This window comes from Apteryx mantelli, chromosome 2, assembly GCF_036417845.1.
Source record: "Apteryx mantelli isolate bAptMan1 chromosome 2, bAptMan1.hap1, whole genome shotgun sequence".
Lineage (NCBI taxonomy): Eukaryota > Metazoa > Chordata > Aves > Apterygiformes > Apterygidae > Apteryx > Apteryx mantelli.
In genome coordinates this window covers 147,319,910-147,464,088 of record NC_089979.1, presented here as the reverse complement: position 1 = coordinate 147,464,088, position 144,179 = coordinate 147,319,910, and the positions used below count along the sequence as shown (strand labels likewise).

The 144,179-nt window shown below is 38.3% G+C and overlaps 1 long non-coding RNA gene and 3 pseudogenes across 1 annotated transcript in view; all 4 read right to left on the bottom strand.

Annotated features, from left to right (window-relative positions):
- The window catches only part of LOC106489963 (uncharacterized), an 8,417-nt gene extending 756 nt beyond the window's left edge, over positions 1-7,661 (bottom strand). Inside the window, exons 1-2 of the long non-coding RNA XR_001293501.1 lie at positions 7,598-7,661; positions 349-528 (exon numbers count right to left, since the gene is read on the bottom strand). This is a non-coding gene — a long non-coding RNA (uncharacterized lncRNA). The remainder of the gene's footprint in view (positions 1-348; positions 529-7,597) is intronic.
- A 19,926-nt stretch (positions 7,662-27,587) lies between these two features.
- Positions 27,588-59,433, bottom strand: LOC106489926 (macrophage mannose receptor 1-like; annotated as a pseudogene).
- Positions 59,434-62,196: 2,763 nt separating this feature from the next.
- LOC106489954 (macrophage mannose receptor 1-like) lies at positions 62,197-101,278 on the bottom strand (annotated as a pseudogene).
- Positions 101,279-104,937: 3,659 nt separating this feature from the next.
- On the bottom strand, positions 104,938-140,607 carry LOC106489925 (macrophage mannose receptor 1-like; annotated as a pseudogene).
- Between the last annotated feature and the right edge of the window lie 3,572 nt (positions 140,608-144,179).

Sequence of the window (144,179 nt, the reverse complement as noted above, 5' to 3'; positions counted from 1 at the left end):
CCTGCGGGTGAGTGGTGCATCCAGGTCTTAATTTCCCTCCACTATTCCCCATCTTAAGGAGAAATTCTTATTACCACCCTTAAATATGCACCCGTTCATTATGTGCTATTTATGTTTCATCCCATGTCTACAATTCCAGGCCTCTAATTGTTTCGCATGAAATCCTAATTATCATCTGTAGCCTCCTGACCCAATGCCATCAGCAAACTATATGCCAAAGACATTTAAGAAAGTATTAGATAAGAGTGGTCCCAAGACTCAAATCTTGGAAGATCCCCCTCGTAATTTTCCTCTAGATCAGTAAATCCCTTTGCAAAACAACTCAAAATCCTCTAGATTTTTACTCACCTTCAATTTTTCCATCTTTTTCAGTTCAAAAAGTAATTTCCAACTTGGTACAACACGAACGTTATAACGAAGTCCTGAGAGATCCAATCTACTGTGTCTCCTTTATCCAGAATATCAATCATTAAAAAATGTCCAATCTTTCCTTCCCAGTAGTTTCTTAATTAGTTCCTCTTCAGTAACCTTCAAAAGGAAAACGATGAGAGACTTATTTTCAGTTATAAACATTTATTTTACATAAATTTAGAAATTAACAAAAATACAGAATAAATCCTTTCTAGTAGTGAAGGTGTATTGAAAAAACAAAACTAATGGAGATGTAAATTATAAGAAAGCCTTTAACTTAATATGCAATGACACTGGATCAAAACACTTGGGAGAAGAAAAACTTTCTCACTTTTTTCAACTTCTTTTATTGTATTCAGACAGTGTCCAGGTACATATTTTTACTTGTTCTGGCAAATTTAGATGGAAGTTACTAAAAATATATACATAATCAGCCAAGTCTGAAGAAGTTAACTCCAATCCAAAACAAAGGCACAGGTTAGATACATTACTTATTTGGAAAGCTTTAATTCTCTTTAGACTGCTCTTTCTTTAAGAAATACAAATTTGTTAATTTCATGTCCTTGAAGTTTAGAAGTTAACAACACTGGCATAACCAGGGCTCCATTCTCAAATGCTTTTTCCAGTTTCTACTTGTTTTATCTAACTTATTTACAATGGTCATTGACCATACTTATGAACTAAACAGATGGTATCAGTTAATGCAGATACTAGCTGGACTTGGAATGCAAACTTCAAGCATGGACCTTCGATTCCTCCTTTGTTGTTCACCTTAAAAAAACTCAGCTCATTGCCTGAACACTCTCTGCCAAACCCAGAAAATGAACCAAGGTATGGTATACATTTTTTTGCAACTGATGCCATTCTTGTATCATGAAGAATAATGGGGAGCTCACTTGAAGGATCCTGATGCTTCTGACGCCAAAACAGCAGACCCTTTGCACTGTTTCTGGTGACATTTTATGTCATGAGGATGTTCAGTGAAATCTTTTGAATTCTAATTCTCTAGAATCTGATTCAACAATATCTGGTCCTGTCTAACTGGGATATTGGCTATCAGGTCTTAGAGGATTTCCAGAACTCTTCCTGTACTTATTGAATTAGAAGTATCAAAACTGCTCGCAATATTATGATATTTCTGTTTTCTTCAAGCATCAGAGTGTGCTAAGATACACAGAAATATAAAATAAAGCATGTTAGACAACTATTTTCAATTCCCAACACTCTCTTTCCCCTCCCATGCTTGTCTCTCCCACACATTCTGAAATGGTTCATCATTCTCTGAAAGATAGACATCCATCAGGTTTTTCATGGAAGACAAAAACCACACAAATAAAAATGTGTAGCTCATCCCACTATTTCAGTAATCAAGAGTCAGCACAATTACACAATACCCCTCCTCCTCGTCGGTGATGTCAAATGGCAGGGATGCAAATTTCAATCTGAACAGAACTCCATTTCTATCACAAAGAGAAGGTCATATTTTCTTTCCATCAGCCACAGAACAATTTACGAAACACCCATATTTCTCATTTGGTGAACTGAAACTGTGTCACGAGGAAGCTAGCTTTATACATAAAACCATATGTCATTATTACAACCATAATGTTGGCATTTTTATGATATCAGAATGCTGTTTTATGAAACTGTTCACTACTACTGTCATCTTGGTGTTACTGATGTGCATGTGAAGATATCCTTGCTAAATTTACTAGGTAAGATGTATCTAGGAATCTTAGCCAGAACATAATGGTAATGAGTAGGAATAAATGAATAAACAATAGCGAGGCAGATACATTTTGCAACTAATATAGAATGTTGGGTTTCAAGATTGAAGCCAGGTACATTGTCAGGTACCAGAGGAGAACTTTCTCTACATCACCTGGTAGTGGGACAGGTATCACACTGGTGGGCCATGAATTTTATTAAGCATGGAAAGCCTTATAATCCTTAGCTGTAAGTGATGAAGTAAAAGTATTTGTAACAACATCCCTCACTGGAGTTTGGTTGATATTTTAAGCTTTAATTACTGACTTAGAACTTTTACCATCCAGACAATCTAGTACTAATCAGTAGTACCTGTAATTTCTCCCACATACTGTTCTAAGAACTGCTTGCCTGAATTTTTCAGTTAGTTCTAATTATAACCTCTTATGTAGGAAACTGCAACATGTCTATATCAAACTTGTATTTTCATCAAGACAGCAATTGAAGATTGAAAGTAAATGGGACCTTTCCAATTTTTGAACATTAATGCCCAAAAGCCACTTGTTTATCTTGAAGATACTCCATACTGTAAGGCTTCCACTCTTATTGAAGCCTAAGTCATACCTGAAAAACATTCAATCTGAAAACATTCATCACTGAAAACAACATGCCTTTCAGAAAACTCAAAAGCTAGAAGCTTCCCTTATACAGTTGCAATAAGAAATTTCTCAGTGTTGCACATATAACTTTTATTCAGTTATGAGGAAAGATTTCAGCCTATGTCTTCCAGTTCACAGCTTTTAAGGGCAGAAGGGATCATTTACAATCATACAATCATTGTGTTAAAGCATGACAAAAAACTGTACCCAGGAATTTCAGAAATTAGCTCATAGCTTGTTTATATACTAAAATAACTTTAAATATGAAATTCAGTCCTCATCAAAAACTTAATTTGAGGATATACCTTATCACTAGGTAAGCTGTTTCAGAGCTTTGTTATCCTCACCTTTAGTAAGTATATGTCTTATTCCCAGTGTCAATTTGTTTAGCTTTAGGTACTATGTTTTTTACTTTATCTTCAGCATGACTAAGCATCCAATACAGTAAAAAAATCTCTTACAAACATAAACACATATTATCATTATATGTTAACCCTTTCTTGGATGAAGTAAGAAGATTAATTTTTAATATCATAATGAGACATGTTTCCAAGATGCTAAATGACTATTATAGCTCTTTCTGAATATACTCCACACATCTTATTGGATCTTAGAATTTTTACACATTATTTCACTGATAGTCTTCACTAAGATCACACATAAAGAAAACACCATTTCCTACTTACTGCTCTTCTGTCTTTGTATCAAAAACTCTGTTCAACATCTCAAATACAGCACTATACTGAGAACTCATTTTCAGCCAGTTATCTATTATGTCAGCAGGAGAGCATTCCAGGATACTGTTCTTCATCTTGTCAGTGTGATCCTTACTTTTTTTTGTTGAATTTGAGTGCCTTCCTTTGATTGCTAAAATTCTGACTGCTCAATGAATGCCTTATACAGAGTACAATGTTTCCACCATTGTTTCCAGCCCTATCAATTTCTGCCTTATCTACAGATTTTGTTACTGATTTTACATATACTTTTTAGTGCTGAGAAAAATACTGAATGGCATTGCGTCAAAAACACCTTCCTGAAAGCCTGTTCTCTTCATTTTACTCCTTGCAAGCACTACAGGTTTAATTCAGTCAATGTTGTTTTATGGAATCCCATAAAGTGATTTTTGCTTAACCACAGTGTTATTCAGGAGTCAGGTGAAAGACTCACAGAAGCCTAAGCTTCTGCATTGTTACCTTTATCAGCCAAATTTATAGTCTTACTAAGAAATGATTAAAGTTTGTTTGTCCAGATCTATTTTCCATAAAATCATCTTGATTAGTATTAATTACACTACCTCCTTTAATCTCTTTACTGACAACATTCTATAGTGGCCTTTCCCTGCTCTTGGCTAGGATTAATGTCTAATGAAATGGCCTATGATTACCCAGTCATCCTGTTTAGCTTATCTTCCATTCCATGGAATTTCCCAGTGTTCCAAGCTGTGTTTTTAAAAAATCAAAATTAATGGTTCATGGTGCTCTGTAGCCAATTCTTCTAGTATTCTTAAGTATAAGCTACCCTGTCTGGCAGATGTAAAAACCTTTAACTTAAATAATTGCTTAGTTTTGACAAAGTAGAGGGTATATCAAGATACCTTAGTATTACACACACTACTTACACTAGGGCTAGAATTTACTTTGGTTTTGATACACTTAAGTAATTATCTGGGTTAGTCACCCTTAGACTCCCTATATAGTCAATGGGGAAGTCAAACAGGCATATAGTCAATGCCAAGTCAAAAAGGCATTTTAAGAGGTGATTTATCTGTCCTGTTCTAGAAGACTACTTTTGGATGAGAGGAACTGCACTCTAGTCTCTCTGATTATATTTATGCTAACTCCTTTGACTGTTAAGAGAGCCTGGAGAGACTGTCTCTGTTGCAGACATCTATAACATGGATTACATTTTGTCAGCTGAGTCCCTCCCTGTCTCTGTACACATAACCCCACCCATTCTGCTCCAGTAAGACTTGAACAATTTTGCCAGTTTCGAATATATTTGACAGAGGAGCACAAATCTCAAAGATATTTAATGCCTACAAGTTTTGGGCTAGAGGGGACACTCTACTAGTATCCACTTGCAGGAAAGCAGCAGACCTAAGATTTAGCTATAGACATGAAAGAAACCTTAACAGAAATGTTATGAATGCCACAACCATCTTATTCAAAACAAAGCATACAAAGAAAAGGTGCAAAGCCATTGGACACAACCAGTCTTCATTAGATCTGCTACTTGTTCAATTTATAATGACTTTCCAAACTTTTTTTAGACTTATGAAAAAGAATTCACTAACTGAGAGGCAATATAATACAATATTGCCCACTAGAATGTAATGAAGCAATCCATAATAAAATGCATCTCTGGAACAAGCAATTTACAATCTCAGGAAAAAATTCCTTATTCGGTCATTCAGAACCAGGTTTTATTTCATTTGTTCAAAGAAAGAACAAAGTTAATAGGGTAGAAGATTCAGTGACCTTTCTATAAAGTTGAAATACCAGTACTTCTGGCCCTGAATTTGGAAACCAGGTATGAGAATTTCTCTTATTAATGAAAATAAATGCTGACATGAATATCAGCATGAAAACTGAGATAAAAGATTTCAACCTGGGTTTATTTAACAGTTTTTATTTTTACCATTTTAAAACTATATTATATTAAAGATGATAAAAGCAGACATACAGTAATCATCTACTTAATATGCCATTTTTACCACTGCTGCCCCCTGCTGGATAGAACAATTTCCAAGTGTATGTATTTTTTCATACTTAGCTAGTGAACAATTAGTTTTAGGGACATATTTAGAGACATTTCAGTACATATGACAAGATTGATTTTGCTTATTCAAATAATTTCCCTTTAACTTGAAATGATGTTTATCTAACAATAAAGAGCTATGTGTATATTTTAACGAGTTAAAACTATTACCAAAGTATCAGTTCTGATATAGAGGAGAAATGTATTCTCAAATTTCTTTTGTAAAGTAGAATGACTTACTTCAAGAGATATTTTGACTCAGTTAAACATGCTGCAATACCCATGACATTAATGCTAATGTCTTGTTAAATGTCATCTTTCAGTGAACATTATAAATGAGGAGGCATAAAAACAGAATAAAATCTAACAAAACTTCTTGGTAGAGCTTGTCTCCAATATTTCTCTTTCTCTCTTTTTTTTTTTCCATTCATCCATCCATTTGTCCATCTATCCATCTCAGGAGAAAGTGCTTTCATTATATGCCATACTCCCAACAATAATAAAAATATTTTCTGGGAAGATTTAACTCTTACTGCAGGGTAAGCCCAATTATATTGTCATGAATAAGTCATTCCTTTGCAAGTATATCTTCAGATGCATATAAATCAAAACATCCTTGCATTTAGCTAATGACAAGCTTAACAACCATGCAATGCTTGTTACAGAATCTTACATTCCCCCAAAACTTTTATCTTTTTTGATTTTCCAGCACAAAGCCTGGCTTAGGCTGATCAGTAATTTAGTCATAACTGACTCTAATTCTCTCATAATTCTCTCTCTTTCCAAGTATTTTGTTTGAAACCCTGAAAAGTTCTATGGCTTACTTTTTGGCTGGATTGAGTATCAAACTGCATGGTGAATCTTGTGAAGAGAAGGATGGGAAGTAAAATCAAAGGAATACTCAAAAAGACATCCAGAGCAGAAGACCATAAGGACTAAGAAATGCCCTACTCACTCTGAGCAATGCTTTATCTAGCTCAGCATTTTGTCACAACAACAGGAGAGGCTATTTCAAGTCTGGCGCTATCTGTGGTCTGTTCCCCTCACTTCCCCAGAATACACCATCATTAGAATTAACAATGTTAGAGGGTACAACCGTAACTGTTCCTTTTAGTATATACTTATAAACCTGTTTTCCACAAATTTACATAACCCCTTTTTGAATCTACTGACACTGTCTGTCTCCACAAGATCCTGAGGTAAAAAAAAATCCAGAAATTCATTATCCACTGTGTAAAAGAGTACTCTTTTTCATCTGTTTTAAACCAATCTCCTGCAGTTTCAATAAGTGTACTGTAGGATTTGATCAATAACAGTTGTGTACTTTTTAGTATCTCTCCCATAAAGCAGATTCTCTCTCTCTTAACCATTTTACTTGTTTTTATACTTTTTCTAACTACATGTCCTTTTTAAGACGCGGAGACCACAACTGCACACAATACTCAAGATGTGGGTAGTACACTACAGTCTTATATAACTGAAACTGAATGCACTTGCATATTTTTTAGCAGAACTAGCAGAATCCTTTCACCTCCTCATGTATGTCTTAGAGAATACTGGTAGCAGGCATTTGATTTAGTTAGCTACATTAACATAACATAGCTCCTGGGATCACTATACTGTTCTGTAGATCATCTTAACATTGGTACTGATGAGTGAAGACAATAATCTGTAAGAGTGTTTTCTCCCTTCTCCCACATGTTGTGTAAGTTGCTTTTTCCATAAATCAACACAAGGAAAATGTGTGTTGAGGTGGTGGTGGTGGTAGATAAGTATCTTATTACATTCAGTAAAGCTGATGACTAGTGAAGCTGAGGGCTGAGAAAACCATATCCCTTGGCAAGTTCATTCCAATGGAAAGCTAAAAGGAGTTGCCTCTTATTGCTAACATGAGAATATGCTCTAAATATGGTTTCATCAGCTGACTATTTAAGCTTTTTAAAGTAATTTACTCAAATGACAAATTCCATCCCAGATCTCAATTACAAATACGTGTTGGTTGGATTCACCGCAGTTGCAGATGAGCAGTCTCCTGCTTTCATGCAGAAAATCTTGCTTCTTACCTTTTCTTGTGTCTCAGGGAACACTATTAATTCCCAGTGATCATGACCACATGCAGCATCCGTTTAGCTCAGAAAAGTCAGAGTTGGTATCGCTTTGCATTGAGTAGACCTTAGGAAAATTAGCAGAATGCTTTGTAAAAATAACGATTTATAGTCCAGAAGTTCTCTACAGAACTTCATGGTTTTTAAAAAGGAAATGAAATGTGATCTTAGACTGAGTGCAAACTGATTTGATTCTACAGGATAAAGTTTAGAGTTGAAAACTGACACATTGAACTTGACAGTATTCTCTCCAGTTTTCCTAAGGAACTGATGCTTGCTCTCCAAAGAGCTAAATCACTTAATTCTCCCCCTCTCTTGAAGTTTGTATTTTTCCAAAGGTTCCTTGTTAATATGTATCTAACCTGCTATATGCATTCTTTGGTGTGCTTAAGAAAATGTCGTGTCCCCAAGCTGGAACTGTTAAATTCAATTGCTTACTTTCAAGCTGTTTATAAAGAAGTAATTTTCACTGTAAGTTGCTGTCTTCCAGGTTACAGCAAGCTCCACACAAGCTACTATCTGCTTTTGTTTCCTTCTGGCTCTTTTAGCAATATAGCTCATTTTTTACATACAAGTCACTTGGGAACACCATTAGCCTAAAAGCAAAAGATATTAAAGCAGTATATGTGGTGACTCATGGGAAACACGAGTGTATTGCTTTTAGACTGCAGCCACCACTTCCAGGTTGTTGTTAACACACCAGTAATAACACAGGAATAATGTACTGAGGGTTTTTTTACATCTAGAACAGTGATACAGTGCTGACAAAGGGTTGAGAAATGCTCCACAAATAAAGGAGTCACTGTCCAATAGAGTTTACAGCTGTTACTCATTGCTTCAAGAACACATTAAAGCTGATTTAGATATGGCAGGTCTTACACTCTTCATGATCTTTGTGTTTGTACCTAAATAGGAACTACCTAAACTAGGAAATACTGAACATATGTATAGGCACATCCTATCTTAGCAGGGTAGCAGGGTAATGCATACAATACCTTACTTATACTATTAGTACAGTTCAGGAACAGCTGCTTTAGTGAGTCAAGACGAGTGGAGACTAAATAAATACATTAACTTCCTTGGTAGACTTGAGTTATATTTTCTCACTTGTCAACATGAATTCCAGCTTTTGTTTACCAGGTATGGGATAGCTAAACTGACAGGCACCAAGACATTCACAATTCATGGACACAATGAGTGCTGTAAGCCTTTGAAGCACTGCCGTGCAGTTATGGGCACATGCCTTGTCATGGGGATTTGCAGAAGTGTAAAAGTAAACATAACACTACATGCCACAATAGGAGGAAATGATAGCAAAATTAGTTAACATCTACCTGCTTGAGGGTGGTAAATTTGAATGTATAGCCCACATAGCCAACCTTTTTTCTGTCAGCCAGCCTTAAATGTAATCTCTACCTGTATGAAGACATGGGCTGATGGTTTCCCTTGCAGTACTCATGATCCTCATCATCTGGAAGATAAAATACTCTGTTGTTTGACAGGGACGGACTGCAGTCATCACTGATGATTTTTAAGGTTCCTTTCTTCAAAAAAGGGCCATTCACGCTTTTAATTCTGATGGATCTGTTCTGGTGGCTATTACCTAGACAGATGTTTAATAGCACATCATCCTAGCAGCTCAAAGAGGAATCCTGACCTCATCTCTAGTCAGGAACCTGGAGGGAAGAGTGGCACACCTGGACAATTCTCCCATGACATTTTTTCACATGTTCACATTAAGTAAGTATCTTTGAAATTCCAATTCTAGCCTTGGTTATAACACAAATGGTAACTGATCCAGGATAATATTACCCCAGGGTAAGAATCTTAAACTGAAACTTAAAACATTTTCACAAGTAGTCAGTTTAATAAAGAATGAGTTTAATTTTATAAGAATGAAGCTTTTTCATGAAGTTCCACAGAGGACCATACATGAAAAATTAAGGATGACAACAGCATAACGAAATTTTATCATCAAGAATTCATTTAGAGTTTGATTACATACTGTTGTACAAAAAAGGAAGACAGCTGCAACACCATCACTAAAACCTACTAAGCTTCCATTTTTAATTTGCTAATTGAGCCAATGAATATTCATGATCTTAAACCTGCAGCCATTCTTCAGTTCATTTCTCTGCTCTGTGCTTTCCAACACTGCCATAAAAATCCAGACTAGTAGAAAATGTCAAAAAAAAAACATAATAGAGTGTGTAAATCTCCCTTCTTTGCATACTGCCTTATAACCCCCATGCAAAAATATAACACTATGCTGAAGACACCACTCAGACTTAAATTGATGTCTTTTTGAACAGGGAAAGCAAGTGACCACAAAAGAGATTTATCATTTAGAGGGCTATATTAATTAAATCTCTCTCTGGTGTATCACAGTTGAGAGAACTAGCTTTGTATTTTCTGCTTAAATAAATGGCACTTGTAGTTGCTCACTATTTTTCTACTGCAAGCATAAAACAAAGATAAAATAGAAAAATTACTGAACATATCAAATACTGCAATGACTACTTCTGTGTAATGATTGCTTCTGGCTGGCAATAATTCTAGATTAGTTTCTTAATGGATTTAGCATAAAGCAGTGGATTAATGCTTATTATCAAAACAACTCATAATAAAAATGCACAACTAAATAATGAGTGCTTTAAATTATGTAATTTGAAAAGATTTCCTTGTCCGTAAGTTACTCATCTGTCAAACATAACATTATAGATATTTGTTACCATAGCTTTGTAACCACAAGTTGGTTTTGTTTAATCATACATTGTGGGACACGTCCAAAAGATAGAATAACTGAAACCTCTACTGAATTTATAAAACTGTGGCAAATTTCACCGATAAAAGCACTGGTATAACTGCAATGTATGTCATTCCAAAACCTGAGAGCAATTTAAATATCAAGAATCACTGGCTGGGGCTGACATTTGACATGCAAAATCCATCACAACAGATGTCTCAATTCCTGAGACATTTTCTCAGGGAAAAATAGCTAGAGTATATCAACCTGATAGTCACAAATTATTGTACTTGAATTCATTCAATACACCTCATCTATCAGATTTATGTAAAGCTCTAATCCTGCCAGTCATTGCATGATGTGCAGCACAGAGCACTTGACTAGAGTGAGCAGAACCTAATAGGAGCACAAATAAACCTATAAACCTCCATTTCTGCAGTAGTGAATTTCAAATAAACTTCTTAGGGAACAGCTGTACACAGTTACAGACTTGTTTACATTTAGGTTTCTGATTTCAGTTTTGAATGGGACTTTTAAACTGTTTTTGCTAAACTGGAGAAAAAGAGGTTGGAATATTATTTATTGTGATGTAAAGAAACCTTGTATTATTCATTTTAAACTGACTGAAAGTCAAGCTACATTTCAATGAATATGAGGGTGTCTATGCAGCAGACTGAACCAATGTAATAATTGATTCAACTGAGCAGACAAGGATAAAATCTGAAATTAATTATGATGGGCTACAGTCAGCATTCTTGGACTTTTTCGGTTCCCAGGCAGGAAAAATATAGCAGGTGAGAGCAAGGGAGGATACCATTAGAGGAGTTTTTGTTTGTTTCAAAGACACCCTTTCTTTGACATTTACAGACACAATAGAAATGTTGACAGCTACAAAACACTTATCAATATAAGAAAATATAAACCCACAAAAATATATTTATGCTGAATAGAATCTTAAAATCTTGCTCTGTGGGTTACTAGTATACTCGTACAAGCATCATTTTCTTCAGCAATTTAAAAACTGGACTCAGCTGCCTTTTAAATTGCATCATGACTTGTGTTTCATAGCCATGCAGTTAAAAGCACATCAGGAAAACGGCAGTCATGGAGGGGGGAGGCTATGAAGTAAGTGGCGACTGAGGGTCCAGTATTGTTCCCATAATCAGCACCCCTCTCCTCCAACCTTCCAGTTTATGCTTCTTTACAGAGAGATTTCAGCTGCCCTACAGTTTTCTCCAACACTCCTCTTACTCCAAACCTTCTTTCCCTTCCTGCAAAAGCCTTTCTCTATTAATTTTCTCCACAAGTCCAACTGCAAATTCCTTCTCCTTCAATTTATCTAGTTATTGCCTATCTAAACACCTTCACAAATAAACATATCAAACAGATCAAGCTATAACTTTAGTTTTAAGTTCTGCCTACCTTAAACACCTACAAACTTTGGGATAATGCCTAGATGACAATTTTAGGCCCTGATCATGTCAGCAAAAAGACGCTCAATCTTAGACGTGATTCAACATGAGATGAGTTTTATAACTGAGTTCCTGTTTTCCTGAAATAGAAGGATTAGAAGACCTGTAAAAAGGAAATAAAATTACCTTTTGAAATCTGGTTCTTCCTTCTGAAGATTTTTACCTGTTACTGTTAGAATGGAGGGGATTGTCTACTGAAGATCTGTTGCAGTGATACTGGGAGACGACTCAAACCAGGACATTCTACATTCTTAGGATACAAGCAAAATTTGAAATCATTATTCTCTCCTTTTGTGAATTTGAAGCAACTTTAAGTGTTGTAAACTTCCTATTTGTACCTCATATTTTTCTTTTATAACAAAATTTTCAATTTATAAGCATTGAATACAAAAGGGAAGAGATATTCTTTAGAAAATGCAAAATATCATGTAATATTGCAAAAATTGCCACAGGTATGTAGGAAAGCTTGATTCTGATTCTAAACATATCATTTAGCTATAGCATAAGATAGCAAATTCTCCCTGAAAGCAAATGCTAGAGCTTCTATTAAACAATTAAAAACATGCAGGTTGTTTCTTTACATAAACTTTTGTTTACTCAAAATGAAACCAATGTGATATGATACTTTTTTGCAATTTGGAAGAAATAACATGAAACTAAGAGTGTAAGTTAGCAGACTCACTAAAAAAGTTCCTATTATTCTAATAAAATTGTCCTCGATTCAATAAGAATATATTATTTTCAAATTACTTGAATTGAATAACAGATATCTGGTATCTAAAGTGAAAAATAACTTGCAAAGTACTAGTGAAACAAAGGAGAGGAAAATGTCCTTTACATCTAAAGGAATACAACTGATTTGCTTCAAAATGTCTATTTTTGTCTTGGCTGTTTTGGCTGTGACAAAATCAGTTATGTTAATATTTATTCAAACCTGTTCAATAAACACGATCCAGCCAAATGAAAGGATATCACCTTAAGCAGAATTCGTTTAAATATCCTTTCTTAGTTTTTCAGGGAAAACAATCATTTCAATAAGACTCAGGAATACCCAGTAATTGAACAACTTCAGTTTAAGGGAATAAGTGAAGATTCTCTAAGAGATTCTACCTATGTTAGTCACAATGCCGTTTCACATGTTAGGAAGGGAATAGACACACTAGCATTTCTGAGCCTGAGTTTGCTTAGAATAGTTAAAATTCTGGATGACTGATTATACTGAACTCCAGGAACCTTTTTTAAATGGTGATCACTGGCAAGGTAGAACCAGACTCTTTGGAAAGCCTTCTTGATAGTCCACTATGCTCCCAGTGAAATAAGCTTATAGTTCTGTAAGTAACTATTAAATGTGCTTCCCAATATATGTTTTAGAGGCTAAAGCCCACAAATATTTTTGGGAGGAATGCGAGGGAAAATATTGTGAACTGGTTTGTTCCAATTCCACTAGCAGCTTTAGATGAAATATTATACTTTCCGCTTTATATTGTTCTGTAAGAGCAGGAAACTTTCTTCAGCTGCTCTCTGCCCTGTAACTACAGTTGTGGGGAAAGAAAAACAGAAGTGCTGAGCTAACAGTCAATCTTTCTGATGACACAGCCATCATTTAGATATCTCTCATTTCTACAATAAATGACAATAATAGAAGGAGAGCATTTGTAGTCACGTAGCTAGATACAGAGTACATTGTTTATTTCAGGAAGTTGTAGGTTTATCTGTTAAAAGAAAGCTGAGGTTGATTTCCTTTTGAAAGGACTGTTGATTTAACAAGACAGCTGGCTTCCTCCTGCAAACACTGAGAAATGACAGAGATGACAGAACAGCAGAAAACTGTAAAGAAAAAAAAATCAGCAGATAACTAACCAGAAGACGCATGTCTCTGAATAAGTGATAAGATGGTTGAATGTACAGTGATTAGAAGGCTGCGATGCTGAAAAGCATTACTGGTTGCCCTGTGATAGGTCTTCATAGGTGAAGCAATGGGTATTCTAAGTCTCCTTCTCAATAAATTTAAAGGAGAAATTAAGCTGCTCTGTATTGCCAGCATGGTTCAGAGATTAAGATGGTGCTGGAGGTTCACTTCTTAGTTGCAAGAGCAAAGATTAAAGGATGTTTTTTAAGTGAGAAGCAATAAAAGCACCAGAAAAAAAATCCTGCAGGATATAAGAAAGCATATTTCTGAAACAAAGCCAAAGCTACAAAAATAAGATAGGAAGCTGTTTGATGTTTCTTTCTACTGTTGATGGTGGTTGGAATGTAAGTACACTCTTTTATAAAATAATCAGAAGATATGATAAAGGAACAGCTTAACAAGAATTGATTCAGAAAAGTCTTACAGTCTCTGGTGTCTGATTAAAGTAGGTAATCAGAATGTTTTTTTCTGGTCTTCTAATCTATGAATCACCTGTGCTATATAAATAATTCCTTTTAATGCAATTAATTTGTCATAGCCCTAGATACTTGCCAATCACCTGAATCAATGGAAAATCAGTATCTTAAAGTATGAGAAAGACAGACATCCAACATTTTTCAGAACACCCATCTGTATGGATTCCTCATGTTCTGAGCTCCTATTAGAGCACTGGTACAGAATTCCTCAAGATCAGCTCTTAGTAAATGAAGATAGATTTAAGTGCTGATAAAGTATATTGTTGGCTCTTAGTGTTACTTAAAGTGTTTTCTGGTTAGTTAGTGAGGTCTGTCTCCAAGAACCATTCCATACAAATAATATTGTATGGAACTATTCCATGCAAATCATAATTCAGGTTTGTCCCTGAAATATTGGAAAAACACTGAGTAAGCAAGCATTGAATTTTGAGGGCATATTTTCTTCAGTAGAATCCACATGGCAACGTCTTATGAAAAGTTACATTTTCTTTTCCAGGACAGAATTAAACACTCGCATCAACTGTCAGAATTCCTCAATGGCTGACAAAGAAAAGTTAGCTGACTATTTTAGGAGAGTAGAGGAAAAGCTTTGGAGGAATTGTATCTGTGGACACATGCAAAAGAGGGAAGCAAATTTTATAGCCCTCTAAGATACTCAGTGTTAGGCATTTAGTTTCTTTGTGTATCTCAAAAGCTGGTGACACTACACCCGCTTTTTTGAAAACACTGATGCAGAAAACAGTCTGTTGCTCAAACACTACAGTTTCCAAAAATAGGGCACAAAAGCAATAGCTGAGAGAGTCATGAACCTTTTAGAAATATTTCACACATCCAACATTTATTTAAAAGGTATGTCACAGAGCCATGCTCAAGATAATGTTTTAGAAATCACAAGCTCAGTTCTCTTCAACTTTATGTCACAAGTAACAACGGAAGTAGAAGAACATAATTACTACAGTGGCTCAGACCAAAAGTCCATCTAATAAATTGTCTTATCGCTTACAGAGGCTAATAATGGATGCTTAGGAGAGAAGTATACAACCACGCATATCCTGAATAATCCTTCGATTATACAACCAATGTTGTATTTATCACCTTCTACTCCTTCGGCATTGAAGTGTTTTTGAACAACAGGTTATGCATAACAGCAAACAGCAATTTCAAATTCTTTTAGAACCATTGGTTGAACAACATCTAGTACGCGTATTGTACTGCTATCAGGGTATCAATCTGTTATAAACACTGACTGTGTCCTCATCTATTTTGTACCGGCACTTCATTTTAAGGCAGTTCCCCAGATTTATTCTGTAGAGAGAGAGTCTCCAAGGTACAAGTCTCCTTCACTTTAAATAAATTGAACACCATGGAAATAATTCATTTAGGCTTCTTTTTTTTTGCTGAGATTTCTTGAGTGACATTCTCTTCTTAACTCCTTGATAATTTGCTAGTCCAATGACTTGTTTTTAAGCTTCTACTGTTGTTCCTCCTTTTCTTGATCTGCCTTCTTATGGATTTACATTCAATCACCAGGCTACTGCTATTCTCAATTTTCCTCATTTGAACATAGCTTCCAATTTTGGAAGGGTATTTTTTTAACATCTAAAAGTCTCCTCCACTCTGATCTTTAACTTTCCTGGGTATCTTTCCCTGTCTTGCCCTCCTTCCTGTGTTATTCTCAGAGGATTGCTTCTTAATTCAGTGTACGTAACTTTTTGATTGTGTTTCTAAATGAGCTCCTTGTTACCTATAAGCATGTTACCATTTTAGCTGATCTTTCTGATTTAATTTTAACTAATTTCCTCTTCATGTTGCTCCTTTTTTTCTAGGAGATTTTTTTCCTTTATTTTTCTCTTCAGGGATGTCAAATTTGAGGAGAATATGGTCAGTATTACAGTGACTGTCATCCTGAATATACTGAAAAAAGTCTTATGATTTTGAGATTAACCTTTTGTTGTGGGTTTTCTTAAAAAGTGCTCCAAAACATAGTTAGGTATGAAATATGTAAGTGTGCAGTCTGCATGATACCCCATATGATAAGTACAAGTCAATTTGCAGGTAACTGAAATCTTCCATTGCTATTTTGTTTTCTCTGTTTGAACGCTTTCAATCTGTTGTGGTCACTACCATCTTAGTGAACAGTGGAAAAGACAACAAAAAACAGCAAAAAAGGAGAGATGAAGCACTGATAGCTATTACACTGATGCTGTCTGATGTGTCAATGACATTGCTTCTAAGTGCAATTTCATTTCACCTTTTTGAAAGATCTGCAAAGAAAAAAATGAACCCAATGAAAGTGTGGAAAAATGTGAAAACAACAGAATAGTCATTTACTGAAAGCCAGTAAATGGACATTTACTGAAAGACTTGTGATGCAATGAAATATCTTCATCCTGACAGTATGAAAAAAATGTTGGAAATGAAAGTGGCCATTAAATAACCCCAACAGGGACAAGTCTGGTGTGTAAACAGGTTTCTGAAATCGAGCCAGGAGAATTCCTGTCAGTTCTGTGCCATTAATGATAATAAGCTAATGGTAATACTTGACATTTTTGTAGACTTTTCAATTTTAAGATATAAAAGTAATTAACAGATCCCCAGAATGCTTCTGTGAGATAAACACACATTATTATCTCTTTATTGGCGAGGGAGAAGCTGAGGCACAGTTTTTGATTTGTCACGTAATGAACTGATTGAATGTTCCAGAATGAACAGAATGAACCAGTGAATCACACACACTTCTTCTGTTGCTAATATTTTGCATACTAATCCTAATAGCATTTATGATGGACAAATGTCTATCTGCAACATTGAAGTGATGGCTCCACATGGCTTGAGAGACCAATAATGAAACGAAAGAGAAACAGAAGACAATGATTTGCATCTTACTACATTTGGTTCATTTCTAAGTCAAGCATATGAGCTATGAGAAAAAAATCCTACACTTGACTATAAAAAGAGACTATTCTAACTGGAAACAGAAGACTAGGACATTATCTCATTCATCATCTAAAAAATTAATTATGAAATCTGAATCATTTCCCTCTTATCTCCACTGTAATTCACTTATTTGCCTTAAGGTTCTGCCTCTGAGTGATGTGCAGGGTCTGACCTATTTTGTTTTGAGTAAGTCCAGCTGGACTGGACAGATTTTTTTGCCTGGTTACCATTCCCCCATACCAAAGAAAGCAGCCTACCTTTCTTTGGAGCGAAATCCTTGACAGCTCCAGCTGAGGTAATTCACATGTCGCCTCATCGCACTGCAGAGAATAAATTCTTCGGCCATGCCACAAATTCGTCTTTGGCTCCAGAGCTTCTGCCAGTGTTTACTATATCTAAAATAAACAAAACAACAACAAAACAAAAACAAAGACCCAACTTGGAGCTCGCTCTGCGGCCGCAGTCTGCTCCTCGCTCGCTAGGTGTCACTGCCGCCCTCCGCGCCACATTGGGCTCCGCGCCCCGGCCGCCATCTCGCGGGGGAAGCGGCCGCCGGCGGTTCTGCGCCGAGAGCCGTGCAGGAGCTCGGCAGCTCCGTGGTAAACCGCGTATTTCTGCCTACAGTTGTACTGTTCTCATCGCTGTGATCTGTCCCCCTCTGATCTGCGCGGCAAGAAAAAATCCCCCCAGCCCAGTGAGTCTGACTTGCTCCACAGAGGCCAGGCGCCCTGGAGGGCGCCCGCGGAGGCAGCGGAGGAGGCTTCCCCTCCTGTGGCGGGAGCCGCAGGCCAAGTGGCTGGCGGGGCTGCGCCTGCCCTGCGAGTGTGGGGGCAAACTGTGCGAGGGGAGTTTGCGTCATGTAATCCCCCAGAACGGGGCTGCCAGGCGGTGCTCCTCCCGAGAGCGTGGCAGTGGAAGAATGGATGGGGTGGGAAGGGCGGCTTGCCTCCCCCCGCACTCGACGCCATTCCGGGAGCGGTCGCGTGGCCGCTGGCCGGTGTGCGGGAGGGAAGGCAGGGCCCGGCGGGCACCCAGTGAGGGCCGCCCCGGCGCCCAGGCCCCCAGCGCGCGCTCCAGCCCCTGCCGCATTGCGCGCACCTGGCCTGGCCAGCGGCCCCTCAGACTGGGCAGCAGCTCCTCGCAGCGTTGCTGCTCTGCGAAATAGCAAGGCGGAGGGCAACAGGCTGCTGTCCCTTATGTGTATGGGTTGTGCCTGCCAGGGAGGAGTGGAGAGCAGGAAAGGGATTTTTGGAAGCTGCCCTTCACTTTTGAGCACTGCTGTCTTTGCGAGGCTTGACCTACCTTGTCAAGCATGCCTGTGTGCCCTTCCTCCCCCTCGCAGTAAAGGGGGTGGCCAAATCGCAGAATCACAGACTGGCTGAGGTTGGATGGGACTGTCCAGTCTGACCCCCTGCTCAGGCAGGGTCAGCCACAGGAGCTTGCCCACAACCGTGTCCCCTTGGGTGTCCCCAAGGATGGAGACTCCACAACTTGCCTGGGCAACCTCTTCCAGGGTTGAAGGCACTCGCCAAGTCTGAGCTTTTTCACCGTGCTGAAGGTACACTCTCTGATGGATGGCACTTGTAAAGCCACAGGCAAGAGAGATGGGGACATGTAGCAAATGGGCTGGGTGGGAGAGAGTCCCTTCCCCCAGGCCTTTGGTGGTTCTGGTGTTCCCTGGGGCAGAAATAATAACTTTTCAGCCGTGGCTGGTCTGCAGGGAACCGCTGTCTTCAGTCCCCGACTCATGGAGTACTGGGATGCCAGCACAGACTTGTCATCTCAAAGTCTTCATGATCTCATAGGAAAAATGTTTCTCCATTTTGTAGTTTCTGGAGAAAAAAAAAAAACAACAGAACTCGACTCAGCCAAAATTCAGAATAACTGAAAGCATGCAAGTTCTGTTTCTGTTAAAGAGGGGGTCAAATTAGGAAGTTGAACAATTAGCAAGCTTATAAAAAAAGAATTATGAAGTTAGGAGCAGCTGGGAACTGTTGAAACCCTCTAGAGAAATCTGATGCTCAGTTAGGAAAAAATCTTGTTTGCTTGTATTTGTACACTAACAAACATAAAACTGTAATGTTTGTTTTCAGTTCAAATAATCTTTCTCAACTATAAAACTTTGCAAAAGTTTAAATATTTTAGAAAAGTGATTTGTACATCAGGATCTTAAATTTAAATGACTTTTTCATATGTCTTTTTCAAACTTGTATATAGTAATAAGGTAATCTTGGGAAATAAACTGAGTTTCCTCTAGAGAATATTACAAATATATGACCAGTTAGGTAACTGTAATAACCAGTCCATTCCCTTTAACATAAACTCTTGATATGGTATTCATTGATAAATTGTGATTTAATACATTGATCTCATTCTAAGGTTTGAATTTGGAACTTAATATTAAGCTCACAGAGACAGAAAACGAGGGGATGAAGAGAGAGTGCTTCTTAAAGAGACAGCAAATAACCGACACATTAGTGGTTCTCACTAGTGACCAGTAAATGGAAGTAGTTATCTGCTAAAAGCTAAATTGGACAGTTTTTGGAAGCTGAGAAACAAACAGGCAGTGTTGCTCTGAAAGTCTTTGAGAAAATAATTGTTGAGGCAAAGTTTATAAAAATGGCACTGGCTTTCCTTAAGTTGGGAAAATAAATGGATTCTCCGGTTTACTTGATTCTGCTGAAGATTTGGTCTTTTGTCTCACTCTCCTTATTCAGCTGGATTGATGTGGATAGTGTCTCCCTGGACTACAACTGAGTGGCTTCCACGAGAGACTTTTTATGAGTATCTAGAAGAGGAGAGAGAGAAGACAATTTCCGCGTTGGGAAGACTGCCACTGCACTGTGCAAGCGTCCGTGAGCCGAGTTATTAGAGTTTCTGGAATCTCTGAATAGCCAGTGCCCATTGCACAGCAAGAAGCGAGCTTGCTCAGGGAGTAGTCTGTAGAGACCTTGTGGTGCTCGAGACACATTCATGAGGCAACAAGATGCAAAATAAGTTCTTTTGAAAGTGGTTTATTAATCCAGTTCAAGTAATTAGTAATTTCTGATCACTTTTTACCAGTGGAATATGGCATTGTTTGAAACCTCTAGGAAAATAATACCACACAATTCAGGAATATTTCATAAGGTATATCAGGACAGTGTTGGGTGAAATGGCTAAAAGATATAAGATCTTCATTTGTAGTGATGACTAAGTGATATTCATGCTTTATTTGTGGCTAAAGCTCTGATACTGAAAACAGAAGAAGGGGTTATGTAAATTAAAGTCAGTCCAGACTTAGCTGAACTAAAATTTGAAAAATCTGTAGTAAATATGGATTATCAGCTTGATAATCAAAAATATCAGGTTCCTATTGTAGCCAAGCATTAAGTCCATGAAGATGGAAATGAATAGGATAAATATTAGCAGTGTGTTCCCAGAGTGGCTGCAGTTGTTTAATGGCATAAACCTTACCTGGTTCTTCTATGTTGTCAGTCTGCACAAAAGAGAAGAGGGAACTTTTAGCATGCAGTGCTTGATTATTAGACTGGACTTTGTATTATATGTGGGTTGTTGTCCTCAGCTGTATGCATCAGTGATGGAGATAGAAGCAGCAGAGCCCTCATTTATGATGCCAGGCAAAACTTTATCAAGGTTTCACTGGTATGCTTTACACATCAGCTACTGCTTAGGGAAACACAGTCGTGCAAATCTTAAATACAGAGATTGTATCAGCAGTGTAACCCAACGCACCTAACTGATTTCTCACTCATGAAGGCCCTGGGCTGGGAAGTGCTAATGAGAGTACACAGGCAGATGGTTCCTTGAAAATTTATTTTAGATGCAGTTTCTTGGCGGTTAGGGCCAAGGAGCTCCTGGCAATGCTAATATTCTGTTAATAAACACTACTTGCTCAGTTTCCATTCTGTATTAGTATGGAAAATCAAGCCAAAAGAAATTTTTGAATTTAGAATTAGAAGTTCTGTTTCCAAAAGTAATGCTTTTCAAGGAAAAACAAGATCTTTTAGAACTGCTTTTGGTGGTTGTTTTATGAAATAGCCTGCAGCTATTTCATGAATTGGCATTAAATGTAATCAACAAAAAACTGTTCAGGTGTGCTGTGTCAGATTGCAAAATATATCAATTAAGAATTGGATTCTGAGGGACTCAGAGTTTATCTCATGTCATGTCTAGATGTGCAGATTCTCCATCTCATTCCTGCAATCATTTTCAAAGCAGCCACAGTCTTTTAAAAAATGCTTCCTTAAAACTCTAACAGAACAACTAGTCACTGTATTTGGCACTACTCACTCAATTTTCATTTATTTATTTTTTCCTCTGAAGTCCTAAGCTGTTACTGAGCTTCAGGAGAGTAATAAATAATAAAACAAAAAATAACAATAATAAAAATAGTTCTTCATTCACACCCTTTTAATCACAGTCTCCTTGGATATTGTTTGTCCAGATCTATTCTTCACATAGTCATTTGATATGTCATAGGGCTCAGATCTGATTGTCCAGATCTGATCCAGGCTGTTACATACAGCAGTATATTAAGGTCAGCAAAGGTAAAAGTAGGTCTTCTGATACCATCTAAAGGCTATTATGAAGCACAGGTAGCAAAATGGAGATTTCTTAATCAAAGTTAGTTGCATATGTAATGGACAAAATAACAAGAAAATGAATTGTTTCATCACTCCTTTTAGGATCTGTTGTTTTTATAGATACCAGAAGGGTGGAGAGAGAGAGAGAAATAAGCTTTACCATCCTGGGTATTGTATTTACCATCTCCAAAGTCTATTGATTCACTGTAACACTGCTGTGTCTCTTTCTCTTGTGAGGTGTCCTGACCTGAACGTGATTGAGAGAGAGCCTGAAATGATATCAGCCTCCATTGGCCTCAGTTAAGTGCAGTCCAGAAAGTGAAATTATTGCCCTTAAGGTCATCTCCTTACTTATGTTTGTTTTTTTCTTCTCCATTATATTTCTTCCCTTTCCTAGCTTTGAAACGAGGCATTTTTTAGAAAGAATCCACTTCAGTAAATGAAGACAGCATCTCTTTGCGATATTGTTGTTAGGTAAGTAAAAGCAATGGTTTAAACTGGTAGGACAGATTTGTCAGCTCCTGAAGTATCTATTACAGATTATATGCAGTACCTCTTTCTGTATCTGGTCTTCTTTGCTTTTACTTTGTGGGCATGTTTATGTCTTGTCTTAAAGCAATCAGGAATGTAGTTGAATAGCAGCAGCTGCAGCCCATGTAGGATAACTTCCCTTTTTCCCCAGAAAGGACACCTATGATCATCTTTAATACAATATAAAAAGTCTGACAAGCTAAGTTTTTTCTTCCCTATAAAGATTTGTTTTAAGCAGAGGAGTAGAGAACAAGGGGGGCTTTATTTAAAATATGTAATAATGATTGTTTGTCAAGGCATACCAGTCCTCAAAAACTCTAAACACTTTGACTGTTGTACAGTGACAAAACTATGTGTAATTTCTTGAACTCTTATTTATTCCACAAGCATTAACGCATTGAGTGAGATTATTTCTGTCAGCTGTGACTAGTTTTACTGGTGACACTATGACAGTTGTATGATCTTTCATTTGATCACAACTTCGAAACTTAAAAGCAATGTAATGCCCTAATGCTCTAAAAGGCACAGACATACTGAGTCTTCATGTTGCTGTTGCAGAGTACATCCATTCCTTCTTGTGTATTTATAGTAGCATAGCATGCCTTTCATCATCAGTGTTCACTATTTGACTGCACTATTTCCTGTGTGTTGTTTCACAGATAACCAGTGCCAGCAGGGCCAGTCCTAATGTCTGTGCTAAAATCTTTCATTCTGTCAGCAGTTTAGTAACAGTAGTATCAGATAGAAGAAGAAGAAGTTGTAACAAATGCAAAAAGAAATGAGCACAGAAAACTGAAAAGATTAATTCTCAGAATGCTACCTTTGTAATACTGAGGCACCAAATTAGTTGTAATACCATGCATCCTTCTTTTTTACTCTGGCATTTCAGACACCGTAACATTTCAACTCCTCTGCTGCCACAGTTAAAAAGTAAAATTTCTCCTTTGGCTGCAAGAAAACTAAGGATTCTGTATTCCCACTGGTGAATTACATTTTCCTGTCACAAAATGATCACAACCTAGTTACATAGGAGGTGCTGTATCCTTCAGAAACTGGTGAGGTAAATCGGGTGTGATTTCTTTATGAAAATGAGTAATAATACACAAACACACACACAGGTGTAAACACTTATATTTAACAATAGTGCTAGGAAATTTCCAAGAAAAATTAAACGACTGTGTCTTCTGTTCTCCACTCTGAAACTAATTTAAAGTGATTAAAGTTCATTCATGATGAGCAGTATTTTTCTTATCCCAAGCATTGAACTGACAGTGGTTTTAAGTAGATAGGACTTTTTGAAAATAAAAGGGAAATGCCAAAAACTAACTTGGACAGTGTGGGAACAAGAGAGAATTCAGGGAGAAAGATAAGGGGGCACACGGGAAAAACAGTACGTGGCAGCCAAAGCACACCACCCTTTTGCAACATGAGTAACGAACTAGCTGGTGAAGGCCAGACAGTTTGTTCCAGCTGCACAGCGGAGGAGGGAGCGATACGGAGGTATCACGGTCCTCCCCTGACCACAAAGGGTTGCATCCCAAAAAATAATTGCTGCTCACAGACTAACTGTTGACCTATAGTACCCCCAGCCTCATTATCCCTGCTTACCATATTAAAAATCACGCCCTTTGCTGCATAACGATATGTAAATAAGGGGGGCATACCCCCAACAACCGCGCAAATGGCAATCTAGCCAATGAAGTATGTCTGCCGCACTTCCACATCCCACCTTCAGCAGCTATAAAAGAGAGGACAGCTCACTAAAGTTTTTGGAAGGGAAGAAAATTGAACCGCTGACCTGTTCACCGGAGATTGCTGACGAGCGAGCCTCCTTCTCCCTCCCCCAAACAGGGACGCCTCTTTGGTAAGACTTGCGCCTCCAACAAACGTTGGACGTTACCCGGGAAAATATATTATTATTGAAAGCGCTTAATTGTTAGTTTGAGCTCATGGAAAGAAAATTTGTAGCAGCAAGTGCATTTATCAACGGCAATTCCGAACCTGTTGTATCTGTCGCTTTAATAAAATCTTATTCTTTTTTACTTTGCGAAACTGTCTCAGGGAAAGTCCTCAAACAGGGGGGCTCTGGCAGGCAAATGTAAATTACACAGATTCTTTTTACTTTGCGAAACTGTCTCAGGGAAAGTCCTCAAACAGGGGGGTTCTGGCAGGCAAACGTAAATTATAAAGATAAGGAAGGGCCTTCCGTCCCTCCCTTTCACGCGACAGACAGAAACACTGGGATAAAGCATTGAAAGTGGTACAGTTCTCTGCTGCCCTGTGCACTCAAACTGAATGCAACCCAGTCCTCTTCTGCGTCTGAGTGATTAACAAGGTGAGTGGCCAAAATCTTTCCTTAGTCGTATCCAATATCCACTTCACAGGACAAATACAGAGGAGTCAGACTGTTCGGACACTTTAGTCTCTTTTCTCCCGGTGGATGTTGAGCTGGTTGAGACTCACTAGGCCGCATCCCCTGTCCTTGCTGTGGCAGTGCTGTCCCTCACCACAGGTAGGTAACTGTGACGGTGCCCTCCTAACACAGGCATGTATGGTCCAGGCTAGGCCTTCCTTTCGGTCTTGTACACAGGTGTTGGTTCCACTACATTTACTGCACACCTGCTCTGCCCTCACCTGTTACCACTACTGTTCTTACCACCACGCTCTTTGTCTTTGCTATTTCCATAACAATCAAGGCCTTTGGATCAACCTTGCCAGTGTTTCAGACTCTTACAGGGGGATAGCAACAAACCTTATGCCTAGCCTATGATTCTGTCCATTTCTTTTTCAGACATTATGTTGAATTGACTCTGACTACAAAATATCTGTACATACAAATGCATCTACATCAAAAGATTTCCATATAATAACACAGATCCTATGGCCTATTGTATAAATGGCATGCGAAGAAGCCTGACTGTTCAGCTAACCTTGCTAACTGCATGGTGGTAATATGGGGCTCCTCCTCTGGGCTTCTTAGGCTGTGCTGGATTTGGTCACCAGAGCACCTCTGTTATAAGCTTCCCATTTTTACAGTTGCAGGCCATGACACTTATAAATAACTTAAAAAAAATTATTAAGTCTTTACTGAAAACACGTTTTTTTCTTTTGGGAAAAGGTTATTTTATCAGGTTCACTGAGATGGGTATATATACTGAAAGATCCAGTATCCTGTATTGTTTGGGAAGTACAGAACAGGAAAAACACCTCCACTATTTACTCATCCAAAGAGCAAGCATAACTATGTATTCCCAGATTTCTGTTGCACATAGCAGGAAACAGTTATATCTGTATTCATCTCCATGGGAAGCAGGTGGTGTTTTTCTCATTCCAGTTTTGTCCGAAGTTCTCTGAGCCATTTCCTATTTCCTCCTGAAAATAGCAGTGACTGTTTTTTTATCACAGGAGTTGGGATTATGGATTTATGAGAGTAATATAAGAAATTTCTTTTTATCTGAGGGTTTTGCCTCTGGGTTTTACAAAGTGTTCAAAGGACATGCTGTAAAACTGATTTTGTTTTACTTCAGTTCTCTCTCTATTTTAATTAAACCTGTTTTGTTTGTTTTTTTAAACAGGTCTCGTGGTTAAGTAATGTCATACACGCTTACCAGAAAGCAGAAAGCTGTACAATCTGCAGTGCCTTTAGAAGTCCTGCAATCTATGGTTGGAGCCTGACTTCCTTACAAACTCAGCCAGAAGTGTATAAAGTGTCCATCAAGCAAAGGAGTGCAAGGAAAAAAATGACAGCTCAACTGGAAAGGTATGTTAGCATTAGTGCACCATGTTTTAAGGCAACCCCTGATAAAACTATTGAAGCACTCCTAAAGGAAAGAGTTACTTCTGTTCTAAGCTACCATCATTAACATTTTTACTTAGGGGCCTTTATTGTTTACTGGGTATCTAGACAAAGGCAAATACTAGAGGTAAGATAAGTGTATTGTATGGGTGTCTCAAACTGATCAGACGTAGGCATGGAAAATCTATTCCAGACATAGAACCTATCCCAGATATTCTCTTCTCTTTAGAAGAGAGCTTTAGTATTCTGTCATCTTTTTTTCATTCAGAGACCTTAAGCATTGGGACAGCGTAAGAAGTTCTGACTGCAATTCTACAAAATGGCCTATGAAAGAATCTATTTCCCATTGCAGATATTTTGTAGAAGCTTCTGTTCTCCAGCCCTACTCCTCTGCATGCTTCTGTGTTGGGGCCAGTTAGTACCAGGCGTCCTCCTATAGCTTAGAGAAAGGTTTGCATATCTCAACAGAGATGGTACATTTCTTAAAATAGACAGAATGATAAACTGTCCTTTAAGGCAAACACTGCTATTGTGTACACTTGAAGAAAATCTGAAATTCTAAAATCTGAAAGGAATCTAATGAAGTACATTGTCAAATGAAATTAAAACAAAAATGGAAAAACTTAATTTAAAAAAATGAGTTAGTGATTACATTTCTCTAAACTGGAGAGTTATATAATGCAGTGTGTAGATAGTCATTGTTATACATGCTGATATCTAAAAAATATCATCTCTGCATACTGAAAGCATCATTATTGAAGTAATACCCAATGCTCATTTACTGTCATATTTTTCTTACTAATTTGAACCTGGTAGAAAAATGTTAATATTTACAGAACAACACAATAGTACAAGGCTGTAGAAAATGGCATAATTATTCCCAAAATTCAGACTAGAAGTAGGAATAAAGAAAAGTCTTTTCAATTATTTTTTCATCTATCCATCTATATCTTAGTAAGGAAAATATATTTAATTCACAGATCTGGGTATTATAGTAGGTTTTACATGAATGAAAAGATTATATCATAAACTGAATCTGAAAATCTGAAATCATCAGTGTTTCCCATCATAGTCTAGATAACACTGAAGCAATACGGTAGGAAAAATTAATGTAAAGGTGTAGCTAATTATTTCCTCTCCATGTAAATGGAAGAATCCCTACATTAAATTAAATAAAACAATTGCACATAGTAAAAAACTCTAAGAGTTTTGCTCTGATACCTCTGGAGCCAGCATTTCAGTCATGCTCATTTATGTGAAACATGTATATGTAGTTCCCAAATAAACAAACAACAGAAAGTCTGTAGCTCTTTGGGAGGGAATTTTTGAAGGGAATATGTACTTGTGTGTGTTTATATAAATCTATGAACTTTATATCTGTGCATGGAGAAGACTATTATTTGCATAGAAAAAAGCAAAGCTGGCCTAAGATTTCACTGATTCTAGTTGCATAGATTGATTTCTGTTATCTAGAACATACAGGTATTTTGTCAAATTACATGCCAGTATGTGCATCTTGTTCTTGGCTATCCACAGATGCTTCTGGTCCTCTCATTCTGGTTGAAATATCTAGTTGGTTTTGTTTTTTCTTGAACTTCAGGTAGAAATAAACTGTACTTCCAGCTCCAACAATAGAAAGAACTAGAACAACAAACAGCCAAATGATGCTGGTGGAAAATACTTTCTCCTTTTTCTCTCCTGTAAGTGGTTAAAATAGAATCAACACCTTTGATTTTAAGAGATTTCGAAATCCACTAATAAGTGAGGTTACTTGACTAGAATTCAGACAAATGTGATATTCACATGGATTTTCAGTTCAACCAGTTATTTTACTAACAAAAAATACATAAAATAAAACTAATTAAGAAAAAATACAAAGTTACATCTATTTACTGTATCTAGATACAAATGAAGTTTATGGACTTTTTATTTTGAAATGCTTTTAGAATTAATATTTAGAAACTACTTAATTATGTGCTTGTTATATTCGAGCACCTCCTTAATTCTACTTAAAGGAAGTATGCTTACCTTTATTTTCTGGTGATATCTCTGTGTTTTCAGTAGCTTTCAGAAAGAAAAGAAAGTGTTTATTTTGAAGGCACTTAAAAAAAGAAAAATTTCAAAGTTCCTAAGTCTGCATGCTCACCTGTTGATGATAATTGCAGTCCCCTGAGAGATGGAGCTAAGAATGTGTAAGCTTCTAACTTGACCTCCTCAGTCAAGTTACCCAACAAGAAATGAGAATATAGTAAGATTTCTGTATCTTCTAAAAGTGTTTACAAATGTGTTTATTTTGAGAAACTGCCTGTTGGACCTAAATTCATTTTTAGGTGTTTCCTGAAATGGGGAACTTTTCCTGAATGGAGGTCTCATGCATATTGGAAATATCTCATGAGCATCTTTATTCACAGGAATACTGAGCTGAAAAGAATCTTCTGTGAGTTTAGCCTTCTGTTGAAGGCAGCCCTTCCTTGTGATTGCGTTTGTGGAATGAACAGAATACTTTAGTAACTGGGCTTCCTAAACTTACTAGGTAAGAGAAAGATTAACAGAAATGCAGAGTTAAGGAAACAAAATGTTCAATTCAAGTTCTCGACTGCTTTAGTTTAATCTCATTTGGTAATTCAACCCTTGAATCTTCTTTCAGATGATCATTTTGCTATCAAAAAAATTCTAGCATTCCGTTAAACCTGATTCTATCACACTGTAGGTAAAGAGTGCCACAAAAATGTATGCAATCATATTCCTCTAGTCCATCAGTACAGAAGACAGTAATGAATCACCAATTCCTGCATTTATACAAGACAGAGTTTTCATTGCACTCATCAGAACAAGATTTCTTGGGGGTAATATATTCAACTGACATGAAACGACACTTGTTGCTTCCAAACTTAGGTTTGTGATTTTGGGGGAAAATTCTGGCTTTACTGAAAACCCACTTTTTATGAAAAATGAGTGGTCTCTAGCTATTCAGTTTCCTACACATAGGTGACTGAAGTATCCAAGACAGCTGCATGGGACTGATGGTATTATACAGGACTTATGGGGCGTGCAGGCTTCTGAGGAAGCACCTGGAAGCCATGTGGGATACCCAACTGTACCTGAAGCCTTAGTATTTAGGCAGCTGAATCCTGCTATTGGTTTTGCACATATAGCTGTAATCATTCTTTTCAGTATGCACACATATGCTTTACAATATATAATTTAGATACATTATGAGGCATTATTAGCCGTAGCTAATATAAATATTACTTACTTTTTGTTTTTTTGCAGATATATCCTTTTTTGAAAGAACAGACATTGCTGTTCCAGTACCCAGTGGATGCACATACTTCTCCACACTGCTTATGCCTGTTGTTTGAGGGCTCTGCCATATTCCAGTTGACAAAATCCACTGCAGTTTTGTCTGTCCACACCCACTCTTCTGATGTTTAAAATGAGCATGTATGGATAAAATACAATGTTTTAGGCTGATAGAAGATGTGCTAGGGAAAACAAAAAAGTTATAGCGTGAATAGATAATTAAATATTTCAGTTACAATTGCATATGTAAACATGCCTTGAAATATACTTTGTGTATTTGATAGATACATATACTTTCAAGTATAAAAAGTTGTTTTCTTTTTAATATAACTTATATCATCATTTTGTATTGTCTGATAATATGTGATTAAATATTTAAGATATTACCTATATCATTTTTCTTCAGTCCTATCCAAAAGTTCAGTGATTTTCCATGAAGTACCTTAATGCTGTCTGACAGAAAGTTTGCTTCATTGTAGTCTCTTATTGATACCAAGTTAGCAGCTGAAAAGTATTAATGAACACATTGCAATGTCTCATTTTCTTAAGCTTAATAGCCAGTCAATAAACATAGAAATTACATATTCTTGCACAGAATATTCACTAGTCTCATTATGTTTATTGTATCCTGTCCAGCCATTTTGAGCATGGCTGTGACCTGTGTGGATGCAAGTTAGCACTAAGACATGGATTTCAGGTTAGCCTTTAGTATTTTGGAGAAAAAGAAATGGTCTCCTGCAATTCTTTTGGATAGGTCCAACCACACCCCCAAATGTGATGCTGATATGCAGAAAGTAATACATGTGATGTAGTCAGCACCATGTATCCTGCCATTACAGCTCTGCCATACACCAGACATGGGGTGCTATTAGAATCATGAATACGTCCAGAAGCTGCGTTGGGGTCATCAAGAAATAACCACCTTCCTGACCTGGTCTAGCTAGAGTGTAGGCAAAAGCTTAGGAATTTAGTATATGGACCAATGTCAAGATACGATCTTTCATTCTGCTTTTTAGTGTAATGCTTTTTCTAGTAATTATGTGATCTATCTTTTTATAGAACTATTTTGTGAATTTTATTGTCACTCAATTGTAAAGTAAAATGCCTTTGCAAAGCTACTTTTTTTGTTTACTCAACCGTAGGCCAGTGTCTTAATACATAAGAGGAAGTGTTACTAGAAATCGCTGTATTACTTCTTCATCTTAAGAGAATAATTAGTCAGAAATATAGTGTTGAGGTATAATATGTTGCTTATTCTTCCTCATAAAAAAGCTGTTAGAAGACATTGAAATTATGTTCTATCTCAGGAATTCTTGGCTGACACTCAACAGAAATCAGAGATGTGAAGTAGAGCGTCTTTTCCTCTCCTCTAATCCACATACAGCTCTTCTCCTCAAACAGTAGACAACACAGTGGAGTGTTCCAGAGGAGGGACTGGATGACTGGATGTGTTCTGGCAGTTCAGGAAAGCTAAATAATGGAGCTCATTCATTCTCATTTGCTGTCCAGCCAGTGAAATCCAATTATTAAACAGAGCCCTGGAACTAACAAAGACGGCTTTCCCAGGGAATTGTGTCTTGTAGCTTACATTTTGTGTGGATTCCCTCTTATTTAAGAAAGGAAAAGATAACACTGCAGTCTTCACCTCAGCGGGACACTAATAGATTTTTTCCGCTCTACGCAATTATTGCTTTTCATAAAACTAGGAGGAACTTAATATTTTTGAGATACTAATAGCTCAGCTGGTAATTGAGATATCAACAATACCTCTATCTCCAAAAATATTTAGTTTTATAGTGAAACAACATAAATAGAGTTTTCTCAGAAAAACAGGCTAAAAAGCATTGAGTTTGAAGTTTTTAAGTAAGATTTTCTTAGCAATATCACACACTATTTTATGACTTTAATTACATCTTCAGTCTTTCTAAAACACGACACTCACCTAGTCAGGTACATTCCTGATAAGCTTGAGACCAGCTTCTTTTCCTAGAGGCCTCAAAGTAATAGCAGTGACCATGGAAAGGTATCCAAGATTTGTGTCCTTTTGATTCAGGGCATTTTCCAGGGAGTTCTGGGGGCTCAGTAGGTGCTATTACTGATAAGAGATCAGGTAGTTGTGTCCAATTACTTTATAAAACTCATTTTTACCATTATACTAGTAAGACAAAACTAAACAATTGTATTAGGCTTGTAATCATAAAAGAAATGAAACATTCTAAAAAGAGCTTGGATATTGTTTTGATTTTGTGTTTGAGAGCATAATTTATTTCACATTTAGCAATCAAGGTGATTAAAAAGATACATTAATTTTTAAGAAGTATAGATTCTGTCCAATGATGATTTTTTAATGACTCTAGTCAATAAAATATCCAGCTAGATTTTTGGCATAAATATCTGCCTAATTAGTTAAAACTGCTATTTTTAAAATGGCTTCTGACACTGATTTTTTTGATGATCAAAACCTTATACTAGAAATTGTGAATATGAATGAAAGTGTTGGCATTATTCAGCATGGCTTGCAGGTGTTTTTATTAAACTGCATCCTGAATAGATTCCATAGTGATTGATATAATAGGAAAATTACAAATGTGAAGATAAATGCAGATGGAATTAAAATTAAATGTTCTGCCAAATTACATTTTCTTCTTATGAGTCTTCCAGTCAATTTCTTTCCCTGTTGAGGAACATTCAGCTCTCAAATTAGATTTCCAGAATATTAAAGTGGAAAGAGAGATTACATGTCAACCTAAAGGCCTTTTTTCAAATTACATCTTAATATGTAGTTTTGCATGTAATTTGCATGCATCTTAGTATGTAGTTCGCATGTTTTGCACGTAATTTTTAATTTTCTAATGGGTCAAGAGTTTTCATAAAGTTGAAAGCATTAGAATATTTAGCTAAATTGTGAAATCACAGTTTTTGTTATTTGCATAGAAACTGTAGAAGTTTGTGCTTGAAAGGTGCCTCAAGGGGTTATCTAGTCCACTCTTGTGCTCATAGGTGACATCAAGTAGATGTATAATTATGCCATTTCTAACAAGTTCGTTCTATCTGTTCTTAACAACCTGTAGTGATGGAGGTTCCCTGACCTGTCCAATGTGTTTATTAAATGCTTCTGTATTGTACATTTAGAAGATTTTCCTATCTAACATAGATCTCTTTTGCTGTATTTTAAGCCTGTTATTCTTTATCAGACTTGCATGGGATATAGGGAAAAATTTAATTTGATTTCTTTAGAGCTGTGTTTCATTATTTAAAATGATACCATGGTTTCTCTTAGTCTTTTGTTCTATAGACTGTCCAATCCCAATTATAATCTTTCCTTACAATTCTTGTTTCCTAGTTATCTGAAAACTCTAGTTGACTGACATCCTTTTCAAACTTTGGTGCCCCAAATTGGATACAATGTTCCATATCAAAACAGATCTCATAGTCAGTGAATGAGTTTTCCTATTAGAATGAATAATTAAGAAATCACTGAGTAATCAGTCCTATGTTTTTCAGAGTTCCGGAGATGGTTAGTATGAATGGATTGACTTCTGGGAAGAATTCATGTAAATTTTTAAAACTAGTTAGCTGCCTATGTCATCCTATATACTAGTCCATAAAGCAAGTATTTTTCCAGTTTCCTGAGGTATTTAGCTCAGCTGATAAATCTCCGCACCCTGCAGTTAAAATACTTACATTCAGTTGCTTACCATCAGATTTTTTACAGAGAGAAGAGTTCTTCCTTGCATGAAGCTGTCTTCCAGGTTCCATCAGTATCTAGGTAGACACATGCTAATTTCTGTTTCGGTTCCCCACTGGACCACTTACTGTAAATTAATTTCCATTTGTCAATCCATTGATACTTGCCATTGGTCTGGAAGTAAAATCTATATGGTAGTTTCAAGATCAGTGAGAGTGACGTACACAGGATCCTTAGAGGACTTTCATAAAACTGGTGTAGAATCATGTGCTTAATAATGCCACATTTTTATGCTTGTAAATACGTATTGCAATGAGATGTACAGTGTCTGCTATACAAGAATATGAACATAGAATAATTTTTTTATACCCTGTAGAAAAGTATCTAATATGAATTCAGAACATTTTTCAAGCATTGGGAAACAGAAGGGAAAAAGTAAGGGAACGTGAAAGAAGGCACAAAACTGGGAATCAAATAAGACATCATGTTGGTACCACCACCCAAAGGCCTCCACAGAGAATGACTGTGTGGGTGGAAGTGTTGATCAATAGCCATCACTTTTGTTGTAGTTACTGTGACTGTGATTCATAGGGAAGAGTATAGCATGTCAAAACACACCCACAAGGCAAATGTTTACCTTCCTCTCCCCTGTCATACAACTGAAGTAGACATCACACAGACAAAAGATTTTCCTCCATAATATTCTAACTTCTAAATGGGGAGTATTACACCAATTGCACTTTCAAAGAATATATGCATAGGTCCATATGTCCAGGTACCATATCATACAGGCTTCAGATTCCTTTAAATAAGTTTTGCCATTGTTTCTGTCCACAACTGTATTTCTCTGCTGCTACCATAAATAAGACTACTGTAGGGGGATATGTGTGAACATAAACACACATGTAAAATACATTCCCGGATCTCAGGTGTGCAAACTAAGATATGATGTCATTAATCACTGGGATATATAAACACATGGAGGGCGGGATGTATTCATGCATGTTGATTATTGGAATATCTTTTAAATTAAAGCAAACTCATGATGTGGGAGATACTACTCATTATGTTGTCAACCCTTTAAATGACTTCAAACAATACACAGCATTGTGGTATACTGGTTTGCAGGAGCATTTCCCTGGGCTAAAGCATTTAAGAGTTCTTAATTCATTAAAATCTCAAGTGTGGCTCATATTCATTGAACTCGAGCATTAAATGGGTATGGTACTGACATAAATTGTTGCTTTCAGTGATACACTGACAGAAATTCTTACAGGTTTCAAGATGAAAGCATGCAGTAAGATTCTTTTAAACAAAGAGTAAGACAGGTGCAGTGTAAGCTTGACTATCTGTAATGTATGTGTTCTTACCATGTTGCTGTTAAGACCAATCCATAGAGGCTCTCCATATTCTTGTGCGAGTAAGAACAACAGTGATTGGCTATATGGATCTAAAATGCTGGCAAGTTCTGATGCTTTGCTGTTACAGGATTTTTTTGCTTCTTCCCAATTCATTTTGGAATGGATGACAGAATAGCTAATTCCATCAGAATGGGCAGAAGTGAAGTCCAGCAGTGTTGCTGATGACTTAAAGAATTTAGCATCTGTAGGAATAAGGGAGAAGGAAAAAAACAGGAATAGGTAAATCTGGAGGACACATATTTGACTTGAGCAACTGAATAACATCTTCATTATTTACAAACCAAGCAGTAAATTGCTAATTTGAATAGAACACTTCTCATTACTTATTTATGAGTAGCAGATAATTGCAAAACAACAGTGAACATTCTGCATGAAAGGAATACATTCTCAGCCTCTGGCAGTTTTGAATCAGTGAATTCACAGTAGTTTTCATAGCAGTAAGTCAAAAACAGCACACCAACTCTGTGTATTTTCAAACTGTTCTTTGCTGCGTAGTATGGCTATCAAGTTTATTTAGATAAATGTAATACTTGCCAGTTATGATGATATGTAGGTCATTATCAACTTGTGTCATTAAATAGCTTGGGTTTTTTAGCTGTTAAATTACATTATTGTAAAATAAAAATATTTTGTGTTCCTAAATTCCAGTATTTATCTTTCCCTTTTCCAAAACACTGCTAGGCAGTACTGAGATGCAAGATGGGCTGTGGATTTTTTCTAAAGTTTTACTGGTCCTTTACCTAAAAAAAATCTAGAACAGTGATCTAAATCATATTAAACAAGAGAATTGATTTTAATTAATATATTATAAATTTCAAGACTAGCAAAACAGGACTCACCACTATTCTTCTGGCATATATACCTTCTGGACTGGTAACACTCTTCATCACTCCATTTTCTGTGTCATCAGCATGACCTTTCTTCAGAGAAACACAAACTGTTGGAGGAAGGGAAGGAGTATGAATACATTGATATTAGAAGTTAAAAACCAAAGTACTGTAAACCTAGGACATTTCACTCCTTTTTTCTTTGAATTCTGATATTGTGGGTTTTGAATTACTACTCTGGAAACACCTTCCTTTGTGGCCTCCTTTGTTATGGAGAGTGTCTACTTGGTACTCTTCTGTAAATCTTTGCAAAGCTGCTGCTGCAGCTCAGCCTGCTTCTTCATTTGATTACTTTTTGAGAAGACATACTTGAAAGACACTACTGCTTTCAAGAACATTTTATCACACCTTTTGTTTCATTGACTATTGAGCAACTCCCAGCTAGATTTTTGAATAAGAATGAAATAAAAATGAATGGAAGTCAAGCTTTGTATATGGCCTGCAAAGGGACATTTAAATAGTGGTTATTCTTGACAGAATCATCTAATTGCAGAGCAATTGCAATATTTCTTTCAGCAACAGCAGGACAGGATACATTTCCGAGTGCTTAAGAAGGTGGAACTTTAAGCTAGTTAGAGCCTGCAACAGCCTATGGAGCTGCCACAAAAAGTTTTAGAAACACCTTTTTTGTGAATTTTATGGTCTTATTTTGAAGAAGACTGGGTAGAAATGAAGAAAGCTGATTATGAAACAGGAGTGGAGAAGATGGGCAATTGCTTCTTTAGCTTGAGTAATTTTTTGATAATATTTGACTCCTTTAAAAAGATTCTCCAAATGAGACAGTTCAAGGCAAAGGAGAGAATTAGAATGTAGCCTTGCACATATTTTTTTTGTGGAATATTTCCCAGTTGTTGGAGCTGTAGTAAAATTTAGCTATGTATGAGCTGTGTCATATGTGTCTTCCTGCACACCTTGGACAACTAGATGAGCAAGAGCAGTATGCATTGGCTGAGGTGTAGATTACACTGGTTCTCTAGAGCTTTTATTTTTTTTTATTTTATTAGAGGTGTAAATGACAAAATGAAGGGCAGAAGGACAGTGAGTAGGATGATACAGAATGAGAAAGGCAAGTTCTGAAAGGAAGATATGGAAATAAATGGGAAAAAGGCAATGTGGTGTGGAAATCAATCTGTATTGGACTGAAGGTTTAGAAGGCTGTATTATTTACAGCATTCTAGGGTTTAATTTCAGTACTAGTAGTGGTGAGAGTTTGATTGGTTTAGAAAGCACTTGACCTCTGTTGGTCTCTTGCATCTCAGTTACAATTTTAAAGAAGGAAGAAAAAAATAGGAAAAAATTAATTCTTTCCTGTTGCATGCTCTTCTCCTTCCCTATCAAACATGTGAAAATGCTCCCAATGTTTGTTAACTTTTAAAATTTGAATGCTATATTTAAATTTTCTCCAAAATGAACAGCAAATTACTACAAAGAAGAAAACTTTATTCAGCCAGCCTGTCCCACTATATTTGCAAATTCTTCTGCAAAATTGCGGTAAGGACTTATCCTCTTCTGCACTGAGCTAGTTAGACGTCCCAGAGTAAGACTGAATCATTGAAACATTGTATCTTTAGCCCCAGCTTCAAGATAAATGAACGACTTGGGAAAAAGGGTGAGGCATGTTTGTGGCAAATTGAATTGCTTACCTGAAGTGATATTGCTTTCTTGATTTAACCTGATGATAAACTATAAGCAATATTTACCTGTTGCAGATTGTGGCAAAACAGGTTCTATAAATTTGGGGCAATCTGGAGCCCAGTTTGTATAGAAAACAGCACTTCCGTCAGTCCAAACAAAGTTGAGTTCACTGAGTATATCATTCAAGCCAATCCAGGGGTCATTTGACACATCCTTCAAATGGTAAGTGAGAAAAGCTGGAAAAAAGGCAACAGAAAGGAAGTTTAACATGTCGTCAGTCAAGACATCAGCACATAAATCTTTAAGTATTCTGGTTTTTAAAGTCTTGTAAATACATTTTAATTAGTATTTGATTGGAATTGTACCCAATTTGTTTATGGCAAACCAAGGGTCCAAGCCTTTGCCTGTGAAAAGTCTCAAAGAGTGGAAGTATTTGTAACTATTAAGCAAGACTAGTTCCGAAAGAGGTAAGAAAAAATACCTGCCTGACCATCATGGTATCTACTGAATTCACCTATTTCAATGCTCAGAGTGAGCTGATTGACTGACAGAAGCTACACAGGTAGCTAGATTTAGCTGCAAGTGGAAGCCTGGGAACGCAGTCAAGGTGAAAATGTGTCTTCATGTGACATTGCTGCAGCTGCATTAACTTGCAGAATTGGGGCAATCATTTCAGAAAGGTATAATGATAGATCCCTTTCTGTTTCTGTCAGGAGCAGACCACGACTTCCTTGTTTTCTCTATCGAAAACTACAAACACCAGGTCTGGATTTTCTATGCTGATAATTCATACCCTATAAATAAATAAATAAATAAATGAATGAATCAGTTTCTGTGGCATCACTAGCTTGCTTGAGACAGCTGGTTTTAATTCTTCCAAAAAAGCTTTATGCCATGGCTGTATAACCCACGTGAGTATATGTATTATAAAATACACATATTTGCATATTGCCTCTTTTTGCCATGTTCTTTGCAGGAAATGACCACTGTGTACAGAATAAATACTGTCTGAGACCTAAAGAGCTGTTGTACTGTACCTTGTACTTGTTCATTATGTATGCTAGCCAGGTTTCCTCCAAGGCTGATACAAGCTCTTTGTGCCATACTCCAATATACATAGGCAGAGCCAACAATTTTGTAACACTAGGAAAAAATTAGACTGTTAGTGAGTGATAGCAAAAGGAATTTAGGTTTGAATTACACTAATTTTAGTAGAAATTAGCACAGTTCAGATCCAGAAAAGAATTTTATAAAGTTAACAAGGATTCTAAGTCATATCAGAGTCCAGCTCTGATATTCCATTTGCAGATTTTAAATTTACTCTGTATCTTCCTCAAAACAAAACGAACAAAACAAAACAAAAACCTAGCACAGCATTGCACATGGGATCATCTGAACTTTGTGAAAAGCAATATTTTTGACCTGTAGCTGATGGTCAGGGAGCTGTTCTGTGTTTTTTCAGCCTTTCTCATTTTGTAGCTCTTTTATTAATGGAATATATGACTCATGCTTTCTTAAAACATACATAGGTACCACACTACCAATAGACATTAACTCTGAAATGGTTCTGGTAATTATGAGCGTGCCTAGCGTGCCCCCTCTACGCTTCCAGGGCACCCTCTGCTCTGCGGCATACCCGTAGCACTGTCAGAGAACAAGACTTGTGTAGTTTGTGGAGAAATATCTCTGACAACTGTAACAAATATACCAAAACTGAAATACCACCATTGTAACAATTTTCTATATAATATAAAAGAGAACCATGACTTAATATGCACATCAGAGTTTGTCCCTTTGGAGATGAGGGAAACATTAAATTGAAGCTTTTCTAGAAAGATCAGGCATTATTTCTGGTTTGTTCCAGCTCAGATGACTGAATTACACTTATACATTCTAATAGTTGTGCTTTTAGTTGAATTCAGTTGAACTTTTCTTTTTAAGCAGGTATATACTATGTAACAATTTTGTCAATGTGTCTCAGATGACCACTTTTCAGGAAAACAAAAATCTATAACTGCAAAATCATCATTTTGCAACAGTTGCCTAGCTGGTCCAATTTTTAATGCAACTTTGGATAATCACTGTCAAAAGAGAACTGAGAGACAAAAGACCTCTTGTATTGCTTTGCATACCTTGCCAAAGATCCATATTGTGCTAAAATGCATGTTATCATACCTGATTTTTAAATAAAAGCCAATCTTCAGGACATCCTCCTGGAAGTGGAGGTACCATTGGATCAAGTGTTGTGTTTATAAAACTCCTGTGCCTCTCGCAGATAAAGCCATTTGAAAAACCACAGTGGATATCGTTCCATAATCCTGAAATCAATTTAAATTTAGATAAGGAAACACTGAATAAGGTTGAAATTTGTGGGAAAATGAATGGACTTCCATGCTTATAGCTTCTTAAGCACTCTGTCTGGCAATGTTAGCATGAGTGCTGGCATGCTTCAGCTCAGCTCTCCATCCCATCTTCGCTGCTTACAGACAGACCTTGATCCTGCTGTGACTGTGGGAGTAGAGGCTATATGAAGCAGAAGCCTTATAATATGACTTATATGGCAATCCCCTAACCTCTGTGCAAAACCCACAAACACCTTTCTTACACTCAGGAGTGCAAGTGTAAAGCAACAATTTATCAGTGAAAACACAATTAAACGTGAAATTCCATATGCATGTTAGGTCCTTAGGTGTATATTCTGGTTCTTGGCTAACTATAATTATTTTTTGAAAGACCAATTTGCCATTGATTTGAAGGGAACTTATTGTTTGTACAGCTGAAAAATTATGGTTCCAATCTTCCCCTGCATTCCCCACGAAAGTCATAATTTCTTATATTCCACTTTCATGACCAATATTGCCTCTGAACTAACCTCAGATATAATGACTAAACTTTATTGTGGGAATTTTTCACAAAATCACTGGGAAAGAATGGATTAAAGTGGGCAAGGCATGTTAACAAACGGGAGAAGACAGATACCGATAAAAATACTCTTTCTAAAATGTTGTGCAACTCACCATCTTTTTTATTTAAGACCACACAATTTTCTTGAGCAGCTGCAAAGTTGGGTACATCTGGTGCCCACGCTGCATAGTGAACTGGGCTTCCATCTGCCCAACTGAAAAAAACAGAAACAACACAGTAGCTGTTGGTCAGATAATGTTCATGAAACAGTTGAGAAAAATCTATTTTAACATAACAATCATTTGCTAAAAATACTACCTTTCTAAAAATATTTACGGCTGAATATGTCTGTCTGTAAGTTGAATTTCCATTGGGATTAAAATGCCTTAGATAATGAAATCACAGTGTTTCAAGTCAAAGAACAAAAATACCTTTATTTTTAACAGTGGTTATCTATGTATTCATAGCATGTATATTACCTAATTAAAAAGCCTTTAAAATATAGTGATTTTACAATGTACATAAACCAAGGGAGAGCACACATTTCAATATGCAATATAACTCTCTGAAACTGCTTTTAACTCCCTTGCAGTGTTCCCTTCAGAAATAATTCTAGTAGTAAAAAGCTTCTGCACTGAATGTTATGAATCTTAGTGCAACTTGTTTACCTACCTAAATTGTTGATCAGCATCCTGAATTAATCCTATGAGATATGATTCCAGCTTGCCACTTTTTAAGATCTACACAAAAAGATATACTTTCACTTAGTGCTTGCTTTTACATTGTAGTTATCTCACATGAAAAAAATATTTTTGCACTATTAAATCAAATAAATGAATACATATTGTATAAATGATCTTGTGTAGTCACCAGAGAAGACCACAACTGAAGTAAATACGGTATATCACACACTTTTGCTTCATTATCTTTACTGCTGCTTCCCTAGTTTTGGCTGCGTTACTGGTGTGATCAAAGCTTTTAGAGTTGGTTCATGTTCTCGCTTGTAAAAGAAACAAGGAAGACTGGAGGAAGAATTTAGTATAAATATGTTGGTACTTAGTAAATAAATCTAAATTTTCTTCTTAAGCAGCCGTGTTGTTCTAGTGTCTCAAGCTGCCTGTCCTCTGCTCCTTTCATTTCCTTTCCCACGCATAATAAACGCAAGCATCTAGTAGTGTGACGAAGAAGGGAGGGTCTGTGGCTATGTCAGCTGGGTTACAGCAGCGGTGGGAGCCCTGAGCAGCAAACAGCTGTGCTCAGAAATCGTCCGCATGCTGCCTGCCATGGCTTCGGCGTGCACCACCAAGCCCCAGCTGCAGCAGTGCATAGGCAGCGCCTATGTGTTGCAGCACAGTGAATTCCCAGTGCTTTAATACCTGGCCTGGGCCAGGCCTTTGCTAAACCTGCCTTTGAAAAGCTGTGTTGCTCGGCAGCGTGATGTGGTAGGTGGTCAGCAGAGCTATGCTGGCAGTGGCTTCAAATCTGCATGTGTCACTGCACTTCAGACTGTTCAGAGGAGCTAGGGGTGGCCATCCCGGGAAAAGGGATTACTGTCTTTTCATTATAGCAAACCTGTTATTATCTCAGTTTCTTTATATGTCATCTTACGCAGACAATGATTCTAATATACTGGTAGTCTTGTCTGAAATAAACCAGGTAACTACTTTGTACTTGCGTTCGGTGTCCTAGCTGCACCTGAGTGGAGAACAGAAGTTTCACTTCACACAGGATATTGAGATTTCAAGTAATCTTTTTTGCAAATTGTAACCCTCACTTTCTCCCTCAACCCTCCAATTTGGAAGTTCCCAAGTAAAAGTTCCAAGAAAAATGTAGTTTCATGTTAGTCAAAGCTGCTGTTTAGGCAAAATCTGCTTTTGGGCAGAGTGATGGATTTTACCATATGAGCCCTTGAGGTGGCTTTCCCTTTATTTTCTAGATTCTATAATTATATAAGCAAGTATATTTTCAATATAACTTATCAAATAATACAAAATTTTAGAAAGGCAAAAACAAACAAATTATAATTAACAGTTGAAGCGTTGTATTCTGAAAGTATTACTATATTTTGACTCATTTTTCCTTATGCAAAATTCCTGTGAAATCAACCAAATTTTCCGAAGCATATAACTTGAGGAACTTCCTATTTTGGTAGAGTGTGATTCAACTTAAATTTCTCAGACCACCTCTACTGTGAGCTTAGAAAAAAAGTAGCCTACCTTTCTTTATTTCACAAATCCAGTCATGACTGTATTCACAGTGCATGTTAATCCATGACATGGAAGACTCTTCATTGATTGTTCCACAATATTCAAATCCAGTATTGTAAAAATAACTTGTTTTCCTGTAACTCACCTACAGTAGAAACACAGCACTGATTTTTGTTCTTCTCTTACAAGGAAAGGAGTTTCCAGTCTTGGAAACAGCTCCAACAATGAAAAAGTTAGAAGGAAACTGGGAGGGTCTAACACTCACTGGTGATCTGTCACTCCAGGAAAGCCCACCGTCAGGATCCAAACAGTGTAAACCTATCCAGAAAGGCTGAAATGATGGGGATTTGTTTCTAGAGTATGAAAAAAGGTATTATGGAAGAAGAAGATGCATGTGGTTAGCTGCATTAAATTTTACAGGTTCTATAGGAAAATAACACATTTATTAGAGGTTTACAGGAATATTCAAAGCTTTGAAACAAATAATGTAAATGTATTTTATAAAGCTGCAAGGACCAATTTTAGGAATTCCAAAAAAGTATTTAGAAATTGGTACCCATATGAATGTTTTTTTCAATTCTTATGACAGTAACTATAAACAGAAATAGATTTTAAATGAATTATCTCAGGAAAGAATCTAGAATATTTTTGTTTATTCCTATATAATGTATTGTTACACCAAAGGATCAATTATTTGATGTTTACTTACATTATTAAATTTTCTATCTGGTTTTGCTCTTCTTCACTTTTAATGGCAGCCAGGTCTCCTCCTATTTCTTTGCAAAAATCTCGGGCTTCAAACCATGTTTTCTTTTGGTTTCCTTCTCTCACAAAAATCTATAGATAAATTTTATAGTAGAAGATTTTTTACATTGTAAATATTAAAAGTAAAACTGACTGCCTTGTATAAGCAATATAGGAAGAGAGTAAACTATAAATATGCATGTATAATATGGATTAAAAAATATGCTACTTAGCTAATCTTACATATCACTGATACAGTGATAATTGAAGTGATTTCCATTAATAGTCTGTATAAAAGCTTACTACATTTGTACTATAATGTGCCATTCTCTGAAATTTAGACTTTCTATCTATTTGGTACTCCTGTCTCATGAGCAGGATTGTTGGAAAAATTAATACTTACTTTGAAACATGAATTAGTGCTACTGTTTGTATTCCAACCCAAAGGACATTCAGAATTTGAAACTGTTTCAGGAGCAAGAAGAAGAGTCATTTTTTCAGCTAGTTTTTTGCAGAGAAATTTTGCCTTCACTTTGCAGTTCTGAACATCCCATAGTCCAGCTGTATTTCCAGTCCTCAGGACAGCACAACCTCCTTTCTTCCCTTTGTGAGATGTAAAACAAAATTAAAATGTGTTTTTAAGTGGTTCCCCTGCTGTCTTTACAGCTCATGTGATTCTTTTTTAAAAGACTGTTGGAAATAGAAAGTGTAATGTCTGCTCAAAGAAGGAGCTTTGTAAAGAGAGGAAAGCGGCGGACAGAGTCCTTCATTATCTTCACTCCCCCCTTGAAAAGCTTTAAAACTCAAGTGCATAAGCACCCCGCTGCCTCTCTCTTTCCAGTCACTGCAAAGGTTTGGCAGCCCGTCACCTAGAAGCGATCTGAAGCCACCAAGGAACTTACAAGCTTCTGAAATACCCTCACGGTTACTGTATTACTTATAGAGAATGTGAATGTCTAAGGTGAGACCTCAGCTCACTTCAGCCACCTCATCATTAAGCTTATGATGAACCCAATTGTTAGATTCCCTCTCTGTATAGTCTCCAAATGTGCATGTTCAGAAAATTCATCACATTTCTTTTTTTCTAATCACACAACAGGTAGATTTGACTGCTACTGTAGAGCAGATATTTAACTTCTAGGTGGTTTAAGTTTAATGAGATGAATCCCATCCTAAACGTCTATGGATATGCAATAAGCTGTGAAATGAAGCACAACACACAGATTTCTGAGCACAAATCAAATGAGTTGTCTGCTGTAGCAGAAGTCATGTAGCTGTGCCAGCACTGTGCTGAAATTAAAAAATCAGCCTGAGCATAGCAGCACATTTACACAGCTTTCAAGCTCTGCTTTCCAGACGCGAGCATGTTAGCTTGGCTTGATGCTGCATTAAGCTTCCGATGGCTTGCTGGGAGCCAGCTCGGGTACTTCCAGCACGACACTGCATTGCATGTCATCAACATGTCCTCAGTTATCCAACAATAAATACAGGTTGGAATAATATGGATGAATCAATATGGTCTTGGAAGAAATAACATGAGGTTACTTTGAAGCAGCAAAAAGATCTTTACAATCTGAGGCTGAGAAGTCTGTAGAGTTTAAAAACAGTTTTCAGATTGTTTTCCATGTGTTTTCTTTAATTCCATCCTTTTCCCCGTGTCCACTTAGTTTGATTTTGCACTTGTAAGTAATTTGAAAGCAAGGAGTCAGTAAATAAGTATGCTCGTGGAACCATATATGAAAGATACTCCTAGATAATATTGCAAAGGCAGAATGTCCTTATGTATCATTATGGATGTGTTTCAGTACTGGCTAGTTGGGAAACAGTTTGGAATTACAACACAGAAAATTCCTTAATGTCATAAATCATTTCAGAAGAACAACACTATGAGAACCTTACATGGTGGCTCAATGAGACAACTGCAGCTCACAGTTCAAAACAGTGTTTTTCTTTGCAGCAGTGAAAAATGGATGTAAAATTCTACCCCATCAGAACCAGAATATTTAATGTTCACTTGCCGGTGGAGTAAATGGTTATACAGAGGAAAATAAAATTGACAGTGCATTCTGGTGGCCTGTAATACTTGCTCATTAATAACAGGAGAGTGTTTAAGATACCAAGTTCTGGGGTTTTGGTTTCTGTTTTGGTGGGTTTTGGTAGGTGTGACAGATGGCTTCACTCCTGTGTGCCAGGCTGTGCTTCGTTAAGAGGCTACAGCTGGGCAGAGGGGAGAAAGCTGCTTGGTTGGCACGTCCTGGCTGCTCTGTAGAGGTTTGGTAGGACTCTCTGTAGGGAAAGAAAACTGTTTCTTCCCTGATAGAAACCGGGTACTTGCAGCTGGGAGGAAAAGTTTTGCGGTGTGGAAAGGAGCAGGCAGAACTGAGAGAGAGCCAGCAAGCGCTCAAGTCCGCCAGACAGACAAGGGAACCGGTACATTAGGCAGGCCTCAGCCATTATGGAAAGAAACAGACTTTTTCAGGGACCCAGGGGCTGTGGAAGCTATTACAAGCTAGAAAGTTCTTACAGCACTGGGTTCAGAGCCCGTCTGCAAGAAATGAGCTGCCTACCAGCATGTGCTGCACAAGGGCAAATCTGTCTGCCAACCCTTCGTTTCTGTCCTGTCTCATTCTGAATTTCCTGTTTCAAAAACTGGTTCTTCTAGTGTACATTAAATAAAACTAGCTGCAGGCATTAGGAAAAAAAAACAAACAGCGAAGCAACCAACCCAGTGGTGCTTGGTATGCTTACTTAAAGGTGCTGGCGGACCACCTCAAGCTCTGGCTGACTTGGGGTCCTGTCATAGCAGACTAAACTGATGTCCCCCCACAATGGCTCAGGGCAGTCCAGAAGCAATCCCAGAACTAGAAAGGACACTAGATGAGGCACATTTGTGACGAGCCAACAATAATTTATGACTCTTCTGTGTTGATTCAATTATTGAAATGTTTTGAGTCACTGGACCAACTCAGACAGTTGCTCAGAAAAACAGGCGTGAAGAGCTTCCTCTGAGCAAAACCTTAAGGCATAACTATCAGGAGTTAAGATTTTGCCAGCCTACAAGACTGCCTTTGACCAGGGATGGTTAAATGCAGCATCACGGAGACAGAAAGGAAACGCAGCAGGGCTACAGAAAGGACTTGTTCTAAAGTAAATAGCTGCTGGCGAGGAAGAACAGAATAAAATGTGGGACCTCAGTGAATGTGTCTAAAGTGTGTAGGTCTGTCCTTGCTGCCAGTAAGCAGTGAGAAGACAAAGGGAAGGACAGACTTGTATGCAGGTTTTTTTGTCTCTTTACATCTTTTTCTCTGTGAAATTAAACAGTACTTTAAGAAGGCAGCTATCATGGCTGTGCATCACTGATCCTAGGTGCTGAGAGAAAGAATTGCAGCTGAATGCCATCACACTGGGCAGGGGAATCAGCAAAACCACAAAAATTCACTCAGTAATGTGTAAAATCATGCAGCCTGGCATCCTGGGGACAGGGAGCAGTGTTCTTAGAGAGCTCACTGAGGATGCAAAAGTACATCTGACTCTCTAACCGTGACACCATTCACTAAGTAGCATTTGAAAACTGGTAACTGCTGTATGTCATTTTTCCCCAGCATAGGACTTGAAGATCCAGCTTCTAAAACACATATTCAGATGACAGAGACTGCACATGGCAAAGAGTACCAGGCATTGCCGAGTTCCAGTTTGTGTACAGCACAGCTGCACCATCAGCCCACTTGAACATCCCTTGCTCTTCCATATCTGAGAGCCCAGTCCAAAAGTATTTCTCAGGGCTCAGACCAATGGGGCTGGTCAGGTAAGCTTGCTCATACCTGAAATGAGAAGAAGAGTCAGATGGAGATTAAGCCTAGTTTTTCCTTAGTCTGCCATTTCTCAGCATCCTAAGCTATAAAATCATAGCATGAATGGGGTTTCCTATATATATATATATATATATATCCTTTATATGTAGTCTCCTTTATAGTCTCCTCTCCTATATAGTCTCTTCTTTTACATGAAAATACCTCACTAAACTAGCTAATCAGATGGCCTAACTTCAGTAGCAGTTGAAGCTCTGCTATGCTGAAAAAAGGCTTCTTACAGAACAGAGCAGCTATGGCCTTTTCTTTCAGCATAAAGTACTGGAAAACGTGAAGATATAAGATGCATTTAGTTAGAAAAGACACACTGTATTTTCTGAATAATTTTTCCTGAAAAGGACATTTTGTAATCCCGGTTTAATATTTTTTTCCAAAAAGTTCTCAACTATTTTATAAAATTCCAAGCATAGTCCATCAAAAGGACAGTTTTACAACTCTTTTCATACCTCTCTCCTACACTTGTTAAATAACCATTGCTCCTTTCACAGGCTTTCTTTGCCTCCAAAAACGTTACAGAGGTATGTTCGACTAGATAGCAGCAAAAACCGTGTCTTTCCCAGCCCTGTAAAGAAGAACACATGGTGCACACTTGCATATATAACAGCATGTGTTACAGTGCTTGAATTTCAATGTACACTTTTAAATCATCATATTGTTTATACAACATAATGCCATAATACATTAATTTGAAATCCAGTGGGCCAGTGGTAATTGAGCTTAGTAAACATCCAGAAAAGGAGACTTTTAATGCATATGAATCCATCTCTTCTGACAACTAATAACTGGTAAGTTTTAACTGATAAAAAAAGTCAGAGGCACACAGAATGGATAAGCAAATAAATAAAATACTTTCTTGCTCAGAACTGAAGAGAGGAGTCTGTGTTATAGTGAGATACTGACTCAAATTTCCTGATGTGTCTGTTTATCATACAAACTCTTGAAAAGCAACACCCTTAAAATTGTGGTTGAATTCCAGGTCACTTTTCCCTTTTATACCAGCATGAGATATGCTTGTTGCACCCAGGAAAGGCAGAAAAACATCTGTGTTCAGTATTTTGGTTCTGCCTCATTCCAGCTAGGGCAACGTGCCTCTGCTCTGTTTCCTGTGGGAAATGTTATTAAATATTGAACAATAGTAAATGGAGAAGTAAAAGGAGGGAAAAATAGAAGAAAAAAACAGTAGAAATACAAATCAGCATTCTGAAAATAATTTCACTCAACAGTTTGATTGATTTGATTTTGGCTTCATTGTTATTAATGAGTTTTGGCATCATCTTGCATCATGTCACGAAGCCCAGAATGTAGCCCAGTCTCTTCTGTATCTTAGATAACCACATGATTGGTAGAACAATGTAACAAATAAGCAAAAAAAAAAAAAAAAAAAAAAAAAAAAAAAACCTCACAAGGCTTCAGCCTCATTTGCAGACAGCTCTGAGAGATAATGGGGCTAACTCAACTAAAATATTTTAAAAATACTTTTTATTTTAAATGAAGAAACATAGTGTCTCTCCTGAAAATTATCACCATGAATTTGGTTTGCAATCACAATTGTAAGGAAAAAGTAAAAGGGTAGTTTCAATGTCAAGTGGAGACTGTGAAGACAATGGATTTTTGTTAACTAAAGTCTTAGTTACCCTTTATCTTTACCTTCAGGCAGGCAGGATCAGTCTTCACTGTCCCAGAAACTCCTTGCAGTGGCTGTCTTCTGCAAACGTAACCTAAATTCCTATCACAGGCACTGTCTGCCCAGTGTCCATCCTAGATGCAGTTTGGGAAGAGGGGAAAAACAGTCAGATGGATCTGTTTCATTTACAAACTTTCTTCATTCTTTTTTTACAATAGTGCTTCATTGAGAAAATAAAGATGCTTATTTTTTGAATGAATTCCAACAATTTGTGGTTAAAGTCCAGGTTATGTTAAGTTGGACTAATTGTCAGAGGCAGACTGTTAAGGATTGCCTAGTATATAGTGTACATTCACAATCAGATATGAATTTATGCAGTTATCATCTCTGTAATTTATAACAACCATCTTCTTGAGTGAATAGATACTGTTCCTCAATTTATTTCTACATTTCAGTCATGAATTAACTAAAAATGGAAACAAAAATCAAATGGTATAGTACTGCATGAATATGACACGATTTTACCTCTCCTGCCATAACAACACAATTTTCTTGCCCACTGGTTGCATGGGTTGGTTCTCCATGCAACCATTTGGTATATGTCACAGGAGTCCCATTGCTCCATTCAAAATACATTTGAGTGTTGAGGTCATTCAGACCAATCCACAGCTCATCAGTAGCTTCTAGGAAGAGAAATTCCCTGTGTTAGTGCCTCAGTTGTAACAGTCTACAAGAGCAAGATTTTATGGAGATGAGCTGAAACCACTATGTTACAATACAACTTCATCTAGGTTAAATGGCAGTGGAGTCTATTTTAAGATCTAATTCATATTCTTTTCTTCTTTCGAGAAGTTAAAATGGAGATACCAGCAGGAAATGAAATTGTTGAGCTTTATCAGTAAAAGTCTGTTACATATCTACAGCTACAAAGTGTCTGAGGAAGATAACCACCAGCCCACCTACTGCCGTAACCGGAGCTGTGGTTTCCTTCAAGTGATTTCTTGCAATGAAAAACTGCAATGAAGAGAAAGTACTAATGATTTGTCCTGCTTTTTTTATCTATCTGTGGGCTTCCTTGTCAATATTCATCTCAAATGAATAATGGGCTTTTTACAGATCCTGTAAGATTTCTAATATTATAATTTTCCATTTGTACCAAACATTGCCCCATAGAAGTACTCACTGTACCCAAGAGGAGACAGTATAAAGCCATGCTCTTCAATTTTGTGAATACTGGCCAGACTGCCGTTGCTCTCTTTACAGGAAATCAAGGCTTCTTTCCAGTCTCTGGGTTCTCTGTGAAGCACGTAACAGTGATCTGCATAGGGCAACCATCCTTCTGGGCATACAACAGGCTGTGCACCCCTTCAAAACAAATAAATACTTCACGTTTTAAAATGATTCAAGCTGAAGTCTAAAATAACTGCAATAACATTTGAAATTAAGTAATTAATTAATTAGAATGAAAATAGAGCAATTTTAAATAGGCAGCTCTTCTATTCATTCCACATATGTATAAACATCGTAGTCTATTTGCTCTTACAGAATATAATATTGTATTTAAAAAAGGGGAAAACAATGGAGCCAGTAGTAACTGGGCTTCACTAGTGTGAAATGTTCACTTTTTGACAGAAAAATATTTTAAACTTCCATGTATAATGTTTTCAGACAACATACTACATCCAATTTGGTTTTGCATATTTCATAAATGCCTTATTACTACAGCACAAGTAATTCTCTGAGGACATAGCTTTCCATGATAAATCACATCAAATAAATCACCAGAGGCAAAAACCTCACTTTTGTATTTGAAAAGTGGCCTGAAGGAACTCCTTTTTGCAATCTTTGTAGGTTACCTGTGATTCCATGAAAAGGTGGTTTAAGCCTGTACGTGCCATCTTTCTAAGCCTTCGGCCTTTTCGTTAGCATACACTACAGGAAGGGTGAAGCATCTCTAATTTTATTTTCTTGTATGCTGGAATGTGCAGTTCAAGGCACTTTTGGGATAGTCTATGGCCTAGATCATTGTTCTGTTTTCCTGAAAAATAACATGAAATAAAAGTTGCTGATGTCGTCTCTGGGTTCCAGGAACTTTTCCAGTGTTTAAACATACTTGATTAATGACATAACAGCATGTTTTGTTCTGTGCCACTCAGCAAAGTAGAAAAAAGAGTGAAATTTTTTTTTCTTTTGTAATAACTATGACAGTTCATCTTAGTGACAAAAATTCTAACTTCATTGTAAGTGTTTTGTTTGTTTGATCTACCTGAGGGAAGAATGAAAGGATCCAGCATGGAGTTTTCCTTTTTACAGATATAGCCAACTTTCTGTTCACATTGCTGGTTTTCCCATTGAGCACCTCTTCTAGGATTTAGTACTGCACAAAGTTTCTTGGGCTCAGGAGAAGGGCTTCCTTCATAAAATGAAAACAAAATTATTTTTATGTAACACAGGTTTTATATCAGCAGCTAAAAGAACAATTTATTTCCAGCCTTTTCCTGCATCAGTTATGAACTCATCACTTCATTGTTATTGCTATTTTTCTACTGGAGATAAGAAAAGGTTATTTAAAAGTAGCCATCAAAACAATAATATTTCTTTAGATGCTTATTGCATAACTCACACTTTCTGCCATATTTGATTGCATGATTGCTGTTTCAAAAATAAGATATTCCTACAAGTTTTGTGGAAATTGTCAGCTTGTACAGAAGATAGACTAAATTTAGAACGCCCTGAGGGAAAGGCTGCAGGGAGTCCTCAGTTCCCCTTGCCCCCCTGACTGCTTAATCAGCATGTGCAGAGGGGTCAGTCATATGTCCATTAAGGATGTATGCAGCTCACAACCAGCCATGGCACAACTGACTTTCTTGCCCAGTCAGTAGATACTGGACTTGAGTCCAGACATTTAAGGGATACCTGGTACTGCTGCAGAAGAGATGCTGGACACAGAGCTCTAGGGAATCAGAGCTGACACTTTCACAACTCATGAAAAATTTTGTTTTATGTATGACTTCCAGTCAGGACCTATTTGTGCTAATATGACAACTTAATAATGAACTTCCAGCTCTCACTTGCATTCATGAAATCAGAGGATGCAGTTTGAAATAATATTTCTGGGCAGGAATGCAATACCACAACATCTTTCTTAATATAATTTATATTCAGACAAGGAATTTTACAGCCATGTGAAGAGAGAAGAGAGTTCTTCAGAAGAAATATCATCAGCTGCTAATCATTAAAGAGGTTTCAAAAACTGCAAAAACTAGAATTCTAGCTCTGCATTTTAGAGCTAAACCAAGCTCAGTGAATTAATATCATTTGTTAAAATTACGAGACAAAAGAGAAATATCACCAATCTGTGGTGTGTTGTCTAAGAGTTGGGTAGGGAGTGACAGGAATCTAGGCTGGTCAAAGCCTGCCAAGGTCAGCTCCTCTTTATGGGAGCGTACTAAAAGGCTTCTAGTTTCTAGAGATGTGTTTATTAGATCACAAAAATAATAAAATAGAATTCTTTAAAAATAAGGCACATCTGCTGGAAGATATAAGCCAAATCACAACGTGTAAAAACAAATCCTCCTCTTTCTGCTGTGCCATTGCAGGGTGGGTCTTTTCTTTCTATGTCACATTCTGGTCCAGCAGCTTTCAGTGGCTTGCTGGAATGAAATAAGTCCAGTCAGGATCTTCAGATCTTCTTTCTACATGTCACCTCAGGGACTTGGCTGCAGATTTGCTCCTTGCTGCAGGCAGGGCCTCCTGACATGCCCTGGAGCTTGCTGCATGCCTCTTCCCTTGCTGCCTCACCCACTCTTCACTCCAGGAGGTTATCCAGGACCTTCGGGGCATGAGCAGGGTCTCCCTCTTCTCAAAGAGGCCCAAACACCCACAGTGCAGCCACTCTTTTTTCTTCCAAAGGTACAATTTGCAATAATTATACGGTAAACTGGAAATGTGTAGATTAACTCATCATAGTAGCCACCTTGCAGGGATACAGAAACTCCATGGGTATAGGCTGCTAGACCTGAGAACCAACTGCTCCTTTTGTCTGCAAGGCTTAAGAAGTGTGGCCAGCTCAGAAAAGATAGAAGACCCTCCATCAGACTAAGCAGCTTCAAGATTTTGTTCTAGTCTCTGTGCCAGATAAAAGCAGGTGGCACAAGGGACCTCTGGAACTTGATGAAGACCAAAAGATGGAATAAGTGTGCATTTATTCAACAAACAAATATAACATTCAGCATTCACTACACCATCTTGTTGCCATGACAATTATTAAGAGACTTTCAAAGATAAACTGCCAGTGTGATGATCTCTGATGCCCACTGAGCCCCATAGCTGAGCCCCCGCAATATGCAGGGACTCTCATAAGCCACACAGGAATTTTAACTGATTTAAAGTCATCCTTAGCATGCTACAGCTCAACTATTGCTTTTCATTTTAACTACTTCTGATAGGATATGAGTTTATCTAACTCACTGAAGAAAAGCTTAGCTTTTTAGTCTCATACCAATGATATATCTCATAGGTCTTTCAACCCCGTTTCCATATGTTCATGGTGAATACTGCAGTACTGTACTTAATATTCATTCAACATTCTAGCAGGAAAGAGTCATCTGTTAAAAAAATGTATACTACCTGGAGCCCAGTTTAATTATCTGAAAGGAAAGCCACTGCTCCATTGCCAGCCACTTTTGAGATTCAAACTGTTAAGCCCAATCCAGAAAGAGGATCTCTTGTTGTCAATCAAATCTAGATAATCAAAAAAATTTAAATTTTATAATGTTTATAATAAAATGTTCTGCATTTTCAAAGTTTGGAGAAGGATAATAAATATCTGCTTAGTGACTTCCAAATTTCAGTACAGAGTCCATATTTACTAATAATAAACTCAGAGAGTTTATTCTGTAGTTGCAGGGTACAGAATGGCAAAAGAATAGTTTGCGTATTAGTTTATCTGAGCGCAATGCTATTTTACAGTTGTATGTAAGTAATAGGCGCTGAAAACTGAAACAATGAATTGCTATTGTTAGTATCTATATTACAGGTTTGCTGAAAGTTTGATGCAATTAACACTGTAACTTCATTCTACAGAGCCTACCCATATGTATGCAGTGTCTTAAAATTTTTACTAGCATCTTGTATAAAATTTGTATGATATATGAAAAAAATCTATTACATGAGTTCTACATGAAGAACACTGATTTCTTAACACAAAAGTGATATATTGAATAGTAGGCAACAATAGTGGCTTTTTTCCTTGTAAGGTCCCTTTCTAAAATTGATGTGTTAATGTTTTTTGAGCCTGATCCAATTCTTGCTTAATTAGCTGGAAATTCTTCTCTTACTTTTGAGAACAATAATAATAATTTCAAATGATAATGCCACAACTCACTTATAAAAGCTTAATTTACAGTATTTGTGACATTTCTCTGGCAGTACAAATATTATTATTACATAAGCTACTTATTGTGATATGATTAAAGCACTGAAACATTTGTAATCAGTCAAAAAAAGGGCACTCTACTGAGTCTCACTCGTTAGTTCACCTCTTAGATACATTTGTTCATGTATCTCTGTGACACTTAATAATTCTGCATTCTGCTGCTGGCAGCTCTTCCTCACTTGGTGCCATGTGAGAGCTGCCTGGAAGTTTGTCTGGTAGCAGGTTCCTGTTAAAGGATCTGTAGTCCAAAATCTGCCATTGCCACTGTCTGTGTGAGAGAAGGGAGATGCAATATTGCAGTCTGTTATAAACAACTTTGGTAAAATTTTATCATAGAGTTTATCTAAAAGTTTATTTGTGAAATCAGGTTGCTCTGAAGCAGAAAAGCCCCATCCCCACACAAAACCACATAATTTTCTCTTAGTATGATCTTTGTTAAGTCAAAGAGGGATTCCCATCAAATTCCCTATCAAATCTGATAATTTTCAAGTGAAAAAAAGTAGGACAAAGAGATCAATAAAGCAAAACTGCACCTTGGTCATCATCTACTCTGCAATCCTGTTCAGCGGCTCAAAGGCCTTATCTGAATGTGTCTTTGGTCATTGGGGCTTAGAAATTGTCTTCTGGGAACTCTCTGTTAACAAAACCGATTCTCAGGCATGTGCTTATAAGCTGTGATTATGACTTCCCTTAACTTTGTCTTTTGTTAAGGAAAAGAGAGAGGATTCCTTGAACCATTCATGAGAAGACATGTTTTCAAGATTTTTAGTTTGTTCCTTTGTTGCTGACTGCCTTCAAATTTTTTAACATTCTTTTTTAATTGTAGACCCAATGAGCCTAGTGATAGTGTCCCAGCAGTTATATAATGCCAAATACTTCTGGTTTTCCTGTTGATATAATAAGGGATTTTATTAAAACTATTGTATGCAGCATTGCACTAGGAAATGATTTTCAGCAATGTCAGTTGAAAAGACACTGGTGGCAGATTGAATAATGGACTGAACCTGGTTTCCCAGAGCAGTGCTCCTATCAAAACAGCAAATGTGATTCTGTGGCACATCACTGAAAAATTAGATCTGAGATAGCATGTGCATTATCTTCAGTCACATCAGAGTTTGGCGTCCTTCATTCTGCCCTCAGGTGCACATACATTTCTCTGGCGGCTTTCAGTACAACGTGAAGCAGGATGATGGAAAGCCATATGATCTTTGGGAAATGTTACAAGGAAAAGGCTGATTATACTGCTATTCCAGTAAGAGCTTTGAGCCAGTCTTTTCCTTCTTTTATGCCTTTCAGAAGACAAACTACACCCTCCCACAGGCTATAGGCCAGTTTTGTGATCCAGGACAGGGATTTGCATAGGTAGAAAAGGATATACAACTGTTACCAGAAATAGCAATGAGGCAGGGGGGTTACACAGCAAATAGCATGTCACTTTTCAGATGATTTTATGCTGATTGCAATCACATTTAAAGCCTACTGGCCTTTTCCTGGGTGTGACCTTCTGATGGACAGCCCAGGCAACTTTTAGCTTGACTGGAGACTCATAGGGGAAATGTTTTTTGTTCCTTATGTAAGCAATATTATGGCTTTGTAAAGAGATATTTTTGAGTAAAATAAAATCATTACAAGGGCGTTCCCTGGCAATACTAGTCACAGTATCTCAGTATTGATGTATTAACCTAACAATATTTTGTTATAGTATCTATAGCAGCATTCAGGACTTACTGTCAGATGGACAGAACCCATACATGTGGTCCAAGTTGAAGTCAGGAGCTGTTGCACACCAGAGCAAGCCATCCGACCTGCCAGCGTCTGTGCACTCTGCTTACCATTTGCCACTCAGCTTGAAAGGGAAAATACATGGCGCTCCATTGGCATTTCCTAACGGTGTAAACAGATCTGAGAGGACAAAAGAGGAATGAAAATATAGGCACGGGAGTCTGGGGTACCCAATTCTCTGCGTATTTGTACATACTGTAGAAGTAAGTGGTGAAAGTGTTACATTCATGGTAACTGGTGACCCACTGTCACTAGCAGAGTCATCCAAGGAAATTCTGGGTAAATTTGTAATTTACCATTTCCTTATGATATCACCAGCTATAACAGCTAGAAATAGAGTAATTTCATATAACAGTCAAGAACTAGAAGAAAAGTGTGGTATTTTTCACCTCATATGTTTAAAAGTAGTTTTCTCTAAATAGCACTATTTTGTTCTTCATGTAGCTTAACTTTCAGTTATTCATAAAAAAGATCATTGATTTATTTTTTAAATGCATTTTTTTGTCATCTGAGTTCCCACAGAGGAACTGAATGGTATTGTTCATAGAATTATTTCCTTGCATTTGCTATCGGGGCATTAAGCTTGAAGACTGTTGCCTTTCATCCAGCAATGATAATACAATTATACTAGTACATATTCAGTGGTTAAATAAACTAAAGCACTTAGCTTAAAGCTAATGATTAAAAATAGCCTAGATCCACCTTTGCTTCAAAAGAAAAGATAAAAATTGCATTTTTTTGGCATACTACATTCTGTCTGAAGCAAAGCACCTTTGTAGCTTCAGGACTGAGGAATGAAGACCTGAATATATGAACTAACCATCCTCCAGCTGACCATTGCCTCAAGGGGAACTACTGATGTTAGACCAAAGGAAACAGAAATCAAAGGGCCCCAGCCATGATGGCAAAAAAGTGAGTACAAGAGACTATCAAGATTAATCTTCAGACTTTACCTTCATGGCCTTGTGAGCACAAGTCATCCGTGGTTCCACAGATCTTCCATTTATTCATCGTACCTAATCCTGTATTCAGCACAATATCATCTTTTTTGCTTTTGCCAGCACTGAGAAACAAATCTTCCCCTTGGATTGCCAAGGTCGCATTTCTGCAGTCCCATTTTTGGAATTCACTTTCCTTGTTGCAGGCGTACAAAGAAATTTTAGCCTGGTCTTGCTTAGAGGGCACTCCCAAACATTGTGCAAATGCCACACTCATCACCTGGTGATCAGACACCCACCTGAACTTCTGTAACTCACTGGTCTTTTTGCAAGCAGCTGTTGTGACCCCATGAGAACTCTGAGCAATTATACAGTGCTTGCTATTCTCATTGTATATTAAAAATATTTCATTGCCTGTAAAACAAAATAGTCAGAATTAATGTACTTATGGTGAAAAAATGGTGGGGGCAGCTTGTAAGGAAAGAGATGTGTTGTGTGGCTCATCTCTTTCCTCATGTCAGGAGATTGTAGGTCTGAGTCACTTTCACAAGGAGCAGACAGCATTTTCAAGAGTTTTATTTCCTTTGGGGAGGGAAAAACAGGTGTGCCTCATGTAAATACAATTCAGAGGAATAATAGCACATAAAATATACTATGCCATAGTTTCAAAACTGTAATCAGTGTAAAGGATTTTCATAAATATTATGGATTTTCTTTTTCCAAATCTCTCCTGAAATATACATTTCTTCTAAGAAAGTTTTCAAAAGACTGTGTTGAAGATTCAAAATTTAACATCATTTTGTACACTCTAGCTTTAGCTTGTCTTCTATATGCCTCCACTGGATTGCATGTACACTTAAAACAACTAATGACTGAGCCTTCTCCCTCAGAGGACCCTTGCTCCTTCAGTACTTGGCATGTTCTGTTATTCTTTATTTTTTAGGATGAAAAACTATTAAACAATAGCTTGCTATCATGCCCTGTTCCAGTATCCTCTCATTAGTACATTTATCATAAGAAGTCAGTATAATTCACACAATCAAATCCCAAACAAATTTTCACAAGAACCAACACCAGGGAATATTTGGAGGTAAATGTATTATTGGTAAGTCTCTATATGCCTGTGTCTTGCTAAGAAAAAATAAGTATGCTAACGCTAAACAAGCTAGCTAACACATCTGAAATATTACAGGCAGCTTAATATAGCACACCAAAGAAGACAAGTCAGACCTGCTGAGAAGGGTTGCACATTAATGCAGTTTTACTCCTGCTGGTGTGTAAAGCTGTTCATTCAGTGCTGGGTATTGGTCTATGAGCAGAAATGCCTGCTTTCCAAAATGTCAAATAATGTATAGCTCCCACTCATTTTGGCTCATGAGGGAGTGAGATTCGGACTAAAGTTGAATATAATAGGACTATGAGACTGAAGGGTAAGTCTTTGCACTTCGTTTCTGCGTGCCTCAGTTTCCCACCTGTGAATACACAGTGTAGCACCACCCCCTATCCTTTCTCAGAGAATAACTGCATAAGGGACCATGAGCCCACAAAGGACACAGTTTCGAACATTAAAATAAATTCCTAAGATAAGGGTAGGATGTTAGGACACATTTTGTGTTGAATAAAGAATATAATAGAAAGAATCTGAGAAATTCTGATTAATGAAACTGTGGCAGGAAAAATAGTTCTTGTGACCAATTCTCTGGACATGGGACCCAGGATTTTGGATATCTGGATTTAACATCTGGCTCTCCCAAAAAGATTCTGTGCAACTTTGACCAGCTTAGTAAATCTATGCAAGTTTCAGTTCTTCAAACCTAAGTTTGGAAATAACGCAGTTTCTTCTCTCCTCGTCCATTTAAACAGTAAGTTTTATATCTTGTTGGATCTTTTAGTTCTTACTGCTTGCTAATTAAGAGCTTAGTGTATCGCCCCTAATTTCAACTATTGCCCTTCAGAATATTATTGGGTCTAATAACAGTAACTGTGAGGGAACTGTGAGGTTCGCTCTGTGGCTTGCACATGCCTTTGTTTGGGTTGCAGCTTGCAGAGCAGAGCGCAGATCCAGCTCTGAAGGTACTTTCCAATGGCTTGTACTGGTACAGCTCATAGGAAACAGTATTTGCCTTCAGAAGCTATGATTTGTACCTGACTCCTCCACAAAAATAATGAATTGAAGAATACAGAAAAAATGTCCTTTATCACCATCCTAACATTACAAGGGAGGGCCAGCCATGATCCGTCTGTAGAGTTTGTGGTCAGCTTCAGAGCCTTAACTGTGCCTCATGTCTGCACACTAAAGGCTCTAGTGATTATTCTTGGGCCAGTCTTGATTCTGTGATTTTTAAAAAACTTTCACTGGCATCTGCTCAGCCACAGTGTGACATCTCACACCAATCCACAAGCTCTATCTCATCTTCGCAACCTCATCCTAAGGGTAGGAGATACACATACCTTACCCTTTTTCATTTTTTCATATCCACAGTCACGTCATACGGACAAGGACTATGGAACATGCTGCAAAGAGCATCTCTTTCATAGAATAGGCATAACTAGTCATTAAATAGTATCCAAAAAGAAATCTCTATTGCCATACATCACTCTGTCCTGATTTCTGATTCCCTGGTTTGCCCTATCCTGATTCTTCCCCTCTCTTTAAAAATGAGCCAGTATCTCTGTATCTGCATCTTTTTTAAGCTTCTATAAATTACTCCAGTTAGGGTGAAGATGAAATGCAGAATGGTCAACCAGCAGAAAAATCTTAAAGCACCTGAGAACAAGCAAGAGAACAAAAATGCCAGCTTTCACATCCACTTTTGCAGGGGATAAAGAATGAAGACTCACCCAGTGTCCGAAAAGTGGTATTAACGAAAGAGAGGAAAACTAAGAATGCAGAAAAAGTCATTTCAAGTGTTTCATTCCTTTCTTCTTTTTCACAAACAGGTGAACCAAAATTAATTGCTGCAATAAAAATCCTTTTGGAACCAGTGGGTGCTAGGTCTTCCTCAGTTCTGGAGCGTTTTAGTAGAAAGAGAAAATGCTGGGCTCTAAATAAGGAAATATCCTGTCACATGTGGTATTTTGAAATCTATAAATAATTACAAAATTCAAACTTTGTGTCTGAAAGCAAAGTTTCCTTCCATTCTAATGCAAGTGAAAAAGTATGAACAGTTCAACATCATTCTGCTGAAAGATTTTTACGTTTCATTGATGGTTCAGTTTATGGCCCCCAAAGTCAAAGTAGCAGGGAGTGTTCAGAATATGATAGGTATGCATTAAATCTCATATGTACATATTTGGGAAACTCAGAGGAAAAAAAAATGTAAGTTTCTTGACCAGAGGACAGAGTCTCACTGCTACAAAAGGTGCACCAAGTAGAATCAGCTATAGCAAGGTGAAAAATTAACAAAGCAAGGACAATTTAATCTTACATGGAAACTTGACAAGCTGGGCACTATATATGCACCTGACTTCTAGTTTATCAACTGTTAAAACTAGTGTGCCAAAATTTCATGTAATTTTATCTCAGGAGAACCAATACAAAATAGTCATCCAGTGGTTAAAAATAGATCTTTCTGTTACAGATGATTTCAACAACAAAGCATATTGAAAAACTGCCCTTCAAAACTATTTAATCCATGAAGTAATAAATGAATAAATTCTCATATTTAAAGAAATCTTCTTTTGCACCACATATAGGAAAAGCAAAGAGGAATATGTTCACACGTTACAAATGATCTGCAGCCCTTTATTAGCGGAAATCAGCTTCAGCTATAATGTTTCAAAAATCCTTATTTGTTTTGAAGGAAAAGGGGGAAACAATTCAGCAGAATTTGCCTTGAGAATTTTTGCTGATTTTTCATACCTTCATTATGAAACCATATCTCACAAGATATTCTGCAAGGGTGAAACATCATTTGATCTGAGACAAGAAAGCTATTTATAGAGTATTGGGTCTTCAGAGCTATGTTACCAATTAAAAATATTCTTACATCCCTGCTCCAGTCCCCACCCTGAGCTAAACAAAATTAGGCTTGATTCCAGAATCCAATAGGCAATGGAAGTCTCTCTATTTGTCCTTCATCATCTGCTGAAAATAATTATATAAACTATGAAAATTATAAATAATTATATTGTTTGTTATATGTAAGATACATTTTCTTCATCATCTGTTTGCACCTTTCATTTGCCTTGGCTCTGTCTTTAGCCATCAAACAGCACTGGACCCAGTTCAGTGTCAGCATTTACAAGAAGACAAACACAGATATGAGTTGTAACACACATGAAGAAAAAATAAAAGGCATAGGATCAAGGGGACTGTGAGCAAAAACTGCTCAAGAACAGAAGACCCTTCCTTCCTTATCCTATGCAATTTTTTTTTTGAATGTAATATCTACAAGCCAGCAATCCAACAGTATGTGAATCTCTTCTTCCCCTCTCCTCTCCTATGCAGTTCCTATGCACTTTTTAGGGTCTGTTTTTCCCATGGGTCCTTGAGATTTTTTCTCTTTTCAGTCTGGCATAGACAACACTGAACATATAGAAAGCCGAATCAATCCAGTAAACCTGTAAAGCAGCACATAACTAGATGCTTTGGTTCACCCCACTGCCTCACTGGCGCATGCCGTCTCCATTGCAGCATTGATACAGGATGCTGTTGTTGGTCCAGTTATCAGAGAGCTGGAGGATGGGGCGGAGGCATCCAGAAATGAACAACCAAGTGAAGTAAGAACAGGAGTGGATTCTTCCAGCTTTATTTGGCACCCGCTTTATTTTATAGCTTACTTATGTTTCTTTTTAGACATATGCCATCTTCATGTTTCCTCCTGTTAGCCTCTCTTTTAAGGTAAATGACTCATGTGATCACCAGACTGTATAACATTTCTGCATGCTAATTCATCAGTACTGAAGTATTGTATAATATATAGATTTTATTGATATGTTTTCATATAATTGATACAAAATAGTCAAAGTCATAGAATACGACTGAGTGATTTCCAAAGATTTACTTATGTTGCAAAATTCAAGTTGAAGCCATGAATGAAGTACAAGTATTTACATTTTACTTATAGCTATGATATTATGGCAAGGAAGCTTTTTCAACTGACACGTAATATTATCTTTAAAATGATGTATATTTTGCATATTATATATTCAAAGTTTGAGCAAGAAAGATTGTAACACAGGGACAATAATGAGGAAAAACAATTTGTGTAAATCACTAGATACTCTAAACACCATTTGACTGAAGTAACAGTTTAGACTCTTCATGTTGTGGTGAGATATATTCTGAAAGTGCAGTTTTTGGGCTGAGTGCTTTGCAGAGTGTTCACTATATATCTGTACTTGTTTCCATATGTGATGGTAGCACAAATGTCTAAAAAGTGGGTACACTAGAGCATTAATCTGTATATTTTAAGTTTAAACTCTCACTAGTTCTTCTATTTGTCTTGCTTGGTTAATTAGCCCAGTACAGTACTCTGAGTCTTAGTCCTTTGAATATTTCTTTATCAGCACAGAGCAATATTACTCAGCTCCTATCAAATGAAGAATATTTACTTTTAGTGTGTACGATATGTGTTATGTGCATGTAGCTTTTACTAAGATTTCGTTTGTTCTAGTTAGGTTTTTTTCAAGCATAAATATATAGGTTAGCTGTGTTACCACATTAGACAACACTGTGTTCATTTTTTTCTTTGTCTTTGGTAGAATCACTTTCATCGCCCATTGCACTTAGAGCATTGCTGTATTCTAGCAGTGTGCTGCACTGCCTCACCTCTCTCTGAGTTTTGCTTTGTTTTTTGCTCTTGAATAAGAAATAAACCATGAAGGCCATTCCTACTAAAATAAGCAGGACCAGAGTAAGTAGCATCCAAATCATGCTGTGACCATGTGGTTTGTCCTTTTTGGCATCTGTAAATAAATACAAAGCAGTTAAAAGTGAGTCCACTACAGCCATAAATAAATATGAAGACTACTGAAAATTGTCTAATTTCCCCCCCATTTACATTGGTATGACTCTGGAACCATTTATGAAGACAACAGAGTATAACCTCAGCATCCTCCTGCCTTCTTCCATGGTTCCACTGGGGCAAGGGTAGGACTATGGGCAAAGAAGATATCATTAAAATGTAGATATTCTCATATACTTTTTCAGAGTGAGAGTTCTCTTAAAAATCTATCTTAGAATCTCTCTGTCAGTCCCATCACAGACCTTAGTGTGTGAAAGAAAGAGCAAAGATGAGCAATGATGAGTTTACCAATGCATTTAGTTATGGGCTGCCATCCTGAGATGCCATAATTATCTCATAGATACTGCTAAATCATGCTGGGACTGAACTCAATGGCAACTAAATAAATTAAGTGAATATAAATAAATATATAAAAATCAATTAAATTATAAATATCAATTAATAAAAACCCCAATATTTATTTTCTTGTCTCTTTTAAAATACAGGAAGGAAGAGAAGTGCCTACCTTCCACATTTGCTGGAGTAACTGAAATTGCTTTAAAAACAGCTGTCAGAGATAATGAAAAATGTCTAGTTACAATTTTAAAAGGTCACATTTTCATCCCTACAGTTACATGGTCAGCAAAACATATGATGCTGCATATCAAGGTTACCTCATCACTTCTGGAAACACATTTACTAAATTAGCAAGATGAAAAGATGCAATTGACCTTAACCTGATATTCATTGCAATGAAACTGTGGTGGTTTGCATATTAAAGACTTCTTCCTTCTCCTTTATTGAAAAGCAAGTAATCTCCAAACACAAGAAGTTTCTGATTGTGACAGAAGGACTGTCTTTGCTACTCTTGCTAATAAATCTTGCCCCCCTTATTGGCTCCCCATGCCAGCCTGCATTTCCTGCGCAGAGACCACCTAGGTGTTGGGGCAAGATGACCAAATGCTGAGGATATTTTCCAGTTCCAGTTACTCTACTACATGATGGAGGGAGGTGGCGTCCGCGGCTGCGAAAATGCTGAGCCCCGGAGCCTCCGTTACCGGACCCCCTCCCCCGAGTAAGTCAGGCTTGATGTCGCGGTTTTTCGGCGGACCACTCCCCATTAAAGGGCCAACGGTGCCGGTATGCCGGTCTGTCGCGGAGGTACTGCAAAGGGTGCGGGAGGACTCTGAGGGGGAAACGCCGCCGGCACCTTTGCCCGCTGTATCCCAGAAAGCGGAAGCTGCCCCAGAGCCGGTCGGTCCGAGCTCTGAGGCAAACGCGGAAGTGCACCCGGAGGAGGTTCGGGAGGGGGCGGTGGCCACGCCCCTCGCTGACCTCATAGACTCGGGCGGAAAGGAGGGCCGACCCCCTCCTAGTGCTCCCCCCCCGCCGCTGCCTAGCGACAATCCCCTGTACCCACCGTTACCGCTGCCTGTGCCACCTCAGCGGCCGCCTATCCCCCCCTGCAATGAAACCACCAGCTCACATCAGACTCCATCAGAGAACCCCCCGCTGCTTTCGCCCTGCGAGCCTTCGGGAAATAGAGCACCGGACGAGAGGAGGGCACCGCCGTCACCAGGGGAAACCGTAAGAGTGCTACAGGAGCTATCGGAACGCCTGAAAAAAGTGGAGCTGCAGGCGCAAGAGAAAAAGGAGAGGGAGGTCCCTCCCTGCTTCATGAACCCCTCCGCTGGACTTCCAAGGGAGTCTTGCTGGGGTGATATTATTAAAGAAGCCATAGTGGAAGATCGTGGTCCAGTGTGGGTACCCAGCAAGAACGTCAAGCCTGTCTTAACTCACCATGACCCATCTAGTGGACAAGAAGATGGAGATCCTGACTCTGGGAATACTGTTCCCGGTGGTAATGACTATTCACAAGATTGAACCCAGACAAAATATGTGGGTTGCCTGGGCGAACAAAACAGGGCAACAGGCCTTCTGTTTGTCCCTAGCTTCCGCTACTCAACCTTTTAGAACCTGCCTAATAGGGGTCCCCAGCTATACTGTAACCAGTTTTCAGGAGTACAGCACGGGCAGCTGCAGCAACAGTCCGTCGACCGCTAACTGCAGTATCGCACTCATTACAGGCTTGCAAAAAACACTGCCATGGGACCCACAGGAATTAAACCTGTTAGGGTCAATGAAAATTGGGAATGCTTCGGGAAATTGGACTCAAACGTGCCTTTATTTCGGGAAGCCTGTAATGAGCGGTATGCCTTTTAGCGATTCCTCGGGACGGGGGAAATGGACGGACCTCTCTCCAGACAGAGATTTACAACCACTCGTCGGAAGACGGTTTCTGCAGCGTCAATGATACCAGAGACTCCGAAAACAAGACTTCTGCCTTCAGGGCTGCGTCAGGGGAAAAGGGAATCTGGAATAATGGTACCTCAGAGGCCCTGCCGCCAGATGTCTTCTTGATATGTGGAGACAGGGCCTGGCAAGGAGTTCCGAGAAACGTAATAGGTGGTCCATGTTATCTTGGCAAATTGACACTACTAGCGCCCAATAAAAATTGGTGGAGCAAGCTAACAGGGTGCGGGGCTGCCATCCGCAGAAGGCGGGCAGCCATAAGGCTCTCACCAAAGTGTGATGATAAGGTTACCCTATGCAGTGCTACCGAAAGAGTATTTTTATCCCTCTTCGTGCCTGGGGCAGCAGCAGGCAACGCCTTAACCTATTAGAGGACCAAAATAGCCTGCGACATGCTATTCTGCAAAATAGAGCTGCAATTGATTTTTTGTTATTAGCTCAAGGCCATGGTTGTGAGGATTTTGACGGTATGTGTTGCATGAATTTGTCCAATCATGGTGAATCCATTCACAAACAATTGCAGTGGTTGAAGGAACATACAAGCAAGATCCGTCAGAACCATGGGCTATTCGACGAATGGCTAACTAACCTGTTTGGAAATTTACCGCAATGGCTGACAGGGTTGCTTACTGAAGGCTTACGCATTTTACTAATCCTTGTAGTTGTCAGTTTGTGCTTATGTGTAGTGTTAAGCTGCTTTAAGAACGCTCTGCTAAAGGTAGTGAACCACGCCTGGATTGCTCAAAAACAAGAGGGGGAAATGATGGAGGAATGGTTAGGGGAATGGTTAAGCGAGAGAGGGCATGCTTTGATTGGGATGAGCAATCCCGTCTTCAGGGTAGAGGAAGGAATCTAGGCCAAGGCAAGCGAGCCTGAAAGCGGCCTTGCAGCAGCCTTGAGCACTACAAAAGAAGGTATTCACAAAACTGGTAAACAAGTCTAAACGGAACTAGGTTCCATAAATGTTGACGGAGCGTGGACAGCAACCTTGCACCAATCATGTATCCACTTTATGCGCGTGGACAGAAAATGTAGCCAATCATGTAACTATTGTTAGCGCATGCTCATTGCTTATCCATATATATACTTTGTGTAAACTCTAATAAAGGGAGAACGACCATACTCATATTGAGACTCCATCGTTACTCCGGGCCCGCCTCCCACTCCGGCGTCCTCCGACAACTACACACAGTTCCTCTGAGATCCAGCAGATTTTTAATGTATTGTAATTCATTCGCATCTAAGCTCAAGCTTTTGTATGCAGTTTTGCTGGCTGTGTAAAGAGGGCGCCGTCTGCAAGATTTTTCACGGCGCACTGGGCAGCAGCTGGGTGCAAGTTGGATCATCGCTAATGCAAGAACAGATTTTCGGTATGGTCCGTGGGAACCACATGGAGAGGCAGAGTGCACATTTCAGCGTGGCAGGAAGCCATGAAGAGCCTGCTGCTCTGCCAGAAGTACTGCAACGCACGAAACACTGGCGTGCTCATGAGCATGCCTCTTAATGCGCCTCTTAAATTGTCCCTTGGAAGGATGCAGAACTCAGTGCAACATACTGCTTGCTCGCTCTGAAAAACCTTTCTGTTGGAGAGCTGGGCGTCAGGAAATATACTCCACACTTTGGCATTGCACACTGGGGGAAGTTGCAAACTCAGATGACTAAAGTATATGTTGATGCTGAATTTGTGCTTTCTGAAACGTCTGGTAACAAAAAAATAGCTTTCTGTAAGGTATATCGCTCTAGCCAAATAAAACCACCCAAATAAAATTAGGAATTGCCCTAAAAGGAGAATTTTGTTTTTCAGAAAATGCTCTGATGCCAATACATATGTGAACATCTGCTTTCCCCACCAGCAGCTTGGTCTGGTAGGAGAAAGGACAGAGCATAAGAGAACCTCAAAACATTCAGAACCTTTGAGTTGCGAAATAGGACAGGAAATCATACTTTTCTGCAGAATTACAGTTCAACTCAAAAATACCACATGGCTACTTGGCTCATGATATTCTGATATTTCTACTTCCTGACCAAAGCAGATGGTGCTCAGTTGCACAGAAACACAATATTAAAAAAAATAAATGTTAACCAAAACACTTCTACTGTTTTTCAAAGGTCACTATACAAGCTCTAGATCATGCTTCCGTTCTGTTATTACTTAAACGGAATTGCTTCATCCATCCCTCACTGGAACAGCATGTATCATAGCACAGCAAGAGGAAGAAAAGCAAATTATTGAGGCAGCCCTTGTTCCATAAAAAGGGAACAGGAATGTTAGCAGAAAAAAGTGTGTGTATGTTGGGGGGGAGCAAAATCAAAAGAGAATTTAAAATTTTTCCAGAAAATACTGATAGTCTTTGTTATTATTTGAATAAAGATTACAGAATGCAAGAATATCTGAAGTTAGGAAGCAATAAAACACAAACAGTACAGATAGTACACAACAGGTCTTATGGCAGACCAGAAGGATAATTCTAAATATACATATTATTTTTGTCTGAATCCTATAAACAGGTGATAAGGAAAAGTTTGTAAATACAGCATTTTATGTGACATAAAATGTGGCTCTTTTTGAAATGACCATATTGTGTTGCTACTACTAAAATAGAACCGTAAATGTCAAAAGCAAATATCAAACAAGTCACTTACTCTTTGGTTTCTTACAAATAAATCCCCTTTGGGAAGAGCAAGGAATGATACTCCAGTACCCAGAGGATGCAGACAGTTCTACGCAGTAATTAAGCTGATCGTCTGAAGGTTGTCCTTCACACCAGCTGACAAAGTCTAACACAGTGTTGTCTTGCCAGAGCAGCTTCCCTGGTGTGGCAAATGTTAGCAGTAGGACTATTACTTAATTCAGCAAAAATGTTCACTAATATTAGTTTTTCTCTAATTTTATTATTATACTCAGTCTAATAAAACAATATTACTTTCTTCAAAAAAACCCGGCTGTGGTTATTTTCTAATACATTTTATTTCCTTTGAATCTTTTATTAAAAATAATATTATTTTTACAGATTATGGTCATAGCTTTGACACTCATAACTAAGTTTTTATCTATATATTCCCATATTTTTGTCTAGGGGACTAGTGCTTCAAAATGAAAAATAGATAAAGCTAGGCTATTTTTTTTAATTCCTAAATTCTTATTTTGGCAACACTCATTGAAAATCAAGCAGCTTTTACTGTAAAGCTTAAGCACACACTTAGCTAAAATTAAAACTTATTTCTTTTTGCTTCTAAAATAAAAATATTGATGTATCAATGAATCAAAAGAAGTCTAAAAACAACCTTTATGACTGCTAGTGGACTAAGGCTAGGCTTGTTTTCTTCTGTTTGCATGTTTTCCAAAAGAACCTTTTCTAGACAGCCTCGTTTTCTCCTTGCAGAGAGGAATGACAGTGCCTGGTGTGATCCCATGGGCTCCAGCTGGATCCCCACAGCCCTGTGCGGGAGCTGCTGGGCCATGAGAAGGCCGGAGCACACAGGAAAGGGTCCCCACAAGGTGACAGAGCAGACCCGATAGAAAAATGCTCTCCCACAGGCCAGGAATTGCTGATGTCCTCAGTGAGGGCTCCACAAAGAGGGGAGGAGGAATGGTACCTGTCCTGGACTATGGACCTCTGTGAATTCTTCCTTATACTGCAGCCAAGAAGCAACTGTGCAAAATTATAGATAACAGCAATTCCAAGTTCTAGTTTAGAAAGTTCTAGTTTAGAAAGGAGCCCCCATGACTGCCCCAGTACGGACAGCTAAAATTACACATGATGTCCCACTTTCTTAAGGATGGGTCTGTTCTGTGTTGTGCCTCTTGAGAGCGATTCCTATCACCTCTCCATACCTTTGTTACTAAGCTAGATATAGAATATAAGAAATTTGCATTGAGCCTGTCTCCATGCTGGCAGAAGGTTGCAGCCTTTTCAGTTGACCCATGTAATATCCAGGACCCATAACTGAAGCTAAGCAGAATTTATTTTCCACAGCCTTTCACACTTATTGGATAAAACCCTAAACCTCCAAGATTTTTTAAATCAAATGCTTTGTATCTATTTTTTGTTTTTAACTACTTCAGAAAATTTTCTATATAATTGCTACTGTACCTGAATCTTTTCCCCCAAAATAAAAACATATCTTAATCATATTTCAATCAATTTAATGAAGGCTATTTATGATTATGTATAGAAATTAAAATAATTACCATTAACATTTCTGTACATTCCTATCCAAAAACCACTTGTCTTGCTTGTGAATAAGTCTGCATGATGCTAAAAAGTTTGATTCAGCCAGATCTTCTACGGAAGCCAAAGTACCACCTATAACACATTAGAAAACAAACCAAAGATGATGGAAGTATCTCCTGCCATAGAAATCAGTGGTAGTTAAAGACTTTGATACAGGATAAGATTAAGAATAAAACCTCTTTCTGCTGGTAGAGAGTAAGCAAGGATTTAGAGACCAGAAAGAAATGCTCAACGTCAGGGGAACAGCATAGCTTGTAAGTGATGTCCCAAATGAAAGACACATGATTTTCACTGCAGCACAGTGAAGATGATGATTTCAAAACTATCAAAACAAGCAAACAGCACATTATTTTCAAGTGATTGCATAATATTTTTCATAATTAGAATTTACTGATGATTATTTTTTCTTCTTGGAGTTGACAGGATATTGTGTGGCATGTAAAACTGTGCAGCAAACAAACATGGGATTCAAACGGAAGGATTAATTTTTCTGGCAACAGTGGCAAACTGAAAGTGTTGGAGGGAGGGCTGAGAGGAACTAATGAGATATGGAACAAAAGGACCAATTTCTTTGGAGCAGTATAGTGCTTTCCTTTTTTGTTTGCTGCCTAGCAAAGCGTTGATGAGCTACCTCACAGCTGAGCACTGTCGGTGGACGAGGTCCAAGGAGGAGCTCGTGGGTTTGGCTGTGGGACCAGAACCTCGAGAAAGGAGGGAGGCATTTGCCTTCCCTTTGCCTTGCAGGGAGTCCTGCTGTTAGAGTGAGGACTTTCAGGCAGTACAGGCAACCCCCTATTATATCACATACCCCATGTGAAAAATAATTGATTATTATTGTGATATTTATTTCTGTTCTTGACACAGAGCTACTGAAAAGGCTGGAGAGGTGCATAAGGCTGGGATCAAGTCAAACCATTCTAAAATCCCACTAAAAGTAGAAATTTTGTGAACTAAGATGTAAAACAGAACAAGAACAAAACACAGCTGATTAAGAAAAAAACAAGGAAAACTGATCACCTTAGTATCAACATAAATAAACAGCAAACAGCATTAATGATGAAAAGTAAATGAGATGTTGATTTCTTTTTTTAAATCTGTGTAGATTTTGCAGCATTAGTATTTAAAGCTTTTCAAAAGCGAATTCTTAGGTCAAAATTGAAATCCTATCTTTGAATAATAAAAATAATTACCTGATTGAACACATTCAGTCACAGACTGAGCCCAGCTCATTTCATTGGCATTGAAGTTATAGCAGTGGCTTTGGAAATGAATCCAAGAGATGTGATCAGATTCAGGACATTTGCCAGTCTCCTGTGGAAAAACATAAGGAGCTACATCTACAAGAAATGAGATATTATGGATTTTATTGTCAGTGGGGATTGTAATTCTTCAGATATAAAATTTAAGTTTAAAAAACACCTTTCTTAAAAGTACTTAAAATAATCTTCATCACACATTACTAGAATTATCAGTGAATATGTCAAGAGTGACAATGAGGAACAGCGCTCCTCAGTCATAGATGAGCAGTAAAATATAAGGCCACACTCTTCAGTGTTACCAGTTGAATCAAACTTGGACTGTCTCAGGAAAATCTGAGAATCTGAACTTTTTTTTTCGTTCCAGTGTATTTTCTATAACCGACAACTTTGTATAAATGAAAGGTATAGTAAAAGATAGAAGAAGAAGAAGAAGAAAACCCTCAAGAGGTTCAAATAACAATTTTATTTTAAATGACATATCCTTTAAATTGTTACTTATTATGGAAATTCTCAATTTAATATTTTCCTCAAGATAATAATTCTAACGGAAAATTTCTGAATGTCTTTAACTCTGACACTATGTGGAATAATCTGAAGCTCATGAAATATTTGTGTAGTGGCCCCACACTTTCCTCAAGCAACAATGTTAGAGCATGAACTAGTAACATTGCCAGTTGGTACATGCATTTTTAACTAAAAGAAGTAGAAGTTGCAAACGAATCAAGTTCAGAACATGATCTGGAAAAGAAATTAAAGCAAAATTACACAACACCAATTCAAAGGAAACTCAGACTGTCCATAATCTTTGTGTTGCTACAGCCAACAGCAGTTGTTCTTGTACAAGCGAGGAAGCAAAAGTTCAGTCCTATCCTAAGGTTTGCCAGTATGTGCTATAATTTGTAGTATTCCTCATTGAAGTCCGTGTAAACACTATGAAGTATGAACTTCTGTTTGTGCCAATAAACAATAGACTCTCTTTTTCAGCACTTTAATACATTAGCCACAGTCACCAGAAACTGCTGATCACATTAATAACTGGATACAACTATTCCTCCTTTCTCCAGTTGTTAGAATCTAATAACACTGAAGCTTTAACCACTGTATGAACACTGCTATTTTGAGGGCACAGAATTTATTTTATACGCATTGGACCTTACTGATTATAATCCTTCCCACAAAATCCCTGTCAGCAAAAAGATTCACACTGTAGACTCCAAAGAAGTTAAAAGTGTAGTACTCCCACAGTCTGTATGTTCTGTCTGTCTGCAACATTGCAATTCTACTGCAGTTACCTCCTGAGTCCCATAAAACTGCAGGATTTCTAATGATGAATGACAACTCCATGAAAATAAATTCATGTTGATGCAAAAATAAGAGTCTTGGCATTACATATGCAGTCTCGTTATTCCGTAATATATATTTAGAAATATGTGTTTTAGTCAAAGCAAATTCAGTGAGGTTTCTGTCTTAAAACCTAAAGTGTTAGCATCATCATAGCTTACCATCTGATTTTTTGCAGACAGGAAAATGGTTTTCATTACAGGATGCTGTTTTCCAGGCTCCATGGAGATTTAGATAGACACAGGCTATTTTCCGTTTTGGTTCACTATAGTCCCATTTAGAATAATTGATTTTCCTATTATCCATCCATCTGTAGTACCCATTCTAAAATTGAAACAGACATTCAATACAATTTTTCTACACTCCCATCTTCTGTTTCAGGTAAGAGGATTTATACAAATGCGCATTTTCCCAGTGATATGTAAAGCTCAGTTTGTATATCTGTGCTAGTACTGTTAAAATACTGATCAAATCAGGACTCAGCAATGTGAAAGTAATGGACAATAGTATGCTTCCCATGCTGTAACAGCCCATGAAGGTTTTTTGAAGGCCAAGTGATGCTGCCCAAGTGCTGGTGGTGCCCAGTCACCTATGAGACAGTGTGGTGAGAAGCAATCCCTGTGCTGGAGGAGTCAGGTCACCCCCAAGAGCAATGTGACTACGAGGAACATGAGAACTGCAGAGAGCTCGGGTAGAGCAGAGCAGAGGGTGGCTGTCACACAAGGACTCAGCCACAGTTGAATGTGCATTTCCATTCCCTAAGTTGGAGTTTAATGCTTTTAAAATAGATAAAGTTAAAGGAAGTGAATGCTATCTTCCCATCCTAGTTTCCTAAGTCTATTCATGCTACAGTTCTACCTTCCAACAGTAATCAAATCATAGCATTTAACCACATCTCACGTCAATGTATTTATCTTACCACTTTGCTGTTCAGACCAATCCATAGGGGCTCTCCATACTGTGCTGCCTGCAGCAGCAGGAATATATTACTGCAATAATCTAAAATGCTGGTGAGCTCTAAAGATTTCTCCTTGCAGGCTTTCCTTGCTTCTTCCCAATTAATTTTAGAAGGAATGACTAAATAGCTACTGTTATATTAATGGATGAACTCGGACTCTGGAGCAGGTGTGGAATGAAATAATTCAGGCTCTATAGGAAAGAGATAAGGAGGAAAGAGGAGGAGGAGAAAACAGTGATAACTATTAGCTGCCCAAGTAGCAGTATTACTTTTGAATAACAGATGAATACAGTGTGGCAACAAAAGCATCAAGTAAAACCATTTTTTATTTCAAACACAGAAGACATATTTTAAAGATAACTTAGAACTGTTTTTAACTACAATGTAAATAATGTGCTCAAGAAATAGGGAGAGGCAGAGAATTTGGTATTTATATCTATAAATATAAACTATCGCCAGCTGAAAATTATGTGAATACTGGTCATGCAGTAATCCTCTCTCCAGTTCTCTCTAGGTTCCCCTCCCGCAATGTGGGTGAAATTTCCCCCAAGCAGAAGCACAGTACAGGTTCTCTGCATGTCACTTCAAGATCACTTCAGCCTCAGAATCAGGATGAATTTCATTCTAAGAAAAATATGTGCCTACATATATAGTCACATATATATGTGCTCCTTCCTCTTTCACATTTAAGATAAAGTAAAAAATGAAACTATAATTCTGCCTTAAATGGTGTGTATGCAAGTAGAAAGCATAAAGACCTAGAGCTGCAGACTAGGACAGAAAAAGAACAAAAACTGCCTTCTTGCTCATACAGTCTCAAGAACATCCTGGCAACTGTTTTTGTCAGTGACTCCCTCATGCAGCTTTCTGCACTTGCATGGAACAGAGCCTTGAAACATCTGGCCCAGATATGTCTTCTTCCTATATTCCTAGCTGCAGTACATAACTCGCTGCTCAGCAGTTCCCCTTTTCTCTTCCTGTGGACTGCGCAGTGTAAATATTTTCTGGATGTGTCTCCCACCCTGAGGATATAAGAAGAAACCTAGCAGTTTTGTCCTTCTGATTATTGCTGGTATTGCTATAACAAGCATTGCCAGAAACCGTACAACAAAATAACCACCTTAACTCACCTTACCCAGCCGTGCCAGGGGAGGATGTGTGGGGGCTTTTTGGTGGGTGGAAAAGGGCTTAGGTCTGGGGGGGGTGGAGGTTGCAGCTAAGATACCTATGGTGGAGGTTGGTGATGGATTTGTCTTTATGCTTTACGATTACAAAATAACCTAATTCAGATACCTACATCTGTGCTAGTTGGCTAAACTTCTTTTGCTGTCAATAAAAAACAAAAAAGGCACTTTGAAGGCCTCTTCTGACCTGCTTCGGACATTCACCTCAGGTGAGGTGAATCTTGCCTTCAAAGTTTCTACTCATTGCGTGCAGGCAGCTGGTTCAAGGGTAGATGTCTACAGTTAAGGTAAATTCAGCCTCTGTGAATGCTGGTAGGGGAGAGGCCATAAAACAAGAACTTTTCTATAATCCTTATCCCAGAACTGTTTTCATATCTGGATTGAGCTGGGAAAATAGCTGAACTTCCTTAACCCCAGTTGCTAACTCCGGTTAAAACTGAGGACTTCCAAATTCAGATTGGTCAGTAAATGTCCTCTAACAAAGAAGGGGAAAAACAGAACTCACTGCTGTCCACCTGGCAAATAAAGCTTTTGTTATGTTGGCAGTCAGTGTTTCCCCAGTAGCCTGCTTCATGTTCAGATCTTTTCATCATTGCAATACAGTCAGTCAAAGAAAAAATTAAAAAGAAAATTATAGCTGGTAAAGTGCAAAATACTTGGCAAAATAATAGAGAGACATCTTAGGAGGCCAAGTTAATAGTTTTCTCTAATTTTGGGTGGGATTTTTTTAAGGATCTTTTTTAAAGACTTTTTTTGGCTCTTATTTCGTTTATCATTTTTTAGAACAGAAATGTTTTGCGTTTTATATCTCAGGCAAATGAAATCACCTTGGCAGATTAGTGCAAGAACTTTTGTCAGTTTATTAAAATTTCTTACAGTGCACCACAGCTACTTTTACTATATAGTGTATGGTAATCCATATTGAATTGTTGAGCTTTCATTTGTATTCATGCTGCATAAGGAGAGGCAATGAAACAAAATAAAAACCCAACTCATTTATGAATAATGAATATTTTCAGTAAATTCTAATAATTCTGATAATAATTCCAGTTAATACCAACAGTAATTATAATACAGCCCTCCTGCAGTTCTAGACTTCTACAAAAAAATTAAAATAAATATAGACTTTAAACAAACCTATTAATGTGTTGGCACAGCTTTAAAAAGTTGATTCCTGCAATATTATTCTGTTGCCTTCTACTTTAAGCCATTGAAATAAAAGGAACCTAGCTGAGACAGAGGTCAAGCTGGTTACACTAAGCCTGAATATGTTAACTTATGAAATTTCTGCTATTGTTCTGTTTACCTGTATCATAAAAAAATTCCAGTTAATTTCAATGTAATTATTTCTAAATGGGAATTGTCTTCCCCACTTTGAATAGTCAAATAAGCTTCCATCTGTCCAAAGGTATGTACCCTCATTGTTAATATCATTCAGTCCAATCCAGGTTTCATCTGACATATCTTTTAGGAGGAGGGTGAAGAAGGCTATCCCCCCCAAAAAAAAAAAAATCAGAGAAAGAGTAAGTAGCAGAAGAGTTGCCATTCTTCAAATTCAGAGTAAACCAAAACCCAAACAAAACAACCAATCAACTTTCAAAAATATTGCAAATATCATTTTAGTATCTTTAGATTATAGGCTACTGGTAAAAGTGAAAAGAAACAATGCAATGTCTAATTTAACTGAAGGAGTTTGATTTCATTAAAAATATAAAAGGAGAAGTTTTCAGTGTAAAAATGCTACTCATAGACTTCTGGGAAATTAGGCCTAGAAGGGACCTCAAAAGGTCTTGACCTATCTTCCCCAAGATAGGATCAACAATGCAGAGGTTATTTCTGATGGATGTTTGTTTACTGTCTAACCTGAATTTCTGTGGGCAGGTTAAGTCCATCACTGTTTATCCTATCTTCCATGGCCATGGGGAACAGATTATTCTGCTCCTCCCACATTACTCTTTTGCTGAGAGCTGAGAAGTGTCATAATATCACTTCAGTTTTTTCTTCTCTGCATGAAGCAGCTCCAGGTCATCCTTCATAGGTTATGCTATTTAGGTCTGGAGGCTATTTTGCCTTCATCTTTAGGTGAGGCAAAATTCCTTTTAGTGGCAACAAAGAACAAGTTCCAGAGGAAAAGGAAAGGTGCTGCAAAAGTCAGTAGTGCTCCGGAGAGGTGAAGGCGGGCAAGGGAGGTTGAACGGAGATGCTAAGATTTCTGAGGGCTATGGATGGCAGGTTTCTTTTTCTGCTGCCTCCTCCTCCTCCTCCCTCTGCCCAGACAACCCATGTCTACTCCATGTGTGCCTGGCAGGCAGTGTGAGGCTGGACTGGGCACCTGGGGGCTCTGCTAGCAGGATGGCAACAGGAATAGGTGGACAAGGGCCCAGGTGACCCTGAGCTGTCAGCCCCATGCTCTGACTGCAGCTCCAGCAGTCCAATGCGTAGCAGAGCAGAAGGGCTACTTCATGTGTAACGCAGACTATCCGCCCATTTCTAGATAACTGTATGATGTTTGCCTTTTTTTGCAACAGCCTAACAGTGCTGAATCACGTTCAGCTTGCAGTCCAGTTCCAGATCTTTTTTTGGTTACTTCTCATCCTGTTTTTGTGCAGATAATTATTCCTGGGCAGGTACAGAACTTTGTGCGTAACGTTATTCAATTACATCTCTCTTCTTCCCCCAAAAGATTTCTCCGATTTGTCAAGAATATTTCATATTCTAATCCTGCCCTCCATCATGTCGTGTCATTATGTCATCCACAAATGTAATGCTTATATGACTGGCTGGAGTGTTTAAAAAGATATTGAATATTACTGCAGCCAAGACAGACCTTTGTGTAATCCCATTCTGTATATCCTTTCCCTGGATAACTATTAGTGACCAGTGACAGCATGGTTCTGTAGATACTCCCAACATCAGAAATGGAGGAATAGAAGAAGAAAGGTGATGGTGGGGAAATAAGTTTATCTTGCAATGTGGTCTTTACAGTCACTACCTTGACTGATTCTACAATTATTTCCCCAGGATGGTCTATGCACTGTAATCAACACGTATGGTGGCCGGATGCTGAGATCCAGCACAAAGGAGGTAGTGGAGCTATATCATTTTCAGAGGAATTTTGATGTGTTCCTATGTCTAAACTGTGAAGCACAGAGAGGAATATACCTGATAACAGCAGCCACAGTTGTAATTTTAAATAATAATGATGATCTTTTTGGTGAAATTATCTGGCTTCTCACCTGGCACCAAAAGTTTCAGATGTCATACCTTGCACTTGGTCATTGTGTATAGAGGACAAGTTTCCCCCTAATTCTACGCACGTGCTTCTTGCAGCATACCAGGTCAGTCTTTCTTCTTCGCTGTATCCAAATATTTTATAACACTGTGGGGACAGTGAAGGATTAGACAACATTTCAGGTGTCAAGAGAATTCAAGCTGCTGGATTTTGTTAGTTCAGTTCCAGTCCCTGTATGTAAAGAGCAGCAGATGGGGAAGCTCCTGAAATGCCAGTACTTTCAGCCAGCCAGAAAGAGATACAGCTAATCACAGCGCTCGTGTGTGCAGCGCTTACAAACACATGGGCCACCCACGGTCAGAGCTGGCAGCTTCCAAAAGCTATTGATGAATTAAGCAGATTTCCAAGATGTACGGATGGAAATTTTGGGTCACATTGATAAAAAAGAATTTTTGAGGGATGGAAACTATTTCTAGATTGGGAACAAAATTTTGGGCACATTTTTTGTATGCACTTTATATTCTGAAGAATCTGTGCTCTGATTGAGGTAGATGTACTTAAACATTTCCTTCATATGTAATAGAGAAGAGACATGCTGTGCTTCCTTACAAAATACTGTTTTTTCATTTCTATTTTTGATTTTAGTTAAAATAAGTCACCTAGATTCAAAAGACAAAAGCGCTCATGCTGTCATAAACCTGTTATAATTAGGTACACAAATAGAAAGTCTGCCAGAGATGAACTGAGAATTTTGTTATTTTTAGTTGGGATGTACAAGGAATTAAAAAATTGATGTGAACAAGCGAAACTGTTATGTAGTGCACTTTTGGTATTGCTGCCATAGCAGATATCTCTCAGGTCAAATTCTTTCAATTATATGCCAGACACTTAGTGTTAAAATCTGAGCATGTGAAAGCATTCAGGATGACTAGAACAATATAGAGAAAAACTGCTCTTTTGCACAGGATATTAGAATCCCCCCCCCTTTTTTTTTTTTCCTGAATAGTGGTGTAAAAATTGTCTCTGTTGTTGTGTAAGTTCTGAGGGACTGGAGACATTTATTTTTAACTGGCATATGCTGCTTCTCCCTTTTTTTTCCCCTTTTAAAGAATAAAAAATTTTCCTATCCATTGCATCAGGGGGTTGTTCTCTGTTTTTCTTTTTTTTTTTTTTGTGGCCAGGTGTACTTCTGCTTAACTTAGCAAAAAAAAATGTTTGTTTTTCACATTTGATCTGACATTTATTGCTGTTTGTTTTACTCAACTTAAGATGAATTGTTATGATATCTGATTACGTATGAAAAGTGTGACCTTTCATTTTTTTCTACTCAGAGTTACTCAGAAAAAGGGGGTTACACTTACAGATCAGGATAACAGAACAGTATTTCCCTGCAGTAAATAAGTCTAAAATAAACATAAAATTATAGAAAATGACAAAGTAACTGTGGCTAAAGGCATGCTGCAATTCACAAAAATTATAATAATTTAAAATACTCAAGTTCACTCCTTTGAGATTTAAACACAGACTTGACACCACGAAAATAGGCCACACTGCTAATTAGAATAGCACTAGTAAATTGGGGTAAAAGATGAGCGAACTCATACAGTGATGTAGAAGTTGTTTTTTTCTACATATAGCAGATCTGCTAAATACTGTTGAGATTTGTTACTGCACCTTATTATTAAAGAAAAGTCAAGTTTCAGGACATCCTCCCAAAAGTGGAAGTACTGTAGGAGCAAACCCTGAGTAAGTAGAATTGTGCCTTTTGCAGATGAAGGCATTTTTCACAGCACAGCTTATATCTTTCCAAAAGCCTGTAAAAAAATGAAATACAGAGAATCACTGTCTGACTGAAACTCTCAAATCTCTGTCACAGTGTTGAGCCCCAGACAATATTCATAAAACACAAATGAAACTTCTTGAAGGCAGATAAAACAGTTGCTATGCACACTACTTGCCCAAATTAAGTCTTCCTTCCCTTGCAGGGAGTTTGCCTCCTAATAATGATGGTGCAAGTAGTTTTAAACTGCGACATACTTGTTATGAAAAGCTTTCACTATTGTTTAACAACCTATTTATGGGGTAGCCTCAAATTTAAATATGTGGTGAACACTTTAGCTTCTGATGCCCTATTCTTAAAATTCTCAACCAAATATTTCCTGGTGCTATTTTACTCACCAAAATCTTTTGACATTATCACACAGTTTTCATCATTGTTTGCCAAATTGGGTTCATTTGGAGCCCAGACAACATAGTTCACAGGGGTCTCATCCAGCCAGCTGAAAGAAACAAAGGGACAGTGGTTGCCAGACAGGTGTCTCCAGCTGTTTAGAGTTACTAGGACTGTTTAGCAAAAGAGCTAAGAAAAGTATCAATAATCACTAGAGGACAAAAGCTCTACATATACTGGAGAGCATATATTCTCAATGTTACTACTGCTTCTCATCTGCTTCCTCCTAGCCCAGTTAAATCCCCATCAATGACCCATTTTGCCAGAGGCTGTATAAACAATGTCATACTCAAAGAGAGCCTTCCTGCACTCTGCAAAAGACTGGAACCCCAAGTTCTCACCGGTACACGGACTTCCCTTTCATCCAGAAAGGTGTCCTCCTGAAAGCCTTCTACAAACAGATTTCTAAAACAGGTTCCCTAATAGGGATCTCAGAAAGCTGTTGGGTGAGATGTTGCTCGTGCTTCTTGCCTCCAGCTCTCAGAACTTGAACTAGGGGGTTAGTCTGATTACATGCTTGCATCTACATTTTATCTAAACATCCTGGACTCTCTCCACAGACATTGGAGATCCAGTCAAGAGAGTTAATCTTGTCCTAAGAATGATGTCTAACATGGATCAGGTGAATAACATCCTAAAATTATCCATTGTCTCACTTCCTATGAAGGATTGCTTGGGTGATTAACTCAGGTCTCAGATCACTGTAAGACACTGAGATGAGTCTTACACATGAACTTCTATTGCTTTTGCTCTCTCAGATTTGGAAGGAAAACACATTACTTTGCTCAAATATAGAAAAACTTAGTACTTCTGATCCGAGGCTTCTCCTGAAATCTGTCCAGAGGTCACTTGCACAAGTTATTAACTTGCAAAATGAAAGCATGCACAAATGCTCCCATAGAGCAGGATAAAATTATCATCATTTGTTGTCCATTATCAGTTCTAATATTCTTCTTTTTCTCACCTGAATTTCTGATCAAAGCTGACAACTAAGCTAATGAAATATTTCTTCTCACCTTTCCTGTAAATCTAAAACAAACGAGATTATGTTAATAAAAACAGTTCCTTAATATCAAGCAAAAAAACTTGGAAGGCTCTTAGCCATGTCTGTGATGCTTTTTTTCCAGGATTTGAGCCTCAAGCAAGAATATTATAGGTTTAGACCCAGGTTGTAAGCAGACAAACAGAGATACTGGGAACATTCTGGACAGAGGAATCCTCTGGAGAGGACAGGAATTGTGACTGTGCTGAAGTCTACAGATCTTAGAAGAGAGAACCTGGACCTCCACTGGCCTTCCCTACATCTTAAACATTCACATGCATTTTTTCTCTACCTGAAAAAAATAATTTCTTTAGAAGTCCCAAACTAATATATCACTATTTAAATAAATAAAGTAGGACAATAGCTCAGGAGTATAGTCTAAGTAGTTAGACTGTTCTCTTTTTTTTATCAGCTGCTCTGCTTCAGAATTCAGAAATGTCTCATCAGCATTGGTGGCTGCTGATCTTGATCACATGGGCCAACCCAACAGGAAGGTTTTGGTCAAAGTTCCACTGCCCTTGGATTGCTGGAGCAGACAAGGCGGAAATCATTGTTTTGTACTGGCTGCTGAGAAGAAATCTTAAGCACAAACACAAAAGCAATGAAATAATCTACCTTATTGAATAGTGAACAGATGTAAAACAGAGTGAAATTCTTCATGGGTTCAAAAGTACCTATACTCATTGTGTTGAACTCAGCCAATAATTAATAGACTGAGTGCTTACATATTTCCAAAGAAATTTTCTTTCACTTTCATTCTCAATGACAACAAGATCTGCAAAGTTTTTCTTGCAGATTCCCTGGGCTTTTTCCATTTGGGCATGTTCACTGCTGAAATAGTATTGCTTATCTCCATATATAATCCATCCATCATCAGTGGCTTCATATTCTGAAACAAAGGAGCATGTACATTACATACATAACTAGTCTGTACAAGGTCTGAGAACTATACAGTGAACTTTCCTTTGAAAGATGAAGAAACCTACCAAATCTGTTGTTTGGCTCAGGTTTTAGCAATATACCTGTAACACAAAATATCACCATGAGCAATATTGCAAGTACACAAATGCAGATAGATTTGCTTTGTGCACTTGTGAATGCTTCATAAAACAGAGAAAAAGGAACTAAGGATTAACTAATGAATTTTTAAGATTTTGGAGGATACATCACAGGATTAAAGTAAAAAATATTTATGATTTAGAAACAACTATCTACTGAAAAATGTACATTCTTAAAACTTGCATACCTATCTCCAAAAGCATTGGACTACAATGATTCAGGATATGCAGTAAAACTCTTTGCAGATGAAACCCACATCAGTTTCAAAAGTATTTCATATTCTTACTTAGCATGCTATTAATAATTTCTTTCATACTCTTTGGACTAGAGCTAGGCAGCATAATCCATTCAATATATACAGTTCTCAAGCTCACCTACATAATGGTAAACTGTTCACAAATACCGAAAGCTTAATGCTGATATTTCATTAATATCACACATTGGTTCCAGTGTCTGGACTGATTCCTACTATTCTGACAGCTTGGCTTGTGCTAGAAAATTTTGTTTTTAAGAGAGTCCTGGAGAGAGCCAGGAAACACGTGGAGAGTCAGTAGATAACAAACCTCAGTTATGATATTACAAGATGGACCAGGAGGAAATTAACCTGTTGCTAGACCCAGAACCAGCTATAGCCCCTCGAAAGTAGCTCTGCTTTCATTCCGTTATTTTGTTTTTCACAAAGACCACTGATTCTGATGTTATCTTTCTCCATTTCTTCTGCGCTTTGGTGGAGAGGAACATATTATTAAAGAAATGACAGGAACAGGATGAGAGATAAGCAAACAAATGAAAAAGAATTTAAATTTTTCTGTGGGGAGCTTTTCAATATTTTCTCCTTAAGCAGTCAATGAAGAATAGAATTAAAATTATTCAGATATCTTCATGAGGAATTTACATACTTCATCTTGTTTGGATTTTATTTTTTTAATCCCAACTTAATCATAATATTCCTCATTTTTTGCACAAAATTGAATATCTTTTAATTGAATATGTACCCATATTGTCATCTCAACAAAAATTTGATTTAAGACTTCAATACGAATGTTAATTAAGATACCTTAATAAAATTGTCACAAAATGATAGTTTGAAAAGTTTTTCTTTCTTTTTAATTCTTCAAGAAGCCCAAAGCAGGCAGCTAACCTGAGGTTACAGGTGATTAGCACTGCTGGCGGGTTTGGTGGTGATGCTGATTTGGACATTTGTTACCCTGTGAAACGAACAGGAAGCGCCTGCCCTTGCTGGTCTCCCATTCTAGCTGTGCTGCCATTCACCTGTTAGAATTTGCAATCCAGTGGTGGTGACTAGCAGTGGAGATTTTGTCAAAAACGCACCCAACACAACTCCTCCTTTTGGGAGCAGCATGTGAAGACTTTCAGCGAGCAATGTTATGCACAGACCTCCAGGCACACCAGGCCGGATAATGGTGTTACATACTAAAAATGAGGGCATTAACAGCTGAGCATTTGTGATCATCGTCTAATCCATACTCAGAATAACAAGGTCTAATTCTATTCTTTTTTAACTTCTGAAAGGTCATCTAGGATCAAGATAAACTGATCAGAGTCTGTATCTCAGAGTTTCTGAACTTCTTCAAGAGCCAAGAGCCACATCTATGCAAACTGGCATGCTCAGCGTGCTGAAAAGGGCAGCACAGGATGTACCGCTTCAAGCTTGTCTGCTGGTGTCGGTGTTTTGGTGGCACATCTGTATGACTAATCCACCCACAAAGGAAAAGTGATTCCTCCCTTTTGGGTAAGAAATTTTTCAATGATAATGTAGTGCCTTGCTCACTGTTTAAGGATGGTTGGTTGTTAGCACAAGTGTCAAATATTGGATTGTTTCAGTGCTGTTTATGTAACTGATTCTCCCTTCCCCTCCCTATTGTGACTTCTTCTAGTCTCGTGCATGGATCCAACTTTGCCTTAATTTCAGGTAGCTTTTCAGATACATCATTAGTTATTGCTCCATGGAGGTGGATACAAGAATCCAACTTACAACGAGGAAGCAGGGATACAAAAGTAGGACCAAGTAAGCAAAACAAGTTATTTGATTATCATTTGTCACTTGGGTTCCTTAGCCCCAAAGTCCTCGATTCTCCCCACTGCCAGGCCCCCCAGGGCACATAGCCAGGTCCCTTTTGTGCCCTGATGGGGCTTCCTTGCAGCCGCCCAGCTGCCCCCACTGCCCCAGCCCTGAGGTGCCGGGGACCTGGCGTTAGGGCCCTGCTACCTCCCCAGAGCTCGAGTCATTCAGGGCTGCACCAGCCTCTCTACTTTTGATCTTCTTTGTGGACTTGCTGGTTCCTACAGCAACTGATCAACTCTTTGGTTCCTTTTATTTGTTTCTCAGCAGGAACCAAAGCTTTTTTCTCCTTTGTACAGGGAACTCTTTTCTCCTGCCTCTTTGGCTCTCCTGGGTAAGCCCAAAGCAGGTAGAAATACAGGGAAGAGATTAAAAGGAAAGAGATTCTTGCTAATGGGATGAGTATCTTCGCCTTGCAAATTTATTCAGCACATGGCAGAATGAGATAAAGGCAGAGATAACATAACAGGGATATCTTTAACCTCCTGCATCTCTGAGTAGAATTAAAATATCTGAGTTCATTCCTCTTGTTTTATGTGTTGCCTTCCACTGCTCTGGTTTTAAAACAAAGAACAATTCTCAGTATCCTTCTTCTTTTCAATTTGTTTAAATCCATACAATTTGTTTATGAACTTGTCTTTATTACTCAAATTCAATGGGGAAGTAATTGTACCTTTTTTCGCTTCACAAATCCAATTAAGTAAATGTTCACAGCTCAAGTCATTCCAGCGCATTTGGGGTGATTTATTAAACATCACACAATGTTCAATTTCTTGATGGTTCTTGGTTTCATCTTCATTCCAGTTCTCATAAATTACCTGTGTTGGAAATACATCTCTATTACTACACGCTTTGAGCTGAGTGGGAGTAATTGAGATTGCTGTTGTCACACAATTTCAGGGTCTCATCCTCCAAGAACCTCATTTGTTGGATCAGTGGGAGTTCAGAAGGCTGATCGGCGCACCTTCTCCATCACTCCCAGAAGAAGGTGAAAAGATCATATTATATAGAAAAGCACGTGTCTGATGGAGGAAAAACTGATGGGCTGAAGAAGTCATTTTTAGTTCTCTGTTACAGAGCTGGCAGCCTGACTTCTCTTAACTGACACAAAGCAGCGCCCCATTCTGGGGTGCTATGAAGAACATAAGAGCACTGACAGTGGAAGATGGGATATGGCATTGTCCCAGGGACGAGAGGCAGAGGCAATTTTGTGCTTCCATTAGAGCATTAAGACAGTGCCATCATTTAGCACTGCAGCTGTTCAGCTGATGGATAAAGTGCTGCCATGGACCTGGCAAAAGTTTAGAAGAGACTGGAAAAAAGCCATAAAAAGATGAAAATCTATGTATTATAAAAGCCAGAAAGGCAATTACTATCCAACAAATAAGTACTCACAGGAGAACCATCAATCCAGGTAAATCCCTCATCAGGATTTAAGTGAAATAAACATATCCAGAAAGCCTGAGTGTTTGGTCCTTTATCCCTAAAATAAAACACACAATATAGATGCCTGAGTGTAGAAAGAGAGACTCTGATATAAATGCTGGAAAGCATGCAAACATGCTGCTTTCTGTCTCATCTGAATTGGGAGCTGGTCTTCCACCCCATTAAAAGTTCACTATTGTCCCATAGCCAGGGCCACTGCCTGCACCCTTTGTCAAGGGGTTGCATCTGAGGTCTGCAGTTGGGACAAGACTTGTTGTATTGAATGTAATTTAAAGGACAGGTGAAGTGGTATGGAACTATCTCGGGCTGGCACCCCTCTGCATGGCTGCAGCATAGCTCTTGGCTACAAGCAGTAGTTCCTGGAAAGAGGTTTTAGCAAAAGTAAAACATAAATAGTGTGCTATAACCTCATGAAGTTCAACAAAGGGAAGTGCCGAGTCCTTCACCTAGTGAGGAATAACTCCATACACAAGTACAGGCTGGGGGCTGACCTGCTGGAAAGCAGCTCTGTGGAGAAGGACCTGGGGGTCCTGGTGGACTGTAGGCTGATCATGAGCCAGCAATGTGCTGTTGTGGCCAAGAAGGCCAATGGTATCCAGGGGTGCATGAGAAAGAGTGTTGCCAGCAGGTCGAGGGAGGCGATCCTTCCCCTCTACTCAGCCCTGGTGAGGCCACATCTGCAGTACTGTGTCCAGTTCTGGGCTCCCCAGTACAAGAGAGACACGGAGCTCCTGGAATGAGTCCAGAAGAGGGTTACTGAGATGATTAAGGGACTGAAGCATCTCTCATATGAGGAAAGGCTGAGAGAGCTGGGACTGTTCAGCCTGGAGAAGAGAAGACTGAGGGGGGACCTTATCAATGAGTACAAGTATCTGAAGGAAGGGTGTAGAGAGGATGGGGCCAAACTCTTTTCAGTGGTGCCGAGCAACAGGACGTGAGGCAATGGGCACAAACTGAAACACAGGAAGTTTTGTCTGAACCTGAGGAAAACCTCTTTACTGAGAGGGTGACCGAGCACTGGAACAGGTTGCCCAGAGAGGTTGTGGAGTCTCCGTCCTTGGAGATATTCAAAACACGCCTGGACGCAATCCTGTGCAATGTGCTCTAGGTGACTCTGCTTGAGCAGGGGGGTTGGACTAGATGATCTCCAGAGGTCCCTTCCAACCTCAACCATTCTGTGATTCTGTGATATAATTTAGCTAAGGAAAAATAGTGACAATTGTTTCTCAGCTGCTTTGGTTTGTTTCTTGGCACTTCTTATGAAGTATATTTAAAAGTTCTCGCTATTTATCTCCTCCTATCTATGGACCAGGTAAAATAGAGTCCTATTTCACTCACTGCCTAGCAGAAAGATTTCTTTCCCCAGAGACTTAACATACAAACAAAGCTTATTCAACTTTTCACAATAATAAATAATAGCATGAAGAAGGGAGAGATGGCAAAGACTTTTCTATATCACAGTTTTAAATCTGTCCGAGAAATTAATCCTGGATTCACCACTATCTGAAGCACAACTTTTGTTAACTATCTGTATATTACATGTCTTTGAGATGTCTTCATACTGTATCAAGGGGGAGATGACAGGCATATTGGAGATGGAAGCACATGGCAGACAGCAGCCACTGGCACTTTGGGATACTCTCTTAAAGAATGCAACCAAAACATAGTGGTCTAATTTGTGGGGGGAAATGCTGTAATTGCTACATTGTGGGTAGAATATAGCATCTATAATGCTAGCATAAATAAATGGAAATGAATTCTGATTAAATTTCAGGAGTCTTCAGTCAATAGTTAGAAAATCTGTACATTAAGTTATTGTATTTTTTGCATTTTGATTTACATTATACTATAGCTGAAGGGTTTTTTGAATGCATCTGTTAAAATACAAATTGCATGGAAAACATACTCAACAATTTTAAACTGGAATATAACAGTTTTTAAAAAGACATAATTAGAGCTGAACATTTTTAGTGTCACTCTTTTGGAAGAGGGACAAACTATTATAAAGTTGATCAAATCTGGAGAACAACTTTGATAAAACACTGTGATGAAAAATTCAAAAATGTCAAAAATACTTTGAAATATTCAAGATTAAATATTTTTTGAAAAATTCAGCATTTCAGTTTGATATTTCCAAATGAAAATTTTCAGTTATCACTTACAAAGTGAATTTTTTATTCAGTCTTTTGGCCAGTTCCACATATATTTTGAAGGAATTTTTATTTGACTTCATATTAACATGAAAAAGAACTGTTGTGCAAGTACTCACAATGCTAATTGCCATATTAGAACTTGATCTTCTCTTGTTTTGATTGTAACCAGATTTCCTCCTATTTCTCTACAGAACTCTTCCGCTTCAAACCAAGACTTCTTTTGGTTTCCCTCCCTAACAAAAAACTAACAAGAGAATATTTAATAACAAATTACTACATATAACATGTAAAGTATAACATATAACAAGATATAATTGCATATGTAATTAAAATCAATGTCACACTAGCACCCATTTTATATTGAGGCAACATAACACTCATCAAGCCCTACAATATTAAGCATTAGTAATGTAGATTATATGTATTTTTCTGTTAGTATCCTCTCTTATAAAATAATAAGGGAAGAGTAGCATGGGAGTCTGGGAGAACCAATAGATATCACAAGGTACAGAGAAGAAAAAAATAATTCATAACTGAATTGGAAGTTTGACCACTGAAAAGCTTAAAGGAAAAATAAAATAGCCAAGTCTCAGTATCATGCAGTAGAAAGCAGATTTTTGAGAAATGGATGGTGGGGGAAATCAATATATCGGAATAGAAAAAATAGTGTGGACAGAAAAAGCCATTTGGCAGGGTAGTGACCCTGACTGAGGAGGAGATTTTTGTCCGGTGGTACAAGCTCAGAAATAGCAATTTGGTAAATGGCAGAACAAATAATGTTAGTAACAATAATTAACTGAGCGTGACATGTAAGGGAACTGTCGAGACCTTTATAAATACAGGGCTAAAAACATCTCTGTCCATCCAACAGGCAGAGTCTCAGGAGACAAAGCAAGAGGATACTTAAGTAAAGATCTGGAATAGAAATGTTTGGTATGTACTTTTTCTAGATTTATTTTGCTTTTCCTTAACTTTTTTCCTTTCAAAAAGGAGACATTTCTAGGCTTTTTTAGCTAAATCAAGAGAATACACAACGTTTTTTCTACTTGCTGAAGTGTCACCAATGTCAAACTTAATCTAGATCTAAAAGTATCACTGAAAATATCATGTGCTCCGTGCGGAAAGGTTGGCATAGGGCCAGGTTCCCATAAGTTTTCTCTTAGAAAACTTTGTCCTATGCAAGTGAACCTGCCAGCTCTTGAGAAACAACACCATGTTCTTGTGAAGTCCCAAACTCCTGGGTGAGAATCTCACCTGGCATTTAAATAAAGGAAGGCATATGCCCAGCTCTCTCTTTTCTCACTGTGTTAAGCTTTTTCATTGCTGAGCTTCATTATATTTGGTGTGTTTGTCTCATTTTTTTTTTGTACTTAAATACCACAGATGAGATCATTCGCAAGCAATGACCCAGCACCCAGGAGTGGGAGCCCGCTGCAGGCAGGGGGTGACCAAGGGGCAGGTGGCCAGGGCTTCCCGGTGCCCAGCTGCGCACTCACCTTGAGGCACGCGTCCGCCCGGGGGGCCGCGTCCCAGCCGGCGGCGCAAGTGGCTTTGGGCGCCCACGCTGGAGCAGCAGGCGCTGGCTTTCCTGCAGCCTGCTGTTTGCAAAGAAAATTTGCTGTCTTCTTGCAGCTGACAACATCCCATAGTCCAGCGGCACCTCCAGTTTCCATGGCAACGCAGCCTTGCTCTTTTCCTTTGTGATATATAAAAGAAACGAGTAAAACCAAAATGCATTTGCTCCCTAAGAAATCAGACCTTTGCTTCCATTCAATTTCAATTACAATTGTGAAATGGGAAGTGCAGGTTGTGCAGACTAAAAACCATTATGGATATATAATTATTTTGAATACCTACCACCACAGCCCAGATGTGGGCCAATAAATCTCACAGACACAGCTTTGCCAAAAATGGAGATTCACAGAATTAGAACATAAATCTTCCTTACCTTGCCGCCTGGGGAGATGACAAGGCAAAGAGCATTTGATTTTATTTACATATGTAGCAGATATCCTGGCAACTACTTTACAGTTCTCAATATTTAGGTGATTCAGTTTCAGAGAAACTAATATCAAACCTAACAAGCTTGTTTAAAGACATAACTAGTTAGTGTCAAGGCAGGAGTTTTCAGTCAGACACTTCTGTTTTGTTGCAATACAAAACAGCTGGAAGTTTTCTGCACCTTTCTCACATACACGCGTTGCAGGCCCAGTATTCTGTCCATAATTGTTTTTCCTCAGGCTGATGAACTGTTATTAACTGGCATTAAAAAGCTGAAAAAATGAGACCCTAGATCTTGTTAGACCCTGCCTTCAGTCTTGTCCATTTAAAATCTGCTTTTGTACAACTTGCTGGGTGACTGAATTACACAACATCTGATACTCAGCTGTGACTGCATTTGTTGCACTCGAGCCAAACACAAGGTCTGATGATGTTAGTCATCTACATCTGTAAGCACAGAAGAAAGTTCCTACTCTTATTTCTAATCTACCACAGGATGAAAAGTAGAAATGCACTCAAATTTCAGCAGGACTCCAATCACAGGCAATAGCCCTCTGTGGTACATACCCGGCATGGCTGTATTCCAGTGTGTGAAGAGAGGAGTTTCACCACTGGTCCACCTGAAAGTCCCTTGCTCTTCTATGTCCGAGAGACCGATCCAGAAATATTTTTCATGCCTCACTCCAGTCAGACTAATCAGAAAGGCTTGCTCATTTCTGAAGAGGAAAATAATGTTCAAAACCAAAACATTACCCTGCAATGTCAATCTGACTGATGCAAGTGAAGGTATCCCTGCCATGCCAGAATGACTCCAGAGAAACACCTCCTGAATGAAGTTCAAGCAAAACCTCAGCAAGTTTTTAAATGAGGTCAGAAGAATTTGGCGAAGGACAACTTTCTCCTTTCAGCTGAAGGCATCATCCTTTCTTCCTTTCCTCCCTATTCTGTGAAATACCACAGGTCACTGCTCAACTCACACAAGCTTCTGGTGGTAGTCTACTACTGGTGATGGATTTGAGGCAGCATAAAGTCTTACAAGGACAAGCTGGTCCTTGCAAGACTTTATGCTGCCTCAAACCCACCACCAGTCAGGACCAAATTACTGATAGCTTTGTCACCTCTCACCTGTGAAGGCAGCTGTGCTCCTCAGAGGCCATGAAGCCAGACTGAAATACAAGCAAGCTGGAGATGATGCAGCTCCAGCTGTGGTGGGGCAGGTCACAGGGAAGAATTCCTACCCTTGTACAGCATCTGCTTTAGAAGGTCGCTTAGCAAAATGTTTTGTTAAAGCTTTCCTACCATAATACTCTAGGCCTAACAGCAATCAGTAAATAAATGAAAGTAGAACTAACCACTTTCCAAAACCAATAACAGAAAAACGGAAATAAAACAGAGGCTGCTATAATTAGGAACTGGAGGATGAGAGAGAACTCTGACTCAAGTGACCTTCTTCAATCTAATTTAGGCTTACCTGAAAAAAAAATGGAAACTGTTATAATAAGTTGAGTAAAAAGCCTTAAATCATTTAGTCTTTTTTTCCTTGCATGGATCATTTTACTTGGCTTACTATACCGAACACTTCTGAAAAGCCCTAGTAAAACACTTTGACAAAAGTTAAAAAGTTTTGCAAGATTCTGCATCAGAAGCATAGATTTGGAAGTAAAAAAAAGATACTTTTCCTACCTGTTTTCCACTGTAGTTAGATATGCTTTGCTCTGTTTACATGTCTTATTTGCGTCTGAGAACGTTACAAACGCAGAGCCCACCAAATAGCAGTGAAAACTGTGTCTTTTCCAACCCTGTTGAAAACATAAGGTTCTTAATGTGAAATTGTAAGAGACTACAGTATAGAATTTAGCTCTGCTCTTTTGTATATAAATATTTGGTGTTAAATTTGTTGCCGCAACTAAGTTTAGAAACAAGATGAGACTAGGCAGATCCGTTAATAAACAAACAAAAGTTGCTGGGTTATGTTGCTGTTTGCTCCCACAGAAGGCCTTTTTTCATTTAACGGGTGCCATTAAGATCTTACTCTTGACTTCCCTCTTTTATTTGTATGTGACTTCAAAGAAAATTTTGACTGTGCTATTTGCTATAGCTTTCCAGTGCCCTGTAAAGCTGGGAGTATGCAAACTTCCCCATGCTCCTGTGATCCACTCAGGAGGAAGTCGCAGTTCCAGCCTTCCAGAGTTGCAGGGTCTAATGCAATGTAAAAACAAAAATATTTCAGTACTGAAGTGGGTTCACATATAAGCATAGCTCCCCAAAGCCGCCATGGCCAACTCGAGGGAACAGGTGAGGAGACTTTCAGAGCCCAGAGGAATCCAGTCAGTGCTTGGTTATGGGGAGGATAGAATAGGGATATCACTAAAACAACCTTTTTTCTTTCTGCTATTAGAGAGGTTTATGCTGACCAGTGCAAATGTAATGATCTTTTGATAAGGTGATTTTTTTGCAAAACTTGCTAGTTTTGCAAATAGCAAAACTGATAGCAATCAAAGGCCAACTAAACAGTCCATTGGTAGGAACATGGTACAGAAAAAAATGGTCTTTTCTGCTTTGAAAGCATTTTCTTTCTTTTATAGCTGCTACAATAGTTGCTATAGTTTTATAGTAAAGACTTCAAATAAACAGCAGATCTGAGATAGGAAGTAAAGTGGCTTTTGGTAATTCTGTATGTACTGTTTGGCTAAGAGGCTAAACAGAGAAAATATTAATGAAATTGTTATTCAAAAGAAATGTGTGATTTTGTACAGGGTGGATCTCCTGGGAATGGAGGGAAAGGGGGCATTCGTATACCTGTGAATGAATCTTGACTGTGTTTCTTAAGTATTTGCAGAATAAAAATAAAAATTATATTAAATATATTAGTAATGTGTTCGTAGGAAAAGACTGGGTTTCCTCGGGAGTAGAGTCTCTAGAAGATACAGACAAACAGAAAGACTTTAAAAAAGCAAGAAACAGTAAACCCCTGAAGGCTTCCCAACATAATTTATTTATGAGAGAGCATTTACTCTCTGGCAGCCTGCGTCCTTGATCTTCTCTTCCTCAGGGGATTGGGATGAAGGCTTCTTTTTACAGATGTAGCCAAGTTTCTTATCACAAATATCAGTTGCCCAGTATCCATCCTAGAATAATACAGAGAAGAAAGGAATGTAAAAAGAGCGACATTCATAAACCTAAGAAAACTTGTATTTTCTTCTGCCCTCACTATAAGCACACAGAAATATGTTACCTGGGAAGGCTGTAGGATCATTGCTGGAGATATACAAAAAAAGATAGACACATCTGTCAGGAATGATTTAAGATACATTGGATGCTGTTTTGAGATAAAAGAGTGAAATAAATGAAGTCTTAAAGTCTCAGCTAGTTGCTACCATAACTATCTATTTCATGAGAGAGTTTATAAAGATACCCTCATCTGGAACTAATGAAACCACATTTACTACAGTATTATTTCACTACTCTTATGACAGAGATCAATGAAACAGAGATAATACAGGTCTGAGTGTATCACAGTAAATGTGGCTATTTCATCAATCAAGGAGAAGTTTCTGTGAAAATGATTAACTTTTTTTAAGAAACGAAGTGTGTAAAAAGTACAATTGAAATAGGGTCTTTGTTTTGTTTTTTCCAGAAAATCTGATTTAGGGTCAATTCTACTGATGCCTAATACTAGAAAAATATCAATATTATTTTATGTTATAACATTTCTGCATTTTAAATTTGTTTCTTTTCAAATTCATGACTCCATGTGTGTTTGTGTGTGTATATATAAATGTGTCTAAAACCCAAACACCTATATACTGCAAGACAATAAAAGTTGTGAATCAATCATTGCTGCAGCCATTAGAATAAAGCTAATGTAAAATTTTTGGATCAGACTTTTCAGCAGATAAGAAATTTTGAAAGGTAGCACTAGGGAAATGTTACCTCACTATTTCTGAGCTCTACTGTCCTCTGAAAGCCTCATCTGGTTGATGCCCATTTACAAGAAAAGCTATATTAAGCTGAAATATGAAATGGCTCCTAGACAAGTTGGTAACGGAAAGTAACTTTAGCCTGAGGTAGTTATTCCTTTGCCTTACTATAAAATGCCCACATGGTTATACCTGCCCCTTCATGACAATGCAGTTCTCTGGACCATTTGGGTAGGTGGGATGTCCGCGTTGCCATGTGGTGAATGTCACAGGAGTCCCATCACTCCACTCAAAATAGAAGTGAACCTTGAGATCATTCAGACCAAGCCATAGCTCTTCTGTTGGCTCTGAAGCATAAAAAGAAATATGCAAGATGCTATGCAATACAGTGAGCATTTTCAAATCTGGAGCAAACAGGGACAGGCTAAAAGTTGGGATGTGCTATGCAAGAAGATAAGTCTTTGTGCTTTATCAAAAATATTGGTTCCCTCTAGGATCTGCAGTAAGAGTTGACTTGACCTGCAGTTTAAAAAGGCCACAGATTCCTTCCAGAAATCCTGAATTTAGTAAATATATGTCTCTTTATGGCTGGCAGAATTTTTTTGCAAACTTTTTGAGCATCTGTGACTTAGAACAATGAAATAACCCCTAATACCAAGGTTAGTATAGTCCATGGCTAAGTGTCTTCCTCCTATCAGGTGAGGCAAGCCATGAAGATGTTTGCCAATACATCCCCTTACCTGGGGGACTAACAGTTAGTGAGAGTTCCTGCTGTGCAATACTCTTTACCTGTTCTTTACCTAACCTGATCCTTGCGAGCACTTAGCTCAGTTTCCACTGTTTTCAGTGGGGATATTGCAGAGCTAAAAGTTGAGCAAAGGTTAAATTTCTTGTTGGTTTGGAGCACAATTCTGAGGATACTGAACATAGAATAAAGACACAAAAGATGCAATTATTAAAGATCTTTATGTGCTTCTGTTAGGAATATATGTTTTTTCTTTTATTTTAACACTTTCAATGTTTCAGAATATAGATTATATCTTGATAAATATCTTCCATGTATATGCAACAGCAGCAACATAAAAGAACACCATAAATTAGATCCAGCCTTGGGCTTGTGACATTTCAGAGGACGCTTTAATAGTTAATACTAAGCCCAGCTTTTATGCTACAGATGGTGCAAACAAAAAGCAGACGTTCATATATACTTACTGTAACCAAGCTGTGACACTAGAAAGCTGTATTCAGCAATATTGTGGACACTTGCCAGATCTCCATCTTGCCTCTTACATGAAGTCAGAGCATCTTTCCATACTTTGGGTTCTCTTTGAATGGTACAACAGTGGCCTGCATATGGCCACCAACCATCAGTGCATTTAATCGGTCTCGATTTCTCTAAAATGAAAACACAACTGTTTCAGAGCAATTTTATAAAGAGGAAAGTAAGGAACCTAGAATGAGATCTCTCTAGCATTCTTTACAAAAGTAGGACTATATGAATAAACATAAGATAAGGTTAGAAATGCAAATACATTCAAATGAAAACCAAATATGATTAAGGCACAGTATGTTAAATATGCAAATAAAATGATAAATCTTTTAAGCAGAGAAACATTGAAAATTGTCCAAATTGTGTCAGAGACACAATTTTAAATGATACTTTGTGAGGAAAGAGGGATCGGTGCAGACTTCAGTCTCTTCCCACTTTTCCCCCCGGAGCAGTAAGGCCAGTGTGTCACGGTCTCCCATATTGCGTGATGTGGTTAACATTAGGCCCTGCCTCCTGTTAAATGTCTGTTATTGCAAACGCATATGATTTTCAGATATGGCAAATTGAGATGTAATTCTTTGGTAACTGCATGTCAGTAATCAACGTAAACTAGTGCAATAGTTTTCATATATATGAACTCAGCAGCTTTTTATTACTTAGATTCCTAAATATATTTAAAAGCTTGGCATAAGCTTGCTTTAAAAATAGAGAGTCCCACATTTCTTTTTAAGGTTAATACTGGAGTAAAGTTTCTCTGAAATAATCTCTTTACTTTCTTTAATATAACTCCTCTTTTAAAAGCAACATTTATAACATTCCCAGATGACAGTCACTAGCAGATCCCTTCTGCATGTTACATGTTCACAACCACATTGTTGTGTCGGTTGGGGCCTTAGGTTGGGTGGCTCATGGATGAAACGTAGCTGGTGTGAATGCGGCTGCTGCTCCTGCTCTGCTCATATGAACCCAATATGTTGCATACATTAATATTAGAGTAACTGTAATTGCTCATTTGGAGCAAGTGAGAAGCATAAAATTTCTACAATACTTACGCAAATTTGGTTGTTGGCCCTGGTAACCGTCACAGAGCAGCTTCTATCTGTCTTGCTAGAATGAACGATAGAATGATGGAAAAAAAAAAATCTCCTATGGATGATTAATATACAGTGAGAGGACATTTTGTGACAAGCAATATATAAAAGTGTGTGTGCATGTATATACATAAATATAAATAGATGCATAGCTGTGTTTTTCAAAGTTTTTTTAACATCTTTGTTGAAAACTGATGTTGCACCATATGTATCCTTTGCAGATTTTTACAATTTGCTCTTTCTAAAGTTAGACAAAAAACTTTCTTTTTATTTGATCAACCTACCCTTGGGTATACTGTCATACTTTGAACTGAAGTTTCTCTTTTTACAGATGTAGCTGAGTCTCTGATTGCATGCTTGGTTTTTCCATTTAGCATTCTTTCTGGGATTCATCACTCCACAGATTTTCCCAGGGACTAAGAAAGGACTTCCTTTGAGTAAGAGAGAAAATAGAATCTCTATAAAAGCACAGCAAAAATAAATAAAAAGAATTACCAAAAGATCACATTATCAGTGAGAAGATCAACTTATTGTGATTTCTTTAATGCTTGTTATGAAGAATGCCTTCCTCCGTAGGATAACTGCTGTTGTAGCTTGGAAGATGCTGCTTTCAGTCTCTGCTTTGGGGTGGAGGGATTATTTAAGCTAGGTGAGATGGATGATCCTCCATTACTTTGGTTCCAGGACAGTATTAGGAACTCCTAAGTTCTTTGCCTGATATCCTGGCACACACAGACAGAACAGCTGAAGCTAGATGTTTTTCCTGTGTCAAAAACTTGTTAACTTTAAAAATATTCCATTTTAAACAATTGCATCCATTTAGTCTGTATCAACAATTTCACAATCGTACTTTCCTATAAAACATTTTTTTTTTCTCCTTTCTGTTGGGGTGTGAAAGAACCTGTTTAAGCAGCAGAGGAAATTGCCTGATACAGAATTTTTGAAAACTTAGAGCAGACTTGCATTATTTCTTTACTACCTTGTAACTTTTTCAAAACTGGGGGCATCTGGGAAGGCTGGTAGCACAAAGAAAACATGGAATTGAAAAACCAACAAGCAAACAGGGGAACCAAAAAGCTGTAGACAGTGCAATCACTGAACTCCAAAAGAAGAAAAGATGAAAAGAAATGCCAGGATGATTTTATTTGCACTGGTGCTGACGTCGAGTGCAGTAAATGCAGTGCCCAAACGCATCGCCCCGTTCTCTCCCAGCAAACACGAGGGAGGGTTTGGCTGTAACACCACTTATTCGAGCAGACGGGCGCTGGAGATGTAGGCAAGGGCAGCAGGGGGTAAGGTGCTTGCGCTCGGCCGATGGAGCTGTGGCTGCCGAGTGGCGCGGGAGCCGGGCGGGCGAGCCAGGGGCACCTCTGCTTGCGGGGGGGCCACGGCCGGAGGCCAGGCTGCTGCCTCGCTGCCCTGGCGCCAGCAGATGCCTGTGCCACCCGTGGCCACCGGCCCCGGGGCCAGGCTTCCTCCTCACCACGCAGTTGCTCTCCCCACGGGAGGAGTGCCACAGGCTGGCCCTGTCTCTCTGCCTTGAGGTGGCCCAGGGCAGTTTTGCATACACTGCCGAGGAATTATGAGCTGCTCTGCAAGGCTCTCAATAATATTCAGAATATTTCCAGAAGACGTAGTGCCATTATTTTCTAAATATTTTGCTACTTTTGAAAGATTTGATTTATATTTGTACTTTTGGATAATATGTTATGGAAAAATTCTGATCTCTGATCTCTAGGGTAATATTTCACTCCAAATAATACTTTCCTTTCATAAACAAGCTCTTTGCTTATATGAGGAAAAAAAAAAAGAACCTGCTACAGCTGATATCCACAGTGAACTTGGATATTTGAAAAGTGTACCTTTAAAAATAAAGGGCTAGATCTTCAGCTATTGCAAAACAGCATGGGCCCCCTGAACTAAAAGTACCTAGGGTAGTTTTTATCAGTCGGCATCTTATCAGAATCCATTCAAAGATTGTAAAATAGATTTACAATTTATTTAGAGAAATAGATTTAGTTCTTACCTGGAGACCAGTTTAAATATCTGAAAGGACTGCCCCCAGCCCATTGCCGTCCACTGTTGAAATTCAAACCGTTCAATCCAATCCAGAAAGCAAAACTGAATTTTTTAATTAGCTCTAAATTAGAAAAGAAAGTCAATGGTAGCTTACTATCCTCATTATTACCAAGGTAGAATGCCAGAAATAAGGAATTTACATTTCTTAGTCTAAACCAGTCCAAAAATATTCCTTCCACGCTACTGAAGTGCACAGACTGAACATGTAAAACATGTAAATGAATAAATGTAAAGGTGGCAGAGATCTCTTCTGGCTCATGGAAAGGGCAAATCAACATTTTATTTCACCACCTGAATAACAGTTCACTTCTCTCACTTTGCCAGCAAGTCCCATTTCATTAAAACATGAGATATAAAAAACCTCCACTCTTTTCATTAAGGAATTGTGCTAAAATGTTGCTGTAATAGATTTCATGGAGTAAACTCATCAAAAAGATTACGAAGACAGTGCCCTAATTATCTGTTTCCTGGCTTTTTTCTATGTTAGTGTTTTCAAAGCCTCCTTCTTGCCATTTGTAACCAAACTGATATCATGATCCTTGCATCATGAAACCCGCTGGAGTTGTTTGGAGCCTATGCATGCACTGTGCTCTTGTTAGGACAAAGCTAGCCATCATCATATGTTCTCCTAGAAAGATTAATAATCCTTGAAATGCAGAGGAAAAAGGTTAATTTGAGGAACAGAGCGCACTGAATGTGAACACTCAGCAGGGGAAGCGAGAGAAGGATGCCTTTGCCCAGGATGGGCCGTGGAAGATGCCCTAGGTTCCACCTGCAGCACACGGGTGGGATGAAGTCATTTCCCTCCCTGAATAGGTTCATGACCAATCCTTCACTTAAAAAAAAAATCAACAAAAAACAACAACAAAAAAACAGCTAAAGGAAGGGCAGTTTGGGGCACCTCGCTTTGGCTTCTGCCGAATGACCCGCTGACTGCTTGTCTTTCTTCAGTGAGTAGGAAGACAAGGCAGCTAACCGAGTTGTCTAAAGCTCTGTGGTAGGAAAACTCCCCAGCATATTTTCAGGTGTTGTTGCTCTGTCATTTACCTCCCATATATGTTTGCTCAGGTATCTCTGTGATGCTTAATAGTTCTGCATTTTGCTGCTGACAGCTCTTCCTTGCTTGGTGCCAAGTTAGAGCTGATTCTGAGTTTATCTGATAGTGAATGCCAGTTGAAACATCTTCTGTCCAAAATCTTTCTTTGTCATCTGGAAGGGGAAGTAAAATTGAACACTGTTATTAGGCAACTGACATTGCACCAACTAAAAATATAACAAGTATGTGATATTCTGTAATGCAAAATCTCTAACAATGCACAGCATTAACTGCATGGTATCATGAGCACCTAGAAAATTGTAATCAGATTAGGAATAATTTTTTTAAATGTATAATTTTTACACTTAAAAACATTATTTTAAATTTCTAAGTTTGTAGGGGGAGTGGATGGGTATCTAAAATTTGCTTTTATCCACCAAAAGTAGTACTAGGTAAACTAGGTATACGTGATTATTAAAAAAAAGAGATTCCTGGTTGAAGTCAAAGAAAGAAAGCAAGCATGTAGATGAACTATGACCCTGGAGGCTGTTCATACTCACAGGGAACTGCCTGTTAGCTCATCTTCAAGAGAAGTAACTTGTCCAAAAACTTCAGAACCTGGCCCTTGACAGCCTGAGGAGCTATAGAAACAGTTCGTGTAGCACTGATATTCAGACCAGTTGGAATCTTTGCTTGCAGAACAACTCTTAAAACTTGTGAAACCATTGTGTTATTGGGAAAGCAGTCTGTGAGGAAAGTGAAATCATCTGTGTCCCAAGGTGGTGGAATTCCAGACATAGAAGCAGCATGGAAGATAGTACAGAGATGAAAGGGGAGGATAATTTTATCAACAGTGTTTTTGCTTAGACAAAATAGAAGCAATAGGAGACAAGAACACAATAGGAAATGTATGTTAAGGGAAAAAAAAACCAGTATATCACAATTTAAGTGTGAATTGACCTACAGGACAGGCCTGAGGAATAAAGAGCAATGGGAATTTTTGGAAAGGAAGGTAGCCTTGATGCATGCTGTTCTTACCATGCACTTTAGTCACATAAATGAGATGTCTAATAGCGTCTTCACCTCTCTGGTCTGTGAAGAGAAACAGCCACCTCCGGTAGGTGAATCAGAACTTGGGTGGACTAAATCACACTCTGAAGGTGCTTATTTCTCCACTCACTAAAGAGGGAGCACTTGGGTTCTGGGGTTAGTTTTCAATGAGATGATTTTCATTTGGGCTACTCTGACAAGGTTTGTCATGAGGGTGAGTAGCTGGAACCTTATAATGGATCTGATAGCTCAATAGATGGTTTTCTCAACAATGTTTCATGACAAGTTAATAAATAAAATGCGGGACTTACTTTTTAGTGGGCAAAATCCATACAATTTATCAGCATCAAAGTCTGCAGTTGTTGCACACCACAGCCAGCCATCTGACCTACCAGCATCAGTGCACTCAGTGTACTGTTTACCTTCATATTTGAAAGGGAATACACAAGGTTGTCCATTGGCATTTCCTTGTAATGTAAAGGTATCTAGGGAGAAGAAAGAGTTAAGAAGACATATGAAAATGATCATAAAATGATAAATCTGATTTTCTAATAATAGATCTATCTATCTATTTATCCCTGAATCCATCTAGCTATCTGAAATTGAGAGGTTGCACCATCTTTTTTAATCCACTTTTATAATTTTTTCCCTTATGTAGCTAGAGATATTCAATAAAATGTTATATTAGTAAGATTTGGATTTTAAATGCCATATTTAGAGTTCAGAGAGATGGTCTAAACACTGAAGGGTGTACACACCTTTTAGGAAAGTCTAATCCTCACCTGTGATGATAAACGGCTGATAAATCACAGTTCCTGGTGCCAGAGCTCCCACAAGTAGCTCTCAGACATAAACGAGTTCACTGCATTGTAGTTCAATAGGTTCATTCTATCATTCTATTTTTAAATTTACTGTTTGAAAAAAACAATGGCTGAAAAGGATAGCTGACCAAAGAGAATACGGATCAGGTTGTGATAGACATCATTAGACAGCAAAAACGTTAGTCTTCAGTTACGCATTTCTGCACTTGTTGAGGTTTGGCAGTCTTGCAGCTTTGCACTCAACTCATTCTTCAAGGTTAGCAATGCTTCATCTTTTTCAGTTATCACTGCATTGCAGGAGAGTCATTTTATCCTGAAATTTCAGATATATGCTCTCAATCCCACATTCATGCAAACACACTGGTCCATTTGGTTCTACATGCATTATTGCTTTAACATTTCTCTCTCTGCAGCTATACACAATGAGTGGTATCTGTCTTTAAAATAGAACTCTTCTGTTTCGGTCAGACTGGAGGGGAGGAGCCAATTCTTTCTTCTCATACCTTACAACTTGCGGTAGAAAGGGAAGCTTGTACAGTTAACATGAAAAAATGACTTTAAAACCTTGAGACTGATAACTGCACCTCTGGTGTGCTGGGGAGGGTAAATGGAGAGAGCTCCGTGTTTCCTCTTCTCCCATCGCTCTCCCATACAGTGCCATCAATAATCTGATTTAGTATCTCCAAAGAAAGAAATTTCAATGTGAAGATCCTCTTCTTCTTACCTCATTTTTTTCCCCCAGCAAGCTTATATCTCCCCTCTTTATTTCTGTGTATCCAGAACTGCCAGAATAATACCCAACATATTCTCTATATCCTATATCAAATCTTGTAACATATACAGAATAGGCAATCTGTGCATTAAAACTGTCAAGCTGCCCAAGGCAAAACATTTTCATATCTAGTTTAACACAAAATCAACAGCAGGAAACTTACCCAGTGACTGCAAAGTACAATGCACGAGGGAAAAAAAAACCAGGAACCTGGAGGGAGTCATTGCCAGTGTTACTTTCCTTTCATTCCTTTATCAGACTATAAGATTTGCAATGCATAAAATTCTTCTGAGTGAGGATAGTGACAGGTTCTTCTCTGTGTCAAGAGGGTTGATAGATAAAGCTCTGTACTCTAAATAAGGAAGTATCCTGTCACATGTGGCATTTTGAAATAAGTAGAATGCACATTGCAAACACTACTGTCTCTGAAGCGCTAGTCACTTCCAAAACTCAAGTCTCCATCCTTATTACTAGAGGTGATAAGTGGAAAGGTGACACTCATCTTTTCTTGGGACTTAGCTAACACTTCATAGGGGGTCAGCTGCTGGGGTGTCACACAGGCCAAACCTCTAAAAAAGTGGCTTGAGAAGTGGTGACAAGAAACCTGCAGTGAAATATAAAAGATTAGAAACTCAACCTCAGCTTTAATATCTTGAAGAAAGAGGGAGACAAACCCCAGTGGTCCAGTACATTGCTTCAGCCTCGCAGCTCCACACCAGAAGAGAGTATTTAACAGAACCTGCAGTATTCGGTCCATTATGCATTATTGTTTGCTCTGAGGGCTAAAATTGCCTCTGTTCTGCGCTAATTACTCTGCTTGCTTTGATCACAGTTTCAGGCTGGGCTGTTTATAACTACTGGTCAAAAATCTGAAAGTGAAGAAGTTTGATGCTACTGGCTAAGCCCCTCTGTAACAGAGTAAGAACTAAACTTTTGCCTGGAATAGTTTGTCAAGCAAAATTATGTATCATCTGCCTTCCTGAGAAATTCCTAACAAAGGTGTTCTAAGATAAAGCCAAAAGTAAGCTAAATTGGAGAAGGTCCTCTTAATCTGTGACCAAAGTGCTTGCCTGAAGACTTCCACTGGCAAGGGATTTTGGTGCAACTGTCCTGATATAGCTCTATTGACAAATTTTCATATGCAGGCAAATCCTACCATTTCTTCTGTTTATTTTTATGAGTGCAGTTAAAAGAAGTTGTGATACAAATGGAAAAAAGCATGAAGTGTAATAATCAGTCTATGCATGGCGAGATATTATGTACAGAAGCTGAACTGCAGATGTCAGAGGAAGAACAACTGTGTCTGCTTCTGTTTATAAGGCTGTAAAGAAAATTACTGAAAGAACTAGCCAAACCTGTTGACTTGGCTGTTAGCAAAGTACTCAAAGAGAAAGAAAAAAAGTTTGCTTCCCTCTCAACTTTTTCTAATGAGGTGATCAATTTCACTCATTAATTATAGCTAGTTATTATACAATATTTACATTATCATAATTCCTAAAGGCCTCAGCCAGCTTCAGGTGAGATTTTACAGTGCTATAAATTGTAAAATTCAAAATTCCCCCAGAAGTAGCTTTAAAAAAGAAAGAAGAAAAGACCTTCCTATCAATTATGCAAATGAAAGCACTCTCAGAATTGCATTTTTAGTAAATTTTGAAATACAAAATGTGATATGACTCTTGTTGTAGTAAGCCCATGAATTCTTCTGCGCAACTATTTAAAATATGCTAACAAATTTTTCTCATTCTTTGTGGATGGCTGCTATATGGAAAAAGCAAAGCTGGGTCAGGAAAGCATAAAGCTATGCAAGAATAACTAGAGCTAACTGGAGATCTCTCTGCAGATGACATTTTGGGACAGCTGGGTGTCAGCAAGGTGTGCAAGGTTGACCCAAAGTCTTAAACAAAACTGAGTGATGCCACAAAAAATGATGAGGTAGGAGAGAAATAGAAGCGGAGTCTAAAGAGCAAAACCGTAGTTCAAATATATCTGAAATCACAAAGTGCAACAGCTCTGATGGAGGGAATCCCTGTGGAAAATTCCTGGAGGACACAATTCCTGCCCAGTGCCTGCCTGTACCTAATGAAGGGTAAGCGCCATCCGCACTCCAGTCCGAACCGAGCTTTAGATCCCCTCGTATAAGTGGACATTTGTGGGGTTTCACCTCCCCAGGGCTGCAGAGCGATGGGTGTGTGTGTGGGGGGGGAATTAGTGCTGGCAGGGGTAGACTAAAGCAGGACTGAAAATTCAGCATTTTGCAGCTGCGCATTTCACACAACTGGAGAGCTCAGTGCTGGTGACTGACCTTGGATGGTCACTGTCCTGCACGTTGAATTTTCACTGGTGCAAGAGGCCGGTCTCACCAGTGTGTTAGATTCTTGGTATGATTTATGGAAAAAACCCTGGGGTCCAGTACCTAAAATGAAACCTTTATTCCTTTTTTTATTTTTATTTCATTAACTTTCCAGCTTGCACAGGAGCCCTTGTGCAGCTTAAACAAAGCAGGCTGCGTGCTGCGGCAATCATCTAAACGCTATTCCCCCCAAATGATTAGTGCCTAAATTGTATTTGCATCTCACCGAAATTCTAGTTTGCATTGCTTTTCACTCTGTTTTTCTAATGTGTTAAACATTGCCTTTGGGCAGATTCCTAGTACAGTGTCTGCTTGCATTCCTGAGTTTTCAGTTCCTCTTTTTGCATTTAAAAATGGAAAGCTGAATTTGGAGTCGTGGGGAGAGAAGCCCTCCTTGTTATTTGCAAACAGATGCTGCACAGACAGGAGCACCCTCCCTTCCTCTTTTCACAAATGGCCTTCCAGGTGCGTTGCAGGAACTTTTCTCAGGCACAACAGTTTTTTGGCAGCTTAGCTGCTCCCTTGGGCTGTGGTTTTCTGCTGAGTCTGCATGACTAATAAAAAGTAATAGTAACTGTTCTGGTGCTTTTGCCTGTAGGTAAGTTTCTGCAACATACAGCTGAGCCTATATTTAAAGTGTTGCCACATTTTCATACACACTTTTGTTTGTTTTCATTTTCTATTTAATATTGCAACACTTTTCAGGGGAAGTCTTTGGCCACCAGTGCCTGACATGATTAGTGGGGACAAAAGTTGTCTCTATCCTGCACAATGAACTGATGTTCAAAATGAAAATAGAGGCATGGCTGTCACACACGCATGGAAAGCTGCAAGGCAAGGCCTATGGGAAAGGAAAATACTGGGACATTGTGGGGTGTTATGCTTGGGAAACGACCCATCTACTTCCAGGGACGCGAAGCTGTATGTCACTCGGTAACTACTAACAGTACGTAAAACAGAAAGGACTGTCACTTTTGCAAGGATGACAATATTTTAATTCACATACATTGAACATATTACAAAGTTAATCGTATTATCAGACTGAAAAAAAAACATGCCTGAACTTAATATCCTTTGCTGCTGTGAACTGCATTTTCTGTAACAGAAAATGAGAATGGCAAGGTTTTATCTGCCAAAGTTATCTGAGATTAGTATACGAAGCCACATTTTTAAAATAAAGTTAGTAGGATTCAGCTGTAAAAAATCAATAAAACAGGTGGATTGTTGGAGTGAAGCTTGTGGGGCAAAAGGAGTTCAGGATGGCAACGGAGTTAGGCAGAATTTTTTGAGTTCTTTGCAATGTTCACAAGGACATGGGAATCCAGTTCTATATAAGAATCACACTTTACTGAGTATTTTTTCTCACTAGTTGACTGTTATAGTTCTTTTTCACTATGTTCATTTGTTCTTGACGAGTAATTTACACTAGTATGTTTGCTAAGACATGTAAGAACAACCTGGCTGTTACAAAACTATAACATAAGTCAATAATTCTGATTTTGTAAAATGTGATACAAAAGAGGCTGCTATTGCCAAAAAAGAAATGGCATTTGATTTAAGATTACAGGTATCCTCACTGGAAACTTTTAACAGGTACATCCTTTAATTTCAGCAAGCAGCTTGTTCCTCTGAATTGATATGTGCCACAGGACCCATTCTCACCAATTCCTTAATCACTGACACTGCAATTTAAAAGTGTTTCGTTGTCACTCTCTCTTCATAGTTGGTTTTGTCTTTTTTTCTTGTAGTAGTAGATTGACATGCCAGCTCCAAGAAGAGTGAGAATGGCCAAGAAAACCAGTAGCCAAACAGATAGATGAACAGATGGATGAGTCTCTTCATTCCTTTCCTTGTCTGAAAATGAAGGCATATTACTGTAAGAAACCTTACTAATTTTTTATTCCACAGAAGACATGAGAAACAAGATGGAGATGTTCTCTGCAGTCTGAACTTGGAGTCTGTTTGGTGTAGACCTGAACTCTGAATGGCTGCTGGTTAGTAGCCAGGTGTCTTTTGCTAAAGCTAATATATTTGGTCTCAATGAACCTGGATTATGGTGATATACAAAGCTATCTATGAATGCACTGGATGTTCATAAGAATTCAATTAATAATGTACCCATCTATGACTTGTTCATTGTTCAACAGTTGTGCTCCATGACTGGTCACCTCCATGGCATGGCATTACTTCTGCTTCTGACTAGGTGAAAAATAGAGGTGATTAGGAAATCAAAGTAAGGGCAATATTCTGCTTATGTAAAGAGTCACACCGAGCTTTCCTGTCCATTGGCCCACACTGGCTAAAGAGCATCCTCAGTCCATACACTCTTTTATACCCTGTTTGTTTCTACTGCCAGTCTCGTGATATACAGTCCTTTATAAGACAGTGAAACAATGTGAGAACAAGAATCTTGCATCATCTTAGTAGCTTTCAAAATATTGAGGAGCTTGGATAAGAAAATTTCCCATGTTCTCCTAGTTTGGTGGCTATCGCTGTTCTTGGCCAGCATGTAATGCATGGAAAACAAGGAAGAAAGTTTGCAGTATCTCCTGCTGCCTTATTGAAGAAACAGGGCAAATTCCAACCTCAAGTAAGACCTTTGGTCCGTATAGAGCAGATCTTACGAGAGCCATCTTTTCAACAGTCGTTCTTTAGACATGGATATGGGATGCTAATTATTTGGAAGAGAGTTTTACAATATTTTCATGTCAGAATGTTTACAATAATAATAATACCTATGGAACAAATTTGCAGAGACGCCTCCATCTAGATCTACATGGGTTTTAACAGTGAAGTTAAAGCTCTCTGTGCCTGTTCTTGAAGTCAGTCACAAATTAGGTCATTGCTGAGCTCATCAGCTCAGGTTTAGCCCTGAGGCAACCCAGCTGACCAAATATGTGGAAGAGGGAGCGCTCATGCATGTGTAAAACAGTGTGGGCTTACCCTGAGTGATTAATAACCATGCATCCCAGTAACTGTCAGCAGGGCTTGTTCTCTAAGAGGGAATGGTTTAGGAAAATTCATTTTAAGCTTTTTTTGTATTTAGATTTTCATTAGCTTTCTTATGAAAACTCTTACCTTTCGTATGTAGAGGACTCCCACTTGGCTCAACTTCAATGAATATCAGAGAGAAATAATATGACACTTCATCAGAATCCATAAAAGTTTGACTATTTCACTAAAATTATACATGAACAAAAAACCCTGAAGGATTACTGTGGCATTAATTACAAATGAGGCAAAAATCAAGTTAAAAAGACTCTACCTTCCTACTTAATATCACTGGACTATAATATTCATATTATTTTTATATCAACCAACATTCAAATACTGAATCTTTCTTATGTTCATTTACAAATACCTTTTCCCAATTTTCCCTCAAATATTAATTTACTAAGAATGTGATATACAACACTGGAGATTAATTTCACATAGCATGTTTTAGGAAGTTCTGCATGTCCAGCTGGATCCTGCTGTTACTGTCAACATAACAGAGAGACAGAGAGAAACCAGACTTTTATAAAATCTTCTGCAAGAGGTGCAAAAAATGTTTCACATTTTGAAAAGAGGTATAATTAAACATGCAGGATGTTCTTATTAAGTAAGAAAAAATTACCCTGAATCAGGACTTCCAAAGTTATCAGGAAAATAGTTCTCCTCCTGGTTCTTATACATTACAGTTTGGAAACGTAGCTACTCAGATCATAACTTAACAAAACAAAATATAAAATGAAAAGAAGAAATCAGAACAGAATGTAAAATAAAAGCACAAAGCAACAGCAATCCCTACAGAGGCAGGAAATAGATATATATTAGACCATCTGATGGCTCAATAGATGGATTTTAGTGCTTCCTTATTGCTTCAGTACTATTTAGGCAAAATATGCAGTTAATATTTATTTGCTGATAATATTTATTTTACATTTCTTCACAAAAACTAGGAGGCTAACTATTCATATCATTAATTTTTTGGCCATTTATATACAGAACCAACTTACATATAAAAAAAGTATATTTCAAAACTAAGAAGGGTATAGCTTAATTTCTGGAATATAGTTCAGATGTTCTTAGTAAATACCTTATGGAGATAAATTGATTTAATACCAAGGGCAAGTGCTTATTTAAATATGGAAATTAAGAACATATGGGGGGTGGCTGTTTCATTGTTTACATTTCAGTCTGTTTTTTTTATTAAAGACTATACTTGCAAAATGATTTTAAAAATTTCCTCAAATTTCCAACTGTTTATCTGAGAACTACTATGTCTTGCTATGTCTTCAGTATTGAAATTGTGTGCTTTCAACTTCTCAGCTGAACAAAATAATTTGAAAATTTATTTTATGCAGAAGAAGAGGTTTTCAGCATAGAAGACTACAGATATGTTCCCCTTGTTTCACTGGGACTGACACAACCGACCCTGCAGCATTATGTACCATGCCCATAGCAGAGTAGAATACAAAAGCTGGAAAATTAAACCTGATCTCATAGGTACTACAAAGGAAATGGTTCAACCTACCATTTTTTAGAAAAGATTCATTCTAGCCCCTAACTTCAGAGACTGGAATGATAGTGCTTTCTTTAAGGCAATTATATTTTATGTATCTCCACTTGGGAATATCAAAGAAGTGGCACTACATGTGTTAGTTTTCTCTGAAAAAATAGTCTGGCATATTCAGAATTTCATGAAAATTTCTAGAAATGCTGATGGGTCAGGTTCTGTAGAGACTTTCATGAACTTTTCACTTAATAGGGAAGTACTCCTGATAGTATCATTGCAAATCAAACAGCTGACCTTTTGGTATCCCTGATGCACTACTGACTTTCAAGGTCTTTGAATCAGGCCCAATATGAAGCCAGTTATTGATACTGGGCAGTAATATAATTTCTGAATATTTCTAGCTGGAAAAGGAAGCTTGATTATTCAGACTAATTCTTCCTTGCAAGGATATAATAATTTTGACAATATTTAGGTCCTGGAAAAGTCATAATTTGCACAAGTGTTTGATGGGTGCCATACTATGCCTGTGTTAGGTATTCAAAAGTTTTCTGAAAGCTTCAGTCTCAAGCGAGAGTGAGTACAGCATGCTATTGTGTTCACATACAAGTGAAGACAGTGCTGTGAAGAGCTCAGAGCCTACAAACACAGGCACTACAAATGTTTAGAAAAATGGGATAAGCCAAACTAAACTGTCAGGAAACACTTCCAGACACAGTTTATAAAAATATCTTCTAAACTAATCAATATTTGTTACAAAATCTTAGGTGTCACAACAGAAAGGGGACTAAAGGGACATCACAGAAACAACTTTTCACAGTGAGGGTTGACGAGACTCCATTAACTTAGAAGATAAATTGAGTCACAAACTGAATGAACCGGAACTGAGGGCTGCAAGGTGGCAAAAGAGGGAAATTATATTCAGTAGTAACCCATGAGCCAAATTTGGAAATCCTCCTGAACAAGGGGAATGTAAAAATGATATAAGCCATCACTTGTTTTAGAGAAGACAAAGCTTGAAAACAGAATTAGTTAAGAGTATCAGGTCCATGCTCTGTTTTTTGGGTGTTTTTTGTTTTTTGTTTTTTTTCAAAATACAAAATATCTGTGGCTTTAGCTCAATCTGAGGCTCTGGAGCGAATGCAAAGACCACCATGAAGGCCAATTAAAGTCATAAAGCAAGTTATTTCCCACTTCTCTGTGGCTACCTCAAAATACAGTTACTGTTTTCTTAAGTTTTACTCTTCAATAGAACAAGCTCATCTTACTTTTACCTTAAAGTTTGTTTAGTATCTAGAATGATTTCAGGGGTCTCACAATCCCCTTGCTCCTCCACTGCTCTTCCCAGATTAAGATTAAGGAGGGAGATCTCCCTTTTCCAATGTTGGTCAGTGCAGAGAGGAGTAATTTTGAGATTCATGGGTCCCCTTGACGTTTAAGTAAATATACAGACATGGAAAGTTCTGGAAAAGCACAACATGGTATATACTTGTCATAAGACAGAAGTCAGAAAAAGGTTTTAAACCATCAGAGCAAAGGTGTAATCATAGGTAGGGGGAGTAAGAACAAATAGAATAGTATTTTAAGATAGAAATTGGTAAGATGATGAAAGGGATTGTATAGGGCAATTGGAGAAGATTTGAGACAACCCTTTGAGTCCTAGTGATTCCTGTGTGTCCATACATACAAATGCATGTTGCATTATTCATGCACATACTACATGCTACACAGCACACATGGTAACAAAAGGGCTATAACAGCTATTAATAAACAGATCTGCTCAGTCACTATTCACAGAACTTACCTTTGGGTTTTTTGCAAATAAATCCCTTTTCAGAAGAACATTCAGTGTTATCCCAATAACCGGATGGTGCAGTCATTTCAACACAGCGATGCTCCACAATGGACTCTTTCTCCGCCCAGTTGACAAAGTTCATTGCAGCGCTGTCTAGCCACAACCACTGGTCTGAAGTTAAGAGCAACATATTGAACAACAAATTTTAAAATTTATCTCATGGATAGATACTTTAACTCCTTAGTTCAGCATGTGGCTTCAAAACATGCAATAGTAATCCATTTCCAGTAGGAGACCACATAATTTTTCTTCCTAGAAGACTGTTGATAGGAAGGTGCTTCAGGAAATGCTACACCAAAATTGTACAGAATTACTATAGGTATAACTATCATTCATTAAATTGCATCCAAGAAAGCTATAGACAGAGTGAGAAATCCCAGAGCACAAGAGACTTTGTTAAAGTTACAACTGAAAAAAGTTTTTTAGCATTTGAGTTCTGGAAAGTGTTTAGGTAGCACATATTACAAAAGTAATGCCACAGCATGGGATATTGAAAATGCTACTCTGTTAGAATTCTAGCAGCTCTCATTGTGAGTTCAGATTTGTGAAAACAGATTTCATAAAACCACAGTGGATTATTGTAGAAGAAAGAATTTATCACTATGAAAGAAGAATCGGCTTAATTATTTTCACAGCTAAATTATTCAGTAAAAAACTGCATAACAGTAAAATAAATATTTTTCCCCATATACTCCTTCTAGAAATCTGTTTGAAGTTTATTATGTAATTGTATCTGGATAAAATTTGCTTGGGAATATTTGTTTGCTATTGATCAGGTCCTTGATGTTTGTAATAGCACTTACTAATTAACCAAGTCCAGGATTCCCTCCACTCAGAGCGTCTATCTGGCTATCACTAGTTCACCAAAAACACTCTAAATCCTTACCACATGCCCTGAAGGGTTCATATACATTGAAGAGGAGTTGTGACATGAGTATATGCAGCACCCTGTATAAGAGTGATACTGGGCTAAATGAGAAATGTTCCAGCACAGCCAGACAGAAAATTATGAATACACAGGCAGGCTCTGTTTGGTGCTTTAAAAAATCCACACTCATGCCCCATGCTGCTGGATCCAGGATCTACGCAGACACTTGACTACTGGCCACCACTAGAAGGAGATCGTAGATCAACACAGCGTATGATTACGTATATATCTAGAGAGGCAGAGAGAGAGAGAGAGGGAGAAGGAGAGAGAGAGGGATATTTTATAGGTATTTATGCAGATATTAACCGAATTTACAAGAGGACCCTTGAATCATCTCAATTTGGATAGCTATTTCACTTGTTCAGTTATCTCAGGAAAGACAGGCCGCTGCTGTTCAAGGACATATAAAATTGCCATGTCAAGTAACAGTGTTGTTACAGGAAGGTACACATAGGCATTTTTTGAGTCTTGTAACATCTTAGCTTTCTTCATGGAGACAGAGACAGCTTCCAACAATTAATGTGACAATTTTGCACTCTTAGGCTTTATTGGGTTGAGTTTAACTCACATTCTGCGTCTGAAGTTCTAGCATTTCCAGGGTGATTGATTGTGAGAAACTTTATCTGGGGCTCGGCCAGAGGATTCAGCCCAATTATGAGAAACTGTCTTCTTAAACTATCTACATTTTTCATGATGGAAGGACTGGAATTAGCAACCTGGCAGAGACATCCTGGGCTGGGCACAACTCAGAACTAGTCTGGTGACTAATACTTGAAGATTGTGCCAAAGAGACAAAATGTTTCTTTTCCTTCTGAATCATAGCTGAATCATAAAGTCATTACTTTGTCCCAAAGTATTCAATGAAGTTCACTTGAAGACAAAAGCATCTCCATAGTGTTCACTTCATATCATTAGCGTAAATTATCTGCCAACTAAGGTGACTTCTAACATAGGGTTTTTGTAATGGATACCGAGGGCCATCCTATTGTCTATATATATTACTGTTATGCATTAAAATAAAGTAAAAATAGGTGCTGTCACTATCTTTTTGTAAAAAGAGATAAGGTTATCCTTAATTTTCTTTTCTTCTGAAAGTATTTTAAAGTAAATATTGAAGGTAAGACATTACCAGCAACATTTCTGTAAAATCCTATCCAGAAACCCCCTACTTTGTTTCCAAGCGGCTGTATTGTGTGCGTTAGAAAGTCAGATTCTTCCACGTTTTCTACTGAAACCCAGGTAGCACCTGAAAGGCATTAAGAAGCAAATAACAGTATTGTGCATGAGCCACTACTGGAACAACCTGTCCTTTACAGTCTTTCAAAACAACTGCTTTGGAAAGTTTTATGCACACTTCTCTGCTCATTTCACCAGTTTCGTCATTGCTTCTCACCAAGAAAAGAGCCCTGCAGGCACTAGGCAAGGATGGCTCCCAGCCCGCTGCCCCAGGTTGCCCTGCCCCAGCAGCAGGCAGCTGATGTGGAGCCGCTGCTCTTTCTGTGGTCACAGCCCTTCTCCTCATCCGGTCGTCCCTCCTTCTTGACGAGGAGAGAGTGCTGCAGAAAGCCACCCATGTCAGTTTATTTTCATTGCATCTGATTTTAAAATAGCTTTTTAGGTAATTGAAGTATTCCTAATGATTTTTTTATTAACTTTTCTACATTTTTATATGTGATTTTATATAAAACTTTCTTATAAATCTTGTCAGTCAATAAAAAAGCCTCTCACCTAAGTGGGCACATTCCAGGGAAGCCAGGGCCCAACTTGTCCTAGCTGACGATTCAGTGTAGTAGCAGTGGCCGTGGTAAGAAATCCAAGCTCGGAGTTCCTCTGCTTCAGGGCAGTCTCCAGGCATCTGAGCAGAGTCAATAGGGGCTATAACTTAAGAAGCCATGTGGTTTGAAATTGTTACTTTTTAATGATTAGCCCGAGCTAGAATATACATATATATGTATATGTACACACAAACACACACATAGAGACGGATTTCTTTCACCCAGCTTTAACTATCTAGACCTCTACCCCTGACTAATCATACAAGCCCTCAGTTGAGACTGTAGGGAGAGACAGACAATCAGGCCGTGCAACATCTCATTTCTCCAACCACATTTCTCAGGGCAGGGAGACAAATCACATCCTGCAACACCTAACTGATTTGACAATAATGTGAGGAAAGCAAATCCTGAACATGATATACAGCTAGAATTTTTTATTCTCATACCACAGAAGACTTCTGTAGGTTAATGAACTGTTGATACTGCATCCATATTGTATGGCTGCCTGTACTCTATATGCGGTCACATTATTCAGAGGAGCCATCACCATAGCATCCAAGTGCCAAATCAGAGATTCTTATCATGTGTGCAACTCCTATTTGCTTTTATTGTTTCACACTTCTTACACTGCACATGCAGACCAAATATATGGTTGGAAAATCTGACTCAGAAGTCATCTTCAAGTGATAAAATCTATTTTGAATCCCACATTAAGAACAGAACATATTCTGTAGCCTTAAAACCTCAAGGAGGGAAAACAACACACTTCTACAAAATCTACAGATAAATGTACCTCTGGCATACCTCTGTAAAGAGTTAAAGTAGCACTCACATTCCCAAGGCTCTTGCACCTACATCAGAACTGCTTTATCTCTTAATACTCTTGGTAACAATGAATGGAAGTGAAACTTGTGCCTGTATTTTGGCTGTTAGTGACACCTGCGTGTGAACTTAGGAAGCTGTTGCTGTCCAGATAGTCAGCGCATGTTCCCAGCACTTACTTGTACTACACACGGTCTCAAGTGTGATTTATGCTCACATCTCAGAAAGAAGAAAATACCTTGAAGACAGAGACTCATCTAATGCACACGATTATGGCTACCACGAAGTCAGTGTAACTGTGTCCATTTGTACTACAAGAGGCTTTCGTGTGCCATAGCCTTGACATTCATATATCATCCCATAGCAAAATACCAAATTTTGCAGGGAAGTAGACAGTATCTTGAAGCATACTCTTCTGAGAGTTTTAGCCCAATCCATAGCAAAGTCCCCAGGATTAAGCAGACTAAAGGAATTAAAGTGTGTCATTAAAATGGTTAAATTCTTTTGCTTACCATCTGATATTTTACAAACTGAAAAGTAACTTTCGTTGCAAGATGCTGTTTTCCAGGTACCATCAAGATCTAGATAGACACAAGTATTTTTCTCCTTTGGCTCTCCCGCTGCCCATTTAGTGTACCTAGTTTTCCAGTTGTCAGTCCATTTGTAATAGCTCCCAGTCTGAAAATAAATATGTTCTGGTAATATTGTTACAGAAAAAGCATTGATACATAAATGTCCTGTAAATGTCCTATTTTTATTTGAGTTTTTCACCAAAAAGGCTTGTACTGCCGTGTTTTTTTAAGCACCATTCACTGTACTAAGCAATGTCACTGTATGCTGAATGTATGAGTTACATAAGAATTATGTATGAATAGTGTTCAACAGTGCATTAGGTGGGAGTAAGGGGGGAGCTGGAAGTAGCACAGCCTTATATTGTGCCAGAACATTGCAAGACCCTCAGACAAGTCCGTCTTAGATCATTTAGCAAATCCTGAATCAAGAGAAGCAGTTATACAGAATTCATCCTCTCTGCTCTGCTTTATTAAGTCAGTGACCAATTTGGTGAGTAAAGACTACTTGACATTAAAAACTCAAAATCATCTATAAAATATCTCTTCTATACTCATAATATTTTTATTAATATAATATTAGCTTTAAGTAGCCATAGATATGGCAGAGAGTTAAACTTTCAGGTTGGCTGACAATTGCGACACACTAACAGCTGCACATGCTTCACCTTTATTTCTTTTACCATTTCTGTAGCTTTCTGTTTGCATGTATTGCTTCCCAGCATGAGCTGTTCTGTCTCTCTTTCCACTCCATTTGCTGCATGTAGTCTTTGAGCAATTCTAGCAGGACCGCTAGAAACCCACGCATGTGCACAACGAATCCATCCAGAGGACAGTTCTTACATCACTGCTATGACTGTGACAACCAACACACCACTAAAGAGCAGGAGAGCTCACCAAGCACCCAAACCTCCCGTCTATCCAGCACTCATACCACATTGCTGTTAAGACCAATCCATACAGGTTTTCCATATTTCAATATCTGGATCCACAGGAATGAATGGATGTAGGCATCTAAAATGCTGGCAAGTTCTGCAGATTTGTCTTGGCAGTTTTTTCTGGCCTCTTCCCATTGCATTTCAGATGAGATGATTGAATAGCTACTGTCACCATAATGGGCAAAATCAGGGGATGGATTTGTTGTTGATACTTTAGATTGTGTAGTAACTACGGAGAGAAAATTGAACACAGGAATTTACAACACACCACTGATCTCTAACATAGAGGCTCTTAAAAAATACAAAAGGTACAGTATTAACAGTGAGTAAAAATCTTATTTAAGTTCATGAACAACTTTTTAATGAACAAAATCTTGTTACAAAGCATGAACAAAATTTGTTAATATAGAAAGCAGACTGAAATCCTAGCTACCCTGAAATGTAGCTGCTAGAGACCTGACTAGTACAATTTTTTTATTCCTAATTTGGAGATTTGATCTCCTGTTCTTTAATATATTTAGCCTAAATCTGGATATCTGAGTATACACATATTTCAGATCACTGGTGGAAAGGACAGTGGGCTAGGCTTTTAGCGTATTTACTCATGTACTATATTATCACAACCTGAGCCTTTGATACTTGATGTTAACTGATTACCAATCGCTGCTTGACTCAAAGTCATTAGCCTGTCTGCAAAGGCGGTGTGAATGTTCTTCCCACATTTGAGCATCTGTTTTTATTCTTGGGATCAGTCATATGTTAAAAACAGCAGTAGCTGGGACTAAAGAAAATACAACTGCCCTCCTAAACCCCTATGTTTGCTGTGCAGTGGGTTTCTTAAAAGCAAGTTAACTACGTTGAAAGTAAGCAGGCTGCACAAGCTGATTAAAGGGAGGAGACAGGTTATCTTTACTAATGGTACAAGAAAGGCAAAGAAACACTGTTTCATTATCTGCGCTTTGCCTTCTTCACTTCCATCCTACTGCTGGGCTGCAGGGATTTGCGTAATGAGAATTTTACAGCAGGAGAGTCAACATTTATTACTCATTTTGGTGTAAAAAACCTCAATATTCTTCAACAGTGAGGAAATAGCCCAGAGACTGTACGTTTTAATAGACATTATAAGATACTCAGGATGAGGGTTAAGAAAGGATTATCTGCTATGCTCTGAGATAGCCAGGGAAGATCACTTTAAGAGCATGGTTTTACAATGCACTTAAAGAGAATGCAAAAAGCCTCATATTCCACTGAAAATAAATCTGTTTCCACTTATTATTGTCTAGTATTATTCATGATTTAGACACAAAATCCCAATTAAGATAATGATTCCTCTCTAGTAAACTCTGTGGGACAAACTGTACTTTTAAAATAGTCTTGCCCTAAGATTGGTGGATTTCTGAAAGCCTGAGACACTCAGAATGAGGCTCAAACAAAGCTAAAAAAAATCACATCTGTTCACAATGTGTTTTATATTCATCTTATTTAACTGAGGTGCTCATCTGATTTAGGAGACTGGTTAAACGGAACTCAAGTGAATTTTTTTGGCATATATAGCCTCTCTTGTTGTCGCAACTATCGTCCCTCCGCTTCCCGTCTGTCCTTATTGCAAAGACACAGTCTGTCTGCAGGAAAGCGGACATACACTGTCACTAGAAGAGGCAATGAGGAGGTGGTGAGGCGGGCAACTTGCACGTGCATAGAGGAAGCATTTCTATCTCCCATATTTCTAGCACAAGCCTGGCGGCCGGACCAGTGGCTGCGGGATGCCCAGCTGAGCCAGGCCATGCCATGCCGCTGCGGGGCAGGCAGCTGTGGGACACCCAGCCGAGCTGGGCCATGCACTCTGTACCAATGGTTTGTAGTCATTATCAAGTTATCATGATCAGATAGCTTTGGTAAAAAACAAGATTTCCCTTTAGCTCCTTATTTTTAATTGCTTCAAGATTTCCTTCCAATAGCTTTCCTGATTTCAAGACTGGCCCTGCCAGGCTTTCAGCATTTCATCCAAGTTTCTCTTTTATACTGATTGAAACAAGTTTTAGTCATAAGCAAGGTGATTGATCGTAGATGTTAAAAATCTCTAGTGACTAAATTCTATTATCATTTCTTCAGAAACTGCAAGTGTCTTTCCTTTGGAAAAGAGATTGAATTTCAGCAGAGTGACAGCCCTTATGTTGGTGATATCCTTTTATACCATCAGGAACTAGTATAACAGTATGGGAACATGTTGTCCAGGAATGGAACATATAAATAGAGAGACAAATTGATGTTGCAACAGCAACCTTAATTTTGATTTATGGTAACTTTTCTAAGTTCAGCTTTGCAGCTTTAATTTTGGCAGTAATGTAGTTCCTGTAGTTCTTGTACATCATCTAACTGATGTAATATATGCCTCTTTGGATTTTAAAGAATTCATATTTTGTAATGGCTCAGACAGAAAGCACAAAGTCCCTCTTCTTCAGAATCTCTGCCAAATATATTGGTATATTTGGAATAGCTATCAGGTGATTTGCTAAGTCCCATGCTGCTTATGAAAGGACCTGTTTCAGCACTTTGCTATCCTATTAAAAAAATCTAGCTGCCTAAGATATTTAGGTTACTTAAATTTTCAATACCTCCACAGTGTTGTCCATCAACGTGAGGAAGTCATAAAAGTCAAAGAAATTTTGTTTCTCTTCTGGTGCACCATTAACCCAATTGGTGTAGGAAACAGTGCTTCCATCTGTCCAAAGAAAGGTCGACTCTACGTTGATATCATTCATTCCAATCCAAACATCAGTTGTGGCTTCCTTTAAATGATAAAAGAGGAAGGCTGGAGGGAAGCAAAGATTTCTTGTTAAGGAAACCCCATCATGCCTTACCCAAAACAGAAAAATTGTACACATGCCCAGAACTGGAGCCATATTAAAGACATAACATTTCCCACAACAGAGCCCATCTGCCTTCTAACAAATGTTTAGATTAGCACCTACAGGAACATATCTTATGCAAGCATTAAGGCTGAAAAAGTAGTCAGAGTAAGCTCTGGAGCAAATGAGAAAATGTCCCCTTCCCCAACATGTATGCACACATAATATTTTAAATAACCATATCACCATAAGAGTGAGAAAGAATACAGATATCTGCTAGACTGAGGGAATCACTCAAGACAGACTGCAAGTTTCATAGTTTCATGCAAATTGAGCAATGCTGAAAGAACTAGCAACACTTTTTATTTCTTGTGTGTAACAATTTAGCTAACCTTTCATACTTTGGAGTTAAAACCAAGCATGAACTAATCTGACTAATAAACAATTTTTAGCAGATAATCCTATAATCTACACTGGACAGGATAGTACTTTCCTTAGCAGGAGATTGCCATTTGACTTTATGAGAGGTAACCAATATCCCATCTGTTTCAATAGAGCCCATACCTTGCACTTGTTCATTTGGTATGGTAGTCAGGTTTCCTCCCAGATCTATACAAATGTCTCACGCAGCGTGCCACGTGGAGACTAATATGCATTCTCTCAGCTTTTGGACCACCATTTCTGAAGTATCAAAACTGACATTTTTCCTTATATTTACTTCCTTTTATTTAAATAAATTGCTATTGTAGGATGAAGACATTGGCATTGCATTTTAATCAATAGCTCAGAGTTGAGGTCACTCATCTGGAAGTGGGAAATCAAGTTCAGCTTCCTCCTCTGTCTCTTGCTGATGTGTTGCACCTGATCTAAATAAATGAGATGTTCACTGTAACCAAGCAATGGCCCATCTCCCTAATTAGTGTCCTAAATCAGGAGGTCAGAATCATGCACTGGCTCAGTCACTAGCAGTAACACCATTTAAAATAGAAAAATTCTGGCACTGGTGACTGAAGACTTGTTGTCGTCCCCCCCCCCCCGCCCCTCCTGCCTCCTCTTCTGCTCTTTCCAAGGCTAGTAATTTACTGAGACTAAATAGTGGCTGAAAAATGCAAAGGTTAAATTCAAAAGTCCTCTAAACCTGTTTCAGGTCAGGATTAGAAGTATGGTCTTTCACCTCCCAGATGTGTCCTAACTATCAGATGGGAAGGTAGAAAGTTTCAGTATCCTGCTGTTTCATAGCTTTTACTCCAGGTTTGAGATTATTTGCATGTGGGATTTTGTTTGTTTGTTTGTTTTGGTGGTTTCTTTCTTTTTTTCATATTTTTCATATTTTTTCATATTTTTTCATATTTTTCATCTTTTTTCTTTTTTCTTTTTTTCTTTTTTGCAATACTTGTTAATTTAACTGTAGTGTAAGCTTCTGCTGATATTTTTCCTGAAATGGAAGTATGCAGGGGCTACCTTAAAAATCTCCATCAGAAACAGCTTTTGCATTCATTGTCACCATATGCCTAACTGTGGAAGGCCTATCTGAAACTGTTACATGTTGATAAAAAGCATATGAAAGATAGGCTGTATAGTATGGAACATATTTTGTACATGTGTGTTTATAGTTTTTATAGGTATAAAATCCAGTGTAGTAAGGTATTCCTCCAGCTTATGAGGCAAAGCTTTGAAAGAGATTTGAGAAAGCGAGTACTCGAAGAAATACAGCTGCCAAGCCTTTCTTTAGATAAGTGATTATTCAAGAAAAAAATGCTCTTTTTTGCTTGCTTTTTTTCCTTTTGGAGAAGACTGTTGGACTTTGGACTATTTCAGGACTATTCCATACTGCTTTGTACTCAGTACATACAACTGCTTTTAGTCCTTGAAAATTATACTTTTTATTACCTCCAGCTACATAAAATGCAGTATTTGTTTCTATGTGTTAAAAGCTGCAGTGTTCATGTTAACTTACCTAAATTTTTTATCAAGACTCACTTTTAAACCAATGAAGTATGGTGTAGACTTACTCCAATATTCATCCTAGAACAGAAAGACACCATTTTAATTAAAAAAAAATCTTTGAAGTAGAACAAACAGAAATGTGCTGGCTGTTGATTAGGTGCATGGAGCAGACAGTCACTAAAGGGGTAACACTAAAGCATATGCTTATAATTAAGTACAGTCATGTGTTTAGATATTCAGGAGCAGAAGTCAGCTTTCCATAGCTGTGGAGCACTGTCTGCAGCATCAGAGCTGAGTCCTGCAGCTCTAAGGGCCCATGGGATGGGGTAAGAGAGAAGTAGAGCTTGAGGAAGAAACTGGTAGATGTCTTTTTTCCTCTCTCCAGGACTGTGCCACTGTCTGTCTCCAGCCTCGAGTCACTCTTTCACACTGAGTGCTTCCCAGACCAGCATGACATCCTCCCACTTTGCTCTTCTGGCTGGCCTGCCCTACAACCTCAGCACGCCTCGTGCAGGAGAACGACAGAACAAACCCGGAGGGACCAAAAGGGCTGTGTGGACAAACACTCCGGTTTGACATATCAGAGGACAAGGCACTTTGGGAGGAATTTCGTAGATCTCATCTCAGGCAGATTTCATTAGTGAAAATGCTCACAGCTTTACCCTTGAGGCAATTCAATTTTGGGGAGCAGACTGTCAAAAGCATTTCTATTTTAGGCTGTCAGTTTATATTGATTCTTACATTTTCTTTTAGAGTTGTCCTTAGGAACATCCTCTCACTATTACTGTTAACAACTGCCAGATCTGCAAAATTCTTCCTGCAAAACTCTTGGGCTTTTTCCATGGACACACAGTCTTTGCTGATGTAGTATAGCTTATCTTCATATTTGACTCATCCATCTGCAGTGGTTTTATATTCTGGAAGATAAATAAGATAGCCTTAAATTCTTCATCTGTAGAACATAAAAATTTGTTTTAGAAAAACAATTTTAATAAAAAATAATGAACAAGATGAATATGCAAAAACCTACCGTATGTGTCACTTGGTTCAGACTTTAGAGGCATTCCTGCAAAACAGAAGAGAACAGAATTTGTGATGTGCTTCTGAAATGTATTACATAACTTATGATTGCCTGCAAAAAACTGATTGAGAAACAGCTAGAGTAGAATTCTGCACTCTTTGCTATTGCTTAGAAAAGAAGTGCATTTTTCCATGTACTTCAGCTACACATGAAATATGCATGCTCATTTATATTTGTATCATAAGCTGTATTTCATGCCAGCAAAGTCATGGCTTTGCCTGGATTACATTCCTGCACAGAGCAATGTAAAGGAAAATTGCTCTGAGATTCTGCAAGCAACAGTAGAGTTAATTAAAACATTTTTAGCTTTGGTTTTACAGCTCTTTCACTGATGCAGCTGTAAACAGATCATAACCCTCCAAAGGGGTAGATCATGATCTTATCAAGAAAGATAAAGTTTCCATTAAGTTTACTTCAACTCCATCAAAAAAACCTCTCAGTTCCAAATATTCATAAGCAAAATGAGATATGTTCTTAACCATACCACCATAGCTGTGACGAGCCTAGGCAACAACTGCCTAACATATGAAAACAGCAGTGAGCCTGGAAACTTTTCTTGTATGAAATGATTTCCTGATCAGACCATTATAACAATGTCTAGAGGCAGTAGAAAATTTTCTATTAGAACTATTTTCCTTTGGAAAAACATCTGATCTGGTAGAACCAAAATATCCCACACAAATGTTTTAATACTCTCCAAAGCTTTGGTGGATTTCAGGCAGAAAAGGTGGTGTCCCATGGCTGTGCAGCTCTCCATGCCTCCTGTTAGTGGCTGTCTGGGCTGCTTAACAAGAGACATACCCAAGCTAGCTGACTCCTCAGTACCTTTCCAGGGGGGCCGACAGGGCTATGGTGCATCAATAAGTGGGCTGGAAGGCAAAGCAAAACCTTCTGCTTCTCTCCATCTCCCACCACCTCCTCTAACTCCTTTTGACTGCTGATAATTTATAGTAAATCCAGTCAAATCTCAAGGCGAAAATATATTTGGTGTACACTTTTTCTGAAACTTTTTTTCTTTTTATTCTTTTTTTTTTTTTAGCCCTATCCATGTAGGTATAAATACTAGTATTGTAAGGAATACACAGCTTGTGCTTCCTATGACAAAAGCACACAAAGTAAAGCTTCTTACTATACAAAAGTTTACAATCTGTGAGGCCCTGGAAAACACACAGATTATTTATAAACCTAATTTACATGAAAAAATACATTTATTTAATTTCATCATCTAACACTGAAAAATCCTGGCCCACATTATGTTCTCTAGTTCTTTTTGCCTGCACTTGCAAAAAGTATAGCTTTCAAAATTTTGTATCTTTTTCCTGTTACTCATTAGAAAACAACTACTTAAAATTCTATTTTATTTAAGCTTCCTACTTCAAAGGAATGAATTATCTTTTTTTATTTGACAAATCCAGTCATGCTGTGCTTCACAATGCCAAATAAACCATTTACCAGAAAGATATCCGCCACCGAATAAGCCACAGGATTTGTCTCCTCCTGAATCTCTTGGACTATTGTCCCATTTTGTGTACCAAACCTATGGAAGAAATCATCTTTGTTTCTCTTTTCATCTCAATGACAGTTTCAGCAGTTACATTCACCACTGGCAAACAAGAACAAACTGGATTTGCTTGAGAAATTCTCACTAAAAAGAGGTGAAAATACAGGGAAAACCAAAAGCGTAAGAAATTTTATAGTGGAGCAATGATGTCAATGGTCAGGGAATCAGGCTCACTTGCCATGGAGGGCTTTTGCTCTTGTTCACGCCTTAGACCCCAGTGGCAGTCAGAATAGGAACAGGCAAACGGACTGTTTCTAATGGACTTCTTCATGTCGCTAAGAATTTCACCCCTCATGCTGCTCCTGCATCAACAAGGTAAGGTTCATTTAATTGACTGTGACCTGGTTCAAAATGATACCGTCAAGAAGCCATCCGGTGGCTGTGACCATATGGCGCATCCATTCCACATTCACAGCTTCCATTCCCTAAGCTTCAAAAAGGGGAACTACGTCAAATGAAAAAGTCAGCATGGCTTTTGCAAGGGAAGTCATGTCTTATAAATCTAATGGGGTTACCTCTGAAGGAACTAGCATGCATGTGATAAGGGAGATCTATTTGATATAATCCACTAGGATTTTCAAAAAGATAAGATCTCCCTCCAGAAAGTTTTAAGGAAACTAATGTACTACAGGATAAGAGGAAAAGGCCTTTCATGGCTTAAGAAATAGGAAACAGAGCGTGGGAGTAAATGCAGGGTAATAAATTGCAGGAACATTTCACACATTTGTGGATATTTACATGGGTTCAAGACGTGACTGGATACATTCATAGAAAAAATACATTAAGTATAAAGATCAGACCTCTGGTTCTGTAAGAATCTGAGCCATCATTTACTGGGGTGGGGGGGCCACAGGGCTATACTAGGAAAGTATCTTATAGACTTGCTGTATGCTTACTTCTTAAGATGTTTCTGGCCACTGTCAAAGACAGCATACAAGATCTGATATGACCAAGTTTTATATTCTTGTGTGTTCATATTATATTCTTGGAAAAGAAAATATGCTGGAGCGGTGTGCAGAAAGCTACAGATACAGATCCAAACTAAGTGATGGTGAGCTGCAGATGATTTCCATGAGTTCAAATGTATTGATGTTGTTTTACTCATGATAGTAAAGGTTAACAGCCATGTAAATGCTTGCAGGACTAGTGTTGTCTTTGAAGAGGAGAACAGTAAAAGAAATCAAAAAGCACATGTACAAGCCCCAAAACATCTTGAGCAAACAAACTTGATTTAAAAATTAAAATACTCACTGGAAAACCATCACTCCAGGCAAATCCTTCATCTGGATTCAAGGAAAACATACCAAGCCAAATCTTTTCAAAGGTACAGCAAGTGCCACTAACATGAATTACAAGACAGAGCAGTGTGTAAACATCAATGCAAATGACATCTAGAAATATATCATTAAATGTGGTAGAGCACATTCTAAAGCACAGTGAAGCTGTAATAATTATCCCGTTTGACTCGAGTTAGCTTTGGGTGAAGTCTGTGCAGATGTAAAAGCTCTTCATAGAAATATCTAATGCTTATCTCCCTCTTACCCACCTCACCTGCCTGTTTGATGTAGTCTGGCAGCTTTCACTGGACTTTGCAAGTGCTTACACCTGCTAGGATCCCCAGTTTGAATGTGCAGATGCAACACATCATTGGCAGTGCACCCAATTGCAAAGCTTTGGCTCTGGATCATGAACTGTGGAAAGACTATTGTACTAACTTAGAAATGTAACAGATGTCTTTAAAAATGTATTAGTAATTGGGGGTTAAGGAAGCAAGATTATATAAGATAATCAACGCCATAAAGGAGCTGTAAGAACAACTGACATTGTGCCATTGCTGACTGTGCACTGGCAATGTTCTGTTTTCTTAGGAAAGGAAATGCCTTCACAGATTAAGAGAGGCTCTTGCCTTTGAAAATGGTTCAAGCATTGACTACTTAAAGGTGAGTCAAAAGTAAATACATTGGCCATATTTTCTACCCTACTAAAAATACCACTGCAGCAATTTCATGTCTTCCTAAATGATATCGATTAATCATGACACTGGCATATGAAGCTCCTGGATATAATCAATCCTTTTTTTGTGAAACAGTTAAAAATATTTATCATTAGATAAAATTTCAAAGTAACCCAGAGTATTTCTGCCTTTAAGGAATCCATATGTTTCAGAAATCATCTAAGAGCATTTATAATACTTCATATTAAATATCTCTTAAATCTACTAAGATAAACACAGAACAGATACTTACCGTATTGCTTTTTTCACTAGCTGTTTCTCCTCATGACTATTAATGGTAGCCAAATCCCCTCCTATTTTTCTACAAAAATGTCGAGCTTCAAACCATGATTTCTTTTTAATATTTGCTCTGTGAAAACACTAGAGAGAAAATACTTGAAAATATATTCTGCATGTTTTCATAAAATAAAGAAACATAATCTCTCTTATGTATAAATGAGGTTTCATAAAATCCAAGTAATAGTCCATAGGAGAAATAACATGGATTACCATTAACTGCTCATAACATTTTTACACTTACAGAATGGTCTAGCTAGTTACCATAGGGGTGACAAAGCAGAGGAATTGTTATGTGGGAATACAACCAGCTTTAACTTGTTTTATCTGGAGGAGGACCCAGGACAGCCCTCCAAAGGGAGGGAAAGGATAATGGTTATGGGTGAGAGACAAGATGTCATAAGAGGAGTCTGAAGATACAGGCAAAAGAATGATCTCATGGTGATTCACATGCCTCTCTTCACATTTGCAATGGATTGTCTTAACAGTTTGGTAATTTAACAGAGAATGAGCACAAGTTTGATCAAGGCTGGAAAGAAATAAAAAGATGGGGGAAGGAATAAAAAGATGGGGAAGACAGAGCCCAAATAAATATTGTTCCAGGTGAGTTTGAAAGAAATGAAAAAATTAACATAATAAAAAGACAAGAACTCCGTAATGCAAATAACATGATGGAAAATATTAACATCTCACATTTATTTAGCACCTTTTTATTCTGTATGATCCCAAATCAATCTTTGCACATTACCTGCACTTCTTGTTCAAAGTCCCTTCATATGCCCTCATAACTGAGTGTGCTTCATGTGCTTCATAAACATTGGTTTAATTAACCTTTAATTTGAGGTGTTATCTGTTATTTTGTGGGAATGTAGAAAGGTCCGACCTGAAACCTGAAACTGAAACACAGACAGTTCCATCTGAACATGAGGAAAAACTTCTTCACTGTGAGGGTGACAGAGCACTGGAACAGGTTGCCCAGAGAGGTTGTGGAGTCTCCTTCTCTGGAGATATTCAAAACCTGCCTGGACGTGATCCTGTGCAACGTGCTCTAGGTGACCCTGCTTGAGCAGGGGTGTTGGACTAGATGATCTCCAGAGGTCCTTTCCAACCTCAACCATTCTGTGTGTGATTCTGTGTGTAACCTTAGGCTTTGTCCTGCTTGTGGCAGACTTCACTGTTCCTCTACTTCATTCCCTGAACTTTCACACAGCATCTCAGCTAAATATGGGATCTTTGCACAACCTAGTGATCACATCTGATATAAAGAACCATGCTAACAGCCAAGCTTTGATGCTTCTGCTATTTAATGCAGCATTTTGACATCACTCTCTTTGAAAATATTGTTTCATCTTTGTTTTTTTTTTTCTTCATGTCATTCCAGGGACTGCATATTTATATTCTTCTTTTTCCATTTTCTGCTCCAATTTATTTTATCCCCTCACACAAACTTCTTAATTTTCCTTTCTGTCTCCTTCTCCCATCCACTGTGTCAAGTCCTTCAATCTCATCTTTCTTCTTTAGATTCTCACCTCTCACAAATAATTCCTGGCAATTTCTTTTCTTTTCTTTTCTTTTTTTTTACTATATTTCAATCTCAGATATTGCAAAATGAACAAGTCCCTTCCTTTTTCTCTCTTTTTTTTAATTTCAAATGAAGCACTACAAAGCCTTCCCCCCCCTTTAACTGTTTATGTACTTACTTTAAAGCAGGAACTACTGTGGGTGTTTGATATCCAGCCTTCAGGACGTGTGGGGACGAGAGCTGTAGTTGGCATAGGTGGGGATGTTGCACCCTTTGCCCACTGTTTACAGATAAATTTTTGCTTTGTCTCACAGTCAAGAACATCCCATAATCCAGCTGCAGGTCCAGTTCTCATGGCAACACATCCTGGCTTCCTTCCTGTATAAGAAAAAAAAGCAGGCTGGGTATTTTATAGAGTCTAAATTACTTACAAACTTTGGACAGTGCCCCTTCCCTTCTTGCAGTACAATGACACTTCAATAGTAGAATTATATTTTAGATGTTTTTCACACAGCTGAAGACTAGTAGTTTCTGTTTGAGGAGGTCACAAGCTGTTTGGGATCCTTCTTTTTTATTTTTGGTTTCCTTCGTAACAAATTTTATGGATATAAAGTAGATCTTATTTTGTTATAGTGAAAACCTGTGTTTACAAGTGAGAACTTCATTCCCACTTACATTAAGTCTGCTTTACACCACTTGAGGCAACATTTCCTCAGTCACTAGTGCTTTTCATATAAATCATAATCAAACCTTCAGTGCATATGCAGGGCAGGTATACAAGCATCAACACAGATGTGATAAAGCACATCCTGTGATGTTGCTTTAACAAGGAAACACTAAAGAATTTGAATAAGTATGAATTTCCCCAGGAGAATGAACAGAAAATTCTACCCACATATGAAACTGAAAGCAACAGATTTTCAAATGATATTCTCATGAACTCATACGCTGTCTTCTTCTGAGTATTTCCTAGTCTTCAACCATTCGTGGTTCAGCAGCCTCCTGACTAGAACTGGTTTCTAAGTGTTTAAGGACCCTCGGTAGGTTTCCCTTTTTTGAGCTAGTCCATTCTTTCCCTGAATATGTGTAAACTTTAAATACGCACACTATGCTATGGCAAGGAACTCCATACTTTAACTACATGTTGTATGAAGATGCGTGAAATCTGCTTTTATATATTGCGAATCTTGCTACCTTCACTCAGTCACCTGTGTTTCTTTTGCACAATGAGATTGTGAACAATCAGCTCATACTTATCTTTTCCATGCTGTTCATGATTTTGCAGACCTCCCTCGCCTAAAACTGTTGTCTCTTTTCCAAGTCAAAAAATCTTAGCGTACTTAACCTTTCCTTTTATAGAAGCTGTACCATACATTTGATTACTCTTTTTCTCCTTCTCCGAATCTCTTCAATTCTTCTTTATTCTTTCAGAGGGAACCAGAGCTGCATACCCCACACAAGATGCAGTCACACACACACACACGCACACACACACTTATCCAATGGCACAGTTATGTTCTTTCTTCATTTCCTAATTAGTTTAACATTTGATTTACTTTTTAACTCCTGTTGAGCACTGACACAATGTTTACATGGAACTGTCCACTGTAGTGCCAAGAATTCACTCCTGAAATGAAATGATCAGCTATGAGCCCATTATTTTATATGTCAATTCAATGTTGTTTGTTCCTATGAGCAACACTTCATCTGCATCAAATTTCCCCTGCCATTTACTGAACATTCTCAGTCAATCATTCTCCCAAGATCCTCCTGCAATTTCTCACAGACACATCTTCACTACCAGAAATAATTTAGTATCACTGGAAAATTTTTGTCACCTCACTGTTCACAGCCTTTTCCAGATTGTCTATAAATATGTTGAACAGCATGGCTTTTGGCCCAGATCATTATGGGACTCGAATGGTGAGTACTCTTCCCCCATAAAAACTAGCCATTAATTCCTAACTTGCATTCCCTATCTTTAACCAAATTTTATATTCTTGTTAAGAGCTTTCTTGTGTCAAAGCAGATTAGTTTCTTTAAAGCCTGATGGAACTTGTTGAAAGGCTTTTGATAATTAAGATAGACCACACTAACTAGATTTTACTTATCCATATGCTTGTTGGCTCCTGCAGGGAACTCCAAGAGATTTGTGGGCATGACCTCCCTTTACAAAAACAATTTTATATATCTTCCCCAATATATCTTCTTTATCTATTCTTTATTACAGTTTCAACCAATCTAGCCATGACTTAATTTTCTGTATTTCCCCACATCTCCCTGGATGGCACCAAATTAAATGTTGACACCAAATTTGCCTTCTTTCAGCTCTTAGCTGTCAAGACAGTTTTCAACAGGTAGTTACACATTAAGGCTAATAGGTTACTTAATGAAACCTTTATAGCTCTTGGATTCCTTCACAGCTTTGCTTAGTCCTGACAACTTGTTGCTCTTCAACTCCTCTATTTTTTCCACAATCTATTCTCCTGGTATTTCTGCTTGAAACAAACTCTGTGATCAGACCCCTGCAAAGAAGGTTTCCAGCATAAAAAGCCCAGTTCCTTCCTCAGTCAACACAGCTGAAAAAATTAATTTTCCTTCACTGTTACAGACTGATCTCCAAGTGTGCCCTTTGCACTCTGGTCATCCTCTAGCACTGCAGACTCCCTGGCAGACTTTCTTTTCTTGATGTGTTTAGAAAAGTTTTATTGCTCATATTCTTATTATGATTCTCTTTGTGAAGACAAGCCAAAAGGTTAATCTGATGGGGTAAGTATATCGAAGTCCTAATATAAAACCGAAATTCAAGTTGTCCCTTTGAAATTCAAAGATGAGTTCTGAGAACTGTCAGTTCCTGAAAAAAATATGTTGAAAGGCTAAAAAATGAAATTCAGGGAACATCACTTATACAAACCAAATAAGGACAGCAGGCTCGGAGCACCCACCGCGCACTGTCCTGGTACTTACCAGGCATTGCTGCATCCCAGTGTGCGAAGGAGGTGGCTTCACCATTGGCCCACCTTGGTGCCTTGGTCCTCCACTTCAGAAAGACCGAGCCAGAAATACTTCTCAGGCCTCAGCCCAACAAGACTAGTCAAATAAGCTTGTTCATATCTGTAAAAAGGGTCATAATAAGCATAAGTGAAAACAGAATCATTTATCCAGATTGTATTTATCTAATCTGATGAGGAATCTCTTTCTCCTTTTCCATGGCAGAATGGATGACGGAGGCTTTTTTGTGTTTTTGTTTCAGATCAGGGGAAAGGACCTTGCAATGGAATTCTGACTCTATACAAATCATCAAACAAAAAGGATACTTTTTTTGTTCAACTTATCTGTAATTTAGATAATTTGCTATTTGACACTGTGTTAGAATGTAGAAGTAATTCAAGAGTATTTTAGAACATGCAACCTTTACCTATTTAAAAGCCAAGGAAAATTCATTGTCATATCTACTTTCAACTGTGGCTAAGTAACCTTCTTCCCCTTCACAGGTTTTGTTTGCTTCTAAAAATGTTGCTCATACATGTCCAATAAAATAGCAGTAGGATCCATATCTTCTCCAACCCTGTAACATGATTGTAAGATCTCCACATGAGTTTTAAATAATTGTGATACCATGTGTTAAGTGAGCTATACAATTTAGAAATGAATGAGGTACAATCATCATGAATATTCATGAATTAGCAAGTCTTTGCAGTAAAATTACAGATTTGTTCTAAGCAGTTTCTGTAAATGTCATAATAAATGTCTTAATAAAGCTTAAAATAACTGAGAGAAGGAGAAATTTGATGATAAAATTTAATAACTTGACCTCCAAATAATTCTAGATGATTCTCAGAAAAAGTCTCTATTTGATCTGGAAAATTAATGTTCCATTCTTGAATACTTACTTTTTTGCAACCTGCATCAGTGCCTTCCTTTTCTCCAGCTGTTTGTGATATAGGTTTTCTTTTACAAATATAACCAACTTTTTTCTCACAGGCATAGTCTGCCCAGTAGCCATCCTATGTGGCAGGAAAAAGAAAGAAATAGCAATGAGATAAGAGGGATAGTTTTAAGAAAACTTCATTTTCTTTCTCCTTCAATTTTTGAAACAGAATTTTTTTTTCCTTATACAATCCCCCTAGCTGATAATAAAAATACGTCTCCTCACATTCAGTGAAATGACAGGGTGGCTGACGGTAGTACAGCTACTCCTAGGAGTGTTGAGAGGAGATGAGGGTGCAGAGTTTCCAGGCTTCTTTACAGCTGAAGCTGGTCCCAGCTGGGTTTTACAGGGCCATCACAGCACCAGTTGTGCCATGCAGTGAAGGGGCAGAGCAGGAGTGTCAATGAGCAGGCGCAAAAGGGATAGCAGGGATCCCTATGTGCCACCATTGCCACCAGAAGAAAATGGTTGTTAAATTAGGAGTTTATACCCAAAGTACATTCAGAGACCTTCTTCGTAGTCCCAGAAAGTTCAGTGGTAACTTTTAGCTGAATTTAAAGAGAAAATTTCACCAGTAATGCAGTAATGCATTCTTTTTAGAAAAAAAAAAAAGAAAGAAAGCTGATAATTGAGTCTCATTCTGTGTCTTCATATCCCCTTTTCAGGCCCTAACTAGCTGCTGAAATAGTGGGCTTTTATTTTATTTTTTTAAGAAGTTAATTTCAACATTAAAGTCAAACATATATTGAATAATTTTACCTGCCCCTTGATAAGTACACAATCCTCTGGCCTGTTGTTTGTGCTGGATGGCTCTCCCAGCTGCCATTTTGTGTACGTCACAGGAGTACTGTCACTCCATTCAAAATACATTTGAACCTTATGATCATTCAGTCCAATCCATAACTTATCTGTTGGCTCTAAAACATGGAAACATAGAACTAAAAAAGACCTCTCATGTCATTGAATCCTTTTCCCAGCAACCTCAAGCTCTAGAACATATAATCCTATTCATAAATTTATGAGCATAGACTTATTTAGTGGGCTACATGGTTCTTTTATAAGATAAAATTTTCACCCACATATTAGAATAAAGACAGTATGTGTTGGAAACTTAGGTTGTAGTATAGTCCTTGTACTGAATCAAAAAATTTTACTTCTCTTCCTCATAGCAGTGGGAAAATTACCAGCCTAATGGTAATACACAATGGTGATACGATAGAAGTGTGTGAAGAGTATGCTTTTAGGTTCTGTGGTCAGATTTTAAAATACTGTTTTATCTAACCTGGGATGTGAATGTTTTAAATTTCTTTCAGCAAAATGAGAAAAGCTAAGAAACACCCTAAGCCCAACTTTCAAGCCCTAGATCATTTCCGTAGGTAAAGAGTTAAAACAGAAATTCCAATACTATCCAAAACTCAGTGGCAGAAGGTCCTCATCAACCTGATCTAACTTTGAAGCTGGCCCTGCTTTGAGCAGGGGCTGGACTAGATGAACACTGGGGTCCCTTCCAGCCTAAATCATGGTATGATTCTCTGATTTTAGGTATTCTTACTGAAAAGAAATCAACCAAAATGAAAAAGACAGACAGACAGACAGACAGACAAGAAAGACAAGAAAGACAAGAAGACAAAACAGGCAAACAGAAAGACAGAAAAAGACAGAAAGACAGACAGACAGACAGAAAGAGATATGTAATAGAGAGATAAGAGATAAAAATTAAAAAACTGGAAGGATATTCACAATTTCCTCAGCAAACACTGAACTAGGATATGAGACCAGAACCAAAAATTATAAGAAACAAAAAGTATCTCCTGGTGGGAACTGCTTGTGAGGATGGTTGGACACTAATTAGATAAATTACTCTTGCTGAAGAAAGAAATTTTTTCTGTCTTGACCATCTTTCACTTTTTTGTATTTAATTACTGCTTTTACTACCTCTAACCATAAAAAATGTAGAACAGTTAAGAGGGCCAAAAAAGTAGCAACGTGTCTGCAGACTCCTCACATTTCTGTCAGGGATATTAGAAAGGATACAGTCAGATCAAGGTAACAGCTAAGATCCAGTAACCTGAGTACGGCTCTTCAGAAAGCCCAAGCAATTTCAGAGCTGGCTGCCTGTAAATCACCTTGGCTAGCTTTGCTGATCGCACCCATTTGGTGATTTGCCAGAGTAAAGAGCTAAACTTTTCTTTAATAGGTTTCTTCCATCACTTTTGCAGAGATCCATGAACTTGCTGATCTGGGTGCTGGGTGACAGAAAGACACAGGGAATGATTTAGAGCCACACAGTAAGTTCCCAGTGTGCACAGAAAGCCATCCAACTGTGTTATTTTCCATAAAAAGCGCTCTTTCAAAGCAGAGGCAATATTTCAAAATCCTTTTGCTGAGATAGTTTCTTACCGGGATGACTGACATTCTCCTGCACTCATACAAGGCAAAGTACATCTCAAAACTGCAGAGTAAGTCTGCAAGTTGCAGCCCACGAGGAGGTGTCAGCTTTGAAACAGAAAGTGCTGCACCATCCTAACACTGACGAACCTTTGGGTCCTTGTGTTTCTTTAGCTGCAATCTTTCATATTCATAGAATTGTTATATCTAAATTTATCTAAATTCTACCAGCTAACTGGTACTTCATGCATGTGGACATGTAGGCAGAAGGCCCTCTGGAAATACTCACTGTACCAAAGCCAAGACACTATGAAGCTGTGCTCTTCAAGGTTATGGATACTGGCCAAGTGACTCTCTTCCTTTTGACAGGAGGTCAAAGCTTCTTTCCATGCTTTGGTTTCCCTGAAGATCTTGTAACAGTGATCTACGTATGGTACCCATCCATCTGGGCAACTGATAGGCCCAAAGTCACCTAGAAATAAATGTCAGTGTTTCAGAGGATTTCAAATGCAATGCTAAGGAAATGACGCTGATGATATTCTCACTCATTCTGTGCAAAAGCTCTAAGACTAAGAATTTTCTTTGGAAATTCTCATTACAATGAGACAATGGATACAAAATGCATTAAACATAAACACGATTCCAAAGCTGGTGTTTCTAATTTGTAAAATGAAGACCTTCAAATAGAGATATTATTTAATACAACTTGTAAGGTTTTTATACGTTCAAGCTGCTTTAATAAATACATTAACGTATTAATCTCAACAGCTTCTGTATTACTTTAGTGCCTATTTGTCATTTGACTGAACATCAGAAGTTATCTGCAGCTAACACGGAATGCTTAAGAAGTCTTAAAATAAAAAAGTATATTAATAGAGCAAGAAACATCCAGGTCTATTTAGAACTAGATCTACAGACAGGGAAACATCAACAGGGAAATAGTTACTCACTTAAAATGTCCTTATCTTTGCAATATGTCAATCTTTCTTTCTTTACTTTTTGTTATTTTTACTTCCTTCCCTCTTCTGAAAATAATTTCCTAGTTTGTTCTCCCTTTTTATGCTTAGTACTGCAACGGAGAGCCTTGGCTATCAGGAACACTGACGGACAGGACACGTTTTCTGTTCTTTTCCTTTTACCTGTTTCATTCTGTGTGTTGTGGGACTGAAGAGCCAGTCTACAAAGGGTGCAATAGTTGTAAAAAGCAAACCAGATAAAAAGAAGTGCATGTGCTCTATGAAAATCCTGACTGAAAATAGTTTTTAGTTCTAATGAAGTTATCTTTCTCATCTTTGTCAACTGGAATGCCATACAATTCAGATAGCAGGTTTATTTTTAAATACCAGCATGTATGAACACACCTGAGGGAACCAAGGTGAAGTTTCTTCTTTTACAAATGTAGCCAAGTTTCTGATCACATTCCCAGTTTTGCCATTTAGCTTTTGTTTCAGGATTCAAAACTGCACAAATTTTTCCAGGTTCTGGAGAGGGACTTCCTTTGGGAAAGGTACAAAAGGTACAAAAAAACAGTGAACTCTCCTGAACACCAAATAGCGCTCTGAACTCTGAAACGGGCAGGAGAAATCATTCCTGGCTGAATTGACAACCCCAAAGACCATGTCTTTCCCAGCTTCTGCAAGAACTGAGATCTCCAGTAGTGGGCATATCTGCATGTAAATATAGTGTCATTTAAGTGGACATGAAAGTGTAACCCATTCATTCTTCTGACTTTTAATATTGCTTATGTTGCTATAGGCCAGAAATAGAAGACAGTATATCTATGTGAAGGATAATTTTGCTTTCAAAGATAAAATATTTTTGCAATACAGAGAGTTTCTGGTTTATATTAATACAGCTCCCAAGAATAGCTAAAATACGTACTGTTTTGGTGGCTTAATGCTAAAGTCCTACTTCCAGTCATATCCAGATAATCTGATAATAGAATTCAAACCTGTATTTAAGGTATGTATACTTTGTCTTCAGAAACAGAGAATCAAAGAAAGTCATAGCTACCTGGAGCCCAGTTTAAATATCGGAAAGGACTGCCTCCAATCCATTCCCATCCACTCCTCAAATCTAGTCTGTTAAATCCAATCCACAGTGCAGAATCTGTACTTTCTGTTAACGCTAAGTAACCAAAAGAAAATAAGTAATTCTATGAATCACTTTTTTATAAGCAATAGTCACTATTAATGTCTCTAGGAAGTTTGCTGTAATTCTTCTTAAATAAAATACTACAAATATCTTTAGACACTGAGATAGCTGATAAATTGATATATGCCAAAGCTTTGATTAATGTAGAACACAAACAGAAAAATCCCTCTTAGTCTTCATGTCATCTATTGCAAAATGAGCACAGGTGAGATATCACAGAGCAAATTCAGGATGGAAGTAATGTTGTAGAATAGCCTAAATTCTTTAGCAGCACTGGAATTATTCTAGGGGAAATATCTGCACAGTGTAAGCACAAATGCTCATACTAAAGCTCTTAGAAGTCAGATTCATCATTAAAATAACAAGGACCTGCTTTCCTCCAAATATACATGGATAGGTAAAGCCATAATTTGGGAATCTAAGAATAACTGGTATTTTTCAGTTCATCAAATAACTGAAAAAATCAGATGTCAAATTGCATTTGACAGAAAACATATCTTTATTTTGTCACAAAATATCTCTTTTGTCTTATTTTCAATTTGTTTTAAAGGTTGTTTTTAGCCAATAGTGAAATTTTCATTTAATTTTCAGAAAATATTTTTCTCTTTAAAAAAGCTACTGAACTTCAAAATAAAATAATTTTTCTAAACACAAAGTTAGAATGTTACACTTAGAGAATGTTGCAGTACTTTCACTGAATTTTTGTTTAAACTTGTCAGTGATTTTGATATGAATTTTCAACATCTTAATAGATTTTGCTTCTTCATATTTAGGCACATAGACTTTAGCCAAAATCGTATCAGCTAGTCCTAGCTGTGATGATACACTGAAAAGATCCTGGATGTTAGTCAGGATTTGGCTTACTTCCTCACCTTTAAGGTATATTTGTTCATGAATGTCAGTGATACTTAGTAATTCTGCATTTTGTTGCCGTCAGCTTTTCCTTGCTTGATGCCATGTGAGACCTGATTCCAAGTTTATCTGATAATGGACATTTATTAAAAGATCTGTAGTCCAAGTGGTGTCTTCATCTGTGGGGAAAATAATTATTTTTGTGGTAACAGTAACTAGGTCAGAGAAAAATGAGTTACAGGTTCTCGTTATACATGACATTCTCATTAAATGTCACTGTGCTGCTCTTTCCAGAGCAGCTGAACTGAACTGAACTGAAAATGTTATGAGCAGCATGGGAAAGTATAAAGTTAAAGCCCATAAATTCACAAGTATATGTGGCAAATATTGCTTCCTGTTGAGTGAAGATATGAAGATACATAATTCAGGAATTACTACAGCTCTACAAGGCAAGTGATTGCATAGAAAAATATATTGAATGGAGTGCTTCAGCAGAAATCCTAGGTGAAATCTATGAAAACATACACAACATCTCCTCTTTCTGGACAGCAGTTCCCACTGAGGGCTGTGAGAATCATTTCTAGAATGGAATTTAGCATCAAACAGTTCTTAGATAAATCCCCGCTGCAAAGTGTTTCTGAATGTGTCTGTCATGCAGCTTCAGAGTCTGGGCACTGCAATGTTACTAGGTCACATTTCACTCCTTTAGATTATCTTTTTTTTCCTTTGATCTGCTGTAGATCTATGTATGTTCAATAAAACGTGATACAAAACTGAATCAGGTATTTGATTATTCACAAAAGCCAGTATGAAGCTGAATTAAAAGAAGAGCTGAGAGCTGGGACTGGCTTTCAGAAGCTTTGAAAATTGTTCACTGATCTTATTTCACATGCTATGCAGGCTCAGTGTCCTAGGTATCTTTGTAAGAACCTGGAAAGCTTTTGACTATGGATTTGAATCATGCCAAAAACACATTATGAATCAACTGGAGTAACAAAGCATTTCAATAATAAAAGATGTAATGTTGAACTAGAGCGATGAGAAGGAAGATGGGGGAGAACTGAGAAATGTCAGGAAGAGTCTTCAACACCTTGAAAGCAAAGCTCACCTGCCAGGAATAAGGCCATCAAGGGACATGGAGAGGGAAATGACCACAGGAAAGGAAGACAATTTCCAGAAAGTGTTTGAAGTAGTAGAGAAATGCTGGGGTGGGAGGCAGTCGTCTGGAGGGATGGAAAGGCTGCTTTCCAAATGATGTCAAGAGGGCTTAATAGGACAGATGAAAGAACACATTCCATTTTAAGCAAAAAAAAAAAAAAAAAGATCCACATGGGATTCATGCAGTCTGAAATGTTAACCTCATCATTAAGCTGCCTATAGCACTCATTTTTGTGCCCACATACATCCCAATGGGAGTCTCTCAGAAAAGGGTTGTACAATGGTGACAGCACACATCCTTTTTGGGAAACAGTGAACAACTCAAAATTATTGTGCTGCTCAGCAACACCACCACGATTAGTGGGAATTGCATGCTATTTTATTCTAATCACGTTTTTCTCCACATCCTTCTGAAACATGTTGCATTACTGCCTTGTGTAGAACACTGCCAGATGTGGCAATACATCAGATAGCAAAATTGCACCTTGTAAATGATGCTTTGTTATAATGATACTGATAGTCTACTAGTGCTGGTTTGCCAATAGCACATTGAGGGAATCTGTGTGAGAACAGAGAACTTACCCTTTAGTGGGCAAAATCTATATCGCTGGTCTGTGTCATAGTCTGCAGTTGTTCCACACCAGAGCCAGTCATCTGACCTGCCAGCGTCTGTGCACTCAGAGTACCACTGCTTATTGTACATGAAAGGGAATACACGAGGTGCCCCAAAAGCATTTCCTAGCAATGTAAAGGTCTCTAAGAAGAGAAAATTATAAAGACAGCATGGAAAATAATAATAATTCATGTAAACTGTGAAAAATGTGAAGTCTGTGTTAATGAGTGAATTGCACTTCAAAGTGCCTTCCACGTTACCTCTCTCATTACCCTAGCAAAACTCATTTCAATGGCTTTTCAAACTTAAGTTGCTGTAGTATTTTGTAGAGCAGTGTTATTATGATGTAAAGTAATATTTCATAGCTGAGGTCTACAACCAGATTTTTGTTCTAACCAAGATGATTTCAGAAACTGTTAATAAAGCCCCACAGCTCTACCTTAAGATACTACTATTTAAAACAATTTTACAATTTATGTAATATGTGCAATAGAAGGAACTAATATTTAGATGTCCTGCTTGTTGAAAAAAAGTAAACATCAGGTTGGACAACCCTTCTCTGCATCTTTATTGCAGTGACCATTTAAGTATTTCACATATAGTGGAGCAGCTTCCATAGGTAAGGCTGAAGGATTAATACTGCAAATATCCTGAAGGATAGTTTTCAGAACATTTGTTTTGGATGTGAGAAAGCCTTTTGAAACAATCAGACTTCAGCTAATCACAAAGGGTAGCTGCACCTCTAATAATAATTATGCTGTGGTCATCCTCAACTGCTGAATAGAAAAACCACACTTCCTCCACCTATGGTGTTACTTCCAGCCCTCTCCCAGCTCACCCACATTGTTCCTCTTACCTGAGGATGTAATTTTGTCCCTATGTTGCTGTATACAATAGTTCTCGTTATTTATACTATTAACAATGTACTGACATAGCATGGCAAGCAACAGTTACTTTAGCGAGTACTTATGACAGCTATAAATATGAAAGCAAATTCAAGACTAACTCCCTCAGCATCCCAATTTTCAAAAGTCTGATGGTCACTGAAAGAATTAGAATATTCAAAGACTTAAAACACTGTAACCCTCACAAAAAAATAGTGCAACAGATGAAAGAATCAGTTTTCATAATTGTACCTTCATATCCATGGGAACATAAAACATCCGTAGTTCCATAGATTTTCCAATTATTCTTTGTTCTCAACCCCTTCTTTAGCATAACATTATATTCTCTATTGCCCGGACTGAAAAACAAATCTTCTCCTTGGATTGCAAGAAGGCTTTCATTTCTGCAGTCCCACCACTGGAGCTCACTTGTCTGGTTACATGGATACAGGGTGATCGCAGCCTGATCTTCCTTTGAAAGCACGCCCAAGCATAGGTTCAGTTTCACACTCATAAGTTGGTGATCGGTGACCCACCTGAATTTTTGTGATTCATTGTCTTGATGGCAAGTAGCAGTTCTGACTGTGCAACAGAAGCCTGAAGGCAGAGCTTCTTTGCTTTATTGTAAATTAGAAATATTTCATTGTCTGTGGAACAAAATAATGCAAAGTATATTGTTGATATGTAATATATGTATAGTGGACATCAGAGACATGATTCTACTTCCCTTTTACATAAATGAATAGGAGTCAGATACAAACATGATGTTTTTGAATAGAGTCAAGTACAATTTCAATTTTATCAATTAAAAAACAATCAGGTAGGCAATAGGATATGTGCATTATTATGTGTCACCATACTGTAGATTAGTGGCAGTCAGCAGCATCAACAGAGCTAAGCACAGCTTGCTGGATTGATTTATATTAGTCATGTGAACTCCCTCAACCTCACTGTTATGATCATTACCCCATTTCCTATGTGTCCTCAGATGCATGACCTTGTAGACCTCTGAACTCTGCAAATTTTTCTGACCCTGCAAGATCTTACAGGTCTCCTGGTGGGTCACAGTCATCTTTGCTAAGCCACTTGCCTTCCCCCTCCAAAATCCAGATTTCCCTTCCTTTTCACTATATAAATCTGGGAGAAGAATGCTGAACCTCATAGAGGGTACCCTGGGCTCCTTGGCCTTGCTGACCTACAAGGCCTGCAGCATCTACTAAGAACCATAGTGATGTAAAACTAGGTATGACACTGGGAAACAAAATGCAGAGTCTGAGAAAGAAACAAGTACTGGATAATAGCGACATTTGACCACCGCTTGGAAAGGCCTATGGAAGTCAGAAGGTCCACCTGTAACAGCAACTGAGTCCCTAGAACTCCACTTAGTTTCTTTGATTAGGTTTGCAAAATTGATTGCAATGTAAAATAGAAGCAGCTGAGCTAATTTCAGTCCTAAAAGTTTATGAGTGGCAAAAGTGAGCCATGCATACGAATTTGCTCTGCCACTTTATAGTGTTCTTTGTGACCCACCTGGTTCTATTTCCCTCTAAAGCTTGTGGGATTCCTAATCTATTTTGGTCCCCCACACGTTTTTATGGATGTCAGCACTGGATGTCATATATAATACAAATGTAGAAAAAAAAAACCCAAGAAGTTTCATAGAGAGCCTGAAAAAAAGTTGAAATCAATTTAGTCAGTAATACACAGTACACAGAAATTAACTATTCTGTCCCTGCAGTGATACCATGAGCAGCTAAAAAAAGCAGAAGCACTGAGACAATCCATAATAAACAGTTCTACTCAGTAATTACAAAGCTGAAAGGATTTACCCTTAAACATACAGGTCTTCAAAGGACATCTATTTTACATCTACAGCAGAAGTGCAGCTAAAGAGATAGCAATAATATTGTCAGTGCAATTCTACAATAACTTTTCCATACTTAATCCAACTTTATTTCACACAAAGTTTACTTCATCCACCTGATCAGCACCAATGAATTCAGCATCTGTTCAAAACAATATGAACAGAATGAAAATAATCCGTTTTGTAAGCACTGAGCCTCTCTGGATTGCACAACCATCATCTGTGAACATCTTAACATCCTTCAAATAATTCGGTATTTTACCACCCCTGAGATTTTCCTGCCTGATTTTGCTAACCATAACCCAGACACCAACAGCTCAAAAATCAGAACACAGAAGTAAAAAAAAAAAAAAAAAATTTAAATGTATCTTATGATTTTGTTAGTTCTGATGTTCTGGGGTTTTTTGAAATAATAACGCCACTATAAATCTATATGAATAAAATCATTAAGAATTCAGTCTTTGCTTCCTTCTCTATCCATTTCTCTCTTCTGCTAGATCCTGCTCCTGCCTGTTGCCTTCCTTTAGGAGATTCCCCATCTCTATGTCCCAAACTAATAATATATAGTCAGGCATCGCCACAGAATCATAAAGCCATGTCAAATGTCATGAGATACAGAAGTGGTTTCATGCACAGCTTTACAGGAGAGAAGCAGGAGGCACTTACCTGCCAGCTGCAAAGCACCACGAACAAGAGAAAGGACAAGCAAGAGCCTGGAAGGTGTCATTGTAAATGCTTCATTCTTTGCTTCCTTTTGCCAAAAGGTGAGTGGTGAGAGTTGCTGTCAAAAAAGACCCTCAGAAGAGAGGACAGTGACTCGTCCTCCTCATTTTCAAACACTGGATGGTTGGATAGAAAACTCTGAGTGTTAAATAAGGAAATATTCTGTCACATGTCATGTTTTGAAATAACAGGACCACACAGCACAAATTTTGCCTTTGGAAATGAATGACTTAACTGAGGGCAAACTGTGCTGCCTGAAAAAGGCAGGTGACACAGGTTATATTTCAATACTTTGCTGCTATCACCCCTGAAGAAGCATCAGGGGAACTCATAGGATTGGGTTAGAGATCATTTAAGCAAACTTGACACTCACAAATCCATGGGCCCTGATGGGATGCACCCACGAGTGCTGAGGGAGCTGGCAGATGTCATTGCTAAGCCACTCTCCATCATCTTTGAAAGGTCATGGAGAACAGGAGAGGTGCCTGAGGACTGGAAGAAAGCCAATGTCACCCCAGTCTTCAAAAAGGGCAAGAAGGAGGACCCAGGGAACTACAGGCCAGTCAGCCTCACCTCCATCCCTGGAAAGGTGATGGAGCAGCTCATCCTGGAGGCCATCTCCAAGCATGTGGAGGAAAAGAAGGTGATCAGGAGTAGTCAGCATGGCTTCACCAAGGGGAAATCATGCCTAACCAATCTGATAGCCTTCTGTGATGGAAGGACTGGCTGGGTAGATGAGGGGAGAGCAGTGGATGTTGTCTACCTTGACTTCAGCAAGGCTTTTGACACTGTCTCCCATAACATCCTCATAGACAAGCTCAGGAAGTGTGGGCTGGATGAGTGGACAGTGAGGTGGATTGAGAACTGGCTGAATGGCAGAGCTCAGAGAGTTGTGATCAGCGGCACAGAGTCTAGTTGGAGGCCTGTAGCTAGTGGTGTCCCCCAGGGGTCAGTAGTGGGTCCAGTCTTGTTCAACTTCATCAATGACCTGGATGAAGGGACAGAGTGCACCCTCAGCAAGTCTGTCGACGATACCAAACTGGGAGGAGTGGCTGATACACCAGAGGGCTGTGCTGCCATTCAGAGAGACCTGGACAGGCTGGAGAGGTGGGCAGAGAGGAACCTCATGAAGTTCAACAAAGGCAAGTGCAGGGTCCTGCACCTAGGGAGGAATAACCCCATGCACCAGTACAGGTTGGGGGTTGACCTGCTGGAGAGCAGCTCTGCAGAGAAGGACCTGGGAGTGCTGGTGGACACCAAGTTAAGCATGAGGCAGCAATGTGCCCTTGTGGCCAAGAAGGCCAATGGTCTCCTGGGGTGCATCAGGAAGAGTGTTGCCAGCAGGTCGAGGGAGGTGATTGTCCCCCTCTGCTCAGCCCTGGTGAGGCCCCATCTGGAGTACTGTGTCCAGTTCTGGGCTCCCCAGTACAAGAGGGATGTGGCACTACTGGAGCAAGTCCAGCGAAGGGCTACAAAGATGATTAGGGGGCTGGAGCGTCTCTCTTAGGAGGAAAGGCTGAGAGAGCTGGGCCCGTTTAGCCTGGAGAAGAGAAGGCTGAGAGGAGATCTTATCAACGTGTACAAGTATCTGAAGGGAGGGTGTCAAGAGGATGGAGCCAGGCTCTTTTCAGTGGTGCCCAGCGACAGGACGCGAGGCAACGGGCACAAACTGAAACACAGACAATTCCATCTGAACATGAGGAAAAACTTTTTCACTGTGAGGGTGACAGAGCACTGGAACAGGTTGCCCAGGGAGGTTGTGGAGTCTCCTTTCTTGGAGATGTTCAAAACCCTCCTGGATGCAATCCTGTGCAACGTGTTCTAGGTGACCCTGCTTGAGGAGGGGGGGTGGACTAGATGATCTCCAGAGGTCCCTTCCAACCTCAACCATTCTGTGATTCTGTGATTCTGTGATTCTGTGATTCTGTGATTCTGTGAAACCAGCACCAAAGCATCAAAGATAGAAACTCAGCCTCAGCTTTCAAATCTTACACCTTAATTACGCAGTGAGACAACATCATCAGGAAAGCATGTAAGCCTCATGTTTTCACGCGTGAGATGAGAGAAGAGTCAATTTTAGAGGAGCTGCATTTCAGTGGAATTCACTCTGCAGGACACTACAAATGTTCCTTTCCTCCTAAATGAGCTTCCTGTTGTCCTACTGACCTTCATCTCTGTATAAATGCAACTAGAAGACTAACACCCCAAACTACCTGGAAAATGGCTCATTTTAAAATCAATACCATTTATCTTGTGAAGTAGGTAAATCCTGTCAGACAGTGGTCCCAAGTGCCAGCCACAATTTCACAAAAAGCCGTGTGTCTCTTCTTACACAGATTACAGAGCAAGCACTCACAAGTTTTGTGTATTTGCAAACATATAGGTGGAAATCTGACAGAAACAGCAGTTATCTCCAGACCACTATAGACTGTCCCTATAACTGCATAAAGACCTGACTTTATTACAGAATATTTTTATCATATAAATATTTAGTGTTGTTTAGAAAAACTGTTAAATGGAATAACGAATTTGTGGTGTGAAAATATTATTTGAAGTGCAATAACAGATTTGTTCAGAACCTGTAGTGAAAATGTGATAGCAAGGACATTTGGCATCACCTCCTGTTTAATGCCATGATGACAGTATTTCCAACATACAGGATTTGTTCCTACTTGGCTACTCAGCAGAAAGAGAAGGCAAAAAGAGAATTAGCTCCTCGAGAATGTTTACAAGAATAAAATAAAAGGGAGAAATGGAATTGTGAAATGAGAAATTACAAGGAACTGCTAGGTACAGGAAGTTAACGACAAAATTAGTGCAATTTTCTTTTCAGATGGTGATAAAATATGCTAACGAAGACTATAAAGTCAACAGCTTTTTCTTGAACGGACATTTCTAGAACACCTTTTTGCTGAGACCTTTTAATCAGCAGCCAAACATCTTACCTGAAAAGAGCAAAAATTTTCTTCAGCCTGAGGTAAGCCTGAGGCATTTCTCAGACTGACAGCATTTCCATATTGGCATGTGGCCTATGTATGTGTAAGATACATTGTCATTTATAATATCAGGAGTTTTAAAAATCTTGTTTTATTTTGGAATTGGTACAACAAGATGCCAAAACGGATTCCACTTTCTTCTTGCTTGGACATTGTGCAATATTAAGATGTCAGCAGGGAACGGTCCTTTTATTTTGCCCTCCTCCTTGAACCACCTCAGAGCCAGGCACAGTCTAGCAGTAAAACAAGTGTTGGTTCTTGAAGAAAAAACAAATATTTCACAGAAATCCCTTTGTCCAAGTTGCAGGCTGATTTTAGAGCTAAAAAGCTTCCCCTGGCCAGGTGCTTGGGCACCCAGCAGCCGCGGGACTGGTTGCGCTACAGGGCATGCAGTGCCCCAGCACAGGAGCAGCGCACGGGCTCCTGGGGAGCTGCCTCCCATGGAGAGGTGCGGGTGGCCAGTCCTGATCTAGAGGGTTAGGAGCTGAGCTGAAGTCTTAGTCCCTGGCACTAATTTAGTCTCTGTTACTGCATTTTCAGGGTGGCTGCAGCATTAGTTTCTAAACCTACACCCTAGACA